The sequence below is a fragment of the Tetrao urogallus genome (assembly GCF_951394365.1).
Source record: "Tetrao urogallus genome assembly, chromosome: 5".
Lineage (NCBI taxonomy): Eukaryota > Metazoa > Chordata > Aves > Galliformes > Phasianidae > Tetrao > Tetrao urogallus.
The window spans coordinates 15,763,020-15,885,510 of NC_136818.1; the positions used below are offsets into that span (position 1 = coordinate 15,763,020).

Consider the following 122,491-nt stretch of genomic DNA (forward strand, 5'->3'; position numbering starts at 1 on the left):
GTCTGCACCCTACAGGTACAGGAAGCTGAGAAATTCAGAACAGGACTTAGACTTTACGGTGATGACCCTGCTCTTGCCTAACCTGAATGACATTTTACCAAGTGAAAAAAACCTGTTTAACTGTTTTTAGATGTTTAATGGATATGGATACATTAAGTTTAAAATAGGCTAGACCTTCAAAACATTATGTCAGTAGGTGTAATTACCATTCTTGCTTGGAAAAATAAGAGTCTAGATGGCACTGGAGGAGTTGCTATGACCATTTTTACACTTTACTGCTAGCAAAATTGTATTTGTGCAGCAAATCACATATTGTAGAGGATAAAAGCAAAAGCTGACGCTGAATACTGAAAGCATCGAGGAAAGCAGAGGTTCTTCTAAAGGATTTGCTCAAAACAGAATTAGGGAAGCTAAGGAAAGTATCAAAGATGGGGACAGGAGTCAAATGAGGAAGGAATAGCAGTGTTGAGGTTAGGTAAGAAAATGTTCCAAGATGCGATCAAAAGGAGATTCTGGCTTCTTTCAAAAGAATGGCCAGCAGATCCCATTGGGAAGAATATGAGAGAATATTAGTAAGGAAACTCTTAACATGAAGAGATACGTAATAGTTAGTAAAACACTTCAGTTAATGTATTTACTTTGGGTTTTAAAGGCATGAGATATTATATTCATGAAGTACAGCAAAAGAATTCAGTAAACAAACTGCTCACAGGAAACAGTTACTTCAGATAAAAATATGCACATTATAATAAAAATCTGAGTATTGTTGGAAAAGATTAGTAATAACGTTCAAGAAATATGGCTTGCTGGCAATATTTTAATTTCTGGGTAATGTGTGACTTGAACGTACATGTCTAATGAACTTATTCCACATTTTTCTTTGCAAGGTATTAGATCTATTTCAAAACAGTACTGAATTCTCAATTTTATTACTGGGAGGAGCCAGTGGGCAAGGAACTTCCCCTTTTTCTCACACATACACTGTCCATGAGTTCCCCTAACACTGTCTGTCTTTCAGGAAACATATAACAAAAAATTAAATCACCTGTTCCAAGTACAGATTAAAGGAAAGTATTTTAAAATTGAGTTATGTCATCTGCAAAGTAATTGCTAGCATGCTCATCCTACTTTCAGTAATCTAAACCTTTGCATGAAGCAAGTAAGAACGGCTATTATGTCGTTCATCAGTTGCTCAGAACATTTGAATAGACATAGTTTTGCTACCACTTTTTCAAAGGAAAAACTCCTGTTGACCTCAGCTGAAGCAGGTTCAGGACTTAGCTTTATTAAATGCATGTACTAGAAATGCTACTTTTCCAATATATGTATTTCACACTCCTCTGGTTTTTATTCTAACTTATAATATCTCACTATTGTAAATGTGACAAATGGCAGCTATAAAGACTTCAATTTAGGAGTCATAATTGTATGTGTTCTGTTAATATTTCATGACTAGAGTGATTTAACATTTGTACATTGATAGATGACATTCTTGCCAGGACTGTGCAGGAACTGAGGACAAAAGCAGAAGCAGCAGCCCTGTTAGAACAGATGACTCCATGAAAATGGGCTTTTAGATTTGAAAATGCAACATAGATAAAAGCTTTGATCTCTTGCAGCAAATTCATAGTGGTTTCCACCTGTATCTTTTGAACACAAGCTACAGAGACTGTTTTCAAAAATAAGCTCTACTGTGCTCAGTTTTGGAAAAATCACAGCTCCAATCCATTCACTTAAAATGAAGCTTCCTATCAGCAGCTACTGCATATGTTTAAGAAAACAACGCTTGTTACAGAGGAAGATAATTTACATTAAAAGTGGCTCTCAATTTAAAAAAAAAACCTGGTTCCTATTTTTCTTAACTGTTGATAACTGTTAAGTGAATAAGCTATACAGGGCATGTATGCACATGCACACCTGTTTATTCTTGCATTTGACCTTCCCTTTATACTTGCTGTGTTATCATCTGCCCTGCATAGTCAATTAGGCTATAGTTCTGCAAATGTAAGTGAATGCACTTCAACATTTGCAGACTGGCTTTCAGGTTAAAACCTTTTCAGGTTCACTTCTCAGAAAGGGTAATGGAACTGGCACCGGGGACAGGCAATATGCATATTCATGTTATGTGTTACTCAACTTAATGAGGCTCTAATCTTGATCAGCCATCTGGAAGCAGTTAAAGTATGAGATAATTAACAATGCAAAGCCATCAAGTTGCTTCCTTGATATATTGCTGGAGTTCCCAGCTCAGAAGACCCTTCAGATAGAGAAATCAAAGTTCTGCAATACAGCATTTTGCATTACACGCAACAAAAGACCTACTGCAATGTAATATCTTCAAGATCCAAAGTCTCAGTACTTGGGGCAGGAGGGCAGAGAGGAGCAAGTGAATACTCTGGCCAATCTGAATAGACTCACATGTACAAACCCAGGGGCAATTCATCCGATCTTATGCACACAACTAAATGGGACATTGATGTTTTTTTTCAGCTCCCACTGAGGTTAGCATGAACAGTATCATATCCTGATTCTTATAAATACAGATATTTTAAAGTATTTGAACAGAAAGATTGATAATCAGAATAGAGTTCTGGCTTATATATCACCTTGAAACCAAGCTGAGTAAGAGTGTAACAAATGACTAAAGTTCACATCCTCATAGCTGCAATCTTTACGTAGTGCCCTGGTACCACCCTGGGTTTACCCCAATCAAGCACGTGTGATTATCTCAAACTCGTGCTTACTGAGATCGCTTCAGTTCTTCACTTTTTCATAATCCCCTCTGAACATGGCATCCTGCATCTCCATAGAATCGTAACAATGTGCTGAAGATTAACGGACAAACCAAATTCAGTGTAGGTAGCATCAAGACTTCATTACCTTCATAGAATGAGGCAGTTTTCACACCTATGAACATAAGTCCCACCTCTTAGTGAAGTTTCCTATCTGTAACAAAATTCCTGCCTATGTTGCTGTAGTAGAGCAAGAAATTCAAATCCCTGTATTTCAGACTATCACACTCCAGTAATTTAGATGAGTCTATTTATATAGGAGTAATAGGATGCAGTTGGAGAAGAGTTTTGAGTTGCTACCTGTAGTCCATGGCATTAAAATCCTTTTTATATTTTAACCATTTCATCTTTGGGAAAGTAAGGGGCATGTTAAGTTCTCAAACTGAATGCTTGCACGTTTTCAATTTGCTTGCTTTCCAAACATCAATTAGGACTGTAGCTGAGGCCCAAATAACCATATTTCCAAGTGATTCCTCATGAGCCCACTCTTCTGTTTCCAGAATCACTGTAGGGCTGTGTATTTCCACAAGCTTTCTTCCCCATGCTACATATTGGAAATTCTTAATTGATTTGTGTATGACAGATGGAAATAATAAATCCTATGTGTAACTTAAATGCTGAGTCATTGTACTTCATTGAGCGTGTGGGCTGCTGCCAAGGTTAGTTTTTAGCTCTGTAAAAAAAAGTTACTTTTTCTACCCATCCAGTGGACCTTTGGATCCACCTTCCTCCCCTTCAACAGGGAAAAAAATTACTTTTTCCTGGATCATATCAGAAGAGAACAAAACAGGTGATGGGTGTGAACATGCAAAAAAGTGTTCTCTTTAATATCCAAAAAAAGATGGTAAGTAGCTTTGTGACTGCCCAGCAAAATCTGATACCAAAGGGTACTGATTCATAATATGCAGGATATGTGCAGAGAAACATGAGCTTTGTGAGAAATGTTGCCCTGTCATAAATTAGTTATTAATCCAAACACTTAAGCCATTATCTTCATCATATGGGAGGTCTAATCCCTCTTAGGCAGTAATAGAAGGATTTGGAGGTTCTCTACCATACACCTAAGGGTTATTTGATATGCTGCCAGACAGGGCCCTATTCTTCCTCACTGCTGCTGCTTCACCTGTATGTGAAACACACCATGAAGACATGTGCAAAAGGAATGCTCTTATGAATTAAAACAAGAGCTAGCAGAACATCACAGATGATCATAGCAGCAATAACTGCAAGTCATTAAGTGAGATCAACTCCTCTACCATAGAAAAGCAGCATAAAAATCACAGAATTGTAGGGATTGGAAAGGACCTCTAGCAATCACGTAGTCCAACCCCACCCCACAAAAGTAGGCAAATCCTTTCATTTAGAACTATTTTGGTTGCTACTTGATTTGTTATTAGAATTCAAACCACATCCCTCAATGCACTGTTCAAACCCTCAAGAATAAGTCCAAAGCTGTAGAGAAACAGAAGGCCTTTCGTAACATCAGATACTTACAATGAGCACTGAATTGGCATAGATATGATAGCAAAGCCCTTATGATTTTTATATGATAAAAGCCTTATATGATTTTAGCCCTTAATATCAGGCAGCAGAGAATCCCTCAAAATCACTTTGTGGAAGAAATAACACTGTGGAAGTGGGGGGGAAAGAATGCTCTGAAAAATCTTTCAGACCCAGCTCCATTCAAACAGCCTGCTACTTAGATCGGGAGGAACCATCTGAGCAATAATACAAAAAATGAAACAAATCTACTCACCTGTTAAATATATTTTTACTATGAATTGTCATTTTATTCCATCTTATTCTTTTCTGTCAGCATTGATGTAGTTCACTTAATGAATGTACACATTAGACAAATTCAAAGATATTGATTTATAACACAGCAGTGCTTATGAATTAAATACAACCACTTCAACAACAGCTCCTGCTCTGTACTCCAGGAATTTCTTCAGTACAATGAAATACAAACTCATTCACTGTGTGCATGAATTCAAACTACAGATCAGCAGATGGGGTTTGATCCAGCTGACATCACAAAACTGCCTTATTATAACTGCATCTGTAGAGAATTCCTGATGTTCTCAACACCCTGACTTTTGCACACAGTTGGGCAGTCTAAAAAGGATCCACAGTGTCACAGGAAATGATTTCACAGTTCACTGGCCATGTCACAGCCATACAGAGACACCACAGTCCAGACACCCCGCATGCTTGTTATTTTTCTCTAATGTGCTGACTTGCACATTTACGCTCAATAGAAATGTAAGAATTAGAAACATGACTTACTATCCAAAGCAGCACGACATCCCCACAGCCCTGCAGTAGGGGTAACTAACGCTGGGTGCAGGTGAGCAGCAGCATGAATCTACTTCTTATTCGCCTGGAACAAGAGAGAGGAGTCATTTCTCAATCACTGCGACACCTAACTCAGCTCCTCAGCCATGGGAGAGGGAAGCCATGCCACACAGCTTGCTATTTAACATGGACATGTTTTAGGCATTCTATAGAGCTTTAGAAAGAAAGGTTTTCACTATTATCTCTGATGTCCATTAGAAGTACTGGTTTCAATATACAGCCACTGGCTGAAGAACACAACTGAAAACCAAGGCTTTTTTTTTTTTTTTTTCTTAAAAGTACTTCTAACAACTGCACTTCTCCTTTAGCGTAAGAAAGCAGCACTGTTCCCATTTATAAAATGGAAACAGCAGCACCAATATTCAAACTCCTTCCTAGAAAAGCAGCGCTACTCTTGCTTTTACACTTTTGTATTATTCTATATTTAGAGTACCACAGAAAATGACGCGGAACATTCCTCCCAGAAACAGGCGCAGCACCAACTGCTCACTGCAGACGCTGCCCTCAGAGCGGCCCAACGACGATGAACACAAAGCACCGCCGTCACCGCTCACGGCGCCCCTCGTTCTGTCCGCGATTTCCTCACACTTCCCTGTCCTTTACACAATCTAAAGGTACCGCGCAGGGCAGCAGGCTCTCGGCCAGCCCTGCAGCCACCGGGCCGCTCCCGACACGTCTGAGCTCTTAGCAGGTGCGGCTGGGAGACCTTACTTTCTCTTCACTTAGAGCCCGCGAAGGAGGGCTGGTTCGGCAGCCACGCGCCACCCGCGAGGAGCTGCAGCGCCTCGTGAGGGCCGCGAGGAAGCGGAGCCCCGGCCAGCAACTCCGGGCTCAGCAGCGCCCTCAGGCCGGAGAGCGCCCCCCCGAGGGCGGGAAGCGCGAGATTTCCCCCCCCCCCCGATGGCGGGAAGCGCCAGTTCTCCCTCTGCCTCAACTACTCACGGCCCTACGGGGCCTCCGGGTTTGCACCTGTGCTCAAGATCAGGTTTGTCAAACGAACGGAGACTCTCAGAACGGAAACCGGGAATGAGGCTTCGCACAAAGCAGGTCTCTGCTCAGCAGGCTGCATGCCTTGGGTGTGCAGCTGTGCCCTGCCAGCACGCGGCCAGGGGTCCTCAGGCACTGAATCTCCCCAGCAGTGCTTTCTTGAAGTTGTTCATTTGTTCTAACCTCTGTCCCCATTATGGCCTCGCATAGTTACTTAATTGCCACATTACATAAGCAGTAGGTACCTACAGAGAGCTGGATTCTGCCTCAGGCTCCAATCAGACCCATAGGTATCAGTGCCTTTTTGTTTCATCTCCTCAACCTACAGATTACATTTACCGCTTTTTTTTTTGTTGTTGTTAGTTTTTTGTTATTGTCATGGGGTATCCTTGTCTGCTTTGTTTTTTTCTCCTAAGCTGTTCAGAGAATTTGTAATGCTACAGCATAAAGGAAAACACAGCAGCGATAGCAGGGTAGTAAAGTCCCAGCAAGCAAACTACAGCAAGATAGGATATGCCCAAATACAGCAGCCCTAGACAAAGAAACAAAAGGAGGGGAGAAGGTGGCAGAGGAGTCTACTTACCTGTGGAAGGCCTCAGCTAGGCAAGGACCTCCTGCAAGAGATACTTTCACCTCCACTGCCAGCCCTTAAATGAGGTCTGGGAAGGACTGGATCCTGGCTCCATTCCTTCAGGTCACTCAGGGGCATCGCATGCAGCTGAGCTCTCCTGGGTTGGCCCTGCCTTCCACCAGGTGCTCAATCACTGTTTGAGTCTGTGACTTATCATTTCTGCTACAGGATTGCAGCTGACATTTCCTTAGAGAGCCATTAGAACCTTGAAGATGACAGATAACAGCAGGCAGGAGCAGTCAAAATGGATAACAACAGTTATTATGAGTACAGGTCTACAGGTATGATGCTGCTTGCCAAGAGCAGTGGCTACTGAAGAAGCACTGGAAACAGTGTTGTGTTCTGTACATGCAAACACTGTATGCAATGTAACCAATATACTTTAAGGATAGAGCAATTATCTGAAGCTTTTTCTACCATTGCATTCATTGTTTGGTTTTTGTTTGGTTTTTTTTTTGTTGTTTTTTTGTTTTGTTTTGTTTTTGTGGGTTTTGTGTAGCTACTTCTGTACATATTTAACACTCTTGCCATTTGCTATTCCCAGTTGCACTGCTCTAGGCTTGTCCTCCTGACTCACTTTTTTTTCACTGCACTGATGCTACTTTCAGTGACTACTATAAATAATTCTATCAGGGATGTTTTTTATTTTCTGAACTTCTTCCTAAATGCTTTATTTTCTTCATTACTGTCAATGTTGGGATAAATTATTACTCGTTAAATGTGCAGTTCAGCTTAAAATAGCCTTACAGATAGTGATTTATATTTATATCTGTTAATTTCAATTCCCCAGTAAAGTGAAAGGGGCTGTCAAGGACCTGATAATTAGTTCCTGCAGCTGAGGCTAATTTCATGCCAGCTTGAGAGAATTTAGAGGCTGAGGGCTTTGGCTCACTATCAAGGATAGCTTGCATGAGCTTGGTTAATAGGGTCACTGCTCCATCTTTGCTGTACAAAGAGGTGAATGGTATTGAAATAATTCTTGAATCATCTCAGTTTAAAGCCTGTTTATTGTGGGATGACAATCTGTAAGCTGTTCCAGTTTGGGAACTGTTTCAAGAGCAATGTTACCTGTAATGGTGAGAGATATTCAAGGGTAGCGATCGCATCAGCTACACCAGTGAAACTGGCCCTTACTCAAGTATTAGTATGGAGCAAAGATACAGAAATAGCTGAAGTACAAGTTGAAGATCTTTTAATGGAGATGCTGTTTTGTATCCGTTTTAGTTAGTTCTGCATCATCAGCTTCCTTTTCTAGCCATGTAGCTTTTCTGTTCTTAAAGCTGTTTCATATTTGTGTACTAAATAATTTCCTTTCAGCAGAGGCTCTGAAACAGAGAAATTTTCCAAAATCGTAGTTACATCTCACAAGCACTGTCACTGAGCATTCCCATTCCATACAAATGCAAAGCATCAATTCAGGATTCACTCACCATCCAGACTTTATTTTTGTATCTTCCACTAAATCATTAAAACTCTCTTTATGGCAGGTTGCCTACATTTTAAATGGGTCATCTAAAAAACATTTTATTAGCTAAAAAGGAGTTGGTGGTTCAATCTTTAAAATGTGTGGGTTTGAGCAGCTTTTGCAGAGCATACTGCAGAAGTGCTTTTTGCAGGCTGAAAAATACATGCAAATTCCTTCAATTCCTCAAATGATTACATTGCATAGTGCGATGTTCTAGTTTTCCTGACTGGATTGTGTTGTCAAAAACCTTTAATGAAAATCACTTCCCATACAAATCTCCTGAAATATCTTCCAAATGAAATGCTGACATCACCGAGAATAATGTAGTCTAATTAGCTGGAGCCTCAGAAGTGCACTATTGTACATTCCTCACTACTGCAAATTGTATTTTAGCATTTATTACAAAAATAGACTGTAAAATGTTTGAGCTTTTTTACGTTTTGTGGAATGGTTTCCTGTGGCATACTGAACGTGCGCATACAAATTACAGTTCAATGATTTGATATCTTTCAATACAGACATTCTGAAATGTAATTAAGTTTTTGAATTAACATTTAACTTTGAATTAACATTTTATTTCCTTTTTTAAAAGTAAGATATAAAAAAAAATTCTTAAGCAATGATGCTAAAGTTCTCCAATAACTATTCAATGTTTAGAGGATATTTCATCTGATTTGTTGGCTGACAATAACCTGTTACAATTTATTTAGAATCATGAAATCTCCACAATTCTACAGAGGCAACACCGAGTTCGATATTCAGAATCAGTGGAAATGGGCTCCGTGATTTTTTCTCTTTCTGGTACAGTACTTTGTTTTTAAATTCCTAAACTCTAATGAGGCACAAGATCAGGCTCTGTCATGAGCTGTGCTGAACTGAATAAAAGCTGCCGTGTTGGAGTGTCATACAGTAGTGGAAGGAGAAGTGATTGCACATAAGTCAGGGGCTGCAACAGAGAATTTCATGAATTAAATGCTGCCATTGGTCTCTACACTGTATTTGGTGATAATCAGTAAATTCTTCTTATAAATGAGCATGTTGAATGCCACTTAAACATGAAATGGCCATCAAGATATTTAGTATTTGTGGCTGTAAATATAAGAGAGCCTTGGCTTTAATTGTCCAAGCTGAATTTGCAGACCCGGTGGCAAAAAGGAAGATGAGAAAAGGATTCCTGGAGCTGTTTTGATTAGGAAATTACTGAAACTTCAAACATGAAACATCTACCCATTCTTTCCAGAGCAGAGGGTGCTTTAGACAGACAATCAGATGAGATTCTTAATCTGAAGCTTTCCTGAACTGTAAGGACTAACAAGGCACCGATTGGCCCAGTCTTTTGTGTCCTCTGCTGTTAAAACCTCCTACACTTATGCCTTAACTTTGAACTTAACTTTGTTGATGGGACCATAATTTAATTTCTCATGGTAGACATTTTAGTTCAACATTTTAGTTGAAGATGCTGCAGGTGTATTTGCTTATCTTATTTCTAAATCAGAACTGCTGAAGTCTTCAATCAGTCTGCATTTGTTTTAAGTTCATTCCATACAGCAGATTCTTGTTCCTGAAACATGTGCTTGCAAAGGCATTCAGATGTCTATAATTTAAGTGAATTGAACACTTTTTCTTTTTTTTTTAATGTTATGGTAGAAAATAACATCTGAGTTATTTGTAGTTTTATCCTAAAATTACTAGTAATTACTGGCCAAATGTCATGATTGCATTAAACCATCAAGATGATCTATTTCAATCACAATTTTTTTTTTTGTTCTACTCTTTTAAATTAATGCTTGAGTAAGAATTGCTTCCTGATTAGGGTATTTGTAGTGAGAAGGATTAATCACATTGCTGACACAAATCCATATCAATTTCTTCAACAGGTGTTGCATTTATACTGGTAGACATTCAAGACTTGTTTGTGAGAGGGGAAGAACAGTTTTTAGAAAGAATTCAGAAGTTTATAAACATACATCGGAATAGTTTTCTGGTTTTGTCAGCTGCTCTCCATGGACCAAAAGAATGGAATGTAATGTTTAGGATTCAGAGAAGGTATTATTTCAACATCAAACCTTCTATTGCTAGGAAAAAACACAGTTTAACTGTCTGCTCAGCAGTCTGGGACTCAGTTGAATTTTATTTTGCTCATACACTGCAAAATTAGCCAAAGAATACGTTTAATTAGTGGAAAATGAAAAGAATGTTAAGTGAATTGATCTGTGATAGTTAACAAAAGGAGATGTTTCCCTCCTTCCCCCCATCCACATCCCCCCCAAAAAATGCCAAATCGAAAAACCTTCCCTCCCATCACTTTAGGCCTTTATAATCTTTTTCAGGTTTTTCTCTCACACTGGAAAATGAGGCTGTTTTCTTTCACTTTTTTGTCCTAGTTCTGGCAGCATGTTTTCATGGTAAATTCAAAACAGAACAAGTACGTCTTATTCATATGAAAAGGCTTTGGTGTAAACGATAGATTCTTCACCAGGTTTTAAAATCTCTTCACTTGGACTAGTCTGTCATACTGAACTAAAACAATGGAAACAAAGCCTGAAACATTCCACTTTTCAGTATATATCTGCTCATAATGGATATCAGACTCTTTTCTATACTTCCATTCAAAGCCATTTTCTGGTAGGTACAGTAATCTTTGCTGCAGCTGATTTTCACTCCCGACATCAAAGTGACTCTTCTAATGGAGTCTTTGATCTTTACCTCCTTGATTCTAACACCAGTTTTGTTACACCCAGGGCACGTTGCCAAATGCTGATGAATAGCTGAGTGTACGGGATGAAATGTAGGAAATCTATTATCCATTTGCAAAAATTCCATAAATTTTCATGAGAGTTCTTAAAAGCTCTGCCATCATTCAGCAAGAACATATTTCTCAGCTGATGGTAATGCTAATGATCAATCTATATTTCAACTGATCTTGCATGTGCATTGATCACTAATAAATGTGATGTTTTGAAAACATGCTCCCTTCAGCAACTCAGTAATTTTATTTAAATAAAAATATTAGTTTTATCACTGCAGGCCACACCAACTTGATTACAGCAGGGCACAATTATACCTTAGACACATGTGCTTTATTACTAGCTGGCAGCTAGGAGTTCTGGCATTGTAGGTAAATCAGTGACTGAGCTTTTGCTCTGGTGGGATTGGAACATGTGCTACATTCTCAAACCATAGGTCATATGTTGGATTTGCTTGTTTTCTTTTTTTAATTCTCTGATTAAATTATGTAGACTTGGACATTCTAATGAAATTGTTAGAATTATCCCATTATCTAACCCTACAGCTGGTTATATTTAGACAGCATGCTAAGATGCATTTCAAATTCAGAGGTATTTTTAGCATAATATTTTTAGATCCTTTCCTGTGTTTTGTTTCTCATGGAAAAAATAAACACTTTTTACTGCCACGTTGAGAACAGTCTTCAACAACACAACAAAAGAGTGCTTTGTTCTCCCTGAACATAAGCACACTTAAGAAATTATGACTGACTGTCAAGGAGTCCTAGAAACAAAAAAAGCCCTTCAAAAATCCCACCTGAACAAATGCTGTAGAGATGGGATAGATAAGTATAAAAACAGCCAGAATTCACCTGTTGCCTTCAAAGATAAAAGCAGTCTTGTTCAGCTGAAGATGAAAGCAACTTGCGGTGCAGACAAAGAAGTTGTTTACATTATGTGAGAATGTTTTTTGAGTTTCATGGCATAATTAAATGTGCACTCTGAAAGTAACCTTAATTTATTTTGATGTGTAGATTCCTGGGAAGCAATTTACGTATAATACCAGTTCATAATACTGCTGAAACTGTTAAGTTGATGCTAACTATAGCTAAGGTAAGCCTAGTTAAATATGATTAAAATGATTTATTCCTCAGAACTTCAGAGGTATTTTAACTTGGAAAACATTTGTTTTTCCTTAATGGATCTTTCTGCATCATATTGACTACAGTCATAGAATCATTTGGGTTGGAAGAGAGACTTCAAGATGACCTAGTTCCAACACCCTGCTCTGGGGAGGGCTGTTACCCACTGCATCAGGCTGCCCAGGGCTCCATCCAACCTAGCCTTGAACACCTCCAGAGATGTAGTTAGGTTAGAAAGCATGTTAGAAACTACATCTCATCTATTGCATGGTAAGAGTTGTATGGTAAGAGTTTCCTTTGAATATCTAACCTAAATTTCCCCTCTTTCAATTGAAAACCATTCCCCCTTATCCTACCACTATCTGCCCATGTATGAAGTCACATTACACAATCCGTGTTTCACCTTGAGGTGGGACTTCTGCTCAAATGTTTAAACTATTGTTAAAGGTAACTTTAAATCAACGGAATGCATGAAGACAAATGAAACACTTAAAAGTTAATTCAGCTCTTACTTATCTCTGTTAATTTAGGATGTCACCATGCTTAACCCAAAGAAGCTGTGGATGCTCCCTCTCTGGAGGGGTTCATGGACAGTGTGGATGGGGACCACAGCAACTTGATCTAATGGGTGGCAACCCTGCCCAATAGATGGATCTAGATGATCTTTAAGGACCCTTCCAAACAAAGCTGTTCTATGAAATATGAATATCTTCATTTCACTTACTAGCACTGAAGCAACACGAGATGAAAAAGATCTAAATATCTAACTGCTTCTAAAGTAAAGTGGTGATCTGAAAACACTAGCTATCTGCAGATTTTTAAGTGATGCACATATTAATACATTATTTCTACAGCGTAACGAGTATGATTTAATCTATATAACAGCAACATACCTTGTATGTATAAACATCCTCATTGAAGCCTGAACTGCTTTAAATAACGTTTTCCATGAGAGTTCTAACTTAGATACTATCTACAACAATGCTAGGACCATCCCACCAAAAATAAAAGCAGCAGGTTAGAAAGCATGTTAGAAACTACATCTCATCTATTGTATGGTAAGAGTTGATGAATGCTTATTACAACATTGAACATTGTATTTTTCTAACTTTGTATTCTGCTGCTGTCTGGCCCCGTTTCTTAATGCAGCATTAACCTAAAACCTTTTGAGATTACTGTTGATCCTTTAAAATTGAATCTGTTCAGAATGAATATACTGGATTTTAACAATCAGCCCCATAAGAAGTCATGACATTACAGACCACAGATATCTCAGTTGCCTTTATGTTATTACTGATACAGTACAGAGTCAATCCAATGAGCTCTTGTAAGAGAGTCCCTAATTATATCTCCTAGAAAATAAACTTATTTTGACCTAGGATAAGGAACACGGGCAAGGGACCAATACCATCCATCTAGTCCAAAGCTACCACGCCAACTCCTGTAGAAATACTACCTAGATAATAAGCAGATGCAAAGCTGATAGGAGTAGTCATGTTAGGACTGGTCTTATAGATTCAGATAGATTGAGTATTCATTTTTCAGGAAGTGACTATTTCTCGTAATATTCACTCATAATATTTTTCTTTCCTCTAAGATGAATTCCAAGCCACGCGCAGATGATGTTTCTCAGAAAATGGCAATGACAAAAACCCACATAATAGAAAACAGTCCAGTCTGGAAGGTGCTTCAGGAGTACCAGAAGTTGCATAGTAATTAATTGACTGAGAAGTTTTATTCATAAAGTAATTATAGCAGCTATACTTTAAACAATATATAGAAAGTTCTTAAATATCCTGTTACATTTTAAAAAACTATATACACAATTTACACATTTGAAACAAATTTGTATTAAATAACTCTACAGTGAAAAATACTATACATTATACATATATATATGCCTTCTAACAAAATAAAAATGTAGTTTAACTGCACTAAAGAGATGTTATCCTGTTATTTGGTTTGATTCTGAATGTGTGCATTCATCTGTTTATAATAATTTCTCAAATTATGTAATAAATCTTAAGGAAAACTTTATCATTAGAGATAATGATGACCAAAACAATTTCAAAATACAGGTTTGCCATGTTAAAACAGCTGTGCATCAAGCCTCACACAGTGCATTTTTAAACACAAGTTTTATCTGTTCTTTTACTGAGTTTTAATATCTTACTCGGTTCAAGGCTGCTGTGTTTTTCTTTAAACCTGCTTTGGTTTGCCTTTATCTGTTATCTATAGCTTATAGACCTGCTTGTAAATATAGAAGCTTGTTTGTCAATATTAAAAAGTACTAATAAAAATAACTATTCCTTTCGCAGTGCTTTTTAATTCACAGCTCTCCAGGTTACTTTATAAAAATCTTTATAATTCAGATCATCAGACAGCAAGTTACCTAAAATACTTCGAAAATGAATAGAACAAGAAATGCACAATCATACATTCTTACCACAGCACAACACAAAAACGTCTTGTAGATATACATTCTATACTTCAGAAAAAACATCAAGTTCTGAAGGTGAACACTTTTCAGTCCATCTCTGTGATCACAGACAGAAATGGCAAAATAAGTTTGTTTTTGCTTAAAAAACAAAAACAAAAACAAAACAAAACCAGCAACAGGCATATGAAGAGCAGGACTTGCAATTTTTCTAGAGGCCACTCTAAGCTATTCTCTAAAGGTTGGTATAACCCTCTTTTTAACTCAAGCCTAATGATCAAAATGATCTTGCAAAAAGTATGTTAACTCAGGTATTTCAGATGACCTATATATTTTCATCCATTACAGCTTTTACTTTCACTTCAATGAGCTCTTCTACTCGAGCTAGAACACTTTCTATTAAATCAAATGTGAAGAGAGCTGACTGTAAAACCTGAAATGACAAAAGAAATACTGTTATTTTTATTAGAAAAATGGATTTCTTTATTGACTATATGTATACGTTTGGCTCCAGATTAAAAAGAAAATTTAAATACTTCTGGAATTGCAAACTCACCTGAAGTTGCATTTCAGTAGTCATGGCAGGCATCTTTTCCCCACTGACAGTCAAAGAACAAATTGTGTTAGAACTGTGTGCCTCTGTAGAAGAAAAGAACCAGACATCAGGCTGCCATTCCACCCCATTTTTAGAATCAAAGCAACTTTTAGTAAGTTAGTATTTATGGACAGTAATTGTTAAATCAGAAGCATAAAAGCTGAACAAATACCGAAAAGCAAAGGTATTGAACTTTGAGGATCTATCTCTGCTGTTTCTATATGATTTATGACTACATTAGCAAACAGGCAATATCTGTAAACTTAAAACAATTTTATATTGCTAAAATTCTCCTTAAAAGGAAATACATAATCTGGTTGGTTTTTTTAGGCACAATTTTAATACTTTCACATCCAGAGATATCTACGACAGACTTAACTTCATCCAGAAAATGGCTGCAGGTTTCTCTGTTCCTGACAGACTACTTACAGCAGACAAAACTACAAGGACAAATCTTGAAACTGAGGGGAAAATTTCAACATTCAGACTATGTACTTGAAAAGTAATGTAATGCTTACAAAGATTATACACTGGGGAGAAAGACTAAACCATTCATTTTAATGAGGTAGGTGTTTTCTCTTGAACTCAGATCTCTATGCTTTGTCAAAGGCCGAGACATGTACGAAACTAAAATGAACCAGGAAGCTTTTTCTTTAAATGGACTCCCTTTGGAAAGATATCCACAGGTTACCTTCAGAAAAAATCCCTTCCCCCTGCCTTGTACTGACGTAGTTTATAACAACATGGGAGGATGGAGTAGGAGCAAAAGCTGTACTGACATTTCTGGCAGCAGAAGTAATTTCCTTGGGCTATCTTAATTATACTAGAGACCACAAAGGGACAGAAGATCTGACATATAGAGTTGGCCTACAGCAGCTATAGCTTTCACTCCCTTTGGAATATATCTGCTTAACCCTGAGCAGAGTTTGATTCTAAAGTATCAGATTAAAAAAATCCAGAACCTAATCCTTTGGGATTTAAGACACTACCTATTTGCTGTGTGAATTATTTCTTCTCTTGATAGCCTGCCCTCACGTAGTATGAAACCTAAGGGCTATATATTCACAGAGAGACTTAGATATTCCTGTCTATCCTTAAAATCAAAGTATAAATGTAGAACAAGGTTTGAACGTCTTCATGTGACATTCCTGTCGGGTCTCTGTAAGGTTTACAAATGCGATGAGAGATAAACAAGCTCAGATTTTCCTAGTTATGAAAAGTGTTAATATCAAATGTAGCAACTGCTGAAATATTATGTGAAACCTGGAATAAAATCAATACTTAAATAAAAATATGTATCTATAGAGCATTCACCAATTCCTTATTTCCAAAGTTTCTGAACATGAACAATGCTAAGAAGAAAAAACCCAACCTTTTCTGTTTTCTTTCTTATTCTTTATTTCTGCCTCATAGTGTGCTTTTGACATATTCAGTCCAACATGCAGTGGTTTTAAAAAATTTTTCTCAATCTTGGCAAGTGCAGTCCACACTCCAGTCTATTCAAAGAGAAAGGCAAAGAGAACGTTGCAAATTATTTTTAATGAAGTATCATAATGCTAAGTTTTCAAGTATAATTTTTTTTACTAGTCTTTATTCGTAAAATTCTGTAGTGGGAAGGAAATAAAAAATTAGACTTATGCATGTAAGCACACACAGCATGTGATAGTTTAAAAATGTTTGAATTAACATTCCTGAATTAACACTGCATTGCAATGACAACTGAAAGCTGTGGTAAATGTCATGCACCTCAAATATAAAACTCTTGTCTATATATTGCAGTTAGTTTAAGCACTGATGGAATGTCACTAGATATGCTGCTAAGCCCACCTCTGCATTCTCAACTGTCACAGTGAATTAGATCCTACTAGTATGTAGGAACCATACATAATTCTTTTAAGGTCTTTTTACCTATTGTTTTTAGAACATGTACCAAATTTGGACCATATTACAATCTCCCTTAAAACACACACAAAAGTATTAAATATTTGCTTACTGCAAATATTTAATCCAATTGTTTTTTAAGTTGTGCCTATGTTGCTACTACCCACTAACAAGAGTTCAGACTTGTCACGGTTCTGCTGCACCAGAAATATGGAATTTGCAAGCAAGTGATGACCCCATAAAGGCTTTATGATGCAGAGATATTGTCTTCCCAATCACTGTCTTCACTACACACATTTATATAAATTTCATATAGAAATATAGTTGAAATAAATACATACATTTAATCGAAAACAAGCATTAAGCGTTTTAGGAGTTAAAATTTTAATGAAACCCCTAATTAATCATATTTAAAAAAAAAAAAAGCTGTTACACTGCTATGCTCTGTACTCATTTATGCCCTTATGTGCAGCAGCCAAAGTGACACACGAACCAACTCTCCAGTTTGGGATGGCTGAAAAGAATTGATAACAATGGCGCTCAGGAAGCAAGTGAGATGAGGGAAAGTTGCTCAAAAGCAAGGCTGTTCAAGGTGACACAGCACGAGAGGAAAACTCTGCTCTGATGCCTCATAAGCTTGCAGTTACAAAACTGCTGTAGAAGGAAACATAAAGCAGTCATTGTGTCTTTAGATAGGGAAGCCATTTAAGTGACTCCTTTCCTCAAGGAGGATCACCGAAGGGCAGGGTAAAAGATGATGAAAGTAAGAATTCTCAACGTTAAATGGTACTGGTGATCACAAGGCACAATTCAAGAAATTCTAATCAAATAAGACCAGTAATGACTTCCACATTAATGGTGCTAAAATGAAGAAATAACTATCCAGAAACATCTGATTTTCTACTTGATTCATGAAAGCACTTGTTATGCAGCAGTTAAAACATGTGAACTAAGATGAAAGGAATTATTATCTTTGTGTTCCACTTGCACTGTCTGAAGGGAGCCAAAGGGAAAGTCTGTAAGAACTGGCATGGTTTAAATTTAAGGAAAAACTTCAGAAAAGTTGATGTTATTTTCTCCTCAAACCATAATTATGTTCTGTACGTCAAATACTAGACAGTAGTTGCAGCAACTGTGTATGCTACTATGTATAGAGTTTTAATAATAAAAGAGGGATTCTTTCTTTGCTTACAAAGCTATGTGTGTATATGAAGTACAGCACACTATAATGGGGATGTAAAATAAAATCCATACATCTGAGGAACTGATACTTTATATCTACTTAAATAACATAAGAAATGCAAAATTGAAAGCTATTTTTACAGTTCATTTTCCTGATGCTTTTAGTAATCAGTACCAACCATATTACTATCTTTCCATTCAAACACCCCCAAGCACTTACAGAACACACATTCACAGAACCAAATGCGCTCTAAAAGTGGATCAGAATTTTTTCCAGTATTTTAGGAGAAAATGAGATGCCAAAGTCAATTAGCCCGAACCATAAAGTCAACAAACTGGGGAAATACAACAAATTACCTTGGGACAACTAAATGCTGGTTAGAATATTTGTCTGACCATGCCATTGCTTACTGAGTTCAGGAAATGCTTTATCACACTTTAATAAAAGGATTAACTTCTTTACTGTAACAGTTGAGTATGAATGCAATCAAATTTCATCAGAATAAAACAAAATATCACACATTTCCATATACAGCTAAAATACCACTTCTGGATTACTGACTATTTTGGAGAATAATGCAAAAACCATATCTGTGAACAGAGAATAACAGTGATCACATTAATTCTGCTCAGTCCATAGCTGATGAAAAATCAGTAATTTTCACATCAATCAGTACTTACTTGATTATCACTTTCACAATCCATAATGACTAAATATCTCAGTAGATTTAGTGATGCCATAATCCTGTGGAAAAAAAAATATACTACTGATCACTTAAAGTGCAGATATTTATTGCGGGGATAATAACTTCAATTGTCCCTTAGCCAGACACCCTAAAATATCCATTTGTTCAAAATAAAGCCACTCATCTGTTGAGCAGTATGGCTTAATCGAGAGCACAGCAACTTCCCTGTTAAAAGAGAAGCTGACACTCTGCAAGTATGATTCAAACTAGCAGCAGACTGGAAGGTCAATAATTGTGAGGGAAGGAGTTTTCTCAAGAGACAACAAAATCACATTACAAAAAAGCTGTAGTATTCATCACTGGTAATCCACAGTTGATTTGCACTAGTATGACAATAGGCTTTTCAAAAGTTATTTTATGAATTTTCACTTCTGCATACTTTTTATATATGCTTTTTCTCTTACCGTGCTTTTCAGCAAAAACCTTAACTGTTTCTTCCACCTAAATATCATTTGCTTTAAGTTACATCGAATAATTTTTATACCCCTGAAGAGACAGACCACATTTCTTTTGTTCCTTATGTTGCCAAAGTTATTCTTCTGCTTGTACAGAAAGCTGACAAACCATACATTCCTGACACAATGCTTTACCAATTAGTTCTGTAACCTGACATCAGACCTTATATTCTCAGGGAACACAGAAGGAATTCCTCTCTTATTGTCAACATCAATATAATAGCACTGTAACATTTTTCTACACAGAGTTGGTTGAAATAGGTGATAGTTTAAATAGAAGATCATTTACATCTCTATTTCAAAAAATCTAAAATACATTGATGTTTTTACTTAATTACATGATGGTATACCTCATTGTAGTAAAGTGGTCTGAAGACTTCTAAGCGATTGAAAAACAGAAGCCTCTAGCCTCTGATTACAACTCACCTATCTGAGTTTTGGAGAAGATCTGTCTCAGCACCTTCAGGAAGCAAAAGCACTAAATCTAGAAGGGAGATCAGGTGATGTCCTGTAAACCAAATGTTGTCGTGTGCCTTCTGAAAACGATACAAAAAGTTTAGCTGAGTAAGTAATTTAAACCTTAAATTGAGATAATTAAATCTTAAGTAATTTAACAGAGATAATTTAATGGTGAAGGGTCTAGAGGGTAAGACATAAAGGAACGGATGAGGTCCCTGGGTTTGCGTGGTCCAGAGCAGAGGAGCTGAGGGGAGCCCTTATGACAGATGCAGCTCCTCACAGCGAGCAGAGGAGTGGTGCTGAGCCCTGCTGACAGTGACAGAGTCTGAGGGAATGGCACGGAGCTTCAGGAGAGGGGCAGGTTGGGTGTTAGAACAGACTTTTCACCAGAGGGTGGCTGGGCATGGAACAGGCTGCCCAGAGCAGAGGTCACAGCCCCAGGCTGCCGGAGTTCAAGTAGCGTTTGGACAACGCTCTCAGAAATATGACTTTCTGGGTGGTTCTGTGCAATGCCAGAGGTTGGACTTCACGACCCTAGTGGATCTTCCAGATCAAGGTACTCTATGAATCACATCAACAATTTGGGGAAAACAGAAATAAAAAAAAAAGAAAAATGCTGAAAGAAATACTTTATCATTATTATAATTATTATATGTGACCAAAGTACACAAATTTGTCCTTTCACAATTCTCTCCTGTGCCTCCCAGATTGTTCTTCTCAATTTCAGTAGAAAAGATTTTTATCACGATATTTAAAGGGGGTTTTTTTGGTATGTATTTTTAAAACACCAATTTCTAGCAATGTCTGCTGAAGGACAACTTCACCTCTTTGTTTCTTTGATGGAAGATGCATAATGTTATTTTGTATTGAAAGAGGATAAAGGACAGAGAATAAGAAGGAGAATAATTCAAGCATAAGATGGAAAGCATCAGGTTTTGAAGTGACAAGACATAATAATCCTGATGCTGTCTACATCACAGACAGACCATTTCTTATTTTCACAAAAATTCTGCTAAACTACACCAAACTATGAAGTGAGTAAAGGAAGAAAGGCAAACAATCCAAACAACTTCTTGCACTTGCTTAGCAGAAGCTTGTGAAGGACTTGCAGCTATGCAAAGACCCTCCTCAGTGCAAACTGTTGAGCCTTCCTGCACAGTGCTGACTGAGCAAGTGAGTTCATCTCTGAAATTTTCATGGCCTCTTTAAAAGGGTATTCCACATCAGTACAACAGAGCTGAGAGCAGAGTTATTTTGCAAAGATCCCACCTTGGTGAAGTCTGAGACAGAGGTTGGACAAAGAAATATCACATACAGGACAAAACTTATCCAAGAGGGAAAAAAGACAAAGCCAGAAATGGATTGGAAGCGAAACAAGAAGGGTCGTCTGTGTTAAGTCAGGTCAAATGAGGAACATGGAAAGATGAACAATAGCTGGGCAGGGAAATAAGTTGGTAATGATTTTCTGTTCTTATCCATTTCTTTATATCTTCTCTGCAGCAAATTATTTGCAACAAATCTAGAATATTCAAGTCTATACAATGAAATTTGTAAATTATTTGCCTTTTTGACAGGGCACTCCACAGAGAAGAAATGTATTAATAGAGTTCTGAAGCTGCATAGTTAACAAATTCATCAGTAAAAGATTCCAGAACATGTTTTAACTATTCAACTTTAGTGCAAGCCCTTTTTGGAAGGGTTTTCACAGTATTATTTTGTTTATCCCCTGCTGATTCATTGCACAGGGCAGGCTACAATCGAATAAAAGTAATTCTCTGTTATACATTATGATATGAATTATGAATAAATGTGTTATAAGATATAAACGTTAAGATGAAATATGCATGAGTTTACTGCATTATCTCATTTGACAAAAAGGAAGACCTTAGAGATCAAATTTGCTTTGAAAAATGCCCTAAGCAGTAAAAAGGAGAAGAGATGAAAAAAAAAAGTTAATAATTTACTTTTTATTAAGTTTTCCAATTTCCTTCCATTAATGATTATAAAATATGAGATTTCAATGGCTTCTAGTTCAACTCTTTCTGATGAATTTAGCATTTGTGAAACACAGTGTAATGCTGAATGTCATCATAAAACACAAGATAAAACATAATAGATCTTTCTGGACTGTAGCATTTAAATTATATTCAGAAAATGAGGAACTGTGAGGATGAAATGAAATACCACATAGATCTTTAAGGATCTATGTTTTTCAAGTACAGAAAACATAATAATAACCTATTAAAAAATGCAGGGGGATCGTGCAATTTGAAAGTGCATATGAAGAATCATAATGTAAAAATACACAGGCACAAAGGAGTCAAATCAATCCTGTAACATTTCCCAATCTTATGCTTCTATTCAACATGTGGTTCTTTTGTTTTTCTTTTTTAAATGCACTGCTCAAATCCTAAGTTATACATGTTTTCTCAACTTAACTCAGATACAATTTTGAGAAGAAAAATTGTTTCTAATGGCAATAGGCTTACCGTTACCGACAAGTGAATCTGATCTTTTATATTTTTAATAATGTATCCTTCTACACCAGCATGGTTGCTTGTCTTCAGTAAACACCTTCAAACAAAAATAGATGTTATACCTTCAACACTGCCTACATCGTTAGCTGAAGAGTTGGATAACACTATGCCTCATTCACTGAGTGGCAGTTTTAACACTGGGTTACATCTGACAGCTCATTGTATAAGAGACAACTGACATTCATTATTTACTCACCAATTAACATAATAAAGTTAATGTGGTTTACCAAATAGACAAAAATTATTTCTGACAGTTTGCAAGCAATGAAGTTACAGTGAGGCTTGTATTATACTATCTACAGTAATTTGAATGCATACCTGAATAATGTATATTTTCCCTCTGCTTCAAATTTATCTATGAACAATTGCAAAATACTCAAACTCTTCTTTCTCTAAAAAAACAATCATATATGTATTAAATGCTAATAATAACAAAAATTCATTCTCTGATTTATTCTAATCAAACTCAGTAGATAAATCATTCTGTAGTTCACATTACATACCAGATGTTCTATGGGACAAAGGGTCATAATTTTCACCAAATCCTGCAGTTGGGCAAAGAAAACAAATTCTAATTACATGCACATTATTACATCACATTGAACAAAATCTGTTCAAGGTATTAACAAACAAGCCAGGCCATGAACAGTTGTGTCCAAATAAAAACGTAGCCAAAGTAATAAGAGCCATCTAAAGTATATTTTACTTGTCATTACAACTTCATGCTGCAGCACGTATCAGAGGACAAACAATTCAGTATAGCATGGAATTCAGTACAGCATGACACCACAGGTTTCAGTCTGACAACACAATTGCATGAAGGTTCAGTAGTATGACCTCCCTCCAACACTGAGAAAACAGCTGGGTGTGCTTTATAACCAACTACAGAGGCAGTTCTGTACACTGTTTCTTGTTACCTGAGGCACATTAATAAATTCTCTGAATTCCAAATACTGATGGAGAAGGCCATTATCTTCCATCCTCAATAAACAGCTCTGAAAAAGATCCTGCAGGTGGGAAGGAAAAATAAACAACCGCCAACACTTTGCATATATACAAGACGTTGATCTATATGCTTAACATTTCATGGATAAAACAATCTTTTCTACAATTCACATATTGGAGCTTCTAGGAGCTGCAAACTTAAGTAGTAATGGTAGTTTAAATGTATATGAACGTGTGTAATATTCAGTAAATTTATTTAAACGTTTGTAAGACTGAAGAACATCTAACTAAGCCTCAAAACATTTCTGAAACAGTTACCCAAACCATTCATACCTTTCTAAGAAAGAGAAACTAAGGTCTTACAACTGCTAAAATTGAAAAGAATCAGCATTCTAACAATGAACATTTGATCAAAGGAAAAGTAAACTCACAAGTCCTTTAGATAACACAGATTCTTCTGTTCTGTAAAGAAAAAGACATCAAGTTGTAAATTAAGGAGACACTTAATGATGATGTTTCAGATGAAATAGTAGATGTCAAAAGGGAACTGGGCCATTGACAATTTTCATTCTGATTTCTAAGCATACCTTCATAATGTCTCTCAAAAATTTTTTTAGAATATATCGACACTATATAATAAATAAAAGCTGCAAACTGGAGTCCTCTCTTTAGGGTCAGAACTGCTTAGTTTTTTTTCCCTCTTAATATCTGTAAGGTAGCAGCTCATATCCCAGGTATCAAGATACTAATTAACAAAGAAAATAAATTATTCTATTATTCGATTCTATGAACATACATAACTCTGCAAGCCAAAGAAAAATGCAGCAAATACTACAAAGAAGAGGTTTTGTTTTACTAGGAAATAACAAGGAGTCATAATCACGACTCCCTTCTACAACAATGCTAGAAACTATTTGGTCAACACTGCTGCTAATGGAAGGCAAAATAAACATACAGAGAAGCCTGGTTTCCTCTAGAACAACAGACCTCTAGTCAGATTGTGTAGCATATCAGAATACATTCAGTTAAGCACTATCTTATAGTCCTTCTTAAAAGTAAACTGATACAGAATTACAAATAAATGTACACTAATTATTCTGCCTTAATTCTGAATTCTTGAATAAATTTTCTAAAAACAATAGATGAGTGTTTTAGACAATTTACTAAAGCTCTTAGAAAAAGAGAGTATCATCTTGTCATACAGCTTGAAATTTCAACTGACAGCTTTAAGAATCTCCTTGGAACTTATTTGGCATAATCAGAATTTGATTCTATGAATTATTATAAAAGACCAGAAATAAAACATAGGACAAAAAGTTCCCTCTATCATCATCTGGAGTTCCAAATATCATATAATCCTACCTTTTCAGTAGCACTTCAATATGCGTCATATTGCATTGGAGAAGGTATGATGAACTAAAAAAGAAAATTAGGTTTATATTAAACTGCATAAGCCACATACATTTTCACAACTAATACATTTGAAAGCATTAGTCCTTTTGGAAAAATCTGAAGAAGGATATTTACAAAATTAATAATTCTGAAATACATGCAAAGCACTACATCCAATTCCATTTATAATTCATATGTGACATCTGTCTATATAATTTTAGTACACATTAGTTTTCAGCATAAGACTAATTCTATCAGTTTCTTTAAAAGGTCAGCTCATCTACAATCAAACTGCACTAGAGTAATTTGCAGGACTGTTAAGCTACATAAAGTTGCCACAAAAGTGATGAAATAGTTTTCTTTAATAGCTATTAAAAACAAAATAGTTTTATTTTGCTCGGAACTTTCTAAGTACAAACTTAATGTAAGTGAGGAAGAAGAGCTCTTACCTAAATACCATTGGAAAGCGATTGATACCAAAATGCTGAACAAACACCAGGTATGACAGACATGCCAAAGAATCTGCAGAATTCTTTTGCTCCATATCCTCAAACTCCTGATTCTCCCAGTACGATCTTCTGCTTTTATGATGTAAGAACACTAGTGGCATTAGTTCTCCTATATCCAGCAAAATGTCCTAAAAAAGAAAGTCAGATTTCATTACACTGCCTTTAAAAATCTGCATGCTTAATAAATTACATAGCTTAAGCAGTATTTACAGTAAAATATCCTAGGTAGGGTATGTAGAAATTACTATAAATATTTAGTGAATATTTATGATACATACTTCTGGGAAAAACAAATACTGTCAGAAAAACGCTACTAAGATAGCAAAGTCAAGCACTCAAAAGTTAGCAAAAGACTTCATATAAGTCACCCTGCAAAACCTAATTAGTCTCCATTATCTACAGATGCTATGAATAAGAATGGCTTCCTGACCAAGTTATGCCTCAAGACTTGTGTTTTTCACAGAGTACTCAGTATTTTGCTCTCTGATCACTAAACACTATGCAGTGCAATGTTTACCCACCAAAGGCAAGCCCTGTTTTGAAGTTAGAATTGTTCTGTATGGCCTTTCCATTCACAGCAAGAAGACACCTGAGAACTTCACAACTATTATATGTGTGTTCTTTACCCTAACACATCTATGTGCATTAAGAGTTAGTGTAATTTCTACTGTTTGAATTACAAAGAATCAGAGGTTAATCCACCCTGCCAGTGTTGTCCAAATCAAATATCCAAGACCTGACATTTTGGAGAATTAGGATTACATCAGACCTCACATACTTAAATGTGTCTTTACTGACCTTAGCTGCAGTACTCGTTACCCAATTCCACAAACAGCAGAAGTGGATTTCTTGAGAAAATGAAGAAAAAGTGATTCATAATTAGCATTATAAAAGGTTTCAGACTGTGCCCAACAGGAAAGGCAGGGATAAAAGCCCGTTTTTTAGAGCAGCCTCAACTATTTTAACCTTTATATCATCTTCTGGTAATCTCTGCCACCATCACTGCACATCTTAAAAGTTCTGCAATAAGAGAAGCAAAGATCTCACAGGCAAGCTTCTCTTTCATTGCACAGCTCTAATTAATCCATGCAGCAGTTCCATCCTACACTGACTGAGATATGCTGTGGGGAAAAAAAACCGAAGTGAACATGATAGAAAAACTAACTGTGGTTGAAAACAACCAAAAGTTTTGCTAACTTCATAGTGTGCTTGACTTAACAATCTTTAACACTGGGAGCCATATCCAGCTATCGCAGCAACAGCAGTCAAGCAATAATTTTTATTCCTTACCTGCCAGCTGGCACTGCACTTCAGGCAAGTAAGAGATTTCTGAATGCCAAATTTGAATTAATACTCATACCTTCACTAAGCAGCAAAGACAATACGTCAGATATTTTTAAAAAATCATACTTAACCATGGAAAAAGAAGGAGCTAAAACAAAGTAGCAGCTACTGATTCAGACAACAGTCCAAACTGGCTCATCAAGGAGCATCTGTATCTGTAAGGTTTATCATTTCCGAGGATGGAACCTGAGCCTACTGCAGACCTTTATATACCCGCATTATCTTATGGGGCCTGGTCAGCCACCACACTAAGCAGTAACAGAAATGAAATGACCTTGCTATTGGTAGTTCTGAACCACACGACTGCTTTGGCAAACACTTCACTTCACAGTGACTGCACTTACTATAATTTCAGCTGCAAGATGGCGAAATGGATGTTCTTCAATGCCTTCCAGTTGTTCAAGCTGAGCTGTCAATAATGGGTATTTCAGGCTTTTCATACAGCTGAAGAAAAACAAGTGAAACTTATAAAATCTCACAGATAGAGACCACAGCAACGTCATCAATGGCCAACAACAAGGTCTATATTCATTTTGACTGCTGCTGTTCCTAATATTCCAAGAATAGAAGAAAAAAATGTCTCCCATGGGAGCATTTCTTAGAATTTACCTCCAGAATAGGATTATCCTCGCTTTTGCACGTTTGAGTTGAAGCACCAGGACTACCAAATCAGTTCCATATCACAGAGACTTATACTTCTTAATTTCCTTGTACTAAAAAATTTTACTGTTCTTCTTTCACTTCATAAAAAAGCAAAGGATTTTTTTTTTCTTTTTGAAATACAGCATCAGTTTACATGTTGGCAGCACTATAAAACCTTTAGTAAGATTATTTATTTACTGCACGTGTAATAAATGTTTACCGTTCATTTTGTTTCTTTACAGGAATATATTAAGCTAATATTAAATGCTCACAACTTCAATAATTCTTCTTTCAGCTCCGTGTCATTGTATTCTGATGACTTTTCCACGTTTTTAACAACTTCCTTCACAAAAGGTTTAGCAAAGTCCACCACTGCATTACAACACTGGCAGAGACCAAGTTCATCTTCTTGTATTTGTTGCTTCGTATAAGGTACAGGCAAGGCAGTAAGCTGATTCATAATCATGGCCAAAGATAAGCCCACCGAGTAGGCCTTCTTGTTCTGAAGCTTCAAAAGCACTGAAACAAAAAGAACATTTTGAGACATTAAGTTAATATTTGCTGGAGGAATGTGTGAAAAACTATGATGTCACTGTATTAGAAAGTCTTCACTTTCAGGGGAGCAAAAGAAGTAAATCTCAATTCAGACGGACAAGTCCAGCAAGACTTATCAGCTTATCACCATTATTAGTTAATCTATTTCACTGTACTTAATATGACCATAGAGTTGAGAATGATGTATTATAGCAGTCCTGAATTTCCACACATTCCTCTTTGTTGCAAAGTCACAAAGACTGAAAAATTTGTCTTTCTAGAACTAGCCTAAACAAAATAATGTCCATTTCTCTGGCCTGGAAAACTTCTTTTGTATGGCTTTCTTGCTTTACTTTTTCTCGTTTGACAAAACTTTCTGCTGAGGTCTGACTCTTCATTAAGCAGCTCAGAGCTGTTCTGTAGTCTGTAGCAAAAACAACATGGGGTCCCCCAGCCTGAGGAAGCAGCACAAGTCACTTTCCATTTAAACTGATCTCAGTGCACACTAGCTGCAGATTGGTATGCAACAAAATACATATTTCTCATTATCAAAGTGCTTCTCTTGTTAAATTCTAACTTAGTTCAGTAACAGAGCTCAGAGACTGCTATAATTGGACTTAAACTTGATAAGAAGTGTGATTCATTTTCACATACCAAGAGAGAAACTACTACTTGTTACCTACTTAACTAGTATCTCAATCTGCATTTTTAATTTTTGCACATAAAACAGAAGAATGCAGTTTTTCAATTCATATTTTTCAACCCGTTTCAATTACAAGTAGAAGTTTTATAATTTTAAAGTTTTAAATGTTTAATAATGAATTCTCCACATCTATGAGTCCATGTAATCCTATTTCTGCAACAAGGATACGAGCAGTTTACAACTACAAATAATAACCAAATTTCATGAATGAAGAAAAATGTTGCTTTTTCAACTGAGGTTATCAATCTCATTTAAAATCTTCTTAAATTACTTCACCAAAGGCTAAACTAATCTGATAAATAAATAAAAATATAAATAAATTAATTCATTTTGTTGTCAGAAATCACACGAGACAGTCAATGTTACCTGTCTGCAAAGGTTGAAGCAGTAAAATGATAGTCTGGCACACCTGCTCTCCTGATGTCTGTTCAATCTGCTCAAGTAAACCCAAAAAAAGTTCCTTTGGATTGCACAGCTACAAGAGATGAACAATATGCATGTTTTATCACCACAGTTATAAAATATAAACCAAACAAACAGGAGAAAAAAAACACATCACAAACAAACCACAACCGAAACTCCTGAACATTAAGAAAACAGATTAAAACATCCAAAATTATCTTTAAAGAATCAAATATAAAACAATAAATATATCCCTATAGTAAATGTACTGAGTGTAAATGCATGTACACTTTCACATAAGCTGAAAACACAGAAATCAAGTTTAGTGCCATTAGATTTGCTATGCTGTATGGGCACTTCATAGTACTTCAGCAAGAAGTTATTCCTTAGTAGTAGAGAGAAAAGAAAAACTTCAGTGTGAATTTGGCTTAATTTGCAAATTGTTTTCCCAGTAGATAATTGAAAAGGAACTGAAAGGGAATTTCCTGCAGATTAAATCTTATTTCCCTATGACTTCACCAGAACCGTCAGCTATCCACTGTCACAGCCCAAATCCTGCCAGAGTCCACTAAGTGTCTGGAGCACACCCTCAGACATAGGGCTTGAATTTTGGGTGGCCTTGTGCGTAGGCAGTAGTTGGACTCAATAAAACTTGTGGGTGCTTTCAAATCATTCGATGACCTGCCACAGACAAGAGGTAGCCTTGCTGTGGCTACACTAACTGCAAAAACTGGTTGCGAAGGACTTTGTGTTGGATGATGTCTAGCTCGGTTTTGTCTAAATTGTTCAAATTTATTAAAAAGTTCACTACCTCTGAGAATGCTGTTGCTGTGTCTACTTCAGATAAAACTGGACCATGAGTTTAACAGTGATGTGGAATGGACAGAAGAACTCAGAAGCGTTCATGTCCTGTTTTCTCTTGAAGTCAGAAGGAATTTCTACACCTTCCTTAAAAGTATGTTGTTACAATCATGTATTTCAAAAACATACCTGCACCAACTGATCTAGTATCTTCAGGCAGAGTTCTCGCTTCTCATCTTCCTTTTTATATGCTAAAATACATCTAACAAGAGGAGAGATGAGATTCCAACCCATATTCTTGATGATAACCTACAAATCAGATTTTCAGAGAATCAACAAAAACTGCACGTTTTCTAAACCCAGAAGGATCGTATTTATGGAAGTCAAACTTCAACTCACCTTATTTTTCACATTTTGAATCACTTCTAATAACTGAGCAGCATACCCATCTTCTAAACATTTCTGACCTGCTACCTGAAACAGATCATAATCTTCTCCTCTAAAATCAGCTTCTTCCAGAATTTGCTATAAAGAAAATAAGCATGCTTAACTCCTTATTTTAAAAAAGGTAAATACAAAAATAGGTAAACATAAGCTTCTTTTTCAAAAGTAGATGTAGTGTCACCATAACTTTTCTTTTAATACATAAAGGATAATACGTAAGAGGTTACCAAGAGCTACCACAGAAGATACAGCAGTATTTCAGTAGCTATTTCTAAGTCTAAACTGCGGTTGGCTATCTAGAAGATGCCCGTGATATGGAGTACTGCATCCACTTTGAGTACTGGATCCAGTTCTGAGTACTGGATCCACTTCTGGGCTTCCCATTGCAAAAAAGACAGCGAGTCCGATGGAGGGACACAAAAATGATAAAGGGCCACATCTCTCCTGTGAGGAAAGGCCGAGCGAACTGAGTCTGTTCAGCCTTTAGAAAAGAAGACTCAGAGGTGATCTTATTAATGCCTATAAATATCTTAAGTGTGGGAGTCAAAGGGACGTGACCAACCTCTTTTCAGCAGTCTGTGGGGACAGGACAAAGGGAAACAGATATAAACTGGAGCACAGGAAGCTCTGCACCAATATGGAAAGGAACTTCTTCATGGTAATGGTGACAGAGCACTGGAACAGGGTACCCAGGGAGGTTCTCCTTCTCTGAAGACATTCAAGACTACTCCTGGACACCTACCTATGCAGCCTACCATAAGAGGCCTGCTTTGCAGGGGGGCTGGACTCAACGATCTCTGGAGGTCCCTTCCAACCCCTGCAGTTCTGTGATTCTGTGAGAGAAACAAGAACACTTCTTTCTCCAAGAGGGAGAACCTGGGATAAGTGTCATGGAGAAGTCAATGAAACATGGAGTCTGAATCCAGATAACAGGGAGGAGATCTGCTAACAAGCGTCTTGTGTTTTGAAGCCATAAAGTGAAACTTAACACTGCTTGCATTTGTGACTTTTAAGGGAAGTACTTACGCATCTTTCTATTATGGCTTGAAGTTCATCAACTGCCATTATAGTTTCAGTTTGTTCTTCAGGCATTGAAAACTATTATGAATTAAAAGGTACAGTATTAAAACACATGAAGTAAACACAGAAATTTTTGAAAACCATGTTAATAAAAAGACGTCAAATAGAGAAATGAGAACAATCTCTTAGCTACTGCACAGCCACGTTCATTGACAACTGCAGCCAACACGGAGCACATCCAAGCTCGCTGCACACCACCAGATCCCCATGCTGTGCTTTCTGGGGGTGCCCTCACTGGTAAGCACTCTGCTTGCTGCCTGGGAGAGGCACAGCGCATGCAGGTGCCTGCTGCCTTGCACCAACAGTGTTTCAGTCCAGTCAAGACTACATATGCAACATCATTTACTTCCTTGCAATGTCTGGGTTGGCTGATTAAGCGGTCTTTTATCTCCAGATCCTTTATCTCTAAAAACTTCAAGCTTGGGGATTTCTGTTTGCTTACTTTTACAGTTCTGAGTACTTTCTTCTGCTTAAGTCTGGTTATACAACCACTGTGCCTATCCATCACCTCTGCCCTTGGATAATTAGCAAACCGTTCATCAAAGCACCCAGACTTTACATTCTTACAACATGCCATCCTCCATCCTTCCTTTCGAACTTGACCTCGGCTACCTAACACAAAACCCAACCAACTCACAACAGCATAAAAACACACGTGTGCAAACTTTAATGCTCAGAGAATACAGCCGCCTATTCTAACATCTGTACCTCCCTGCAATCCGGCAGCGTCTCCAGCCTGATCTTTCAATTTCACAACACCACGCGCTCCATTCGCGCACGCCGCGCTCCCAGCCGCCCGTTTGCGAGGACGTCACGCGCCCTCAGACAACACCAACACGCCGCCGTTTCTCCTTCCCCGCCGCGGACACGTGACGGCACGCACGGCGCAGCAGGACTTGCCGCTCAGCTCCCATACGCTCTCGGGCCTCGAGACTTAACCCGGTTTCTAATCACATCTTTCCAGTGGTTCCAGCGGCAAACGCACGGCATCGAAACAATTAGGAGCTTTCTGCCGCTGACACCCAGCGCTCTCGCTCCTCTATTAAACACATTCCTCGGCAGCTTCCCGGGGCGAGGTGCAGCACATGCCCGCACGAGGCGCCGCTAACGTAAGCCTTCAACCCAGGGCTGAGTTAAAAACAAACAAAGCCCGTGAGAAGCGCTCACCGCTCGCAGCTCCCACCGCAGCCGCGCCGCTCTCCAGCCCCTCCTCGCTCCCGGCCCGGGCCGAGACGGCTCCGCCTCCGGTGAGAGGTCAGAGGGAGGGAGCCGGCAGCACCGTGATGGCGGACGGGAAGCCGCAGGGCAGCGCGAAGGGGAGGCCCGGCCGGCGGCGCGCAGGTGAATTCCGCGCCGCGCAGCGTCCGCAGGCCGGCATAGCGGGCTGGCGCTCCTCGTTGCGCCGGGCGGCAGGACGGCCTCGGCTGGCGGTACGCGACGATGCCGCGAGTTCGGGGCGGCTCGGCTCGTCCAGGCAGGCTGCACGGCTGGGGTCAGAGAGCGGCTGCCTGGGGCCGGGCTCACCGCAAGCGGTCGGATGAGGCGGGCCCGAGCCCCATCGGGCTCTGCGGCAGCGCGTCAAGCTGCCGGCGGCCGGTGTCTCCGCGTCTCCGGTTGCAGAGAGCTGTCACCTAAAAATACATATTCTAGGCGTATAGGCTCCGCGTCCAGGTTAGGGCAGGCCGTGCTTACCCCAGGAGCGGTACAAAAGCTGTGCCTGACGTTGCTGAGTGGTTATTGCCTTGCTGAAGGCGCAGCCACCAAAAGCGAGGTTCTGTGCATTCCACTGTGCTTGCGGAAGTCTTCATATTTTTCAAAGTACCAATGTTTTCCATTGCTAAAGGAAGAAAAGTCACTTATATGCGTCCATGTTTTTGATTTCTAGGAAATAAACGGTCAGCTGCTCCAAAAAATGAAGATGCTGCTCAGAGGTACCATTTCTAGCAAACAACGTATGGTGGTCTTTGTAACTCTTCCTCCCGTGTTTTTGGCTTTCTTAGAGATAACTGACTTCCAGAGACCATCCACCTCCTGCAGGTTTTTGGCGTGATGCTGCGCGTCTTTTAACTGAACATCAGTTTAGCATTGCTTATAATAGGCACAGCCATCCTGTTTGGCCAGAGCTGCACATAACATCTTAACAGGGCTGAAAGCTGCATCCCCTTTAACCAGCACAGAATGCCATAGTACAGCTGCCTCTGCCACCTGCTCCCCACAGAGATGTCAGACAGCCACCCATTGGGGAAAGCTGCCCAAAGGAATTCAGACTCACAGTGGTGACACAGGTGGCAGGAGAACTTCTTTCCTGGAGGAGGCAGAGCTACAAGGATTGTCTCCGTTCTATCACCTAGCTGCTGCAGTTTAATCAGCCTGTATTGCAGAATGAGAATAACATTTAGCAAAGGCTAAAATCTGTGTATATTAAGAGAATATGTTAAAATATGCCTCACTGCAGATACATGGAAGATACAAGAAAATACATGACCAGCGGGTGCGTGCAAAACTGAAATAATTCTGTTGTGGTTTGGCAACTTTTCCTGACTGGGGAGAAAATAAAGCAAAGCAAAGCTAGATTTTTATTTATTTTTTTTCTTCTTTTCAGTGGTTATTACAAAATTTATAGTCCATTTGTTGCTTTGTTTGGCCAACTTGATGAGATGCAGAAAATGCAAACTACTGTATTTTAGAAAAGAAGATAAATATTCACTGTGGGAATTGCTTATGGGAGCTGCTGCTTCATTTAACATCTCTTATGTTACAGGAAAGCAGCGCTGGAGGCTTCTACTAGAAAAAAGATTGAACTTGAGAAAAAGGCACTGCATATTGTTGAGCAACTCCTAGAAGAGAACATTACTGAAGAGTTCCTTCTGAATTCTGTAGGTGTTGTAAGTTTGGGTATTATTTTGTATCTTAATGTCCAACTGTTTTTTAAAGTTCTTAGAACAGTTTGCTGGAGTTCAGAGTGGACAAGTTCATTCTCTTGTCAGCTCTGTTGATGGTTACCTTATTTTCAAGGGTTCTGCAGTAAAAAAATATGCTCCAGTTTTGTAGGATGAGATAAAACTATGAATCTCTGTCTGTAAGCATACTTTGTTTATGCCTCTGGGAAGTACAAAAAGTTAGGTCTGTGTCATGCCCTCTGTGAATTTAGACAATGGTACTCTTTACCACACGATTCATCTGGCAGCAGTTTTACTAGGAACATATGAGGATTATTCCTGTTAAGGTTGTAAATATGATGGCAGGTAGGTGTATGTAACATGTAAAGAGAGGAAAATTGAGAGAATAGCTGCACTAGAGGTATATGATGAAGTGCTTGTATACGCAAAAATAAGTATGTGTATTTTTTTTTTTTTAAACTTCTTACTATTTTTTACTGGGTGGGTTCTCAGTGCTGTTTATTAACCTATTTATTATTTTATAACCCGCTGTTATAAAATGGAAAGTTTGTATTTGCTTATTTTCATTTGAGTATGAAAAATGACAGATCTTCCAGTATCTGTTTTTGAACTATTTTCTTGTTATTGCAGGGAAAATGTATTACTCCATCTCACTATAAAGACATTGTTGATGAACGGTCTATCATCAAACTATGTGGTTACCCTGTATGTCGAAATAAACTGGAAAATGTAAGATGCTTTTTTATGAGTAGTGTCATCATAAGAATCTATTAGCATTTTTTATTCTCTTGCTTATTTTTTTCATTTTAAACTTGGAATGTTAATCATAGATTTGGTCAGGTATCATTTCAGTACAATGCTTCTGAAGTAAAAAGTTAAATCTGATTGGTTGACAACCATTGCTGTATAAGAGAATCAATTATAATCTATTTTGATAGTAATAAAGGTGAATAAGGTATGGTTTCATAGCCATCCTTCATGCACGCAGAAGCGCTCTAATCTTGTCCTTCTGTACCTCTGTAAGACGGGCTGAAATGAAAAAAGGTAAAACGCATGGGCATTACTTTGTGATTGCAAATCCCCTCCAAAAGCAGATGTTACTTGTGTCAAAATCAGTCAAACTTAAATACAATATATCAGAGCTGTGAGTTCAGTTACATAACCTATGGTGTAATACCAGTTGTGATACAAGAAGTTATCTGGGAAAAAAAATCATGAAAGAAAAAATATGTACAGTTTTGCAATTGATTCACTCCAAGCAGAGGCTTTTTTGTAGACCTGAAGTTGCCTACTAAGATGTAAATAATGAGAAATTGCAGTTCTTATGTCTAAGGAGATAAAATACCAAGAGAGTTGAGGGAAAAGGTTGCTGCAGTATGTAATTCAACTAACTGAGAGCATTCCATGTACTGAAAATGTGAATTAGGAGGAAAGTTTTATGTAACAATGTGACAATCTTGCTGATGAAAGCAACATATCATTTTAGGTGCCAAAACAGAAGTACAGGATTTCAACAAAAACTAACAGAGTTTATGATATTACTGAAAGAAAGGTATGGTAACAAGCTGTTTTTTAAGTGTATTTAATACTGTCTCCACATTACAAATGCATTTTGTAACAGCACTCATACAGTGGATTGAATCAGAACCAATGCATTTGGATCTCATGAAAATCATTTTCATAAACTATTTGATTATGAAGTTCCTAAGTAGTGTATTTCCATCTCCAAGCTACCAAGCTTGAGTCTGAGAAGTGCTGGGATGTTCTGTCATCTTATCTGACACAACTGTGCAAAATAATTTTTTTTTTTTTAGGATGCTGCAAAATTTTAGGAGTCATATTGAAAAATGTGACAAAAAAAAAAGTTCTGTTGCAGACCAGAATTTACATTGTTAAACACCTAAATATTATTGCACATCTTTTAAACTGTATGGACATTTTACAGGGTTCAGGATTGCTCTTGAGAGTTTTGGTGGTTTTTTTTTTTTTTTAAAGTTGTCATTATTACTAATGATGTTTTCAGTCACATTTTCCATACTGTATTTCCAGTGCTTTTGCAGCAACTTTTGCTATAAAGCATCTAAATATTTTGAAGCTCAAATTTCGAAGAGTCCAGTATGGATGCGAGAAGAAGAAATGTAAGTGTGACCTTATATAGTTGTAGCTCATCTCAAAGATACTGTTTTCTCTGTCCAAGCTGCAATGCTAATTAATTAGTTGCAATACATCCAAGTGGTTAGACTGAAGCAGACACAGGTGATGTTAACGTGTCAACTTAGCATGGTGCTCATGTTAAGTGCTGTTGCCATATGGATTACTGTAATTGACATGGCCCAGTTCTAGTAATGACCACTCAGACTTGATTGTGTTAGTTTAGAGGGCAAACTAGTCATAAATAATAAACTCCTATTAATTTTAAAATGTATTTGGATTTTTACAAGCCATGTAAGGTAAAGGAATAATTTGTTTTACTCTGTTACAAGAGATTTTCTCATTTTAACAGAGCACTTGCATTGGGCTTAAGGTTAGACTGAAAGTCTGTAGAATGAAGAACTTCCTTATCCTTCATAAAACTGTCATTTCAGATTGCTTATTTTCTGTTATTACTGCAACACACATTTTGGAAGTGTTACGTAGTCTGTGCTTTAATATATTAAAAGCTAAGAAACATAGGTGTGCAAACAATGAATCAAGCCACTGGGTGTCACTGCTCAGCAGTAAATACTCGCCCGGAGAAGGTTCAGCTCATTTATTCAATTTTCATTGTCTAAGCAAGTACCCTGGCTTTCAACAGAGAAAACAATCTGAAATTATGTGTGACTTCAGTTTCACAGTGGGAGGAGTTGTATGAAATATGGGTCAGTGAGAGAAGAGGCTGAGAACAGCCTGACCTGAAGAATTAGGTAAAAATGTAAAATAGTTAAGTAAGCTTACCAGTGTTTTCATGGTTTTGCTCTCTCTAAAGAAACTGTTTTTAATATCTCTTTGTTAACATAAAGAGCAGAGTTCTGATGTTTGACATAATTATTTATGCTGAGGTGGGTATGTTTTCCAAGACAAACCAAGCAAACACAAACAACAAGCAGTGCATGGCTAGTAATATGTTTGCATAAGACGACTAAAAACTTCTATTTAAAACTTAAACTTGCACCACATAATTTTTTGCTTTTTATGCTTTTTTATGAGTAGTGTCATCATAAGAATCTATTAGCATTTTTTATTCTCTTGCTTATTTTTTTCATTTTAAACTTGGAATGTTAATCATAGATTTGGTCAGGTATCATTTCAGTACAATGCTTCTGAAGTAAAAAGTTAGCACCTTTACTTTTCATACTCAATTCATTTATATGGAAAGTGCAGCTGTCATCCTTTTAAATCTGTTGTATGGATGTGTGTTTTTTTTTTTTATATATACCGTCCAAGTTTAAGGTGTTATTTCATTGACTTATATTCAAGGCATGCTTAAAAGGTTCCTTGTCATTCATAAGGCAGGTGTGGATTTCAATATTCAGTGCTGAATAAAGTAGTTAGCATTGTGATGCTACCTTAGAACTGAAATGAAACAGAACAGCAGCTAGAAACCTGGAAAGAAATCCTTCAGAATCTGTTCAGTAACAGTTCTTAGCGTTTCCAGAAACCTTTGGACTCCGTTATCTTAGATCACTATAACTTCATAGCCTATTTTTTTAAACAATTTCAAAGGAAGATATTGTGAATAATTCCTGTATCAATTTGGAGCATTTTTCCTGCAAACTACTCAGGATTGTTTTTCCTATAGGGCCTTGTGACTTATAAGGATCTGATCATGTTTAGTTTGATGAAGAGAAAACCAAGGGATGATCTGAAAACAGTCTACAACTTTTTGAAAAAAAAAAAAAAAAAAAAAAAAAAAAAAAAAAATCACATAGATTACAGACCTAAACTTGGTCTTGGTTATTATCAGAAAACTTAATAAGGAGTGTTGGCCATAAATATCAGTTGTTTACATTAACATTGGGGAAAAAGATGCTCTAAGAGAGTGGTGGAACAAATCGGCCTACACAGAAAGGTTCCAAAATCTCAATCCTCAAGATTTTCAAGATTTTAATTTACATAAGGTGTGACTGACCTAATCTGCTGCTGGTGACAAGCTCACTGTCTCAGGAGGTCAGATTAGACCTCCAGAGGTCCTTTCTGACTTAACGTTTTTATGATTTGATCAGTTGTTGTTAAATGTATCACGCTACTGGCTCACACAAATTTGGCTAGTGAATGCATACGTATGAGCCCGTTCCAGCTAATCCTGCTGTGAACAAAGGATGTTGGACTAAGAGATCATTAGAGGTTCTTTCCATCCTCAACTATGTGTTTTCTGCGTTTGTGTATTTCAAGAGCACTGATTTAGCAGAATAATTAGCCTTCATTCCTTGTATTCTTTTTGCAGACCATCAGACATAGAGCTGCTGAAGAGGGGGCAGAGGTACATTGAACAGTAATTTGTTATATGCATTTATAGTTAGAAATATAAACATTAGGTAAAAGGCAAATCTTTGAAGAGACCTTGTTAGACAAAGGATTATTTGTCTTATTTCTTTTCCTTTGTGATTCTAAACTAGCATGTTTGACCTGTATGATTTAGTGTACAGCTGCTCTTGGCCTTCGTGTCATAATTGAGCCTGCTGAAATCTGAAACAAATAACACTGTTTGTAGTTTAAACATTTTATACCATCTATTCTTTATAAAGAAAATGGTACCAATTATAGGTGATGAAAACTTCTGTACTTCCTATTCTGAAACATCAGTATCAGCTCAATTGAAGTCATGTTACTCTGTCATCTCTCTGTACTTGCTGTGTATTGTGACTTTGTTTTCTTTTGGAACATCCAGCCATTAGATGGCAAACATATATGCCAAAAACAAGCTCTAGTGGCCTACTGGTTTTCAGGTACTACATTCATATGTATACTGATATTCATTTTACTGATACTGATCTTCATTTTAAAAATGGAAGTACTTTAAAATTCTTCATATTAAATTGGAACTTAAGTTTGTTGTCTTTAATAACAACTTGTTTGCTGTTCTAACTGCCAATAAGCATTTGGGAACTAATTTCTCTAAACAGCATTTAAACTGTCTTAATTGCAAAACATTAGAACAAGTTTAAATATAATTTCTAGGGCAAAAATTACACATCTACTGTAAGCAAACAAGGTTCCATTTTTCTTAATTATATATAATAGTTTTCCAATCTCACGTAACATCCATTTCTTATTTTGATGACTTGTGTTTTCTGTTACAGTGGTCAATCTGGAGAAGAGGTGAAACTATGTGATGAAATAATCAAAGCTTCTGACATTGAAAATCCTAGGGTATCTTCAAATCCATGTGAATCTGCTTCTTATGGCACAGCCAGTGATAGCAGTAGTGATACCGAACAGGAATTTGTTTCTTCTGTTCTACCAGGAAGTCAGTCAAGTTCAGTCAATCTTGCACAGCAACTGCACAGAAACAGCATCCTCAAAAAGAAGCACGTTCAGAAAGTTTATTCCAGCTCTAAATCTGAAGGCTCAAATGTGATAGAAATCACTGAACGACTCTCTAACTGTAAATTAAATGCTCAGGAAGAAATGCACGCTTGCACTGTTCAAGAGAAAATAACTGCAATGCCCTCAAAAAATACTACTCCAGGAAAATCAAATGCTTCTGAGTACTGTGAAGATACCTGTAGCAATTCACAGATAGTCTTCCTAGGTGTGAGTAAAAAAGGAGCAGAATACCTTAAAACACTAGCTAACTCAAAACAACATGAAAAAATTGAACTGAGGGATTCAGTTTCTTCCTCAGCTGCCAAATGCAGTTTATTAGAACTGCTTAAGCAAACACTTACAGAATGGAGAACTGAGGAAACCTTAAGATTTTTGTATGGTCCGAACTACACTTTATGGTCATCAGAATGCCCATCATCTGCCAACCAAGAAGATGAAGAACTTGATGAGGATGACTTAGATACACCTGAAGACCTTGACAGTGCTGCTGTAGGGAAGTTTGAAAACAGTCTGAACTATTCCTTACCTTTTATGGGCTCAGGTGAAACAGTTAAGCCTGTGCCTAGTTACGAAGAGCTAAAAGAAGAAACAGAGTTCCTACAACTCCGAGTAAGAGAGTTCTATAAAGGAAAGTACATCTTGGCTGAAGAGGAGTTAGCACATACACAAACAGATGAACATTCAAGTACAGACAAAGTAAGTGCCTGATGGAACAGTGTCTGGGCTGTTGAAATCCTGCTTCTACGCAGACACTACAAGCTCTTTGTTGCTGCCTTTGTAAGCGGATACGGCCATGGTATCATCAAGCTATTAATGTAAAATACTAATAAGAAGGTTGGATAGATTCAAAACAATCCCTTAAGATTGAAGAAAATTATTTTAAGTTGATAAGAATGAATTTGACTGTTTGGGAAGCATTCAGTTTTGGTAGGTTCCTTGCAGTTTTTGAAACATGAAAGATGACTTGGTTGCTTGAGCACAATCTGAACATGGGCTGAAACAAGAGGGAAGTACTGGCAACGGGAACAGGAAAGAAGTTAAGATCTATATAGGCCCTATGTAGTTTTTGTAGCAAATGAGAATAGGTAGAACTATTTCTACTGTAATCTTAGTAGAAAAATGAAGTACAACACTGTCACCACTTCCCAGGCCCATCCTTTTCATCATCTCTACAACTCTGCAACTGTAGCATTGCATAATTGCAATGAGAAGCAGCTGTTAAAGAGCCTTGTGTGAGAATAGCTTACTGGCAAGAAAAACTGGTGATTTCTGTGAGCTGGAGAGATAGGACTTCTATAACAAAGGCTTTCTGTAAAACTGCTGCCTTGCAGGCTAAATAAGGTTTACTTAGAAACAAACCCATTAGACAGAGTAGATCTTGGGTGAAAGAGGAACTGGATTTCTTTTCTTCCACCTTTTATTCATTATATAAAATCTATATTAACTTATTTTTTTGCCTTTAATTCAGAGTACTTGAGATTGGATTTATTTCTTTTGAGTAAGATTAGATCTCTGGCATTACTTATAGTTAAAATTCTCCAAGGCTGGTGTCTGCTGATTTATTTGGATATGTTGCTGCAATGCAGACAATTTGGGGGAAAAAGTCTGGAGGATTTGGAGAACTGAAAAAATACAGAGTGGTCTGAATTTTTATCAGGGTAGGCAGACCATCTGACAGCAACCAGGTCTTCCTGTCGTTATAGTAAAACAGTACATTAACTATCCTAGGTAGGCTGTACAGTTTGTACAAGCATGTGAAACTGCTTTTGCTTTTAAAGTCAAGTATATTATGAGCATAAGAGGGTGTAACTTTCGTAATATTGCTTCTTTTAAAATAAAGAAGTTACACTGCTTTTTGTAAAAAAGTTTAGCCAGTTTCTGAATAAATTTGCCATTAGTTGAATTAAAGTATCTAGCATATGGCTTTGCAAGGAAAGGGGAAAAGCAGGTTAGCTGCAAACTCTATGTTGGGTGAAATTAACCAGGGTTCTGTCCATTAAGACACTACTGGCTGTTTTTTTCTGTTCAGAGATGAGAGCTTCCTATGTTTAAACATGAGTTGATAAGCTGTGACTATTCTGGTGCACTGACTGCAATTAAATATTAGATTTTAATTAAAGACTTTAATATTATAATACAGAATGATCAACAGGAAGACCCCATGTTCCCACTTGTTGATTCAAATGCACAAATGCAAATTAGGAAGCGAATTGTCCTCGAGAAACTGAGAAGAGCGTAAGTATTCCTTACTTCAGTAATCATCAAGCTGACATCGGTGATCTTTCATCATCATTTTAAGTAATAAACACACTGTGCAAGGACATTCTTCACCTTTTTCTGGGTGGCATTATTCATAACCGGTATTGCCCTAAATAAATTATTTTTGACACCATCATGCTATGATGGAGCAGCAGATAACAGTTTGCACAACCTGCTGAGATAAGTGTCAGAATCTTGCTACTAAGATAGTCTCTAAGATAAACTTGTCCATTCTTGCATGCACCAGAGCCTGTAGATGATAAGTTGTAGCATTCAAGGCTGGCAGGACAGCATGTTCCTGCTGGTCAGTAGTTGTTAGAACTCAGCTGTGCCCCTACACTGAAAATATCTATGTTTTCTTGCTCTAAATGTTGCTATAACACATGGAGCTTAAAATGAAAATGTGCTTCCAAAAATCTGCAGAAAGCACTTCATTTATCATCCTCCTTTCCCTCAGATTCCTGGAAACATCTGAAGCGTCTAAATTAAGTTCTTTAAAAGCAGGTTCAGAGGGATGTAAAATAGCAACTGAAAATCAGCAATAAATACATATATGTTAATATTAACAATATATAGCTGTGTGCACTTCATGTACATACTACTTGTAATTTCAATTGTAGTTTTAATTAATTTTTTGGTTCAGATGAGATTGGTGGGAATACACAGTTCTAGTAAAAGGTACAGTGATATAAATACAACTAGAAATATTGACTATTCCAACAGTATCAGCACAGTGCCCATACATATAAGTGTAAATAATTGGATATTCAAATGCAAGAAGTTGTTAACAAGCAAATAGAGGCAGAAATTTTAGCTGAAATCTACATCTAATATGTGAAAAGTAATAGATGGTATCCCCAAATGCTAGCAATAACAAGAACTTGTTAAGCAGTTTGTAGCATTCTCTATCAAGTTTTATACATTCAAGCAGGAAAGCAATCTGTTATTGAAATTTTCTGATTGCCCTGCTAACATCTTTGTTCCAATAATCAGACTTCCAATGGAGTGTTATTTCTGTTGCATCCTTTTTTATCATATGTAAGTCTAAGATTAGCAGATATATTCTTTGTGTGAATGACAGTTAGGCATGCAATTTTCTTTTTGCAATTGCTATTTTTTAACCAATATAAACTTTTAAAGCATTTATGAAGACTGAAATTCCAATACTTATAATGAAAAACATTTGTTTTTACCGTAAGAATGTTATGTCTGAACTGACATGGAATTTAATAGAAAGTGTGTGTAAAACGATATCCAATTTCTACTTCACATTTACAATAAATTAGACCTTCTTATTTTTATAATCCAAATGTTGTAAAAGTAAAAATATTGCCCAAAAAGCACTGAGAGGAATCAGAAATGTAAACTATATGCCAAATCTATTGCACAAACACTTTCTTCCCTTTTCATTACCTTTAACGAGCTCTGATGGAAGCCTTATTTCAGGAGAAATTAAGACACAAAAACATTAACCAGTGTCTCTTGCCTTCTAGATTACCTGCAGTTTTGGGCCCTCTTCAGATTATGCTGGGGGATGTTTACACAGAGCTAAAAAATCTTGTCAAAACTTTCCGGTAAGTATTAGTCTTTATTTAGCAATTCTTGATTGATTAAACATCCTATGATTTGTATTTGTGATTTGGGCACAGAGAGGCTGTGTGTTCACATAGGAAATGTCATATTCCCTGTGGACTAACAAGTCAACCCCTTCCTTGCTCTTGACAGTGGCTAGGTCACCAGGAGTAGATTTTTAAAAACTAGGCCAGTGGTCTCTGGAGGATGATGGTGAGTCTTTTAAAGGATCTGCTACCTCATCACCTCCTATTAAGCGTGAGTTTCTGACATCTGTCACTTTCTTTTGCTCTGGCTCCCTGTAGCTGGGCTAACAGGATTTAATATAATTAATAATTATTACCACTAATATTCAAAATGGAAAGAAGGTCCAACTTGACCTTTCTTGCTTCTAATTTCAAGGGGAAGTAGGTCTAGGGTATGTTTCTTTACCACAGATAGTCACAGAAGCACTGAGGAGGATACTTAAAGACACTGGGACTAAAAGAAGAGGGATATTAGAATGGTAGCAACTTCTCAAGATGTTTGTTCTTTTTGGGGGAGCCACCAACTCATGTCTTGGACCTCGATTACGCTGTGCATCTTGACATGTTGTTAGGAAAGGAGCAACAAGAGCTGCTAACTGTGTAGGCTGTTACTCTTGAAACAATTTCCTCATCACCACCTCCCATCATGCATAATGTTTACATGTAGATTTACCAAAGCTCATTCTTGTGGCATTTGACACAAGAAATCTAGTCTTTGGTGAATAGAAACCCAACTCTCCCTGTTTCCTTATGATTTGTCTGATAGCCAGAGAAATGCCACTGAAACATGGATCTCAATATATGCCAGATTTTTTTTTTAAACTATGGAAGATACATTTTCTTTTTATTTCTGCTGATTCTGGGCATGATGTTTTTTGAATATAAGAATTTTTGTGTTTGGACCTCATTCTGCAACTGTAGTCATTTAACTGTTATTAAGATTTTAACAACATTGCAACCACGGAAGATATTTTTTGTTGTACTGAAATAGCATCTATATGATGTGTATACGTCTGCTCTTCTAATTAAATCTTTGTGTCTTAAAAATGCATTTCCGTTGCTCTGCGGTATAAATGCTTAGTGGTAACTTTAGCTGAAAAACCTCAAAAGCAGAACTTATATTTTAAATTATTTTTGCTATTCAAAGATAACATGGCTTGAATATCAGGTTTCGAAAGCAGTTTGCTGCAAAGGAGCTTTGCTGTAGGAGGGCAAAGTAGCCTTTTAAAAACATAAAAGCAAAGATAAATTGCTTGGAAATACAGCATTTGGGGAAAAGAGTGGTTGATAGCAATTGTGAATGCTACACAAGAATTTATTACTGTTTTATATGCATCTCGCAACAGCTAGACTTGTTAGTGTTGCTGAAAGTAAAGTAAGATGAACATACTGGAAATAGAGAAGTAATAAAAACATTTGAACCCTTTCTCCTTGTATTTCTGGTATAAATCTGTCTGATACAGAAAAAAATCTAGCTCTCTGGCAAAAGGCACAGGTTTGAATCTCTAGTGCCATACTTAAATTTAATCAATATGAGTTCTCTGACTCATAAGTTGATTGCTATTGCAGATGCCCTAGGAAAAATTATAACCTGTGTTTATGTTTGTAGGGTTTAGAAATTTGTTACTTCCTTTGTTAATATGGTTAAAATGCTTGATGACTACAGAGGCAGCACTGCTACTGAACTTCCTTACTTTTCTTACTAGAAATATTTCAGGCTGCAGAACTTGCTGAAGAAGGAAGTAAAATACATCACAGTAGTAAAGCTTAGCTGAAGAAGGGTAAAAGAGCATGTTGTGAACTAAGCAACAACAATTTTCAGCTCCATTGGTTTTTAAAGGAACACTTGCAGTTCAGCCTCCTTTGGGCAACATATTATTCAATCACCACTGCTGGGAAACGCACAGAGGCATCTCAAGAGACATTTTAGAATGGTTAAAGCTCTTCCCAAACAAAGTCCCACAGCGCCTGTAAGCTTTTGTTACGAAAACTGAGATGTCAAATATTCTCCAGAGTGTATAAGGGCATTTTGTTAAAAGATGAAGACAAAATTAGCTATTTATATAGAAACTGAGGCTAAATTATTACATTTGTGAATGTATGATTCTATTTTTTAAAGTTTAGTATCGCACTTTGAAAAGAGGATTTCTGCTGTACCTTAAGGTTACATATATTTCAGCTGATTTTATGGCACTTGTCATTTACAGATTCTCAAAATGAATGTGATATTGCTGTTTCTTAAATGTGTGTTCAAAATTCTGTTATTACAACTTTGTCTTATCTACCTGCTATTATGTTGGACTGTTTTCCTGTATCGAATTGTTTCCTAGGAATCAGAAGATGCTGAGGTGGTGAGCACCTGCAGCACTAAGAGTTTCTTTCCTTTAGTTCAGGAGTATTGATGTTCTGTTCAAGTTCTAGCACAGGGCTCATAGGGAAGTACTTAACTTTGCTTCCATGGCAGGCATTGGTTACAATTCAGGCCAGCATTTGCTAATGGTAGTAAACCACTAGTAAAATCAGCATCTAAGTAACTGAATGGGAAGATGACTGAAGGAAAAGGACCAACTTTGTGTACTCTTTGTGTCATTATTGGGTTTAGTTTTCCATTTACTGGTTACCTCAACCTAGGACTTCTCTGTATTCCCAGAAGTTCCATATTAGAGTTCACTTTTTTTTTGCAGGCTGAGCTCCAGTCGGTTACTGGAAGGTGATTTGCAATGGAATTTGTCTGTATCTTACTCTTTATTCCTTTTCCTGTCAATTTCTGTCACTGTGATGCATCTACTCATTCTCATCTTCTTTGTGGGAGCTTTTTTGGTCCTTTTGTCTAATGGCTGAGGGAAGAAGTTAGTCCAGTCATAGCACATCCTTCCTGCAAGCTGTGCTGGCATGAACCGCAATACTCACGAGCAACTAAGAAACCCATGCAGCATTCATGGCTTACCTGTCCATTCTTAGGGAATAAGTAAGTAGAGACGCTCACTTTTGAAAAGTTGCACATTCTTTTCTTTCTTTAGGTAGGTGTGAGAAAGTTTAACTAAACTCTTTAACAGAAAATATTTCTCTGCCCAAAATCACATCCTAAAACTTTTGCTGTATTTAAACATTTCCATAATGTGTGTGAGACAAATGTGGTGACCTTTTTCTCCTGTCTTTCACAAATTGTTCTGAAGTACTAGTTATGGCCAAAGGCAAGACAAAGAATTAATGAACCATTTATGCAGAGGATTTGCACTTCCCTGTTTCCTGAAAGCTTTACTCTTTAGAGGCCTTCGTGTTGACACACTGCTTGTTCTTGAAAGTGACAGCCCTTCCACTGTTCCATATTACTTAAGGCTTCACACCTGTAGGTTGCTAGCTTTAGTCTGATCAGCCTAAAATGTTTTCTTTTCCAGTTGCACAAGCGCTTTAGGACAGGTGTTGTACTGAAAGGTTGTGGGAGCCTCACTTCATCCAGTCCAGTGACAGTAGTACATCAGCAAATCCATACTGGCATATCCTGCTGGTTATCTGCATCTTATGACTGCCTCCTTCATAAATAGCATATTGATGGCAGTGACTAGTGTTCAGAGCTTGCCAATCAATACTAACATTGAATAAGAGTTAATTGACACAAATAACTGTATCTCTCAGTTTGTGTACAAGAATGACACCTTCCTGTGCTCTAATCAATAATAACTCCTTGTAGAGCAATGAAATAAAGATGCTTTCACTATTTGACAGAGTTTTCCCAGGTGTTTTGGATCTGTCTCTTCCACTGTGTTTTATCATAGCAGATTAACTGGAATGTTACATATGAATTGTCTGTCAAGATGATTCCATCAGACATTTCTTAGTGTTTATCACCATCATCAGTATTGAGTCAAGACCTTCAGCCTTTGTTTTGTTTCTTTTTCTACAACCAGAAAAATGAAACAGTTTATCAGTTACTAGCTTTGCTGCCAGCTACTGCCATTGGCTATTTTAATATTGGTTGGTAAATGTGCATCTTTTTAAAAAAATAATTTGTATTTATCAATACTATCATTCTAGTTTGACATAATTCCTATACACATAGTATTATATGTTGATTTTTCTTTCATTGTTTAACAAAAGTAGGGCTGTTGAGATACTACTTTAGTAATTACAGCTTAAAAAAAAAAAAATCTTACTTTGATAGCAGACTTGAGAAAGAAAATGGAATAATATTGCTATAATCATTAGTATCCTTTTAAAAAAAATTGAGTGCATTTCTAAAATAAGGGAAGCAATCCTATGAAATGTCTTATTTACAACTGTATTTTTTTATAATAATTTTGAAAAGAATTGGGTAGTTTTCCCAGAGTGAGAAAAGAGAAGTTGAGTTTTAACAATGGCAAGTACAAACACTTTTCCAGTGTTCTTGAGTATTTTTGTTATCTAATTTCCTAAAGAAATTAAAAGCCTTACTGAGTGAAGAAAACCATGGAATTCAATTTGTTAAGAGCTATTTCATTTTAAAACTGCCCTTTGAAGGAAGAAAACTAAGAAGACTATATTGGAAACTTCAATGTTTAACTGATCATCATAGATCATTACACTTTGGGATCCCTTGAGCATGGTTCCGTTCTGATCTGAAGCTGGATTTATTGTACTCAATCAGGAAAAACAGTATGCCTACACACAGCTGTGTTTTAGTAATGAATTAGAGGTAGATTAGCTTTTGATTTTTTTGGAGCTTCCATTAATTGTGTTACAAGCATCTGTCATGCTACCCTGATAATGCTCAGTTGGTACTATTTTGATAAAATCAGAGCTGATAAGGTGAAGGGATTCAGTGATAAAGCTTCTATGACTAGGCTAGCAGTTATAGAAAACTCCCAGGTATTAAATCTTCTTTTGAGATGCTCAAAACAGATTTAAGTCTTTTCTCCGAGAACGAGCCTTGAACATGGTATAGAAGTCTTTTGCTTTACCTCTGCAGTGGTTGATGTCCGCTATCTCCTCTTCTAATGAGGAAGAATCTAAAGCCCCTGATGGAGCAGGTGAAATTCGTACTTTTAGTAGATGTCTCCTTCTAGAGAAAAGGGTTTATTTTCAGACCTATTAACAACCTTCTATCCTCTCCAGCGCCAGTAGTGAGTGACAGAATAGCTTCATTCTGTGTCTGATTTATGTAAGACCACAGAGAAGGCAAGCAGAGTGGAAGGAAGCAAACATACTAAGGTGCTCCCCCTTCAGCATTTCTGTTATATGGCAGCATCTGTCTAAATAAAATTAGTTCTGCGAGGGTTTTTTTGGGGTTCCCATAAAGCTACACATTCTTTTTGAACTGTGGCTTTTCCATAAAATTGCTCATCACAAACAGCACCAGTCATGCTTAAATTCATCCATAAAACAATATGTGAATTGTTAAGTCACATTAACATTTGAGTTTAAGTCAAACTGTATTACTACTGAATTAAATCACAGGGACCAGAGGATATAAGATGTAGCAATCCTGTTGTTGAGCATCTTCGTGGTTCTTCACACTTCATTTTCCTGCTCTTATGTCTGCACTGATGCCCATTACTTAAGTTAGAATTGTAGGTTTCCATTTTACTAACACAAATCATCAGAGGACTTTCTCCAGTATCTTAAAGTCCCATATGTTCATGTATGTATTGCTGCAACGTGAAGGGAAATATAGCAATAGCAGCAGAGTAGCACAATCCCAGGCTGCAGCAAATAAACCCAAGTGCAGCATCTGTAGATTGAGAAATAAAGGAATAAAACCTGCTTACCTTTGGAAGGCCTCCCATAGGCAAGGAACTCCAGCAAGATACCCTCACCTCCACTGCCAGCCCTTAAATGAGGTCTGGGAAGGACTGGATCCACCCCTTCTGGTTACTCAGGTGCATCACATGCAGCTGAGCTCCCCTGGGTTGGCCCTGCCTTCCGATCAGGTGCTCAATCACTGTTTCAAGCTGTGGTTTACTATTTTTACTACAATGCAAAATTAGGTTTTACAGCAAATCTAGATCTGAAACCAAGTAAGGAAGAAGGCCCATCTTTACAGAAAGCATATATGTGGATCTTGGAATTTCCTATTGGGTGTCAGGGAGAGTTGAGCCTTCATAGCAGCCAAGGCTATGAATTCAAAGAATTGGCTTCTGTTCTATCTTCCTCATCCCACTTCTCTCCGGAACAAAAACACATACTGGCAATTTTGTAATTGCTCTGAGGCCGTCTAAGAGGAGAGAGACAGAAAGTTGGCTGACTGCTCACATGGGACTGTGAATGCCACACTGTACTGTGGCATACTAAGTCTTTAAAGGGCTGACTTGAATTCAGCAGTTAAAATCTGTTTACTTTCACTATGAAATGAATTTTTTTGATTGATGAATTGATTTTTCTAATTGCTATTTTTCAGGTTAACAAACAGAAATATTATTCACAAAATGCCTGAATGGACTCTAATTGCTATTGTTCTATTATCTGTGTAAGTACACTTTTATTCTCATACACAATTGTCCTAACTAGCCTGTCAAGAGAATGTTTAATTTTCAGATAAAACAGAGGAAAGACTTCTTGAAATTGACTGGAGGAATCAACAGAAATATTTTTAATGCAAATGAAATAAAATATTTGAAACAAAATGTTAGCAATGGACAAAGTGTTATTTTTAAGAGCTAACTAAGTTTTAGATATTTTTAAAGAAGGATGGAAGAAAGGGGTTGTTTCAGTCTCTTCTATTCACTAGTCTGCCTTTCTCTAATAGTGGGACAAAATGACATGTATTATTTGAATTTTGTTTTCTTGTTTTAATGTCACTTTCACCATTAAAGTCAATTTATTTCCCTAAAGGTAAGTCTTTTTCAGTCAGATTCTATGCATAGGCATGAGTTATAAAAGTTGTAGTCATATGCATCATTAATTTATATTTTCCAAATTAACATACATTTTTAAAATTAAGAATATAAACTTTGCAATGCATAAAACAGACAGTTCTCTATGAAATTCACATTAAACATTATTTAACATTAGTTCATCTTTAAAGAAATCACTGGTGGTTTCACATAGTGTCAGGCCCTGCTTTTCAATAGGGTTAAACCATCAAGCAATCTTTGTATGTCTTTCAGCTTGAATTACAAGATTGCAGAAATCTTATTTCAGAGGCCGTTTATTACCGCACTGCTGCTTCTTCTTTTGCGTTTCCTGGGTCACTGGAGCCAGTAGGACAGAGAAGTACTTACAGATATTCACAGGTCAAGAGATGTTGTGGGCCAACCTCATAGCATCCCCAGTACTGCATTTACTTTCTTTGATATTACTTCAGTCTGACACATTGTTCTGGCTTTACTGTCCCAAGGAAGGCTATACCAGTAGGCATTAGAGTAGGCTTCAGCGAGCCTTGCATCTCTGTCACCCAGCCAGATACCGCTCAAATGATTCATTAAATCAGAACACAGAAAGTAACTTTACTTGAATGCCTTGGCATACATTTTTTATCAACTATAAGAACAAATCTTTTGTCATTTTTACTATATATTCTTATGGTTGAATTGGTAATTTGTGAAACAGATCTTATGAATTTTTCAAGTAGCTTCTGTACATTTAAGGAAATTGTGACTCTTCTGAACGGAAGCTAAAATATATAGCTGGTCTGTGCTGCATTATGATGAGGTCTAAATGTTGTCATAGCTAATGGTTGTTTTACAATTGCTTTTAAATGTTCTACAAGTAGCAGGCAGTCTTGGAAGCAATCAGTAGAAGCAGAGAACCAAGGTGTTTTTTTTTTTTTTACCTTTGCTTTCTAGGGGTCCATGCCTAAATAAATGAGTTATTCCAGTAATGTATTCCAATGTCTTGACCCAGCCCAACACAGGATGACTTTTTTGTCACAATGCTCAGGAGTGCAGTAGCATAAGCAAGACCCTGAAACTTCCTCTTTCCAGCAGGAAGACCAACCACATTACATATACCCTGTGCTGCATGAGGCGTAAGAACACAAACTAAAGAAGGCAGGGTGAGCATGGGATTTCAGGGTATATATGAAAAGAAACTTCTAAGACCTCAAGTATTTTTGTTTTGTTTGGAAGGAGGCAAACTTTGTTTAAAGTAGCAACTGTTGGACTTGCACTCAACTTTGTGCATCGATATTGTGGTTCACCACTTCCTTCTCCTAGGGACATACGGTGTGCTTAAGTTCACAGTGCACTTTCAGAGTACAATGACACTTTCTGTGCTATTGGGAGATTCAATATTATCATTACAGCTATACTGACCTAAAGACTTATCACTGCTTAATAGTTTGTACTATGATAACGTTATCCTTTCTTCATTAAAAGTTTGTGAATTAAATCTTTGTAGAATCTACATGTAGGATAGTCACAACGCCCAATCTTACACCTAATTTTAGTGCTTAGATAAGATCTGGGCTCCCTTTGTATTCTGCTGGCCTTCCTTCCAAAAATCATTCTAAGCACTTAAATGCCCTCAAATTTTTTGACTGTTAAAGAAACTTGGACTTCTAATTCATTGTTCTGAAGTAAAGTACCTGACACTAAGTGGTCTGACGATCTTTCTAGAATTATAAAATGTTGGAGATCCCAGTGGTGAAGCATTTCCTCTTTCTAGTGAACAGCTGGATTTATTCAATCAAATTGAAAATCTAGCCTGAGGCACTCCTGTCTTTGTGACTATATTGACTTTCTTAGAATACACTTCGACAGCCAGAGAATTTTGTGTGAATGCTTGCATTCATGCCTATTGTGGAGTGGCTGACTCTGAAATGTTCTGTAGATCAAATTTCTGATTTTTTTGCCCATTAGGTGTTGTAAATTTTTGTATCTCCCTGTCATATTTAATACCAATGTTAAGTAGAATTTTGTGTTACACCAGTAACTACTTTGTAATGTAAACCAGCAAACAGAAGTTGCATCTTTTTCTCCCAAAGTACAAGATGTTAAAGTGAAGCAGATAAATAGATACACAGACAGTAATCAAGACAGAAAGGAGAAAGCAGTGGGAAGATTGGTTGCTATATAAGCATGGGCACTTGCTGTTTTTACTGTATACCCCTGGTACAGTCTAATGGAAAGCTTTCAAGATATTTTCAGGAAATGTCTGCTTTCATCTTATTTATCTGAGCTGGCTGGTTCCAGTGAACTGTGGTCAGCTTCATCTACAAAGCCTATGCAAGAGGTTCCTCCCGCTAAAAGCTTTGAAACGTTTCAGAATGTTCTGGGATTAGCGTATAGGCATTGGGCTGCAGTATTTAAACAAACTCAAAATGACCATGATCACAAAACAAAAGCCATCGTTACGTGTGTGCAGCCACTTTAGATAAATGTGTCATGTGGAGATGTACTCTAGAGGTTTACTCTCTTGGAGATAACAGTTCAGGAACTGGAGAATCTTATGTTCAAGTATTCAGTTTTACTTCTTTGCACAACAGAGCATTTGTATTATTCAACACTGAAATTCCTAAGATATTTTCAGACAAATTTAGATGTTTGTGATATCCCTGCTTTGTTCTTGCCTGGAAATGTCTACATGTGTGAAATGCACAAATACATATTAGATATGAATCAGATTTGCAGAGTGACTATAAAAACGGCACCTGAACTCAAGATTGCAGTTTTTTTCCCAAAGAAACCATTTAAAAATCAGGGGGATGATCTTTTATTCCACATCTGATGACAGAAAGTAGGTTTCAGCTAAGAAGTGTTGTTCATAATTGAGCTAGAAATGCAATTTTTTTTTCCCCTTCTGAAACAGTTTGCAGGGACAAAAGCCCCAAAACCTTTCTTTTTGTAAAAGCATTCGAAATTAAGGCCGAGTCTTTGTCTGTCCTCTTGCTCTCAACTTGTAGTTTTTTGTGAAATAAAGAAAATGCAAGGTTTTTCAACATGGTTAAAAAATGAATGTATATGTTCTTCCTTTTTTCATTCTTAATAGTTTTTGATTGTCATTTGCTAAGTGTGAACTCAAATGTGTTTTCTGTTAAGCAGTTCTTACTTATCAGCATTTCCTAAGCGAACGCAATCTGCTTATTTGGCATAATGTGCAGGAGATCAGTATTACTTCACTTCCTCCCAGCATGTTCCAGTATTACTTAGGAAATAGAAATACATAGAACAGTATTTTGAAGGATTGCAGTGTTGTTCATTGGGATATTAATCAGTGCCAACTTTAAAATTAATTAAGCATCTTGTTCATTTGTAAAGGAGAAAGAAGAAGAAATCTTAGGAGTCTGAAAGAATCTCATAATTAAAACAAAAGAAAAGAGCAAAGAAAAAACACTGTGTTGCTAGTTGCTGATACAAGAAAGTGGCAGTTTGTACTTTAGTGCAGCACAGACAGCTGCAGTCCTTTTCCATTCTGGTACTTCTTGTGGACAGCCTTTTGAATGGGATACTTGGGCGTGCTCTGCCCAGCACAAACTCTCAGATAGGATGATTAGTTTCCCTTTACAGTTCTGGTCCTTGGTCTCAGCAGCAGCAGTGATATCTTAGCACACACTGTCTCCTAGACTTCTTTTGCTTGGAACCAGGGTGTTGGGTGCAATACGATCTCTCTGCCTGTCAGTTTTTCTGCCCATCACAAGTCATGTCTTTCTGCCAGGTGTACTGGCAGTCCCTCGAAGAGACAGAAGTCTGTGTGCTCCTAGCAGATGTGTGTGGGGGCATGCAGAAGATTGAAGTCATCCCCAGCTGTGCAAAGATGCTGTACAGGAGCACCTCACCAGTTGCAAATGGACATTCATGGCGGTGTTTTCCTGACTAATCCCTTTGTTACAGGAGGAACATAAATCTAGAAATAATTTTATGCAGAGTATAATTTTGGAGCTTCTTCTTTAGATGCTCTTGTCAACTTTATATTCCAAATGTACTTGTAGTTTATGGATTGAAAGTATGGTAGTAGAAAAAGTACTTTCCTCTGCCAGTTCATTTTTTTTGTTCTGTATAAGTAAACATGTTTTTTGTTGCAAATTCTGTTTCAACCCAGTTCTGGAAGACATTTTTATCATGTTGACTCTTTGGGAAGCTATTGCAGTTCGTGTCCTATTGAACTTCATGCCACACATCTGTGATGATCAAGCAGATGGAAAAAATGTCCAGCACTATTAGAGAGCAAACTCATTTAAATTTATGCTCATTGAAAATGTATATATTGATATATATATATATACTATATATATATATTGTATATATATATATTTTTATATATATTTTATATATTTTATATATATATATATTTTATAATATATATATATATATATATTTTATAATATATATATATTTTTATATATTTTTTGGAGTCATATTTTCCCCTCCTTCTATAATTGCTTCATACATCCTTGCTTGTTCAGACTCATGCCATAACAGAGTAGGTTGTACAGTCAAACTGTAATATAGACAGTTCTGAAGTAAAGCTTCAAAAGACATGGTTAATACTGTTAACAGCTGCCCTAAACTTAGTTTTAAATATATTTTAACTTCAACCACTGAGCAAACTGAACTGTTAATTTTGCAACTGAGTCTCAAAGCTCTAACCTTACAAAAATATACTTGTTTCCTTATTAATAATTAATCTTAATACATTCAATGCAAACATTTTTTATCATGAAACACAACCCATCTGTTATAAGAAGAACATGACTGACACACAAATGTGTCCTTTATTTTCAAAGTTTTAACTTTATCTTGGTAAACTTTCTGAAGAACAGCCTACATTTGCTGGGGACACGACCCATAGAAGGAGTTCCTGACTTAGAGGAAATTTGATTTTAAGATGCGAATCAGAGTTGATTTGGCTTTTTTTCTGAAGGAAAAAAAAAAAAAGAAAAAGAAAGAATTAAATGCATACGTCATTGGAAAAGTTGCTACAGCTTCCTAGAATGTGATCTGCTGTTATTCTGTACGAGTTTCTAGCTTGGGTTCTGGATTAATTTTTTTGTTCTGTGCAGAGATTGAATGATACCACTAGTAGCCTAAGATGAGTTCTGTTCTTTCAGCTCTGAAATAAATTTTGCCCTAAGTAGAAGTGGTATTACTGAGCTCTTCTGGAACCACTATAATATAAGAACTCTTGATTGTGGAAATCCCTGTAAGTGCAGTATTTTTTTGAAAGATCTGATCAGTCCTTTCCTTACAGTGCTTGTCACAGATTATGAAATTTAAAACTTGATAATGCCAGGCAGTAAGATGGGCTGTTTAGAAAAGACAGTACTTCATTCTGGAGATTCTGTTTTCTTTTGTCTTACTCCTGTTGAAAGTGTCAGACCTGACAAGACAGACAGTATTTTTGCTATGAAATAAATAACCTCTTTTAAGCAGTCAGGAAGAATCCTGAAAGATACTGAAAACCATGAAGATCTTCAAAACCTGGCTTTATGAAACTCAGATAAGTTACAATTTGCTTGACTTAGAGCAGTAGTCCACAGGATTTCTCAGAGATCCATGCAACAAAGATCTGTGTGAGGGGGAAATAAACAGAGATTTCATACAGGTAATGTTATGCTGGAGAATGTTGCCGTTTCTCTAATACCCTACAGTGACTGGAAATAAACTGAAAATTAATTAGAAGCATGAAAAATTAATTCAGAAAGCTGACAAACAATTTTTGATGTGATAAATGATAGTGAGTAGTAAACTGATGAACAGGAGACTTGTCTTCACTTCCTGATAAGGCAGGAATCAAGTGCAAAGGAAGTCTGTACTTCTCCTTTGTATGTTACTTTAAAAGCATTTTGACTCTGAGAGTCCAGATCCACTCTGGCAATTAATTAAGTTTTAATCCTAATATGGGACGTTAACACTGAAGGGAAAAAAATAATTTCAGTATTTTCTGAAATGTGTTCCTTTCGTACTCATGAAAACAACCAGAAAATGCAGCCTCTTTTGGGAGTCCTTATGTTTATCTTCTGGGGAAAAAAAAAATTGGACACAGTTGAAGCAAATCTATTCCTAGCATGTCTCTTTACTCAGCTGCATTATTCCAGGTGTTTGATCTGTATATCAGAGTGAAAGGCAGGTAATCAAATTACAATGTTAGAAAGTTGTGCAACTAAACTATAATCAATTTTATGATCATTGTTTCCATAGTATTTGAGTGCAGGTGAGTACATTTTACGAAGTCCAGTATTGACAAATTATTTACCTAAGCTTATTATATTGTAGCTGTTCCACCTGTATGACAGTATAGTTCTGATTTAATATTTATTGAAGGGGTGGTTGTTTTGTTTTGTCAGGGCTTTTTTGCATACCATTGAGATAATGACTTCTCAGCAATAGATCGCCAGTATATGACAGGAAAACAAAGAAAGACAACAACGCTGACAACAAAAAACTGCAAAAAATGGATTTGGTTGAAATATAGGTGCATCTTTTAGATATTAAATGGTCTCACTGAGTGTTTACAATAATTTATACAACAGTGTATATTTTACAAAGCATTAGTAAGCATTACAGAGACTGAAATGTTTATCTTAGCATTTCTGAATCTCCCAGTGTCTTCTATCTGTGCATAATTTCTTGTGACTAAGTAACCCAAGGATTCCAATATTTGGGAAGTGTCACAGGAAAACTTTGAGGAACAAGAAAAGCTAAGGAATAAAAGACTGAAAAAGATGAAAGAATGAATTTTAAAATAAATTTTAAATCTATCTAAACTTAAATTTTTACTAAGTTGAAAAAGAGGGTAAAGTGGGAGCAAATGCTAAGAGTGAGAAGTACCTTTGATCTGTCAGCTGGATAGCAGGAAAGAGACTTCAAATAAATTGAGCTCTTTAAACAAGGCCTGTCCTTGAAATGTGTACCTAAGAAACCTAGATTTGTTAGAGGGAAACAGCTGATAGTGATTTCTTCTGGGCTTGCATTGTGAACTTTTTATTGCCTTGGATTTATGTAGATAAGTGAGCTAATTTGAAACTGTTTGGAACAACTCCCAGTATGAATGTAAGTGCTTTAATTGCCACATTTTAATATGAAAGTTCTGATACTGTATGTCTGTGAACAGGCATTATCATAACTTGGAATGTGGTGGTGTAAAGGTGGTAATACACTTGAGTTGGTATTTGAAAATCAACCTGCAGTCATATCTGTTAGCAAAAATGATGAAACAGTCTTTGATGTGGCTAAACTAAGAAGAACTTAGGAACCTAAGAACTTAAGAAACCACAGCCATCTCTGAGATGGTCGGTGCTTCCCTATGGTCTCGTTTGGCTAGAGGCTTTTCTAATCCACTACTAAATCTTTGGGAAGCTCTATCCTGTATAGCACTGCCCAAATAACTAGGTGTTTTTACTGGACCTATGTGGTATTTTGTGTTTATAGTCATTTTCAAATAAATATTTGAAAATAGATTCAGATTTTCTGAATTGCCAATTTCCTGTTTGGCTTTGGAAAAAAAATTAAAAAGGAGGGGGGGAAATAGCAGGGGAGAGATGGGAAATCCACTGATTCTTTTTCAGTTCTTTGTAAGCAGTTTTACCAGGTGGTTGGATCAGAGAATCCCAACAGGGCTAAGGCTGGCAGACACCTCTGGATCCATCTGATCCAACCCCTGCTCGAGCGGGGATACCCACAGCATGGTGCCAGGCCGTGTCTGGCACCTCTTGAAAGCCTCTGAAGAGGAGACCCCACAGCCCCCGTGGGCAGCCTTTGCTGTCACCCACATAGTAAAGCAGAGCTTCCTGCATCCCCGTTTGTGCTGATTGCCTCCTGTATGAAATCCTGGTTACTGCAGGTATGCTTTCTCTTGACTGTTAGTTGTATTCACTTGGCTCCACCGAGAGTGAAATTTGGTCTTGTTCAAAGGCAATGAAGTTAACTTGTATCTGGAAACCAGCTAAATGCTAAGGTGTGAACTTTTGAAGACGAAATGTATATAATTATTCAGAGTGTATTCATAAATATGTATTTAAACATATATATATATTTAAATATATATATATAGAGAATAGTTTTGTAGAAGCTGCATATGAAAAACCAAAGACAGTGGAAACAGTGACCGAAGTTTACTTTTGAACAAACCATAAATTTTGCATGTATCTGTATTATGGAGGAATGCCAGTCAATTTTGAATCTGTGTCTGTAGCATTGATTTAAATGTAGTGGACAAAAAAAAATTAAATATGAATAATTTAGTTTCTGTTGCCATCAGAGGATTAAAGTGTCTGGGCTGGATGCTGTGGACAAGTCACTACACAATAATGAAAGGAAAGTTAAATAATGAATAAAACATAAATTGCACTTTAGCTACAAAATTCTTGTCTTTAGGATATTTAGGCTGGTTTAAAACTAGACCAGAAGTAGCTTTTTACCCTTTCTACCCTCAGTAGGAAAATTACTTGCTTATTTGTCAGTTATTATCATTCAACAGTGCTGTTTTTAGAGCATTTATCTTTCACTGAAGAAAAAAGAGAAATGTGAATAAATGTATGGATACTGACAAAAAATGTGTCTGAAAACTGACTTCTGTCTTTGACCGTAAGGATACGCTTACAGAGGGCTCCAAATTAGGGGCTACTTTACTTCTGGACTGGTAAATGACACTAATCATAATCACATTTTTCCTCAGTAGTATCATCATTTAATTAAACAGAAGACTTAACTCTAGAGATGTCTTTAAATACCTCTGCATATTGTTTGTAAGTTAAATGCTTCCAGTTCAAGATTGTCTGTCAAATATTAATGTGTTCTAATGGAACGTGCTCACTCCGGAGACAGCCTTCTGCTTTTAACAAGGTTTAAAAAAAAAAAAAAAAGTTGAGCTTTTTAAATCATGTTCAAAAGAAAGTAATCAGAAAAGTGTCTTTTTTTTTTATTTTTTTTTTAATGATACTGAGCATAACAGCTAAATTACGTAAGTTGAGGGTGTAATGTTTTTATTTTCTGAGTGTCTTTTAACACAGGATGCCTGTGTAAGCATTTAAATATATAGCCAAAAATATTTTCTAAGTTCCCCAGCATTGCAGCTTTAGCTTACAATTACAGACACATTGTGCTGCTTTGACACATTGATCAGCTTTCTGAACAATATTAACTTTTGCCTGATGGAAAGCATAGCTTTAAGGTTGTGGAAATCCCTGCTGTGATTTCAGATACTTCACTAACAAGGCTGCTATCTCTAAACAAGTGTACTGTATCCAGTGGTACACCAGTTAATTAGGGACTCTACCTCAAGTTAATGCTCTGAGTTGTTCTGTCAGAATGCCTGAACACCCGTCAGTAGGGATTTATGCAATGAGTAAATGCTGCCAGTTTTTCAAGTCAGCCCATCGACTGAAGCAGTAATTTTAAGTGATTGATACATGGCTACACTCCAGTTGCACGTACAGGCAGATGGTCTACAGGCTGCAATGCACAACTACTTCAATGTTTTACTGCTGATCTGGAACACTCGTTGTATTGACTTGGTCATTTGTCTTAAACAAAACAATTACTTTTTGTTTAATCAGTTGCACCGCAGACTTCTGCCATAGGAACATAACTAGAATGGAAAACAAGATTGTAATCTGTAAAGTTGTGCTGTATTAAATGTCATTTCTGACTAATAACGTTTTTATTGCATTGCTAAGCCCATCAAATCTTTAACATGAGTAGTGCAATATATATATCTGAATATATATATATCTCTCTCTGAAATATTTACAATTTAAAAAAAAATCCTTGTGTGATGATGGAGTAGAACAAATTACAATGGAAGGACTATACCTACTGAACAAGGCTCTGTATATTTTTAGAGGATTTTTAACACTACATGAGATGAACTATTACTGAGAATGATTTGCAAAATGATACTGCTATTTAGTATTTGTAAATCTGTTCAAAAGCTTATTTGAAGGTATGGATGAGGTTTTATGCTGTCCTTTCCAGTTGCAGTGCAAGGAATGGGAAATTCATTGTAAAGAGCTGCTGAAGGAGTCTTGAGCTATTGATGAAATTAAAGTATCTTGTAATACTGAAACAACATAGGGGCTCCTGTCAAAGTGATGGCAGCCTCCTTGGTACTGTCCTGTGATCTACTGCTGGTCCATGAAGTGAGTCAATGTGATTGATGTGGCCAGCAGCCTGCCTAGTGCAGGCTTTGTTCTGGCCTTCAGTGACTTGCCCTTTGACTGGCCTTCCACAGGGTCAGACTGCAGACAATTCCCGCTCCTGCCACTTGCCAGCTGGCACTGCTGCATATATATTTTGGTCCACTCAGTAGTGTTGCAGTCCTTTATATCTCACAGAAGCAATCAGAGATGATTTCACCTCAAAATGGAAGGTTGTTGGCAACCTCTGTTGCCAGCAGAGTTGGCAAAAGGCACTCTTCTTATGAATACTCCTTGTAAATCTCCAATCAGAAAATATTTAGGTAATACTGTCCCAGTATTTTTGAGGATAAAACATTCAGAAGGAGAAAAGAAGGAAATGCTGTTTTTATGCCCTTGTAGTTTAGTTCCTTTAATTGTTGATTCATTATTCATAAAGATGGTAACTGCTGTCCTACATTCATGACTTCATTTTTGCAAATACAGAAGTGGCATGTAATAGACCTGCAAGTGTGAGTTTTGAATGGAAATTAGACAGACTTCCAAGTTAATTTCCATTATTTGTGTTCCATGTGACAGTGGCATTTCCTGACTTTGATTTAAAGACTTACATCCACAAGACAGCAAAAGTGACTCATGGGCATCCAACTATTAAGGTGTTAAATGATATCTGATAAAGAAAACCAACCAGTATCTAATTGATGAGAAAGAGTCTTCTTTTTTTTTTGTTATAGAAATTAATTTATATTTTTGCATAGTGAGAGTAATTCAACCCAGTGTGGAAAAGTAGAGATGATTATGGTCAGGAAAAATCAAAGTGTAGAAAAGACAAAATGGTGCGTTTAGCTTTTAGCACCCTGCTCAGTGAGGAAGTCCTTAGCTAAGAACTGAGATCAGCTCTGCTTTCAGAGCCATTTGCTCACACACAAAAAGCCATGGATCATTCACCAGTCATGCCAAACCTCAGCAACACAGTTCAGTGTAGAGCTGCCATTAAAATATTGTTCGTGTGCATCTGAACATTGGCAATAACTGTGAAGATCTTAGTAATCAAGAGTTTTCTGTTCACACGGGGATTTGTTTAATGCTTTATTGCCATAGTAACGGAGCAGATATGCTTTGGCCTATTACATGCTAATAGCACACTGCTGGAATGGCTGCTTGATATTTCTGGACCATTAATAGCTATGTTAATAACACCTAAAGTGATGCAAGAGGTTTGTAAACATTTTAATTCTTTGTTATGTATAAATAACATGTTTTTCCAGACTTTGAACTAAAATTCATGTGGGATGAGAGGACTAGATTGCTCATAGCCGTAGTCCAACTGGTGGCTTAAATGTATGAAACTACAAGGAAACTGAGAGAAGAACTTCTATGTTGTGATGACTGTTTTAAGAATCATTCACAGTGTTTAAACAATGTCATTAATTGGTAAAAATGTTTATAATTGATTTTGCAAAGCATTCTATAGAAAGGCAGGATGTGCCTGTTCCTTCATTCTACTGTATAATTCCATCTTTGTGTCACTTCCAAGCATGCCAAAACAGAGTAAAGAGCTGAAATAAGTAAGTTTGGATCCATGGCTTCTGCTACAGTGACTGGGTTTTAGCTTTTAAGCTTTTAGAAGAAGTTAGAAACACTGGCAATACTTACATTTTTCTAAGAGGAATTAAATATTAACTGTTTTGAGAAGAATAATATGGCTTTTCTTTATGAATATACAAAAGCTTTGCATGATAGTGGGTACATTTCTGTGCACCCATATTCTTTCATTCTTTGTGTAATTTTAAGTGACCAACTTTAGATACTGGAAAGGAACTTGACTTTTCTTAGGTGGTTGTGTTCTTACCGTTGTCTTCAGGTGCCTGTTTCAGAGGCCACTATCTGGATGATATCACACTGGTGGCATTGAATGTGGGGATTTTCAAAGGGGACCACAGAGTTCATTTTAAAACAAAAGGCCGGAAAGGTTTTCTTGAAGCATGCGAGGGAGAATGGTATTATACAAGTAGATCACTTTTTTTTAGGAAGTGCCGATTAGTTACTTAACTACACAGAATATATTACTCCACCATCAACTTTTCTGATTGTCTTCAGTCTTAGGGGTTAGTGTAGGCATTGATAAGTGAAGAAACTGCAAACAATATCAGTCTATTACATTTAATTTACACAATGTAACTAACTTCTAAATACGTTTTCATTTATAAAAGTACTTGTCAAATGTTTTTTTAAAGAGACTAATTCATAGAAAGCTTGAATCTTGAGTTGAAGCACTCAACTAGGTAAATGTTTTTCAGCAGCCAGATGTCATTTAATAGCTTGATAGTAATACCTTGGGCTTCACATTAATTTTTCTTTTTTTTTTTTTCTAGCAGGTAGCATATGTGGAATAGTCAGTGAACACAAATTTTATCAGTCAGATACAGTTTGACATTCTTAACACTTTTTAAACTGTACAAAGCCCTGTTTACCATATGGTGTAAGTGGGTGTGCAGGAAACGACACTGTTTCACGAACTCTGATATACACTTTACAACTTTTCCATGAAGCGAGCGTGAAAGTTTCCTTTTAACAGTGTGCTGAGGGCAGTCTTTTGATGCACGGGTGGGTAATGTTGGACAACATTACGTACGTTTCTGTAGGTGATAGGGTTTTTTCAATCACTTAACTCTTTAGCTTTTCTCACTTAAGTTTTTCACAAAAGTTTTTTCAGCATTAATGTTGCAATATGCAAAAGAGCTGACCAAATAGCAGACTTTGCATTTGTTTTGTTGTTGTAGTAACCAAATACTATTACTGTGATTCAAATCTTATTTCCTGTTTACACTCTGATTTTTCTAAAGATGCTTCAGAGTTTCAAGTCAATTCCATGATCTTTAAATTAAAATCTTGCATATCATTAAATTGAGCATGATAGTTTCTTCAGAGATAGTCAGAGTAGCTGTCAAGATATTGATCCCAAAGACTGCAAAGGTTTATTTGCATGAAACTATGGTTTGGTTCAGTTAGCATTTCATGCAAGGATGAGAGCACAAGCCATGATGCTCCTTTGTGCAGTACATTTAATTTAGGTGCGACCAGTGTTACTAAGACTATCAAATCTATTAGTGCAAACCAGCAACTTGTGCCTGCGCCATGTGGTCAGACAGCCACTACAAAAACCATTACAGAAGTGGAAAGGTCCCTGAGAACAACCATTTTTCAAATGACAACATCATTTAAATGCCTATGGACAGGTTTCCAAGATTAAAGTGTTTGTACGTATGTATACATAAGTGTTCCATCTAGGCACAATTTTTAAATAATTGCTAGAAGTTTACACGTGTGTCTCTGAAATTATTTCTTGATTTTTGTCTCCCACTTAGGAGATAATTAGTAGGTTAATGACTTTTCAAACAAAGATCTGGTAAAAACATAAATCCAAAGCTATTTTCATTTGTAAGTTTGTTCTATAGTATTTAAGGCCTGGCCACTACTTGAGAATAAGAATGGTTTTTTCTTTCTTAGCATGGGCTACAACAGCTACTCTGTAAACAAAATATCTTAAACACGGCATAATAGTGAGAAATATTTGTAATTTATGAAACTATGTAATTTCACAAACCCCAGTTTTAAAAATATACATAGAGAGAAATACTGTTTAGCATGTGAGCATGTTTACTATGTTACTTACAATTGCACAATCTGTTTGCTTTTTTCTTAATAGTATTTTTCTTATTCTCTTAAGCACAAGGTAGAAAAAAGAAAATTCAGTTAAAACGCTCGTAGATTTACAACACTGCAGAGAATATTTTGCAGCCTCCTGGCACCAGTATTTAGGAAGTCATGACTATTTATGCCACCCATCTCTTTTCATATATAATCTACTAAATCCTGTGAAAAATAGCTTGAAGAGTAGTAATAATGCATCTCCTAATCTTTCTCCCACTATCCTCGTCTCCAGACCAACAGTCAGAAATTGTCACTGATCTTCTATCAGCACTTCCTCTGTTTCCCTGCTGATAAAGCATCACGATGCAAAAGCCTCCAGCTTGTCAGCCCTGGTTGGAGACACTGTTTTACCAGATTAAATACTAACTACTGTACTTCCCACCAGGAGAGACAGCTCCATCCTGCCTGTCATTAAATACAGAACAAAGCCTAGTGGCTGCAGTCCAAAAATCACAAGTCTAACTCTGAATACTTCACTTTTGTTCAAAGGTTTACAAAGCGGGGTTCATGCATCAGTTTAATTTCACATCACATCGTTACTTTGAGCATCCCCTAAAATCTTAATAGATGTCAGTGCTGAGTAGTTAAAGTATTTAATTAGATGGACATACTGAAATAGAGTTCCCAAGTAAATGGAAGATAATTTAACCTGTAAAAAATCTATTTACTGATGAAGAAATTTTGGAAACTTATTTCTATGTCAGGGAACTGTATTTACTGTGCCTTGTAAGATCTTCTGCTTGTGTTCCAGCACTGTTTTAGCTTAGATTAAGAGTCTATATGCAGAATTAGAGTTTATATAGATTGAGAGTTTATATGCAGCTTTTCTACAGGGAAGGTGGTCTTCATACAAATGACTACAGGAGACTGATCTCAGTTGTTACATATTTACAGGTTCTCTGGGCTGTGAAGTTTTCAATAAGCTGTAGAATACTTGAGCAGCTTCTCCACAGCACATCAATTCTCAAAAATTTTGAAATATTCCCCAGTGTCTATTTCACTGTAGCACTATTTATCTAAATACAGTAACTGAGACCAAGCAACTGTTGCTGGGATGTGAGATCCTGCCAAGTAATGTTGGGATAAGTCTGTCACTTATTCAAATGAACATACTTTATTCTCTCAGTTGGCAACTGCTTTCAGCTTCCATTCATTGTAAATATTAAAATCAGTGGAAACTGGATGGTCTCCATCCTACTTAACAGTTTAGCAAATCAGGCCCAAATGGTCGAATTTCTGTAAAATGTTGCTACCTAGCAAACGTAGAAAGTCCAAGTACCGTTCGAAATTTAAAGCTGAGCTCTACTAGCTAAATTCAGAAATATAATTTTACCCCCTTTGATCCTATTTATTTTTTGAAGCATTCACTTGACAACTCTCGGCACTTTGAGTTTTAAGCACTTCATTGCATTACCAAAACAAAAAAATAGCTTGACTACGATGCTGTATTTTGATATAGCATCAGTTGTAAAACTGTATTTTAGTATCTCGTATAAAAACTTCTCAAGCTTAAATCAGCTGTGTTCTCTTTACCAAAGGATCGGTTCTTTCTAATAGCATCTGATTTTGACTGTCTTTCCTAAAGCCTAAGTTCATAGCACTTCAGTGTGTAAAGATTAACTTACACTGCTTTAAGGTCCAGACTGTCAAAGCTGAGGAATCATATTCTGATCACAGTCAGACTGGCCCTCATTTTGGGAATTTAACTGATGTTCTGTGTGTCTGTTTGCATCTAGTAAAATTAATAATAATCCAGAATGCCTCTGTAGGAGGGTTCTGTGTAATAGGAGAAATCTTCCTTAAAGCAAAATGAGCTCGCTGTGTGGTGTGCTACGCGTTTTGTGACATACTGCAGGGGGCAGTCCTCCAATTAAATGCATCCAACTGTATGTCTTTGTGTGTGTGATGGCAGTTACCCACAGCTTCTGTCCAGGAGCCCTACTAAGAATCTGCAGAAGAATGTTCTTCTTTAAGATGAATTTCACTGCTCTTTCACATTATATTCATAGAAGGAACTATACAAATTTTACGAGATGAATGTGTAAGAGCTTTCAGTTAAGAAATTTTACACTGGTATTTTTTCTCTCTTACAAGTAATCTGGCATTTTATTCCAATTTTTTTTTCCTGAATTAAGTAATGCATGCAATTTATTAAAGGCATACAAACTACTGGCCCATTTTCTTTTAATTTTTTGTTTCCGTTTCACTACATCTTAATAAATTTTTGTATTTCAGTACAGGTCAAACAGTGTGTAACGTATACAGTCATATGCTGTACTGTAATGAATCAAGTGGGATATTACAAACTTTTCTTCACTACAGTTGTCTGAACTCACAGGACCTGCATCTTTATAGCTGATGTTGAAAAGTCCTTTTCTGTATCACACGTATACAGTGTTTGTTATTGTTTGTTTGTTTTTTTCTTGCCAGGTTGTCACAAAATATTCCAGTTTTTAAAAATACTCAGAGAAGCCCAGCATACACACAGTTCCTGACCACGTTACTTGAAGAGCTCCATTTCAAAAATGAAGATCTGGAAAGTTTAACAAGAATATTCAGAGTAAACAGCCCACCTGAATGGTCAGTTAATTTTAAGCTATTCTGCATTTCATAAAACTAATCCAGTTAACAATTTTTATTTCCAACATTTTGTAGGTATGCATAATAACTACAGATTATATCGGCCAGAGCAGAAAGCGTGTAAAGTACATTTTAAAGTAAAAAAGATGTATGTTGTGTGGAAATGAGTGTCATGATTTTGTCACTGACAGTAAATGCTGACTGCTTATCACTTTAATCTTTTGAGAACATACAGTTGGTTTACTGCAATTTTGGGAGGAATTTTTTTCAAGTTCTTTTAGGATTTATTAAAAAAATAATAATCTGAGTGATTATAGTGACTGTCTTAGCAGTGGGTTTTTGTGTATGTTATATCTAGTCTAGGTAATATGAAATTAAACTAAAAGCATTAAAGCTGAGACTGCATTTTGCATTCTAGTTAGGCAGAAATAAAAAAGAGTAAATATCTTACATCTACTGATTAAATTCAAATGATTTAACCAGTCTAGCATTATAATATTTAAGAAATTTGTGTATTAACAATTACTCATCTCAGACTTTGTTCCCCACAGAACAAGGCGATCATCGTAACGTCTCCCACTACCTGAAATGGCTGCATGGAGAAAAACAAACACCTTCAGTTGTTGGAATGTCTCTTTTTTAATGAAAAATAAAATGAAATATTCATTGTACTTCTTGCACTTTTGCTCTCTTGTTTATTTCTTAGAATAAGGATTGTGAAGTCTTTGCAGAAGCTGACTCTGTAACGGCAGCTGCTGAAGGTATGCATGAAAACTAGTTAAAATGGGGATGGTCTGAAGAGTTTCTATTTAAAGGCAATAGAAAGGAATCCAGATTATTGGCTTAGTTTTAGTTTGTTTTGGACGTTTTCAGCCAAAATTTACCTGCAGGAATCGGGGGGGGGAAATTAGTCTGGGGAGTTAGAAACACTGCTGCTGATATTTTTCCATTTGACTCAGTGCTTGGAGCCGTATTCTTTAAGAATGATGAAGATGGTACACAAAGATACCTGATCTGCAGCCTGTTTGTCTTGCTACTTCTAAGGAAAAGGCAGGCGGGGGGGGGGGGGGTGTGGGGTGTGTCTCTGAACATTATGTACAACTTCTTTTTAAACATTTTCTAATTGTTACCAATTTCAAAATAGATTTTAAGATTCTGTAGTAATTTCATTTTAACTAGCTGTGTTGTTTAGAATGAGTACTTTCAAACTTGCTCCTATCACTAAATAATTGCAAAATGCAATTTAAAACTAATGCAGTAGTAATTCTTAATAATGCCGTAAGTTGTTGGTACATTGCGTATTCCCGGTTCACAGGACATCTCTTTTGAGAAACTTGGAAATAAAGTTGTATCTGACAGTGCTTAGGTTGCAGCAAATGCCAGCACTGAAGCAGGACATACCAGAACTGCTGCACAGCAATTCCATTTAAAAAACAGAATTTATTCCTCTATCTTGTTTCTGTAATGTTACCTAAAAAAACTCTCTATTTAGATTATTGCTTGGTAGTTCCTTCATGACAATCAGCATATTTATGTTGATTTCCCCTGACACATAGAAGCTCGTGCCTTGGAAAGCTCCATTTGCAGCAGAGTTTATTTAGGTGATGTTTAGTTTTCCTAACTTACCTCATAACGGACAGTTACGTCAAATTTAACTCATAAAAGCAGTGATTTAGAATAAGGAAAACTTTAATGCACTTAAAGCTATACATTTTTCTACATCTGCAATAGGAAAAAAGTACTCCATCAGAGAGTGCCTGGTCTCAAATTCAGAAGAATGCATGATGTAATTTAGATAGAAGATACTTTTTTTTTTTTTTTCATACCATGATGGAAAACTTTTTAGTGGGTACATAAGCAAAGAAAGAAAAAGACCTTACCAAAAGATAAGTTTACAGAAGATTAGTAGACAAGATACACTGAGGAAAATTTGATTACATATCTATCTTGTTCTGATTTAGAAAGTTAAACATATTTCTGTTTTATAGTTTCATTTTTCTAGGTATTGCTTCCCTGTAGATTCTGAACAAGCCATTGTTCTGTTCCATGGATGCTTAACATAGAGATTACAATTACCTCAAGACGATGTTGCTATTTGGTATTAAACTGGGAATATAACCGTTTCAATGGGTTCTCTGTCTCTTATTTGAAAAGTTTTTACATTTCCTGTCAGTTTAGTGGTGTAATTTTCTTCGCTATTTTTAGGCTTGGTCTTCAGCTGTTGAATGTTGAAAACATTACATTGTAATAAGACTGAATAGGTCGTAAGTCCAAAGACCTCTTCATTAACGTTTGCTGCAGGTGCTTTTATGGTCTGCCGGAATTTTTGCACCTCCTCCTTAGTAGCAAGCTTACTCTTTCTTTTCTTGTGCTGAGAGAATAGAATAACCTTTCTCCTTCTATGACCTTCTTACCCAGCTCAGAAGACTTCTCTAAGTTGAAAATACCCGAAGTGATATTCTTCACCTACATTTAATGACCCTATTGCCTTCAGACTTGAGTAAAACACATGTAAATAAATACAAAAAGCGTATATGTAGCCATTGCTTTGCAGCAGTGGGAAGACTGCAGACAACTCAAAAGGATCTTCTGTACTACCAGCCTTACCAAGTTCTACAAAGAGCAGAACTCAAGCACCAAATGCTAAGCTCATTTTTGTTGTCTTATGATCATGTTTTGTAATAGCTTAACTACGCAGAAACATTCAAATCTAGACCTTATTTTTTAGCTTAAAGCTAGTTTCTGCTACAGTTGTCTGTCATTTCACAGATCTAATTTTTTCAGCTCACTTTTCTTTTCCCCTTCTCATTTTGATTATGTTTTTAGTTTCTTTGTGACCTTGCTGCTGTGCTTACTGCTTTTCTTTCCCATTTGTTGAGCAGATAAGAACAGAGGACCCCCAGCAGAGAGCAGTGGGTTTCAGCCTCATCTCAGATGCACACAATTTCAGTGGCTTGCCTGTAAACTACAGGAGCATAGGTACCTTACAAATCCTGGGCTTAGTGTAGCTGGGACACAAACCTCTATTTCCAAGTTGAACTACAAAGTAGGCATAAGCTTAGTAATGCCATCACTCAGATCATAAGGCTCATGAAATCCTAGTAGTTCATTACAGTGACTGTGTAAATCCTCCAAGCCTATCTGGCAAGGTACCTTCAGTAGAGCAAACACAATCATGATGTGGGTTTTTCTAATCTTGATACTAGGGAGAGGTCAATTTCTACATTTTTTTTTTAATGTTTTATACATATAGAGTGGTTATAGTTAAGAACAGAAGCACACTGTCTTAAACTTTAAAGCAAAGCCTCCTTCAGTGCTGTTGCAGCAAGTGTGAAATATTTCTTTGTGGTGCAAGGATGGATTCTTACCAATTTGTTGGTTGTTTTTTTGTTTGTTTGTTAGTTTTTTGTAGATGTAATGAAGTAATTTCAGAGAAAGGAGTTAATACAGAGAAAGTCAGTGGTTGCTCAGAGTTACTCAACAGTCTCTCCATGGCCAGAGAGGATGGAGGAAAAGCTGTTGTGTCTATTGTAACAGCATATCTCCTGTCATAGTCTTGTAAATACTGTCAGTGTAAATGCTGCACTCTGTACTGCTTTACCTCCTAGCACAGATCCCTTCACTGCAACTGTTCAGTTCTTTGTGCCCACTGACCAAGCTTGCTGATTTTTCCATTGGTTGTGCAGAGAAGTGGAATCAATGTAGTTACTCTGCTGGTTACTGTTTCAGAGAAACAGGCAGTTACCAGGTATTCAAAGAGATTATGTTACATCCTGGAGTTTGCAAGTCGAGTGCTCAGATAAAATAATCCAAAATTCTGAATTAAGCAGAAGACATCTTGATTTCTTTCACTGGAGACTATCCAAACAATAAAGCACTTTAGTAGATCTAAAGCAACACAGCTCACAGCTGTGCTGCTATCTAAACTCTGGACTGGAAAGTTTTATCTACCCAGTCTTTAAAGAGTGGTGCAGGGAGCAACAAAGAGCACAGTAGATGCATGAGACATCTGGGGCCTCAAAGGCTGCATCCACACAACACCAGATATCACCTGTATTTTCACACTTCAGTCTCACTGAGTACAGTGATGCATCTGTTGTGGTTTAATGGGGGAGAAAGTAATGGTCGTATGTATCTTAGTTTTGAATCTGCACGTCCTACCCATTTCTCCTTGGGCTGAAGGAATCTAGACTTCACAAAATGTTAGAGGGGATGAGCAGCTCGACTACACAACAAGTCTTAGCTGACCCTTAGCTGCTGGAGAGGAAAGAACAGACACATATCAGGGTGAAGCTAAAGGAAGAAAGAAGTGGAAAGTGGTATTCACACCTGCTAAATTTAGGCATCCAGCCATAGCTACCTGCTTGTCCCTGCTTCAGAGAGAACTGATGCTCTTAGTTTAGGTTCTCTAAATCATATCTTCAAGCACAGTACAAAGAAGGTGGTTAATGCCTCTCCCCCTTTTTCCTCGTGACAGAAAGAAAGCAAATTTAAGTCAGGAGAGAGCTTTGACCACAGCAGATTCCCCCTGGAGTTGCTTATGTAATAACGAAAGGCCTGCCACTACAAAGCAAGGATTCCTGATCCTGTTCTGTTATTTTCTGTTATTTTGATGGCTACCGTTTCACTTTTTTTTTTTTTTTTTTTTTTTTTTCCTTACTCTGTAAGAGTTAAAACCAAAAGAACTGAAGTCTTTTGAAAAAATAAAAACAGTGAAATAGTGCTACTGTGTTGAAAGTATACCCAGGAGGTAACAGCCCAGTTCTACAGCTTGCCTTGAAGCTTTCCATGCTGCCTGCTTATTTCAGTACTGGGGTACAAACAGCCAATGCTGTGGGTGGCATTCAGCTTGATCTCACCGGGGCAACAGGTTACACTGAAATGTCATTTCCAACAAGCATTAAATATTGAAAACACAGAACCAGCCTCTGTTTGGCAAGTCTTAAGTTTCCATAAGTGGCAGATGGTATATGAGGTAGGGCTAAGTATTGTAAAGCTCTCTGTTTCTCAGCTGCATCTCTACCACCTGACGGTCCTCCTCTGTTTAGAGTCAGAGGAAGTAGGTGTGCCTTCCATTAGCAAAGAGTAATATTGCTAGTGACTTTTCCTCCTCTGATCTCTCTTTCAGTGACTTTTCTCTTACAACCACTTCTCTGCACATACTTCAGATGGCTTTAGGAGATGAGTGGCCTGGAAGGTGCTGCTGAGGAACGGTGCAGTTGTGCTGAACAGGATTTAGGGAGGGACTGGGGAGAGCTGGAAACCTGTCTTTAGGTAGGTGTCATTTAAGCACTCTGGTTTGAAAAAGCAAGTGAAAGCACACATTGCCTCAGTATGTGCACAACTAATGTTAGTCATTCCCCTTGGGTTGCCAGCACCTATGAAATTAGAAACAATGCTAACTAGAGTTCTCAAAAACCTGACTAGACTAACCAAAAAGAACAATAAGCAAAAAGAAAGGTGTGTAACAAGCACCAGCCTTTTAAAACTGCTCATACCCTAGAAAATGGGCAGTACTGAGAGATACTTCCAAACAACCTCCTAGGTACAGTGACAGGCTTGGGGCAATATTCCCAGCAGTGCCAGGAGCAAGACGTCCTGCTTTGACACCTGTGGTTCCTGGATGCGTGAGCCAGGCTTCTCCCTGACTTGGCCAGCACAGAATGCACACCCTTTAGTCCTGTACTGAAGAAGGCTCACCAGTCAGTATCACAGGAGCTGTGGCCCTGCAACACTTTGGCTGTCCACCACTGCTTCTCACCACAGCTTGAAAGCTGTGATTATCTGCGAGAGCTGCATACAAAGATCAAAGAACAGAGCCTGTGGACCACGGCCTGGAACATCCTGCATTGCTGCAAACCACATCAAATCAATGCAATTTCTGGCACTTTTTAGCCTCTTAAACTTCTGGAATATGTAACTGAACTGAGCACAGAGCGGGACGGCAGCAGCTCCCTGAGCAGTGCTACAGTTTGGTAAGAATTAACCATCACTATAGCAAGCCTGAACAACGTGGATGAAGCTTTTTGACTGACTTGAGTCAGTTACAAACACAACAGGTTTTATATCATAAATCTTTACCTTTTTGTTGTACTCAGATGAGAGTGTCTACGAATCAGGTTAATATAATTTAACAGCAAAGTAGTTAAGTAACAACAAAAAAATAAGATTGCAAGTGGTAGTATTATCTAAGAAGCCAGAACAGCCCTGCTTACAGCTGCCAGCTAAGATCTGACTCATCTAAGGTATTTTATAGCAACCATATGTTAGGCATGTGTATCTCATATATTATGCAAAAAAAAAAAAAAAAAAAAAAAGATAATGTTTCCTAATCAGACTTTGCCACTGAGCAGGATTTTCCATAACTTTTCAGTACTGTGTGAGCCACAGGCTGGAGCAACCCTGCTGCAGACGCTTCCGATCTGTTAACAAATAGAACTAATGGCGACAGATCTGTGACTTACTGATGCAGCAAGGTCATTTTAAAGATTGTTTAGGAATTCTGTGTTAAAAGGTAACTTCAGAATACTTGCCCTTCTTGCACAGGACACTTTCAAGTTGCTGACGTGGTCTAGAAGCAGGAACTACCCTGTGATTAATTAACACTACCTGATACAGCAGTAGTTGTCATATCTGCTTAGTGCATATACTTGCATAGCCACAAAAGAGAGTGAATTCACATTAAAGAAAGAAAGATTAAAAACTGTGTCTGAAAATATTAAATTAAGATCTTTAGATAAATACACAGTTGGGTAAGCTAGAATAATCATAGCATTTTAACAAAGATAAACAACACTGTAGAACCCATTGGCTGTTGATTTTTAGCAAGCTTTCCACACGGTTCACTTCTACACAGGCGCCTGCCCCAGCCTATACACCTCTGTGCTCCAAACATGGTTCCCTCTGGCTAGACAGCCACATGCACTGCTCTAGTGTCCGTCTGTCCCAGTTACTCCAGGCTCCCCTGTAGGATCCACAGTCTAAAGGAGGACTACAGGGGATGCAGCTGCAGTCACAGCTCTCCCTTTTGTTCTCCAAAGGGCAGCGACTGTGCTGCTCATTGACAACAAAGCTCCCACTGACCCAAGAGTGGTCTGGCAATTCCTTGTTAGGGATCATGATCTCTCACTTTTTTGAGGAGACCTTCACTTAGAAGCTTTTTTGAGCACACTCTTTTTTGTGAACGGCGTCCTGTCACTAAATTAAAAAGAAAGAAAAGAGCAAGGCGCGTATTTTTGCTCCTTGAGATACTTGGCTTATTATAAAATGTCACAACCGCAACTGTAGTTAAACTGTTTCTTTCATATTACAGTAATTTTCCAGAAGGCATTTGAAAACTGGAAAAATAAGTAATTTTACACATACCGTATCAGCCCTCACTAGCTCTGGGTCAAACACAAGTCATCCCTTGTCACTGTTCATTTCTAAGATCCTCCCAAGCTCTGCTTTTTGTGCCCTGAACATCTGATGTTCTTGTTTTTCTTCTATAACCACAGATGTGCCCCCTTCAAAAAGCGCACAATCTCAAAAAGCTAAACTGACGCGCAGTGTCAAACCACACAGCCCAAGCAGCAAGCAGTGCTGGAGAAAAACAGAATCACGCTTGAAGAAAAACAGAAGAAATCACACAAATCGTTTCCAAAGATGAATCTGAAACATTTTCGACTTGATGCGGGCCTGTTTCTTAAGAATGCAAGCACTTCATGTTTTTACACTCACTGTATAAGCAGATGCTGCTTTCTGAAAGAAGAGATGAATTTGTGCAGCACATCGCCTTTTCTTGTTAAGAGTAGTTTTTCTCTCTCTATGAGCCAAGCTGGGGCCTTGCTGTGGGACTGAGGGGCCTCCTGTTCTGCCCAGCACACCCAGCTTTCCAGTTAAGGGGCTGAGCGTTACAGCCCAGCTGGGCAGCAGTGCTGTGAGATACCCAGAGGGACTCACAGCACTGCAGAAGGACAGGTGTGGGCAGCAGGAGTCATCCTCATGCTGAAAAAGTACATAAGATCAGCTAGCTGGTTTCTTAACTGACTTCAAACAAACTGCTACATGTTGTTAACCTCACCTCTACAGTTGACAAGTTGTCACAGCATTAAAAGAAAAGGTCAAAATGTAAAGCCACACAGATATGTCTAAGCTGCCTTGAATGGCCCTCTGACAGCATACAACTGTAAGATGATCTGTTGTGCAGGTTTCACTGAAGAAACATCCTTTTCTTAATCTGGTGATTCAAAGGTAAAACCCTGCTCTCCAATTTCAGTACATGAACGCTGATCTTCGGTAAAGATCTGTAAAGTAAGAGTAATGCTGGATTCTGGGTTACATCATTTATATTTTAAGGGTCTGAGTCAAAAGTTGGATTTTTTTTTTCCTAGTTCATCTCTATCTGATAACCTTGAACGCACAGGAGACGATGTCTGAAGCTGGGCTGATAAAGCCATCAGCACCAAGGAGCGGCAGTGTCAGGGCACAGCACAGATACAGATCTCCACATCCCTGCTTCCTCTGCAAAGGAGAGGAAGGAAGTTCCCTGCAGGTCGGCCCAGGAGCATCCTGTCTTACAGCCCGAAAACTAGCAAAATGCAATTTCCAAGAGCCACAGGTCTTCAGAAGTTCTGAAGGCCTTTTTTTATCCCTGGTGCTACTGAAAACCTTCTTACTAAAAAATCACAACTAAGTGTCACAGCTTCCAGAGTCACAACCACCCACCTCACTTCATCTCTTCCCACATCTCCCAACCCTTCTCTGTCTCCCCATTCCCACACCGTCCCACTCCCTCCCCTAACCGCTCTCCTGTGCCAGCAGCCCATGCCCAGCCTCCTGCCTGTTCTCAGGCCCACCCGCTGCTCCTGCAGCTCACGCTCTCAGCCCTCCAACCCTGGCAGCAGGCTCAGCCCCGCTGCCTCCAAACCTCTGTCCACACACGGAGAGTCTGCAAGGAACCTGTGACGGGGCTCACATTCAAGTGCACAGGGAGAAGCGCCTGGCTTTGCCCACACTCCTCGTACATGGGCTGGAGCTGTGTGCCCCTCACACCTGCGGTTCCAACACAAGAAGGTGGCTGCCACACGTCAGGACACTTCCCCAGGGACATTCGACTGCCACCAGACACACAGGGCACTCAGAACAATTCTTACAGCAGCACCTATAGATGGGCACGAGGCTTGTTTCTAAAACAGATCTGAATCACCCAAAAGCTAAAGCAGTGCAAAGGTGATTAATAATTTGTATGCGACTTCTTTAATCAGAAGAGGCCTACTTGGTTGAAAATGAAACCTCAGCAGGAAAAGGTTGGTTTTGATTAATTTCTCAACTCAAAAAAGCGTTCAGGTTGACAGAATGTTTCAGTTCAACATTTCTAAACACATGAAAAAAAGGGAAAAAAAGAAAATCAAGTTTAAAGTGACTTTTCATTTTGAGTTAAATTTCACTATGATCAACTGGTTTCCATTCATGTTGACACATTTCACCGTGGTTTTTTTTTTTTTCAAAAAATGTACATTTTCACTTCTCTAACCAAATTGGAGAACAAGCGTTTGTTGCAGGCCAGGTTATGTCTTTTTATTTAGCAGAAACACAATATTTATTTTTAAAACTAACACGATGAGAAGCAGCAACACCTCTGTTCAGAATTTCATTCCTACATGGGGCTCCCCAAAGAACACCCTCTTATCTCTGCAGCCACTACCTATCAAAAGCCATTATCTTTCACAAAGCAACCTCGAGGAAGAAATTACTGCTCAAAGAAGCGTTCCTACTTTTAACCAATTGCTGTAAAAAATCGCCTAGTTTTAGAATCAACTTTGAACAAGACTACAAATTTATCATTGAAGATGAGCAAAACTGCAGGATCATGCATATTTTCTGTTGCTAATTTTTTGGGGCTGAGTAAATTGTCCTCTAACGGCATGTTTCTGCATACTAAGGTGAGCTCTTTACCATGTGAGGACTCATTCAAAATGGATCACCAACTGGCAGTTTCATCACTGATGTCAAGGCATTTTCCAGAGACAGGTAACTTTTTCACAGAAAAGGAAAGTGAAAGGCTGCTGGCATGACTCACCCAGCCACGTGGACTATCAGACACAGTGCCCAAAATAGACTCCGAGCTCCTGGTGCCCACGTGCATAGGGGGACAGAGGTGGGCTTTCACAGAATCGATAGTAGGCATCCTGCCATTTGCAAAGGAAAATCCCTTTCCACACACCCGAACACACATCTCAAGTTGCTTTTCTTGGTGATACATGCTCTCATACGTCCCTTACACTTTAGCAAACCCAGAGCAGAAAGAAAAAGAAACTTCATTGAACACTTCTCTGTGACTTTGTCTCACTGCTGATGCTATAAGCTTCACTCCACACCAAATAAAAATCTCACAGCTGTGTTATGTCAGGTTTTCATAAGTATTCAGCACCAGATATGGGTCTCATTTGTAGATATACTCACTTCGAACCTGCTTTTCAATATGGTTAAGTATGCTGAGGCCAGGTACATTAAAATAAAGAGAGATGAAAAATGGAGTATTTGCTTGCCTCATTTGTGAAAGCTGAGTTCTTCGACAAATCTGGGCCTTTCTGTCGATTTATAAGCCTCCTGTCCATTGAAGAAGAAAGATGAGCCTACAGACACAGCAGGAGCCGACGGCTGGGCTCTGCAGAGCACGGGATGGGTATGAAGTAGGGACAGAGGTCCTCCGCTCAGTGATGCTCAGTCAGCCCAACAGGTCAGAGGCTTTAAACTGACCTTGAAGAAAAGCTAACTACCACTGTGGTCCAGTGAGTTACTCTATACAAGTAAGGAACCAGGATGATTATATCTCTTCCTGTCACTATGAACGGACTAGACCAACTTATGTTAGTTCTTCAGAGTCTTGCAAAACATGAGCAAGTTTGAAAGCATTGGTGAATTCAGTATGTTTCCCACAGGAAAATATGACAGAGGATGAGAGACAGCCCAAGGAAGCCTAGGCCAGGTGGTCCAGCCCTGGTTGTGGCACGGTTTGGGACTCCAGTGAAGAAAGATGCACTGGGCAAGAAAGAGGACTGGGCAAGGAGGTGTTCTAAGAAGTTTTTTTCTGATAAAATAATCCTGATTATCCCTCGCCCAGTAAGACTGCAAATCTGGAGTTACTTCTACTAGACAATAAACTCTTCTATTAGGGGGAAAAAATAAGAAAGGCACAAACCAAGTGTATAGAGAAAAGTGGAATCCTTTAGCAAATGAAACCGAGAAAGACTCCAAACATTAGTTCTTGGTGAAAAATACTTCTCAGTAGGTGGGTTGTTCTGGGTTGTTTTTATTTTGATTTTTAATTTAAACTGAAATTCTGACCATCAGTCAGCAAGAAGCATTTTCCACTCAATGAACTGCATCACAGCACAGGTAAAGTGCAATACATACAGCATGGGCATAGTAGAGCAGTGCCAGCTCAGAGCCCCGACCAATACTTGCTCAGGAGGGGGTCAGGAGAGGAAGAAGGAGGTGGTAGGAATCTCTGACAGTGGAGCTGGCACAGAGCATCACATCAGAGCCTGCGGAGCAGTGAGCTGACATGAAGGATGGGTTTGTATGCTGGATCACACAGTCACAAAATGCTTGTTGATACAGCCAGATGCTAAGGAATTCATGTAGGAGAAAAGAAAGCAAGCACATGCAGTAGGATGAAAGTCTGCCTCCTAAAGCAGCAATGCAGTGGCATGAAGTCAGCCAGGATAAATAGTTCCACTTAATGTCCAGTATCAAAATATTAATATCTTTTTAGCACCTGCATCTATGTCTCAGTGCTACATACTACTTGTCTTTGTACAGATGTTAAAGCCCAGCCACAATTATGATAGAAAAATCATCAGGAAATCAGCGCGAGCATCACAGTTCTGTGAAACCGTTACAGCCCCAAGCAATGTTGCAGATGATGAAATCCAGTGTTGCGTGGGAGTCAGCTATTTCCACATTAACGTTATTCAATCACAGTGGCCCATTTTCACATAGCTTGCTGCACTTCTGAAAGTTTGCACAAAGGTTAGGGTTTGACATTTTGAGACAGAATAGCTTAGTCCTCTATCCTCTGGCAAGAGCTACAACAAATAATCAATAATACAAGAGAAATATAGAACCTTACTTCAGTGCTTTCCAGGGTAGGAGCACTGAAAACATGCTTTTTTGACACAAATGCTTATTCTGAGGTCTTCATTACCAGGATTTCCAGTAAAATAGCCATAGGCAAGAAAGCACTTAATCTGACTGTTACATTAGTCCTCCTGAAACCACATGCAGTGTAACTGTGAGTGCGGGCATAAGGAAACGTCCTCACACATCTAATGGACAAACAATGATTTTTCTATCACTGCGTAAGACTGTGATGATGCTCTGCATAAAGAGTAGTCATTTCGAGTGTTAGGATTTATTTTACTTTTTAGCTGGTACGACTTCTGTGTTACTTCATGCAAAGCATGCCTCTAAGAATGAAACAGATTGAGCCAGGGCAAAGCACCTTGTCTACAACAGCATAAGTCATGGCTGCACTCAGAAATCACTTCTCTATCTAAATGTAGGAATCACTTCAGAGATGCTTACTTCTAGAAACACTCAGTTCTACAGATGCCTGATTAGGTGCTTTGCTGATTTATGCTGCTACACATCTGATTTCTGAAGTGCAGGGTATCCTGATACTAAACGCAAGTTCTTTGCTATAACCTTGATCTCCATTTCCCAGAGCAACATAGCAGGAGACCCTCAGCCTGTGCAGGCTCTTCATCCAGCAGGATTACTAAAAGAAAATCCCATGCCTCCATCCCAGCCCCATGGGCCTATTGCCCCCCACCTACTGATTCCACTTTCCCTGTGGCACACTGTGAGGTGAAGTAACAGAGCACTGAGCACAGAACATAGGGCTTAGTAGGGATTAAGTCCATCGAGCACTTGTTCCCTTCGAAGCAAAGCAATTCTGCAGAGACCCTGCAAGAAGGAGCCAGCAGAGGAAGACAGGAAGCCATCCCACCTGGAGTGCCACGAGAGGGAACTACAGCCTCACAGAGAGCAGGGCACAGAGCTACAGCAGTGCTTCCCCAGAACCTCGCTCACAGACTGCTGAACTGCAGCGACTGTAGCCCAGACAAACAGCCATGTACCAATTCAGGGACTGACAGTTACAGGCAAACGAGACAGGGACCATAACACAGATTGCTAGGCAACTTCTAAACGTGGTGTTTCCTACAGTCATAACAAACAGCAACCACAAGGAATAACTTCTCTGAGAGTGCAATGACTGCTAAGCCGCCCACAAAAAAAAAAAAAAAAAAAAAAAAGGAAAAAAAAAAAACAAGAAAAGCTTGAACAGAATAACTCTGCTTTTTCAAATGCAACAAAGAGATCCAACTAGGTTGCTTAAAAGAAACACCTGCTACAAAGGAGGAGACGCCGAGTCAAACTTTGCCACATGCATGTGCTAACTGGACCAACCCACAGCACAGAACTGAGGCACGGTGTGATCCCACTGCTTGGGGGCTTCTGTCACAGCAGTCTCCCTGCTCCACATGGGCCTGTTTCTGTGAAGGAGTTAACCCTGCCGACTGAATGTTTTGTGACAGCGTGGGGTATTCCAGCTCGCACGCCTCAAGACAAATTTGAGGCTGACCACAACCCAGTGGTCAGCTGTGAGGTGCCAGATCTTCCTCCAGCCAGGCTTACAAGTAGCTCCAAGCACTACTTCAGCCTGGAAGCAGAGCAGAGTGAAAAAGCAGATGCTGGCCTCAGCAAAAGCCCAAAACGTGCTGAGCCATGCAGCATTGCAGCGGAAATAGTGTAGATAAGAGCAACGCTCACTGACCTGATAGTCAGCAGTGACCAGGAAACAACCGTTTTTCCTCCAGCAGTCTCATCTCGCTGAGTTCTGCACTGTACCAGCACGAGTGAGGTGCTTGCTCCAGCAGCTGAATGCGGTCCACATATCACTGAGTGGGATATGGAGCTACAGATAGGTTCAGTTCAGTTGACAGCACAGACACTGGATGTACGGCATCCTACAGTCAGGCTCCCACTGTTTGATTTCAGTTAGAGTAAGAAAAAACTGTTGTGAGCGAGTCAGCTCCCAAACACACTTGAGGAAATGGGAGTTCATCTACCTGCGTGAATAACAAAAAGGAAACTCGAGGTTTGACCTTTCTTGACCCAAGCAATCTATTAACCAGAAGACAAGTCAGACTCCTATACAATTTCTGGGACTGAGACTGATTCAGCCATGAATTAGGCCAGCCTCCATAACCCAACTGCAAGCACAGCAAGTGTGTCAGCAGGAAGCCTACGCAAAAGCTGCAACAGCACCAGGAACCACAGGTCACACAGAATAAACGGTTTGGTGCAAAAATCTGGAACAGGAGCACAAGTAAGATGTCACACAGTGATTTACCTACCACCACCACACATCCCCGCCACATCCCATTTTCAGGGGACACCGAACAGATCAGGAGAAGGTGCAGGAGCAGCACCCACCTACCAGCAGCAGCAACATCGAGTCACCTGTGCCCACAAGACACTGAGGGGGTGACCCCAGACTGCCACTAGCAGCACTATAGGACAGCAGCACCCCATCACTGAGCTCTGGGTCCCTTCGCCCACAGACTGGTTCAAGATGAGCCTTCAAGCACAGCACTCTCCCCTTTAGTCAGAACTTCATGATCGTCTTCGTAATACCTTGGGCAAATATTGACTCTGGGATCCAACAGACTGAAAGTATTTGGTTTGTACCAGATGTGTTGCGTATATATACAACTTTGAAACATTAGCTAAAGGAGTGATTTGAGAAAATAAAAATTGTAGGTGGATGTGTTTACTTTGCAAGGTTATTCATGTCGTGCTCTGATCCTGAGAAGTGTGCACGAAGCCTTTAACCACAGGAAGAAAGCCAATCCAGTCCCACAGCACACGTGCAGCCCCACACGTGCAACCTGCCAGCAAGAGCCAAAGAGCTGAGGATCGTTGGCAAGTACAGCAACGAAACCATACAAGCCTGCCCTGAGGAGATCCTAGGATCCATGCCACAAAGAGTTCACCACTGCAGGGACATCTCCTCCAAGGAACATCTCTTGCCAGGCTTTCTGCAAGAGCTTGACCACCATTTCCCTGGTCCAGCCTTTGGGAGTGCTGGCACGGCTCCTGCAGGAAAGCAGTGTGACAGTCCTCTCCTCCCCCAATTGTCTCACCATGCAAAAAGCACATACACAGACAGAAAAACAGTTTGTGCCAGAAGGCTGAAGGCAACAGAGGTGGTTTGAGTGGTTTAAGTTGTTTCAGCTTTCAGTTCTTACGTTCACCACCACCACACCAAGCTTCAATTCCCTATATGTCTGCTCTCACCTGCTAAAAATCATCATTCAGGTGTGGTTTTGGCAGTTGTAGAGCTTGTGCTGTGGAACATGGGGGGTGGGAGAGAAAACAATGTGGGAACTAAAGTAAAAGCACTGCACAGGTTTGGAAACCAAATTTATTTCAGAGGACACCCTGCAAAGACACTTTCTCATTCCCATGACAGAATGGCTTAGCCCAGGCCAGTGTCTCAGCAGCATACAGAGCCTCCTCAAGTAATCACAAATCCAGAAGGGCCACACCAGTTTCCCACCAAGGGAACCCTTCAACACATGCAGTCAGTATGCTGCATGCCTGGACGGCTCTGTGTCATGACCTGTCTTAGCAACACTTTTTGCACTCCATTCCAACATGCCCTCAGCTCTGTACATCCCAGCAAAGCCCTGCTCCAGACTGCAGCATGTATCTGAGTATCCATCTCCCAGGTCACATCCAGGCCATATTTCCCTTTCAGGGCACTGGATGCCCTCCTGAGGCAGAATCAGACCTCCCCAGCACCCCTCCCCACACACACACCGACACTGCAGGCCATGCTGCCCAGAGCCTGGCACAGGCACTTCCCGCTGTGGACACACGTTTTCACTCAAGTATTATTGTGGAGTTTCCTCCACCTCTTTGTCAATCACAGTTACAACATACATTTGAGAGCTACAGTTAGCGAGATGAGCAATTGCCCTATCTGAAATTTCTCTTACAGGGTTCTAGGGCTGCAGACATATATGGGCACCCAGCCCAGAGCCCTCTCAGGTCTCCATGGATGTGGGGAACTGGACATCATCTCCCATGAGCTGCAGCCTTTGGGCACCTTTCCATCTCCTCCTGAGCCCAAGCCGCCTTTAGAGAGTGACATCTTTGTTTGTTTCTACTCCATGCAAGTGTATTTCAGTCCTCAGGGCACCAAATAAAGCTGTTAGGACAGATTCTCAGACATGCAAAGGCTGCTTTATACGCAGCTAACAATAAAAATGGTCTTTGAAAAGTCCTTTTATACTGCTGGGCAAAGACTTCAGCCCATTTCACAATCATGTAAGTTGACAAAATGTTTGGCTGCGCTGCTAAGAGCAAGAGACCTCCCAGTAGCATGGCTGGGGCAGCTGCAGTGTACGTGTGATCAGAGACGAAGCCACGTCCCCAGTGGCCATGCCAAAGTGATGCCTTAGCTCCTTTAGCTTTAGCCCTTGATTGCCATCACCATCCTTTAACCACAGCAAGCACAGCATCCTTACCACAGCAAGAACAGGAACACCCTTTGAGCAGTGCGACTGAAATGGCAGGGACCAGAGCACCCAGCACATTTTCCTGCAGCTCCTGGCCTGGCGGGGCCCACCTGTGGGAGCCCCTCCTAGCAAGAGCACCTGCAGGTGCTCTCACATAGCATGGAGTGTAAAGGGGCAGCAACAGCACCAAGTAGCCCCAAGTAGCAACAGGTAGAAGGAGGCTGAGACAGCTCTTTGGGCATGAAGCGAGACTCAGTGGTTGCTGGATTCTACAGATTTCAGGAAAATCAAGACACAAGGAAGCCAGGTTTTGTTTTAACCTTTTATCCCCTGTTCAAACCAGAGCCAGAAGAGCTGCAGCACCGCCAGGCCCCAATGGCTAGGAGGCAGCAGTACCCCGCACGCTGGGCTCACCTGCTGTGCCCCCAGAAGCCTCACTGAATTCCAACCCTCAGCTACCTGAGAGGGAACGGGGCACTGCAAGAACTTCGGCCTGGTGGTCTCGCTGCCTGTGACAGCGCACATCCTCACTAACGCCTGCCATGTTGAGTGATGCTGATTGATCGCAGCATTTTCCCTGATCCACAGGAACAGGGCTAGCACCCAGCCCAGCCACACTGGGATGTCCTTCTGAATTACTCTTCCCTGCACAGCACCCTGATGGCCCAACAAGCTTTCTCAGCAGAGAACCATATCTCATGCCTGCACTTCACAGACAGCTCCTTGGCTCTCCGGCCCCTACTAAGATGTAAAGCATTGAACAAAAGAGCATAGCCCTTAAGCTTTCCCAAGCACCGGCACGAAGACTGCAGCAGCCTTCACCATCCTGCCAAGAGCCACAAAAACATTGCTCAAACACAAGATTTCAGCAACTGAACATGTAAAGGAACAAAACGGACATCCCAATGGCAAGTGGAAAGAGTCACAGTTAAACCAAACCACAGCATTCTGAAAAGGGAGAAGTAGTAGCCAGGCATCTCCCCAATGCTCTGCGATGCCTGGCACTTCGGGGCACTTCACACTCATCAGGCACGTGCTCCTCTATGCCCAGTGTCTGGCTGGAGTCCCCTTCTACACCAAGCGAAAGGTTTCAGATCAAGGTATTCAGTATTCAGAGAAGAACAGAGCTCAAGCCACTTGCATAAAACCCCTTCCTCCCATAACTGCAACCGTCTTTTCCATCCCCTGCAAATGGTTGTGATGCAACCTTGGCTGGGGAAAGCGGGAAGGAAGCGAAGGCAGGAACATCTCCCCCCTCGCCTGGGATCTGGGAGAGGAGGCAAACAGCCTCACTCCCCGAACGGCCACAGGAATCAGTCCATTGTCAAACCCCATCAGAAACAGCACCAGGAGCCCTCAAAGCCAGACCCAGCCTGAGAAGCAGGCAGCAAAAGAGGCTTCCCTGCTTCCTTTCACGAAGCCTGTGGCTCTCCTGAGCTCCATGCACATCGCCGTGCTGCAGAGAGGAGAAGGCAACAGAAGAAAAACAGAAAGGGTAAAACAGAAATAGATAGATCACAATGAAATGCCTATTGACTCAGAGGACCTTAATTTCCTTTTAATGCTGGCTGTTACAGTAACTAACTCTAGAGAACACACTGGCCATCCCAAGGGTGCAGGCGGTGCAAGCTGCCAGCCTGTCAGGTCTCCAGGCTGCTCACAGGCAGGGCAAGCCGGGGCAAGGAGCGGAGCCTGGCACTGCTGCAGCAGCAAGCTGGGCCACAGTGGGCATGGGAGCACCCCATGTGTGGCAGCATCCTGTACCCAGAGGCTGGGTGGCAGGCAAAGGGAGGAAAGTCAACCTTTAGCCAGACATCAGGTTTTCATTCTAGGTTTGTCTTAGTCTGCACTGTTTTCTTAAGTCTCCCCTACTAAAAAAAAAAATTGCAGATGAGAAATAGAAGCGCACAAACAAAAGTGGTTTACTTTTCTTTTTTTTTTTTTTTTTGAAAGATTAATCACATTCTCCAGGTTAACATTAGGCAACATCATGCTAACAAGGTGCAGCCAGCATTTTTTATAACACATGAAACTTTTTCTTCCAGCTTCTTATGTCCTCCCTCTATTTGCAGTCCATACACTGGGTATATAACAGACTGGCGTGATATTTAGGATATTCTCTGGGACTTGTTTCTTTTTTTTTTTTTCCTCCCCTCACCTTCCCTTTCCCCACCATGTACAATGCTTTGCAATGCATTACAGACATGTACAGGCCTTAAATCCATTTCAACTTCTTAATTAATCAGAGCAGAAAGCATTGGGAAGTAACCACGGTCCTAATGACAATTAAAAAAAAATACTGCCTTTGCCATCCTCAGAAGTCACTTCAGCTGCAGGTGAAAATTTGCCCAGCAGGCAGGACGTGGCTCTGCACTCGATTGAGGTGTAGATTTCAGCAAGGAAAATCTCCAGAATTTTAACTCCAAGCAGGCATCTCATAAGCAAGGTCCCTACTAGAGAAGCACTCAATTGACTTGCATGCATATTTCAGTGCTTTTCTAAATCAGAATTCTCTCAAAGCGCTATATGGCGAGCTATATTTCACTGTAAAGCTTAGAGTAAGACCAAATAAAGGAAAATCCATTCCTGATGTGAACCAGGGTTACGCTGGGAAAGAATTTGACACAACAGACCTGTTTTTTCTCCTCTCAAGGAAAGAAAATGCAGAAAACAGAGGAGTTCTTTATCAACACGTAACAGAAGCACAGCTTGCAAACACAGTTGCATGAGTCTCGCAATCTTTCAGCCAAGGCTTATTCTAGAAACCTCTTCCTCCTCCCCCATCAACTGCAACCAAGTTTTGCTTGAGGAAGGAGCAAGACCCAGAAGAGCTGGGCTCTCCCTTCTGTTGCAATATCCAATCTGAGTGTTACCTGCTCTTGGAAACTGACTATATAGAAAGCACAGATGATGTCTGCATATTTTAATTTTAAACATCTCTGCTCGCTATAAGGATGGAACCTAATAAGCTGATTTCTTTCTGCCTCATGCATTAATTCATACTGCTAACTGGTTTGGATAAAGCATTCTGATTCCATCTGATACACTTGTTTTCTGGGCAGGCAAAACAACTTTTGGAGGATTAGTAACAGATTCATTAGCTTGCCAAAAGTACATGTATAAAATCTATAAGGAATAGATATTTACTTAAAAAAAAAATAAATTCACTTGTTCCACTTGCGTCTTTGAAATCAATCAGATAAATTCACCTCATTTTTCAATGCCCTGAATCCTGATAGCTCGGCACATTTGATAGGTAATTCAATCATTGTTGGTGTGGATGAACACAAGCTCAAATTAGCTTCTGAAAGGCTTAGTCATCCTGCAGATAGCTCTGCCTTTCCACTTTTATGCAGGAACTGAGCTTCACCAACTGGTTAGCTAGAGGTGTTATTAAAAATTTACAGAAAGAAACAAAGGTGTGCTCCAGTGTCTCCCCTTACCCTTTCTACAGTTACTCTGGCAGACAAAAGGTATGGAACCTGCTTCATGAATAATGAGTCACGTAATATGCATAATGTATTTTTAATGGCACGCAGTAATAACACCGAGAGAGATATTTCCAATCTTTAGACTTGCACTACGGCCTCTCAGTAGCCTGTTCTGATTCCCCACAGATAGAGGTTTTTCCACCCCACTCATTTCAAGCAGTCAACTTCAAGCCGGCCGCTTCCCAGGCAGCTCTCAGCAGCCAGCAGTGAAGCGGCCTCGCACAGGACTGGGAGCAGCACGACCCTGCTCCCACACACCGCTGGTCGGCAGGGGCTCGGGCCTGCGGCTCGACGGGCCCGGACACGCCAAAGGACGGCAGAGTTAGGCCAGTAAAATACCTCCGGGTTCCTTTCTTCCCAGAAACTAACCTTTCTGGAAGGACAACCTGGGCACCCAACCACATCCTCAGTACACGGCGCTGCCACCCGACGGCCCAGCGCTCGCCAGCGCAAGGCTCATACAGTGCGAGTTACCCCATCTGAAAATGAGACGCTTTGCTGGGGCGGTCACCGCGCTGTCGTATTTTTAAAGTCGAGCGCTGGTAACGGAGGCTGCTCAGGCCTGCGGAGCGACGCTGCCCACTGGCAGAGACCGGACAGGAACTCCTGAGGACCGAGGCAGCGCCCCGTACCTCCGGCCGGCACTCGTGCACGGCAACGGCATTCCCGTGAGAGAAACGCGGAGCGCTCCGGGATCAGCCCCGGCCTACCTGCGCCGGGCAGCGAGCAGCTCCGCGAAGCCTGCCGCGGGCAGGGCACGGCAGGGCAAGGCCCGGGGCACCACCGGGCCTCTCCAGGCGCCCACTTCGTTTCCTACGCCGAACTCCTGCGTTCGCGAACGCCACGAAGCGGGCTTAGCGCGGGCTGAGAACAGCCGGCGGCTCCCCCGGCGTCCGCACCACGGCCCCCGCGACGGCCGCTGCGGTTGCGGCAGGTAGCGCCGCGCCTCGGCCCTCAGGCCGGCGGGAAGCGGCGCGCGGCCCGGCTGGAGCGGCTTTCCTCCGCGCTGCCGCCTCCACAGCGCGCCTGCGGGCCTCCCGGCCGGACCCCGCCGATCGGCAGTGCTCTGCCCACCTGGCTGCCGCCGAGCAGGTGCACGGCATTGCCACGTGCCGCCTTTCGAGCTGCTCCGCGTCCTCGTGTGACTGAGGGAAATGTTCCTCCCGTTAAAGAGATAAAGAGGGAGAAAGCAACACTAACCTTGCAACCACTTATTAGCCTGCGGTCCTGTCCGCGTCTAATGAGGTTTTATTCAATATAAAGGCACAAGCAAAATCAGAAATAGAGTACAAGGTGACGTGCACACCAAAAGAACTCTGCTGGTAAAAGGGCACCGGGACCCTCCATCTTCCTCCTCCTCCTCTTTTGCAAGAGCTGCAGCACCAGGTGCAGCAAGCCCTGCTAATAGGGAAGGCAGACAAAAGGCAATTCCATGTCCATCCTACTTCTGACTCCAGTTCATGCTGGAGTTCTGACATGTCCCACACAGCAGCTCTCGGTGGGGGTGAGACTTCATTCAGGCCACTGATAACAAGAATCATAAAACCACAACACCGTGTAAGCGATGCACCTGGTCCTCAGGTGTCCCTGAAAACTCCTGGCACAGACATTTTATCTCAGAGGATATCCAAGTTCCTCCTGCGCTAAACAGGGTCTTCTGGCAATCTACATTTCAAATGTAAACACTTAAAATAGCTCTTCTCCCACTAAACTGTTTCATGGTGACATTCCATAGGATACTCCGGCCTTCAAAATTGCTAAGTGATTAACTGAAATCAATGGACCTGGATTCATAAGCAGGACACCGGTGTTCTTTAATCGCCAGAGCTCTTCTGCAAAATATATTGCACAAATTGTGTTGTTCCTGCATTTCCTGTTTGAATGCTGTATCTCTGACCATAACTAGATGTGGTGTATCGGTAACAGCTGACATTCAATAATATGTTGAAGTCACACATTAAACAAAGATCACTCTGGATGATCTTCAATAGTTTATTAATTTAAAACATTGTTCCAATAAATACATACTAATAAACATTAAGACACTCCATAAAATCTAAATAAGACATTTACAAACTTGTTAACAAAGTAAAAACAGCTTTTTTTTTTTTTTTTTTTTTTTTTTTAACTGAGGTACATGCAGGGTCATTTAAGGCAAATTCAGTGAATTACTCTTTTACACTGATTCCTGCCCACCTCAGGTGAGTCTCCCTTTAAAAACTTAAAAAAGAGAACAAAAACAAATATACAAAGGACACAATTGGGTAGCTATTTTCCAGTTATTTATAACAAGACTGAGTGCAGAAGCCAACAATTTTTCTGGATCGAAAGTCTTTGCTTTCCCTACGCCCCTGCTCTCAGTCAGGACCAGTCCTTAGGTGGGTTTCTAGTTATAAGGCATAACTCTGTGCTTTGGCTTTTCCAGTTGTCTTTCATAAGCTTCCTTTTCGTCAGTAGATGTAGCAAGACATAATTCCACAAGCCTCAAACACACACAGCCAGGCCTTGCTTATTCACAGAGATAGCTTTGGGAGGTAAAAGGAGTCTCCTCTTAACTGTCAATACAACTCTTAATTTAAACCGGAATAAGTGAGAGCAGAAGCAGGCCCAAGCTGGTGCCTCAGCTTAAAAAACAGCCAGGTGTCAAACTGCACACTTCAATCCAGACCTTCTAGGCTTTCCTGACAGGAAACCAAGACTGAATCCTTTCAGCATCCTCAACCAAGGCAAGCACTGCCTGTGCCATTTACTGACCACTCTCTGTGAGTACTATGTAAACACAGTTCATACCCACGTATCCGTGCATAGTAATTCATAGTATTGAAAACATTAGGATTTTTATCTTGGCCATGGGATAAATACCTTCCAGCTTACAGATACTTGGTAGCTTATCCATCTTCAGAGTAACAGGCTTTGTATCTAAAAGACTTATTTTCCAGTGTTATTTCAGAAACAGAGGACAAGAGATAGAAACCCCGACTTTTAACTTCCATTCTTGTAGTCATGTAGGTTGAGCTGCCAATGCATGGCCCTGTCCTCTTCTTTCCTCTCCAAGCTCCCGGTCAGAAAGCTAATGCCAGGGTCTGTTATACAGACAGGGCTCAGGTCCAGCGGGGAAGCCAAGGGAGTCTGTTCTCCTAGTGTTGTAGGTGCTTTCAGCATTGCAGGGCTCATTTGAGGCCATGCTGTGTCTCCCGGTGTCTCCGTAAATCCACCTTTCTTTGGAAGCCTTTGCCACACAGATCACAGCCAAAAGGCTTGAATCCTGTGTGTTTGCGACTGTGAGTAATGAGGTTAGAGCTCTGACTAAAGGCTTTTCCACACACCTGACACTTGTGGGGTTTCTCACCTGCAAGCAAAAGGTGTTAAAGAAGGTGTGAAAGGGGTAACATGCTGCACACTCAGGGTCAGAGCAGATAAGGGAATGCATTCTGGGCCTCGGAGCTAACTGAAGTGATTCCTACATGATTACAAAAAGAAAGCCATTCTTACTAAAATCATGCAGTCGGTCACCTTGAGTAATCAGCTGTGCCTGCACCGTGGCTTAGCAGGCAAGGATCTGGCTGTACTTGCATTGCCCCAGTACAGTCCTGGGAGCAGCTTGAAGCAAATAGTGCTCTAAGGACATAACAGCTTGTGAACACACTGATATTTGGCTGCACAGCCTCTGTGTGACTTAAATTGCTTTTTTTTTTTTTTTTTTTTTTTTTTTTTTTTTTTTTTGTCTAGAAACATCAGGAATTCCTGGAAAGACCCCAGCTTGTGATGACTGACATCAATGATGGCATTAACCTAGGTGCAAGTGGAATAGATTGATGGATGTTAAGCTAAGCCAAAATCAGTGAGCTGTGGCCTGCCTGCAAAGGAGGATGAGGCCCTTGAGTGAGCCTGAGGGGCAGGGTTCACACAGTGATCAGCTCTTCCCTCTAGTCCTCACTCTGAAAGGCTAGCAGTTTCTCCAAGCGAGTCTTGAAGTTCTCCTCCTGGCGAATAATGGAAATGGGAATAAATCCAGCCTCTGAACTTCTCTCACAGAGAGGTCAGTGGCACAGCTACACAGGTCTCCATAGGAGCAGGATATCAGTGCATTTCCATACTGTTTACTATCAAATAACGAAAAAAAGGGAAGCCCGACCACAAAACCAAGCCTGATTTTCAGAATGGCTTTGCACCTGTGAAGCCTGCTAACTTCAGCTGGAGCAACAAGCACTGTTTGTACTTTTGAAAATCAGATTCTTAGAAAAGTAAAATCTGTGTGAACTCAGCCTCCAGCACATTTTGCAACTGGATGCTGCATAAGAAATTTCCCCTAACTCAATTAAGGTTCTGGTTCTATATTATCAATTAACAGCCCAGAGACAGTTTGTGACCTCAGAATAATCATCTAAAGAACATTTTGGCCCATTCGGAATTTGGTTGAAATCTCATTTGAAAAAGTTACTATGGAAATACTTTTCACTTCCTAAATACTTTATTTTCATTCAGCAGTAATCTTGTGGAGAATCTTTCTAGGTATTATTGTTCACTGATGGTGATCTAGAAAAATCTCAACCAAGCAGCACTACACATGATGTCATCTTTCTGCATATTTACCATTTAAATATTTCGCTCCTATATCTGCTGATATTCCACTCTCAGGAACCAGGATTTTGGTCATCCAAACCTTGGGCTAAGCCACTGCAACTATTATTTTGTGCCTAGAAATATTTCTGTGTCCCGCACATCATTCATCTCCCTCTACCTTAAACGAATGTGGTGAAGGTATGTAAAGTAAAATTTACTTTTACAGATCTCTGATAAACCTGCCTTCTCACTGAGCAATATTTTTAGAACAATTTCCTTTTGTGATTCACCTGCTCTTTATTAGTTTCCATGTTTATTACTAACAGTGAAACTTGAGAACTCTGCACCTCTCTTTCCATTCTGTATCAGGCTGCAGTCCTTTCTCAGAAAGTCCGGGTGGAAGTGCAGACAATCAATCTCTGAACAAATATTTAGACTAAGATTTGGACCCTGGGACCGCCAGTTTACTGTTTGACCTGGAGGAGGAGTCTCCGCTTGTTCCTACTGTAAATTGGTAGATCCTGTATAAAGAGATGCTGCAGTCAAATTCACCTATCATTTTCCAGGGACCTCAGCTGTAAATCAAGGCCACAAGAATATAACACTCTACAAATCATCTTACACAAAAGCCGTTTAAATAAACATCGGTAGATCCTATTAAGGGAACACTGATTGGATTGCAAGGATTTGGGTTATTTTGCAGCTGCTGTTCATGAAACCACATTCAAATCACCCTCATTTGCACAAGTAGAGCTCAGATAGCGTGAACCACAGCAGGGCCATGAGAAGCACAGGAAGGTACATATGCTGTTCCAGCTGAAGAGGAACAGGCTGCTGGAGAGGGACCACTTCAGAGACCTGCCCCTGTAGTTGAGGCTGAACAGCAGCAGCTGCAAGGCATACCTGTATGAATGAAGGTGTGTTTCTTCATATCAGATTTCTGGTGGAACCGCTTCCCACAGTACTGGCAGGGATAGGGCCGGGTGTCCGAGTGGATAAGCAGGTGGGTGGACAGAGTGGAAGATCTCTTAAAACTCTTCCCACAGATCTTACAATCGAAGCTGCGTTCCTGCAGAAAGAGGAGCCCAAACACACCCACATTACGCTATGCCAGAGAACCCACAGCTATCTGGCCAGCAGCACATCAGTGTTGCCCTTCTGCCTTAGAAAGCACTTCTGCATCTCCAGAAAGCCAGCCTGAGGAGATGCTAAAACCAGCATGACAGTGTTGCATAAAGAAAAAGATAATGAACCCTTTCCCACTGCCTGCACATTTCAACATGGACCCATGATCATTCCACTGGGAAGAGCAGCAGCTGCAGCACTGTTCAAAGTGCACTCTACACAGGAAAGTGGGTGCTGAGGTCTGAGTGGCTCTCTGGGGAAATCTCTGTGGCTGGATTTGTGCTGGAAGCTTAATGACTAACTGCATATTTCTACTTTCATTATAATTAAGTGAAAGGTACCTAGGACACCTGGGGAAAAGAGCTTTTTGGCTTACTGCTTCGACAAATCTAACTAAATACATTAGGACTGCTGTGTCTCCTTTCCCTAACACAAATCTCCCCATCACATGCTTCCACCACAGGTCATCTTTTTCTTTAACTCCCATTACAACTTCCTCCTCCTGCTGTGCTTAATATAGGCACCTTATTTGGCTTTTTATGCACACTCCCAGAAATTTTCTCCCCTCCTTGGATTTACTTTGCAGTACTGCTCTTTTCAACATTATTTAATGGGTGATGAGATATTTCTCTTCATTGTGCACTCTGCTGATGCACGCTCATGCAACTGTAAATAAGACAGCAAACAAACACTGCTGTAATTCTATCCTCCCAAACCCAATCTGAGGAAGATTTGCCAGGTTAAGTGGGTGGGTGAAGGGGAAATATGGAACAATATCAGCAGATGGAAAATGTTACAAATACTCCTACCAAAATTAACTACCATATTCTTTTGGTGTGTGACTCAGAGGGTGTCGAGACGGATGAAGTCCGTGTTCTATACCTGACTGGTCTTTCAGATGTTCCCTGCATGGACACAATGACTACCAACAAGGGAAGATTCACTTCTTTGGTGGAGAGGGAGGAGAAAAAAATATAGAGAGCTGTGTCTGAAGAAAGCACAGTGACTTGCTTTAGCCGTTAACAAAGTTCACACCCTGCTCACAGTTTCCAGCTCAGAGAACGAAAATTTATTATTTATTATCCGTTACTTCTGGAGTGCCAAAAGAGCCCATTGCTTAATACAGACACACACAAGGTCAAGGGAATGGAAACAAAGTCAGTATTCTGTGATTTGTCAACTTGTTCCTATTCTTCCTTTGCTTGCTAGCTGCCCACCCTTTACTCTGCTTACCATCATACTCTTCACCCACAAGTGCACCCTGCATCCCCACTATGCTTTCTTCCTCTCAGTTTAAACACCCTACTGCTCTGTCACTGCCTTCATGGCCCTCCCAGTGCCTGCTGAAGCAAGCAGCTGGCCCTGGCCTTCCCACTTTCATCCTGGCAGTCTGCCCTGCTCTCACCTGTGAGTGCACGGCCTTGTGCTGCTCCAGGCTGACTGCGTGGCCAAAGGTCTTGCCACACATGTCACAGGCAAAAGGCCTTGTGCCACTGTGTGAACGGCGCACGTGTACCTCGAGGCCATGTGGTGTGGAGAAGACCTGAAAGGGAGAGAGCAGGCAGGGTCAGGTTAGCCAGGGAAAAGGGGCCGGGGAACAGTCATAACCAGGTGGGAGAAAGGGGTCTCTACCTTGCTGCACTTGACACACTTGTAAGAGCCAGCACTAATGAGCAAAGGGCGGCACAAGAGGTCCGACTCCACTTTGAGGCCACCAGGTCCCTTCTCCTGCTGCAGCCCAGTCTGTGCCTCACTATAGAGTCCGGGTGCTGCTGCTGGAGGCCGCTCAAACAGCCCTGGGCCTGGGGAGCCAAAATCACCATAAAGTCCAAGGGAAGAGCTACACTCTGCACCATAGAGGGTGGGCTCTGAGCCCCGCTCGCAGAAGAGCCTCAAGGCTGAAGTTCGCTCCAGCGCTGGGCAGGGCCGGTAGTTTTGCACGAGGTGCCTCAGCTCAGAGCCTCCCAGGCTGCTCCATGTGTATGGTTTGAAGGGCACCGAGAAGGGAGGTGCTTCATCCAGGGATGGACACACAGATCGCTCTGAGGCTGTGGAAACACAAGGCCGTGGGAATTAGTGTACTTTTACAGTCCAGCCACCATCATGAGGCAGAATTGGCCCAGTACCCAGGTTTGTACCAGAGCCTAAACTGCTTTTTATACATTTTACATTATTCAGTAGGGTCGGTGCATCCACTAACTCCTCACCTGCTACCCCAATCAAATAATTCAAAGCAACCACCTCCATCTTTGGGTGCCCAGGTGCATACATACTGATCTGACTGTTGAGATACTAAACAACTCTGCCTGCAACTTCCTTTGGTTTTATCTGTTGCTCCTCAGAAAAATATACTTACTATATCCCAAGCTGAGCATCAAAGCCGACAGTCCAAATATTTAAGTTTAGTGCAGGTCACACTCACCCAGAAATGACTTTATGGAGCTGCCAGAAGAAGCAAACATGCTGAGATGTATACCTGCACAACAGAACTAAAAATTGTTTGTTGCACAATGCAATGCCCAAATCCAGTCTCTCAACTTCGTGCCATAACTGCCTGTTACTGGCAAAAAAAATAAGCGAAACAGAAAACAGCTTCTGAAGCGCTTGAATTTCATGCCTCACTTTTTCAGGGGAAAAAAAAAATAAAATTATCTGAAATAAAATCATAGTTCTTTCACATTTCTCTGTATAAAGACACTGAGTGCACTGAAAATACTGAGTTCATAAACACATTATAGAAATCATTGGGATACACTGCATTAAAAATTGAAGGACAAAGAGATTTTCCTATCAGCCATAATCAAAGCTATCTTCCACCAAGACAAGCTCAGGTGACTTCAGCTGTCTGTAACAGCTTCACCTTTGGCAACAGCATCTGACCAAGGGGGTAGGTATAAGATCTATCCCACTTGCTTTAGCAGAGACTGATGTAATGGCAGGAAAACAGTCTCAGAGATCAGTGTACGAAGGCACGAACGCTCAGGGTATGGAGAAAACACAGTTATGCAGGGAATATGAGGTATCAGATCCCAACTGTGGCTGCCGGAGGTGGTGATTTGTGTCCAAGGTGTGCTGCTTTCACTCTACCTCACAAAAGGTGGCAGAGCTGGGAGAGTCAAATGTCTCCACTGGACAAATACAGTAGTGAACTAAAAAAAGCATTAATAAATTAACTGGTGAAACGCTGATGCCTTCACAGAAATATTGGCACTCCTTACCACTTTGTTTAGCAGAATTGCTTCCCTTACCCAAAAACCTGCACGCTCACAATTGTTTGATTTTTCTCATTCTTGCCAGCTTCACAGATTCCACAGCTTTATCAGTCTTCAGCAAAAAAAAAAGACAACTGGGAGTGGGATAAGGAAGAGAGGCAGGAAGCATTAGGCTACCCATTCAGGTAGACAAATGACCATTGAGGATTACAGAAAAGACTGAAAATACATCAGAAATCGAGTTTTCAATTCTTATTTCTTTTATGTAGCTTCATATGTTAATAGACTCAGGTTTTTCCAATAAAGTACTAGTATTTCAGTTGGGAATAGAAGCACACGTATCAACTGGGACATCTGAACAGAGAGATGAAATCAAATTAGCTGACATGGTGCTAAGCATGATTTTTCCTGTTCTGCACTGACTGCAAAGTTGTGGTCAGCATCACATCATCTATCTTGTGTCTTGCAACCAGTTTCAGTGTTGTCATGTCTCACGATTTTATCGCAAGATTCAGAACTATCTTAAAGCCCCAGCTCTTGAAACTGCATGATTTCATCGCACAGCTTTCCTTTTGTTTTCTAGCTCTTGTAACTACTTTTTTCCCCTTAAAATCAACTACTAGCCCAGACCATAAAGAAAAAATATGAAAAAATAAACCGTAAATATTTCAACACTAGAATTGAATATCCATAAGGTATTTCTTACAATTTTGATTTTCAAGCCAGTCCATTGAGGGATGGGGGACAAAAGAATGACCTAATTTTTGAGCCCTTGGAATTGGCAACACTGGACACAGTAAACACTGCACCACATGTCAGTTTGCGTGCAGCGTTCCTTCCATCACCTCACACAGTTTAAAGACCTTGCAGGCACAAGCGCAGGGGAGCCACTCATGCTATACTTCCCAAGGGCAAGCTCAAGGCATCCAAGCCCCACATCCAGCATCAAACCGTATGTGTCACACTACAAGCAAAAGACACTGCTATCTCTGCCTCTCCTCTGCTCCACAGCCCTCCAGAGGGTGAATGGTAGAGATAGACACTCTTCCTCCTCTCCATTCCTAGCAGTTCCGTGCAGCCCCTGGGAGGAGAAACGTCAGCACTCTTTATTGGATGACAAGACAAACTCTACCTGAAATGACTGGGAATTGATTCAAGTGTCCTCTTCCACAGAACAAAAATCACCATAATCCCTGAGTGACAACTCTGTTACATCCAATAAAAGTCCCTTCAAGACTATAGCACCAAGAGATTCATCAAGCAATGCCTTCGTACTGTTGTACAGAGTTATCAGGCACATTCTGTATATGAAAACACACGTGATTACAGGCCTACGTAGAAAGTGAGGTTAAATAACACAGTGATCTGCATTAATGCAGTCAATGTATGTAGAATGCTAACTCTATAAAGGTACTGCATTGTATCTGTGCCAGCCCTCCTGCACTGGCAGCACTGCATTCAAAGACAGATCTCAAGACTGTCTTCCGTTGCACAACAAAGCATCCACGTTCACTCCTGGGGATGAGGTGACAGTACTACTCACTGCACCTGCCCTACGCATGATTTACAAACATCATTTCTCAGCTGAACTGCCTTAGAAGCACAGAAACACACAGACAAACACAGTCTCAAAAATCCAGCATCTCACCAGCACATCTCGCAGAAGTGACATAGGCACAAATTCCAGTTTTACGCTGAATCTGACAAGGCAGCTGGACAGCAGGGATTTGGGAAAGTTGAGAAAGGAAGCCCACCTATTTAACCCTCCTGCTGGTGCCTTGATCCTTGACAGCACCTCTCTCGATGCACCAAGGTTAGATTAATGATGCTTTTTCATGCCAGCACAGGGAGTCCCAAACCTTCAATTATCCCATGTGAATCAAACAGTTCCAGGACTGTGCCCCTCTTCTGAAAAACCTTGATCTGGGGATGCTACTGTCATTTTGCAGATACCTTTCCCAGGTAACCCGAACGGTCAGCAGGGAGCTATAATTCAAGGGAAGAAATGAGCGGGGAGAAGGCAAAGGCAGAGCAGCCCTGGTAAATAGCTGCTCATTTTGTATCTGCCTTTTAGATATCTTGTGAAAACGGTATTATTTGGGGAATGAGGAGAACAATTGGTAAGAATAAAAATTATACATCACTGTGCTTTGAGAAGAAATACTAGCAAAAGAGAGACTGCCGCATTCCTGCCTTAGGTCATTTGCAGGACCTGAACTGTTCTGTAGCTGTAACAACACTCATCAGCATTCTTTCAGGGAATGTTCAAATGAAGCTTTCTTAAGGGACTGGTGAGCTTTAGAAATGCAAGTCCTCATCATTACAATCAGCTGTTGATATGCAACGACGCTATAAAATGAAGTCGGAAAATCAGTGGGGAAATAGGACCAAGTATTCGTTTGCAGGCGTCTGCTGTCAATTTGAAAAGCTGAGACAATTTTTCCTTTGCTAAGATAGAAATTGTTCTTTTTTCAGCTGTCGCTTTTTAACCCAGGCAATAAAAAGTAGGTTTTGTATATACATATTTTTGTTATAAAATGACAAAGTGGTATTTTCAAATGAGATAAGTATTCATGCCAGGCTGGGGACAGCATCTCCCACTGCTCCAACCACATCAAAGGCAGGACAAGGGAGCTAGAGACAGACGCTGCAGCCGTAAGTGTGAGTTTCCTGGATCCAGGGTGTTTAAATCTGACCGTCATTAGCTTCATCTGGTTGTTTTATGAATGTAGTTAAGAAAGGAAAAGAAAGGAAAAGAAAGGAAAAGAAAGGAAAAGAAAGGAAAAGAAAGGAAAAGAAAGGAAAAGAAAGGAAAAGAAAGGAAAAGAAAAAAGGGAAAAAAAAAGAGGGAGAGATCCTCTTCTTTTTATAGACAAGAAATAACCTCAAAGGGAGTTCGGGAAAACATCAAGCAGGCAGTCCAAAACACAGAGTCTCTGCTGTTCACTACAGGTAAAAAGATAGCCAAGTAGTTACGTTTACTGCCTTAAAATACATTTATCCACTAAGGCCAGGTACCAGGACCCTGTAAGAAAACGCCGAGACCTTTAAAACATAATCGGCTGCCTTCAGCAATTAATCAAAAAGAAATGACAATAAAAATACAACTCCCATACCGCCTGACCGTAACATGCGTCTCCCTTAGCCGGGGGAGCGCGTCTGGAAAAGCAACCCGAGAGAGACAACACGAAAACGAGTGGGAAAAGGCAAATCTGTCCTTCCACTCGTTTTAGACGGTGGCCGGAGAACGCGGACACGGGAGCGCTGCCGGAGCCCGCCGGGCACTGCTGCCCCGCTCCTACCTGGAGAAACGGAGGGCGAGGGCGGTCTCCAGAAATCTCCGAACTCGGACACCCTGTCGCAGATGCTGCCTTCGCAGCTGGGCGCCGACTCGGAGGTGCCATCGGCAGCCTCGGTAAGGTGGGATTCCGGGGAAAAGCGGCCCTGCGACGGCTCCGGGTCGGGGAGGACGGTGCGGCATAGCCCCGCGCCCTCGGGGATCTTGCTGTCTGCGGGGAGCGGGAGGCGAGAGGAGCTCAGCGGAGCCCGGCCGGCCACCCCCTCCCCGCCTGCCCCGCGCCCGCTGCTGGGCTCCGGGGCCGCCCCTCTAAGGGCGAGCTCCTACCTGCGCAGATCTGGGCCAGCACCGTCTCCAGCCGTAGGCTGTAGTCCTCGTCGGCAGAGCGGGGCTGGTGGTAGCTGTGCGCCTTCTTGCTCTTCACCAGGAAGGACCTCGGCATGGTGGGCTACTGCCTCGGCCACCCTCCGTCTCCGAGCGCCGGGCGCGGCGAGCCTCACCTCCGAGTCTCCCGCGGGGCGGCGGCGGGGAGGCGACCTGCGGGGAGGCGCCGAACCGCCGCTGAGGGCCGGGGCCGCGGGCCGGGAGGGGCCGCTCGCTGGGGGCGGCGCGCAGGTGGCCGCGTCCCCCGTCCCCCGTCCCCCCCCCCCGCCCAACCCCGGGATGCCCGGAGCGCGGTTTCTCGGCTCCCGCCGCCCCCGGGGCCGCCCGGTCGGGGAAGACGGCCCCGACGGCGGAGCGGGCAACGGCTGCAGCCGCGCACCGCGCGGAGACCGCGGGGGGCGGCACGGTGGGCACGAGGGGAATCGCTGCGGGGCGACGGCGTTAGCCTGACGGCGGGCAGGAGCCGTACCGTCGGAGGGAGCGATTCACTGTGCCGCTGCGATAAGGCGAAAACGAACACAACGGAACCTCTCAGCGAGCCGCAGCTGTTGGCGCGGCAGCGTGCAGCTGCGGGCACCGAAAGCCGGGGAGGGGAGAGGGCGAGGTGGGAAAACCTCCCGCCGGCGCCGCGAGGAGCGAGCGGGGCGCGGCCGCTCCCGGGCGACAGCGGAGGGCCGAGCCCAGCTTCGGCCGCCCTCGCTGCACCTGTCACCGCCAGAAGCCCGTTAGATCGCGGCCGTTCGGTTCTTTTCGGGAACTCCGGGGGCTGCCGTGACCGCTCCCTCGAGCCGCCCCGGGTTCGCCCAAGAGCAACGGAGCGGAGCGGCCCGAACGCAGCGACCACCTCCGCGGGGCCGCCCTGCGCCGCCGCCAGGCACCGCCCCCCGGGCACCGCTCGGAGCGTTGCCGCCCGGGCCGGCCCGCGCCGCGCCTCAGCCTCGAGCTGGGGGCGACGGGCAGCGGCGTGGCGCGCTGCCCCGACGGCGGAGGCCGCTGGGGGCTCCGTCTGGACGCGGCGCTTTTCCCTCCGAAAGCCCTCGGGCGCCGCCGGTCGCCCCCGCCCCGCTGCCCGAGGCCGGAGCCTGCCGGGCGGGAGCCGGGCCCCGAGAGAAGGGGGGACCCCCGGTCCACCCGGCCCCGGCGCGGGCCGCCGCTCCGCCGCCGCACTTGCCCTTGCCCCTGCCCCTGCCCCTGCCCCCGTCCCCGTCCCCGCCCCCGCCTCGGCCCGAGGGCATCGCGCGGCCTGAGGAGCGCGAGGCCGCGGCCCGAGGAGAGGCGCTGCCCCCGAGGCGGGCGGGGCGGCACGCTCACTCGCTTACCCATGCGGAGGACGAGGGGAGCCGGGTGGCAGCCGAGGCTGCAGCCCGCTCGTTGGGTGACGGTAAATTTAGCCTCCCTTTGAGGAGCGGTGCTGCTTCGCTTGTTTTTTTGCGTTTTTTTTTTTTGTTTTGTTTTTTTGTTTTTTTTCTGTCTGTGCTCCTTCAGAGCTCGGCCCCAAAACCACAAATTCCACTTCCTGAGCGTTAGGAGCTTCTGCATCGAAGACAAAAGATAGAAAAGAAAAAGGCGAAGCCCCGCAGATAAGCCCCGCTGCCCTCCTCTGCCCGCTTTTCCCTGCAGTGTCCCGCTGCGCGGGGCTCGCTGCGGTGCCACCGAGGTGTCGCCCTGGGATGGGGCGCCTCGTCGCTCCGGGCTGGGCCGCGGAGCTCGCACGCGTCTATCTGCGCTATTATTGGATCCCCTCCGACTTCCGCACCGCTCACACGTTCACCACACGGCTCGCCGGCGGGGCCGGGCCGGCCGCTCCCTCCCCTCAGCCCGGCGGCGGGAAGGCGCCCCGCGCCGCGTGATGGGCCCGGGCCGCCGAGACCTCCCCTAGAGCAGAAATAACTTGTTGTGGAAAACTCTTTCGGGATAAATACGCCCAACGGCGCTGAAAATACCTAAAGCCCCAAGCCTGGAGGTTTGCTCATTTCCCCTCGGCTTTAGGTAATGGTTAAATATGGAAGGGGTAGGCGAGATCCCCCAGCCGCCCCGCCCGGAGCCTGCCGTCTCCTGACAGCGGTCGGAAGGCGACGGCAAACGCGGACGGAGCCAGGCGGGCGGCGGGCGGCGGCTCCTGAACGGCCGCGGGCGTCGGGGCTCCCGGCTGCGGCCGCCGTCGGCCCGAGGCGTTTCTGGGCTCCGTACCCTGCCCCGCGGGAGGGAATCGGGGTTTCACACCGTCCCACGCTCCGAAACCGGCCGGGCCGAGCGCGGCGGCACACCGCGCTGCCGGGAGCGGGCCGCGGCGGAGCGGGCGCTCCCCCGAGGGGTCCGCAGGGAGACTGGGCGCTCGGTGTCTGGCGGGGCAGCGCCCGCGCTGTGTGCGATGAGGGCAACGGAAAACGTAACGGTAATTAGTGTTAGCGCTCACGGTTCTGGCCGGGCTGCGGGGCGGCACGCACCGGCTCACGCACACCTCAGGCGCGGCGCCGCGTGACAGCGCTACGAGAGCTGCGGGCAGCAGCACCCGTCAGCTACGACGGCCGGGCAGCGGCTGCTCAGCGCGACACGTCGGGAAGGATGGCCGCGTCGGAACGGCAGCCGGCCCTGCGGCGCCGGCTCTCTCACACGTGCGAGGAGAGCGCACGCAAGCGGCTTCGTCCCGCGAAGCGCAGAACCGGCCCATATCCGGATCCGCTTCCCGCCGCTCCCGGCGGCTCCCGCGGGCCGGCAGCACGCAGCTCCGTCGCCGGGAGCGGCCGGCAGTGCTCCGGGCCGGCGGTGGCCGCCGTGGTGCCGCCACGCGGAGGTGTGCAGGGCCCCGGCCCGAGGCACGAGTCTGCCGCGCGCCACGTGCGTCGGCGGCCGCGCGAGGCGGTCGAGGCGGGAAGCGGCCGCGTTCCCTTGAGGGGCCGAGACGGGGCCGTGTGGGGCGGGCCGTTACCCGCAGAGCGCGGGAGGAGGGCGCGTTCGGTGCGAGATTCCATTACAGGCGCAGGCCTAAGAGCGAAGAGCTCCTGGGCGTAATGCGTTGCGCTGCTCTCGGCAGCCGCCTGAGATGTCCGTTAAAGCAAGGAAAGCAGATAAGGAAGGAAGGGTGACGGGATGCAGATGGGATCTGCGTGGTCAGGAGTGATGAGACTGTGGCAGGAGGACGCAGCTGAACGCAGGTAGGGGAGGAGAAGCGTTTTTATACGTGTCGAAGTCAGGACTGGGAGCAGCAGCAGTGATTCTATGGGGAACTCATGAGTAAGGTGCACACTTCCGTGTATTGAAAGCTGAGATCTCTGTTATCCAGAACGTTTTCACTGGGAGAAGCTGCTAGCACATGCTAACTTGTAGTGCTTTGCATTCTCTTGGGAAAGGTGTCATCATTTTTTATATTTCCTGCTGACTGTGCTATTTTTGTTTTATTTTGTTCTCCTAGCGGCTGCTCGGGACCTTTGTGTCTTTCTCCTTGTGGCATACGAATGTGCTGTAAATACATCAGACTTCACAATTTCAATAGTAACTTTTCAACTCACTAGAGAAATAAAAGCAATTTCATCTGCTGCTCTCAGAGTAATGATTTCTGCCAACACAAACTAGAGACAGAAAGTGGCAGTAGGCCAGCCGGGTTGTTGAAGGTTGAGGTAAAAAAACAGCATTCCAGCTTTGCGAGGGAGTGGGCCCTGAACTTACCTGTGCTATTAGATATGAAGAGAATGTTTCTAATGCTGTGGGTAGTGGGACACTGGACCGATCGCCCAGAGAAGTAGTGCTTGCCCCACCACTGGAATTGTTCAGTTTGGACTTTGACCAACCTGATCCAGAGGTGAAAGATGTCCCTGCCCATGGCAAGGGAGTTGGACTGGATGGTCTTTTGGAGTCCCAACCTAACCCATGATTGGATTGGAAGTTGAATCTGTGTGTTACGGAACATAGACTATGCAAAATTGTCTTAGGAATTTTAGTTCCTAGAGTGGGACAACAGAAATTTCAGTCGCTTCTGCAGCAGTGTGTGTACAACTCCGAGAATGTGCTGCATTGCTTTTGTATTTCATGATTCTGAAATGAGGTATTGAGTCTTGGGAAGGGAAAGTGTTAAGGTGTTATATTTTGGATCAAGTACGTGTATGATTGTATCTGAGTCAATCGGTTGACTATGTATGTTTAAGTAGATGTATGTTAGCATGTTTTCTCTAACAAAATAAAACATCATGCTATTTAGAATTTATGTTGGAACTCAACTTATGGTGCACTTTTCATTCCACCATTCATAGAATCTCTGGTTCTAATGGCTACTGCATATGTTTATTTCATTGATTTATCTTGTCTTGAACTTGTTTGTAAAAAAAAAAATAAATAATTTTAAAAATCTCCCCCCCTTAAAAAAGAGAATTTAAAAAATGTATCAACATGATTATACTGTTAAGAGTATTTCGTAGAACAAAATGGAACTGTGAAATCCAGAGATCCATCAGGTTCTACAGAACGTTTGCATTCCATCTCAGCACACATAAATTCTTTAGCAGGTGCACAGTTAAACCAAACACTGCGATTTTCAGGTAGATTGTACTAAGCTCGATATTATGGCTTGCTGGTTGGTGGTTGTTCTTTTTAGCCTCCAGGACTAGCCTACTGACTGTCCTAGGAAATCTGCATTATCCTCTATTCTTTGCCTTCTCTCAAAATGTGCAACACTTCTTTGATGTCTCTGCAGGTATTAGCAGGAGTTAGCAGCATATCCATTAGCAGCATATCCATGCTAAACTGTGGACATTTTACGCTAACAAATCTTTCCTCCACTTTGGATTTTAAAGTATGAATTTGGAACGAGCATCAAATTTCTCTCAGAATCGCTAACATCATCTTTTATTTAGAACACTGATTACATAAAATCAAAACAAAAACATGCATTTTCTTCAGTGTTGCTTTTCCACAAAAGAGCTGAATAGTGACTAAGTACAGTATTACATTATTTACAAAGTGGTATTGTAAAATTTGTGCTAGTCACTTTTCTTTTGTTGTCTTACAAGAATTTATTTTAGTGAAAATGGTAGAGGAATTTATACTCACAGTTGAAATTTTAATTTAGTGGAAGATAAAACATAGAATTGTGGGATATCATGAGTTGGAAGGCACTCACAAGAATCATCGAGTCCAGCTCCTGGCTCCGCACAGGACCACCCAAAAAGCAGACCGTACATCTGAGAGCACTGCCCAGACACTCCTTGAACTCGGGCAGCCTGGTGCTGCGCCCACTGCCCTGGGCAGCCTGTTTCACACCCACCGCCCTCTGGTGCAGAGCCTGTCACCCCCAGCTGCCCCTCCCCTGACGCAGCTCCGTGCCCTTCCCTCGGGTCAGCAGAGCTCAGCGCTGCCCCTCTGCTCCCTGTGAGGAGCTGCACACCGCGAAGCCTCCCCTCCGTCGGCTCTGCTTTGCGCAATCCCAGTGACTGCAGCCAGTCCTCACATGCCTTGCCTTCTAGAGCCTTCTCCATCTTCGCAGCCCTCCTTTGAGCACAACAGCCCACGCTATCAGATCCTAAAATAGTTGTACCTTTGCAAGGTACAGGAAGGAACAACAAAAACAAAAAAGTGAACGTTCAAGCTTTTGTAGCTAATGAAAGTATTTGACTATGAGATCAGGGAAACAGAACCATTTTTTACTACCAAACATAGAATTTAAATGGAAACTGTGTATGACACTACCAAAATTCAGAATTCTTGAATGTGCACATATTGAGGCTAACTTCTGCGTTCACGTGATTTTAACTTTTTAACACTCACATTGAGTTTCTGCAGCCTGAATGTAGCAAAGCAACAAACCTAAGAGAGCTATGAAGTTTTTTAGAAGGTCACGTAAGCAAGGTCATGATGTGTAGCATAATTAATATGCTTTATTTTTTGACTTACTAGTAAATGTACCACCTACACTGTTAATATATTGCCATTATTCTGGTCTGTATTCAGATCGTAACACACATAGGCAAAGAACTTAACTTCATTTGTAGCAGAACATCTGAAGAAGAAGTATGATTATTCTCAACAGCATTCTTTGTGTTGCCCTCTGAGGATGTTCCACATAAAACTTCTGAAACTGCAGCATGTTCAACCACTGACCTTCATCTTTGAAACAGGTGCAGTAGTTGGATAAAGGCCTTTGCTTTTCCCTTGACATTTTTATTTGTGCTGTTACTCAGCATTTGCAATTATACTATTAGCAATACATAAAAATACAAAAGTTCAGGAAACAACTCCTGTTAACTGATCTTATTTACTAGCACTTGAACAGTAAGGCGGTTAAGGCAAAATTATAGCACTCAAGCATTTATACAGACCTCCAACTGCATTTTGCTCGTGCCACTTATTATGGAACATTACCTTTAAGAGAGGCTTGCAGCTGGTATTGATGACAGGCAACAAGACCTTATCACCCATCATCTTAGGTAACAATTATCCAGCTGCAAAATATGTCACTGGATCCTCACTGGAAAGAAAAAAATGTTACTTGTTAGCAAAGAAAGCAGGCATGGCTTGTTCTTGCACAGGAGATTTCTAATAGTGATTAGAACCAAAGTCAAGCTAATCCTCCTCAGAGATGACAATTTCCATGAGCTATACAGCATACGGTGTAGGCAGCAGCAAGATGTGGGAATAGTTTGAAGAAATGAGGCAAGGCAGAACTTGCAGAAGTGGGTAACTTAAAATTTTTCACCCGCTTGCTTTGAGATTTAAATTGCATTGCCTAAACAAATAAAGCAGCTGAGTCACCCAGAAGATGCTTCCTCCATTCAGCCTTCCCTATTTGTTCTTTGAAATGTTCTTCCTCCTCCCTTCTGCCGTTTTCCTGGGAGCTCAGATGTTCTTCAAACGTCTTCAGCACTATGCTTCCACAGTTCCATGATTTTTAATAGCTAGGCTGCTTCTCACAGTAAGACTTAACGTGTGCTATTACTGCCAACATAGCCCTTTATTCTTAAATAAAATACAGTTGCAAATACTACTTGAAAACAAATTCCAAGAACTGTGTATATATGTATGATAAGAATATTAATAGTGGTGAAAATTGCTAACTAGCTTGTCTCCAAGGGTGTTCATATGACAGTGTTAGATGAAGTTGTTCTGTTCAAGAACCAAGGCAGGGGGCTGTGTTATTGGATCTTAGTTTACAGGAGAGGGTGAAAGCAGAATTGCTCAGCACTCACACTTTGGCTAACAAAAAGCTATCCTGGTGACAGGATCTATACTATTTCTCAGATAACGGCAATAAAAAACTGCAAGAAAACTAAACACAGACATTGCTAAACACAGACATTTTCACTGCACTGATACCCTCATTAGAACTGTTAACTGGAATACACAAATAATCTTTCTTTTTATTCAAAGTACCGCTCTAATTCAGAGCCAGAGGGTAACCAAGGGCTGTAGCTTAGAAGTGACTAGACAGGAAATGCTGCAACCTTGTTAAATTGTGAAAAATTTATTTTCATTACATATATATGAAGGTAAAAGATTTCAGTCAATAGTGTTTTGAACAAGCATTTCAGTTAGACAGGAATTCGTTAGCTAGCTAGACCAAAACTAAATGTAAAGTTAGTGTTTTGCTTTTATTTAGCAATTCATTTCTAGTGTGTATATACAGAATTCATTTTCCAGGTAGAATATGAGACAGTCATATTGCAACATTTACATTCCTCGTATAAAATGGTATAATATACATTTTCAGCTTGGTGCAGTTATATAAATATGTACAAAATAAACATTATTGTAGTTAATATATTCAGACCAGGTATTATTTAGCAACATCAAAAGCAGATGCACATAAATTTAAGTGAAAAGGGTGAAAAACACCTTTATGACATTAGTGACCAGTACTTGTATATAGGAAGTAGTATAGATTATGGCTTCTCTTTCAAGCCTTCTGTGGGCGTTTGGTAACTTTAATAAAACAGAAGTAATTGAGAAGCATAATTATATATATGCCATATGATCAGATGGTTAGAGTCCATCTTGATCACAAATGGATAACGATGTAAAACATACACATTTGTTCAGAGCATAAAATATTGCACAAGAGCGATTTCTTTTGAGGAAAATAATTCCCATCCTTGTGAACAGCAAAAGGGTTTCTCACACATTTAAAGAAATTATATATTTGCAGTTTCTAAAATAAGGAACATTCAGTAATACTGTCAGAACTGTCATCCATTAACTTCTTCCCAGCCTGCGTCACAGCAATGGTACGTCACTAGCAAGATTTGGCAAAGAGAAGGCAGGTGGACAGTACATGTGTGTATTTATCACAGGCCAGAACAGATCCAGTAGTTACTTAAACCAACTGCTGGATGCCTTCAATTATCTGACAATTTAAGCCTTAAAGAAACACAGAAGTCTTCAAATGCTAGTCACAGTGATCATCACACAGTAGTAGAGTAAGATTCCATTCTCCTCTGTTTGGAAACCATCTTGTCCAAGTTTCCAGTCTGGAGTGTGCTTTCTTCAGTCTCACTGTCACTGCTGCCTACAACTGCGTGATCCAAAGCCATCTGACCAGTCCTTCTGCGTAAGTGAAAGTTTACCCCACTCTCCTGTATGGAGTTAGTTATAAAATCTTCATCAGAAGAATGAAATGACTCATCATCTCCTGTGAAATGGTTGACAATGTGGATCCCATCAAAAGTGGGTTGGTCTGAGAAGTCTCTCTGTCCTTTTAAGCATTTGATCTGTTAAAAAAAAAAAAAAAAAAAAAAAAAAAAAAAACAACAACCAACCAAACAAGTGGGATTTAAGGTAATCAGAGCTAAAGAGTCCAGCAGCAAAATCAAAACAAAACCACTCACTTCCAATAATCTCTCCTCAACTAATTTAACTTAGATGTAGAATATTTCCTAATGACTTCTCATTTCTGGCTGTCCCGAGAACTTGAAAGAATGCCTCAAAGAGTACTTTAAATGCTCCAAAATTCTTCTCGCACACCCGGACTATTTCAGTTTTAAAGCTTAATAATCAAGGTACCCAGAATCACAAGTGACAGATTTCTCCAAGCTACTCACTGCATCTTTAGCATCCCCACGAGAATGGTTGATTGTTAATTTTCTAGAGTGCACAACTCATTTTGACAGCACTTTTGGCCTTCACATCTTATACCTTTGAAGTTTCATCCTTTCCCCATCACTGATTTCTCAACTTGAGAAAAGCCCTCCCCTACTCCTAAGCAGAAGGATCCAGATGTAGTATTGTTAGTTTCATACAGCCACAGAAAAAAGCACACAGCAAACACACTCAGTTCTGTCTACACTGCAAGATTAAGCAGCCTTTCATTATCTAGTTCAGAGCTGGTGATATTTCAAGACAATAAGAGAAACCCCATACAACACAAATAGATGATAATTTCAATTTTAAGAAACCAAACGAGAAAAAAGATTCTCAGGCTGTGGCCAGATATAATAACTAGTTCAACATGCAATCTGGAGTTATAAGCTACTTAACCACGTATTCAACCATGTTTCTGAATGTAAAACCTGAAGCTCTGGCAAATCCCCTGTTCATTAAGTCAAAATAACCATGGCGCCCAGAAGACTTTCCCGAGATAGTTTTTCTTTAGAAATTCACTTGTCCTAACTTTTAGTGCCAATTGCCTCAGAGTCAATACTTAGCAACTGTTAAGTATTATGATAAGAATCCTAAGGAATTACAAAGACGTTGAAATGCATTACAGAAACTTCCTAATGTCATTCTTGCCTGCTTAAAAAGGAGGATGTATCAAGTGCTATTTTGTAAGCAACTCCTAACAGTGTCAGATCTGGAAAGTAGAGAGAAAAAGCCTGAGAAGCTACTTGCATCACAAACCTATTGCATGTTTCAGAAATTTGAAGTGATATTCAGCTTGATAAATAAGAGCAGCACACAGGTCCTTGCCGTTTATATCAGTAATAGATTTTACCTGTTCTTTTGGGGAAGAAGGAATTTCGATATTCACACTGGGCTTATGCAAGAAATACAAGTAAAACCGTTTGGAAAAAAGGTTGCAAGAATCTCAATCATTCTAGAAGCCTCAAATCAAACGTAAATGGTATGTAAAAGCTCCATATATCTGATCACTTTGATGTTTATCGGAATGCTCCTGTTAGGAACATAGGCTCATACTGCAGACCTAAAACTTGGAGACAACTATGCACACTAACTAGTACTGGAATGTTCTTGTACACTTAAGTTGCAGTTGTTTCACAAGGAACTCACTTGTTTAAAGACGAGCAAAACAAGTTTCACACTCGCACTACATAGTTCATGATGCAACATCTCCTTATGCCACGTGTAAGATATTAGACAGCAACGTTTGTCAGGAACAAGCAACTCTTACTACTTCATATATGTGGATACTGAGATTCTTGCATTACTTACAAGCATTGTCCCTAAAAATATCTTGCAACATGACTAGCTGCCACATGGTGTTTCCAGAACAGCAGTTTTATTCAGTAAAAAATTTACCCCAGAAAGACAGAACAGCCCTACAGCTCCTGTCCAACATGACCAAAGGCTCAAAAAAGCACACATACAAGTGACTACAAATGTCACATTTCAGTAAGAAATGAATGCTTCCATGTCTGCACACTTAAGCCATTAGTTCATCTGAACTGTAAAGGTGACATTCAACGTCAGTTGAACTCTGAGAGCCAAGCCAGTGACCTTGAATGCTTTCCTGAAACCTTCAGCGTGCGATACCTTGAGATAAACCTTTAGATGAACACCTTTAGGGAACATGACAAAAATCACAGCTTAGCAGTTTCAAGCAGTAGCCTTCCCAAACACCAAGTGTAAGTCTAAGAAAAAGGCTCCCTAAGGAAAAAATGGTATTACTGGCTATGCAAAATCCTGAAGAGTGTGGGAAAACTGTAACATGTATTCTCTCATTAAGGCAACAAAAAGACAATCTGTTGCCCTCAAGAAACACTTCTTCTGGTCTGCAGCTTTACCCTTGCCTGCCTTCTTGTTCAACTACTCACATTCAAAAGGAATTATATGGCTAGGAACAAACATGAACATACTGCAGAGAATGTGCGAGAAGACTGTGCAGTCATATAGTCCTGCAACATCCGTCTGCTTGAAAAATGACTTGCACAGTGAAATACAGAAACACTGTAGCACAGAATTTGTATCACGGGGACAACACTAACTCTGAATAAGATTTTGTGGGAGCCTTGATACATGATAGGCTTGGAGACAGCAGTATCTCCAAGCAGCGAGCAAGGTTAACAGCACAGTACACTGTATGGACAAAAGCATAGCCAGTACATTACGGGTTCTTACTTCATCTGGTACCCAGACTGCACACGACTTTGCATTCGTTACCTCAACTATTCATCAGTACAAGAAGCTGATGAAAAGACTCACTGGACATCACCAAAAAGTTAAAAGGCAGAAGCTCATGCCATAAGATGACTAAAAATTGTGCTCTTCACTGAAACGTACGATGGGAGAAGACAATGATCATAACACAGAAGGTTGTTTGAATACGAAGGGACAATAATTACTGTAAGGCTAATTAAGACTTAGAGTAGGTTGCTGAGAGATTGAGCATCTCCATCCTCTGTGGTTTTCAGCAACCACATGACAAAGTCCTGAGCAACCTGTTCTGAAATCATTGGCCAACACTGTTCTGAGCAGCTGGTTAAGCAGACTCCAGGGTCCCTTCCAGCTTGGAAAGATCCAGTTCAGCCATGTGTAAAACAAACAAACACACACCATGATACTGGTAAAAAAATCACCACACTTGTTGAAGTGTGCATGCTGTCATTCATAGAGATTTCTAATTGTAAAACAGAAGTAACACGCTGTTGATACATAGGGTTTTGTGATAGTGCACCACAGTTAGAAAACAATGAAAATTTAACTGAAATACAGATTTAAGACTTGCATCTTAAATTCTTTCAAATATGAATGTTAATAAAATGAGATATTGGAATCAACTGATCTTCAAGAAATTAAAAGCATCCAACGGATGAGGGTGAAGACCTTCACACTACTTTCAGTTTTAAGTACTTTCAGAATGGAATATGTTTCAAGGGCACCTCAATCTAACATTTATTTAGGCACGTTTCTGAAATAAACCCATTATCTGTAGCATTTGCTGCAGTAGGAGGGCTTGGGAAGGCTTCTCAAAGCGTTTGGAGCAACTTGTAGATAGTATGCATTCCAATGTAATTGATGCTAACTAGTATCAGTTAGAAGTTATCAGATGTTTTTTCACCTTTTACTAAACAACTCAGTCAGGATCCTGAAGTCCTGATCACAATTCTTTCCTTTGCCTTACCTACAAAATCGATGAGTCCCATCTATTTTAGCCTTTCCTCATGAAGCAGCAGCACTCACACAATCACAGACGTGTAAGGGCTGGAAGAGACTACTGGGGATGCTCTAATCTAATCCCCCCGGTTCCCTACAGCCGGTTACATTCTAAACCACTGATTTTAGTTGCTCCTTAACTTCCTTCCAGCCTTTCCTTAACTTCTCTACATCCAGCTTGTGGCACAGGGAGTATCCTTGCACTAAAGTTCTGTAGTGGCAATAAAGTGGTATTTCTTTTGTTTTTAATATTCTGCCTCTTGATTCCCAACATCGTTTTGTTGGTTCTTGTTGCTGTCGTACACTGAACCAGTGATACTATAGGAGTCTCAGTAATAACTATAAAATACTTTTTCTGAATTGTAAATAGCCACTCCATGTTTGCTACTATGCAGGCATAGCTTAAGATTTTCCAGTTGATAAATAACATTTTTTTGTTCACTGAGTTTTGAGTGACTTCTTGAGATCTCTACCTTCAGTGTATTATTTGAACATAGAAAAAGTTTAACATAGTAAAGGTCACGTCAAGATGTTATTAACGTAGCAAAACATTGTATCAATGTATTTGAAAGTCTAATTAAGAACTCAAGAGGAAAAAAAAACCACCTAGTTTTACTGCTATTCTTATCATTTCATCTGAAGAAAAATAACAGCTTTTTTTCTTGCAGCCATGTTGAACATAATATGGACTTACAGCCTGGGTACACACTCGGATCTGTCACTTATGTTCTCTTTTGTAAAGACAGCCAGTACCACTTTATCCTTTCAGTCCTAGGTCTGACTCTACTTCTCATGAAGGGAACTAGACACGTCTCACCCCAATTCACATGAATTTTGGTCGTTTCTACTGCTTCAGTTTTGCAACAACCTCAAATCTCATAAAGTCTGTAAAACTAGGTCTGGTAAACCCACAGGTCTTGCTTTAATTCTCAAATTCAGGTCATATCGTCTAGATGACTGCAGCTTTTGGCCAGTTTTCACTATAACACATGAATACGATCTTCGGAATATTTCAGAGTTAGCAAAAATATGCAACTAAAATATACTGAACTGTTATTCCTTCAAAAGCCATTTGATCCCAAAACACAACTGTCACAAGTAAATGACTTAATATTCACACGTATGCATCTTTTTGGGCTTAAAAGATTCAGCATTCTAAAGAGAATCTGCACGTCCTGTTGGTCAACATATTGAAAGACTCATAAATAATGGGGTACTTCCACAAGTACAAAAAAGAAAAAAAAATCTGTCAGTATTAGCAATCAGATGCTTGAACCCCAATAAACTTTCTTACCTGATGCTGACTGCCTCATCGAGCCAGGCATAAGGGAGAGATAGTAAAGAGAAATTCAGACGTTTTAGTACAAGACATAATTTCTTAAATGTTAAATGAAAGGTGATTATCAAAAACTTAACTCGCTTGCAGCTAAGTCCCTTTGTTTTTTTTAAATATAAGTGGTAAGTTGAGGCTTTTACAATTAGAAGTTCTACTTAAACCCTAGGAAATGTTTTCGCTTAACCCCTGAGATTTTCTGTTTTTTTTTTTTTTTTTTTTTTTTTTTTTTTTTTTTTTTTTTTTTTTTTTTTTTAAAAGCTTGGAATTCATGGATGGAAAGAAGCTGAAGACGCTATTTCCTTCAATAGGCTTCAGTCATCATTCTTGAGATTTATCCAATTCTGAAAAAATCAAGGATTCTAAGAACGCCTGTCAGTACAAATTGAATCTACTCACAACAAGGTATGTAAGCAATACACAAATTAGATCAGAATATATATATATATATATAAAAACACAACCACTCATGTGAGTGTTATAAAGCTGTTAGTGGCAAGAGACATAAGTTAAGTTTGTTGCACTCCAGTCCAATGCACACACTAGCATATTGTTGTTTCTTTTTAAAAGACTCCCAGCAACTTCCTTTGGAAAAATGCTCATATAAAAAAAAATGAAGCAGTCACAGCTTTTCAGAATGAACAAATGGGAAGTGTAACTTGAAAGACAAATATCAGTATTATGTCTAGTTGACATAATGTTGAAGCATTTCTACATGTACACACAAAAAGAACAAACAATGTTAACAAGCATTTTCACGCTACATTTTCACTTCCATGAACACAAGCATCTCCTTTAGACATCTCATGCCTTCTGAAACCCATTTTTACATATGAGTTTGTACATCCACAGTGAGCCACATTCATAGCGAAACCATTGCTACATGAACTCTGCACAAACGGAGAAATCATGAGCTAAACTAAACAGATGCAGAAACTAATATTAGCAATCCTTCATTTAAAAGGATTCTGAGCAAGTCAAATGGCTGTACAGCTACAATGCAAATGCTGGTTGTAAAGTTCCCCAATAAAATCAACTTCCTTATACAAGGACTGCTTGCTATGCACTGCAACAGAACTGCATCAGAGCATTTTAATGAAAACTTGTAATTATTGCTCTCTGAAAACTCAGATTTAAGAAAAGCAGAACAACATCATGCAACGAACAGGTTAATGTAAAAAATGTATATTTGAAAGGCATCCTTCATTTTCCTCAGTTATGATGCAGTTTACAATGAGGACCATATGCGAAAAGCAGGAGTTTTGGTTTTTTGAGACCTTCCTGATAACTTGCACAACCTTCAAGCAAACAAACACGTAAAATATTCAGCAATGTATATCACATCACGCTTTCTTTGTGTTAGAAACAAGACAACAGTTGCTAACAATTTTTAAAATAAACGTGAAATATTCGCTAAACTAGAATTGCACTGTCAGTATAACCAAGACCAGACTCAAGGTTGTGGCTTTTATTTCAGCACCAGTGAATTTCCTGTTTCACATTACTGAACATTAAACTTGTTTGCTGTTGTTGTTTGTTTTTGTCCATCACTCCTCCCCACCCCCGCCCACCCCAAAGCTATTGCTATAAACACAGCTACCAGCAATGTCAGACATAAGGGTCATTCCTGGAAATTACTGATGATTCAAGAAGCCCAAACCAAGCAGGACAGATGCCAAATCCAGGAACTCCCATTTACTCTGCTTACTCAAGTTCACCTGATCATTGCTGTTTCTCCTGAGGGAGAGGCCTTAATAACATGGACTCATTGTTTAGAAGAGCAGCAGTTGAGAAGGACCTGCATGGGATTCTGTTCAGTGAGATCCATATGAAAAGTTATGGAAATGGCCATCCTTGCATCTCTTACAAAAACCATTTTGGATTCTCCATTGCTCCATCTACCACTAGACTTGGAAAATGAAGAAGAAAAAAGTACATTCTGCAGACCACAAAAGATTTGTGAGAAATACACAAAACCAAGACAAAAAAATGAAAAGAAAGAAGTGAAATTGTTTTTTCTTTCACTTTGAGGCAGATATGGAGATCTGCACAGATATTCTTAGCAGAGGAATTCAGGAAATAGGTTACATCTTCATGTTTTCAGACAGCTTTTATTTGAAGTATTATGACTTAAGCTATTGAGACTACTCCAGAACAATTTGGAGTTTTAACGATTTACTTAAGTTCCACTTCAGCTTGAGCTACAACGTACCAATTTTGAGATGGACACGACAGACAAATATGTTTGTAAGTAAGTAGTATTACTAAGATGCCATATTTACTTCCTCTGAGATTTAATTTCACATTATTAAAAAAAAAAACTAATGAAAATTAGGAAATTGTTGAGATTTTGTTGAAATGCAAGTCCTTCAAAATGTTCAGCATTGTTGAAGAGACACAAACAGAAACATGAGTGAATGCATTTGAAAGTGCATTAAGAGACTGCAAAACTATTTTAAGAAAATTTTAATACAGAATTTTAATACATGGACAAAAACCCCATTACAAAGTCAGTCTGAAGTGCAGAGGTGAGGGCTTCCATATAAATTTGGGTTCTAGCAGATTGAAATAACCATAACATAGCTTTAGCATTTATATTTTCCTCTTCTCCATACTCTCAAAAGCCGTGTTTGCAAGGCAGTACAAAACAGGAGTATTCAATAAATGAACAGCATAGGAGTTTAGCCAGTCTCTCTGAAATCATGGTGTTAGCCAGCCACTGCAGGAGAATCTTAAACCATGCCCAAGCATACTCAGGACTGTCTGGGACTCAGCACATTTGCCTAATTGAGACAGAGTTTGATGTGATTAAAATAGGAAGTCTACAAAATTCACAATGGACATTAAAAGTTAGTGATAGTTTGGTATTTTATTGTGGGCCCAAACAGGGGCAATAGCATAATTTACCAGAAAGGACATGGGCTGCTTTTTTGGTTGTACAAATATGGCCGCTGTTCTTGAAAGACAAAAGCCCAAAGATTTTTTTTTTCCTAGATTAATCTAGACAATTTGAATTCTAAGTTCATTATGTGATTAACTAACAAAATTATCCTGTTAAAACAGTTATCTTCAGGTCACCCTTTAACAAAAACAAAAGGGTTAAAAACAATTTGTGTGCCACTATGTTTGTATTTACCACAAATTAATTTTGCTGACCATATTACTTGACAGAATTTAAGCCACTGCTTAATGTGTCACAAGTGCAAAGCGAAACAGCAGCAAGAAATTTCCAAGACTTAGCCATTCCATGCTTTTAAAGATATATTCTCTTATAGTGCTTAATATGTGGATTGCTTTAAATTGCTAGCTTCTGTGAATCATGTTTAGTTTCACTGTAGTGTAGAAGGCTTGATAAAAACCCTACAGATGCCAACAAGTTGAATAAACTATGAGGTAGCTTTAATGCATTAAAGCTCATCGCTAGTTGTTTCAATATGCATTCCACATTGCTCTGACTATGAGTGTACATTTTCTGCCTTGTTTAAAATAAAAGACATTTTTAGTACTTTAATTAAGGAGCTCTAGATTCAAAAGGAAATATGGTAAATGTATGTTGTATATCAGTTTTAGTAAAGACAGTATTGCTGTGTTGCAAACGTGACAAAGATTAGAACTAGCAACAAGCATACAGACCAGAAGGTTTCCAGTGAATCAGAACAGGAAACCAATAAACCGATCAATGGGAGGTCATGACTTTTTGATCACTGCACTATATGGTTAAAGACTGTTTTTGATCTACAGCCATGTAATCAAATTAACCTTTGAAATTCTGTATCAAGTATGAAATAAAAAACAGTGCTAAGAAAGTACTCAACTTTTAAACTATGTATATTAAAAAAAAAAAAAAAAAAAATAATCAGTCTCTGGTAACTAAGTCGTGTTCTGACTGTTGAGGGAGATCTTGACAAATTTGTTGTAATGAGATCATATGCAATTCCAAAAAGTTCTAAGCTACGTTAGCCTTGGGAAGTTTCTATAAGTAGCTAGTTGGTAGGTGGAAGGAAAGTTCCCAGAAACTCTTCCCACAAGAAGTTCTAATGAAAGTGTTTATTTGGAGGAGATGGCAACAAAAACATTTTAAAACAGCAGCATGATCACATTGAATGTACTGTGATTATCGTAGACCCAAGGAGCTACCTAAATCTCACTGCTCCTTTTCCCTAGAGCATGTGTCTATAAATAGAAAAATGACTGAAACCTCAGGCGCTAGCTGGAGCACACTGGCTGATGCAGAGACTGAAAACGTACCCATAATGCACACAGTTACAGGAAACGATCATTTCACACTTTTACTCCATTCTTTTAAAACAGGGAGTTAACCTCTGCATTTTCAAGCAGACAAAGTAACATTTATTTTTGCCTGATACCTGAAATTACTTCTATCTGTGCTGCCTGCCTTTCAGAGAACAATAAACATTTCAGAAGGGGTAGAAACATGCTAACACACAGCATTCTTCTCCTGAGCTATTTCTCAAGTAGGAAATAGATGGCACCTGTGCATGGTGGCTGACAATTTTTTCCAAGGAGAAATTACTCTAAGTTCAAACCAGTACTTCTTCCACTTCTGAATTCCTAACAGAACTTTTATAAGCAGAAAAACACGACAGATCCTGACAAAGCTCTACGTAATACAGTAGACAGGTCACACAGCTTAAAAGCAACAACAAAATGACTCAAGAGCATTACTGCCTCAATAGTAAAATAACGTTACTTATGATCAGTTTACTTCCTTTGACAACCCAGGTAAACACCAAACAGGGACTCTATAGTTCAGTGTAGGTAGGTGCACTCACTTCTATTACTGCAATCAGTAACTAGTGCATTTCTCCACAAGACAGATCTGGAGCTTAGATGCAGCAGGATACAATCAGAAAAGAGAACACATAAAAGGGAAATGTTCCTACAATCACCAAACTTCATTTATTTTATCATCAAATCTAATCTGCCATAGTGGCAGTGAAAGCTAAGATTTGTATCTAAAACTGTTGCCCTCATCTTCTAGTCCTACCATAGTGAACAAAGTCATACCTGCTCTGAGAGGAGACTGCATCACTGTGCCTGGTTACACTGTTCATCCATCATTTTGTTGAAGATGTTACTGAGGAGCATGTAGTTTAAAATCACTATGAAATCAATCCTACCTTTTTGGACAAGTGTAGCATGTCTGGTTTAGGCTACAAACACTACAAACACCTACTCAAAACTAATCAAAATAATCCACCAATTTTCACAAAATAGACACAGCAACAGTGCTTTTACTTGTTCACTGCTTAGTTTAAGCCAGACAGTTTTTAAAGCCAACTCTTTTATGAAGAACAATTAACTGAACTAGATAAAGTAATGGGAAAGTAATGGGACTCCATATCTGTTCAGCATCATACTTCTGTATCAATATTGGTATTATCCAGCCAGTCTAACATCTTTTGATTCTCAAGAAGAGGCTGAATTAAAGGAATAAAGCAATTCACTTTTCTAAAGCACACAGTATATATTTAACTATCCTGTGTAGACAAAGCTGCTACATTAGACTTGGAGTTCACAAACCACATGACCTCACAAACGCTATCTTATCACATCACAGGTTCCTCAGACTGACCACAACCACTTAAATCAGACTCCACCAGCACGGAGGCTCTGTATCTTTGACACGTACCAGTAGACCAACTACATTTTTAGCTGTCCAGAAGCTTTGCAAGAACTTCACTTGTGGGGAGGGAAAATCTGATGGTCTCTTGTCCAACTGTGCTTGCAAGATATGGAGGAAGAAAAGCTCTTGATTTATTGTGCTATAGACTTCTACCACAAGTTGAAATGCTTTGTAAATCTGAGGGCTAACATATTTCCTTTCAAAGACAGCATTTCTTATCAAGTAAGAAAACATTTACAGAACCACATATTTTGAAAGCATTCATCCAGTAAAGCAAACTACTAGAAGGTGATAATGTGGTTCTAGGCAGTATTGAAAACTACTTTGCATAATTTAATACAGTATTTCTAGCAAGCATAGTGAAAACTATGAATTAAGAACAGTAAAAATTGACAGAAATCGTAGAAATTAACTGCTTTTACAAAAGCAAGAACAAAAAAAATGACAGTCACAAAGAGCCCAATGCATATCTGCCAGTACTACATGAAAAGCAAACAGTATGCTTCTTCCAACCTTTCCTGAACCTCATTATCTCCAATAGAAAAGAGAGGAAGTTGACAAGAGACTGAATAAAGTATTACGTTCAATGTAACTATTACATGTAAAGTACTAAGACCTTCTGGGACTTCCCTATATCTAGTTCTGATGAAATTAATTAAGTCTATTCCCAAGATCTACATGCTGATCCATTTGATCTCCACTCACTAACCCATACGATTTGTTACTCTACAAGTCACCACCCTATAAATGTCTTCAGTGAAGAACTTTGTTTCTAGTAGTTCAAACTAGAATTCACTTCCTCCAGTTAATCCTTCTACATTCATTACCCAAATCTACATACAACCAATCCACAGCTTCTACATACAACCCATTCACAGCTATAAATGCCATTTAAAGATGTGCCCACACTGCAGTGACAAATGCAGCACAGGCACATCCAAACAGAGTAGCTGAACAACAGCAGTTCAAGCACATGAGAGCGAAGTTCAGAATTGCTTTCCCTGCTTTTTGTCTAGAGGCATTTCAGATTATGGAGCATCTGATTTGCTAAGCACTAAATCTGACTCAAAGGAGAACTAGTAAGAAAATAAAGAGGAAAGACAGAATGCTCCTTGGTAGTATGCCAGAAATACAGAGGAAATAATTTGGCAGTTTTTAAACACAGCTTACTTACCATACAACTTCACAGTATTTTAAGACCAAAAGGAATTGTTAACATGGTTTGAACGTCCCTCCCGCATATTATAACATGTCAAATTTTATTTGATTGTTGTATATGTGACGTGTATGAGATTTCTCATCCTTCTTGCTGATGGCTATTGCTTACTTTCCCTTCTCCAATCTAGTTTCAGCAGTAAAAGTCTAGAAAGCTACACTAAGTTGCAAAATATAGCCTTAATTCTTAGCTTTAGCTATATTACCAATTACTCCTTTGGTCATATCTTATGCATTATCTTCAAAGTAATTACCTAAAGTGTCTTAAATTTTATCACACAAGCAAAATCTTTTAAAAGCATTGTATGTAATCTCCAACTTTTATATCTCTTTTCATTAAGGCAATCTTAAAACGTAAGCTCGCCAGAAATGAGATCAGACCATGAGATTATACCTATATCAGAATCTTACTGACTGCATTAGTTTCTTACAATGTAACATCAGTTCCATCCCTAGATAAAATTATAGAAGTGGGAAAAGTCAGTAAACTACTAGTCTCTACTTTGAGAGCTCATTGAGTTTTTAAATACTAAAAAAAGGGAAGATACTTCCAAAAAATCCCCCTTTCTTCACTGTAAAGACACAAGAACTTAAATCACCATAATTTTTTTTTGAAATCATTATAGTCTTCTAGAAAACCTCAAAAATTTGTTTTGGAAAATAATGCTTCAGTCATCTGTCATCTTTTCCACCAGCCCTGCTGAAATGTTGCTAATGAGGACAGTTGGCAGAGGCTTTTCTAACTTTTGAACACTAACCTTCGTAGCACAGTAACATCAGGATTCTGGTTTTCATTCCAATACAGAAAACACACAAGATTTTCTCATTATTCCCCTCAAAATATGTTGAGCAATTATTTTATAAAAAGCGTCTCCTATAGAGCAGCTACCACAAAATTAGCTCCACGTACTGTCCCTGACACTGGTCAATAGCTGGCACCTCATAAAGACTATAACAAGATGGAAACACTTTAGTAATTCCTCCTAGCTTTCAGTAAGTACTCTTATCAGTGATAAAAATGACATTTGTACATCTGCAGGAATTTATTCCTCCTCCCATTTCACTTGAGGATCTTAATTCATGCCCTGGGAGAGAAGTATAATATATATATAATAATATAATATAATATTATTAATATAATAATATAATAAATATTAATATTATATATAATATAATATATATTATATAATATATATTATATATTATATATTATATATATATAAATATAATATGATTAATAAATATATTAATATAAAAATATTAATATAATAATATAATAAATGCACAGCAAAGACAGATAAGCAGCAACTAGCTGATCTCCCTCCTTAAAGGCACAAGTTTTGCTGGCTGCTGGAGGTGACTAAACTGTAAGAAACAAAGTGAAGGGCACTGAACAGCTTACATATTCAACACTTTTATTTTAACTCTTTTCTGTATTTATTATGCTTTTAGAATGAGTTCACAGCCAAGTCCTAATTCAGTCTTTTATAGGGGGTACACGTTCCTGGGGAATGAGAAGTGATGACAGAGACCATAGTACCTTTTGAAAGCTATAGTCCAAAATGACAAACTCACAGGTTTCATTGACCCCACAGATATCTCAAACTCTTTTTTTAATCTGAAACTAATGCCTTTTTTTCCCCTTAAGAACACAAAGAGTAGAAATTGAGAGTTTTAAAGAATATTTTATAGGCCAAAAGTGCCAATGACTTGTCTTACATAAGAGCAAAGAAAAAATGCATCATTCTTTTCTGAGTATTCTTTGGCCAGATCTGAGCTAAGAACAACTACCAGATCCTTCAAGTCTAAGAAAACATTGTAAAAAACGGAGCTTAAACAAACAAAACCCTTCCACAACCATCTACAACGCATTGAAACTGCATTAAAATGATAGGAAACGAGCAAAATCAGCACCTTAAAATTTAGATTTTAGATTCATCATAGTATCTCACACCAAATGCTAGTTGTTTGAAAACGGGAACTTGATCCCATGTGGACAATATAATTTCCACTTGCACCTAAAAAAATGTAATGACTTCTTCAGTTAGACAAACAGTGCCATTCTCTTATTCTTGTATACTTTGAATTTTATACTCTTGTCAGTGATTATCAAATATAAAGTGAAAACCTCACATTCAGGGAAGGAAGCACCAAGTTCCTGCACGTTGCTGCTTCTGCTTCATGAAACTTCCTAGTTTCCTAATGCAGCTGTGAAAGTACCGTTCTGCTGCACGTTGTAGAGAACACTCTACGATTTGTCACTGTAGAGACTGCTCGCTTTAGGGTACTTCAACACATACTGAGCCTTTAGCTTATTATGACAATTGTGCTGAGTTTAAAACTGAAGACTACATTTGAAATAAATCAGTAATAAATAAAAAACTGAAATCTAGCAGGAAATCAAACTCTCCAGAACAATTCAAGAGACAAAGTCTATCCAGTAATATGACAAGGACAAATTTTACAAAGATTTGCTTCAAATACCAACCTAATATTCAGCATTTCAGTCCTAAATCACAAAGTCTTACAGACAGGAAACCACTTGCTTCTGTCTCCAAAGGTGTCTTGTGGTCTGCCAGTGTAGTTT

At 39.9% G+C, this 122,491-nt stretch overlaps 5 protein-coding genes across 5 annotated transcripts in view; 2 read left to right on the plus strand and 3 right to left on the minus strand.

Annotated features, from left to right (window-relative positions):
* Window positions 1-6,977: 6,977 nt before the first annotated feature.
* Window positions 6,978-13,818, plus strand: LOC306946959 (protein SPO16 homolog; the record flags this gene model as incomplete). Its single annotated transcript, XM_079536108.1, has 5 exons — window positions 6,978-7,046; window positions 8,941-9,031; window positions 10,108-10,276; window positions 11,991-12,069; window positions 13,696-13,818. 5 exons carry the CDS (start codon window positions 6,978-6,980, stop codon window positions 13,816-13,818), a joined length of 531 nt encoding a protein of 176 aa, XP_079392234.1.
* Window positions 13,819-14,860: 1,042 nt separating this feature from the next.
* On the minus strand, window positions 14,861-31,198 carry GLMN (glomulin, FKBP associated protein; the record flags this gene model as incomplete). Its single annotated transcript, XM_079536579.1, has 18 exons — window positions 14,861-14,968; window positions 15,092-15,174; window positions 16,503-16,626; window positions 18,875-18,938; window positions 19,821-19,930; window positions 22,343-22,427; window positions 22,709-22,782; window positions 22,894-22,935; window positions 23,308-23,397; window positions 23,767-23,797; window positions 24,698-24,751; window positions 25,177-25,364; window positions 26,925-27,024; window positions 27,495-27,741; window positions 28,826-28,934; window positions 29,852-29,971; window positions 30,062-30,187; window positions 31,133-31,198. 18 exons carry the CDS (start codon window positions 31,196-31,198, stop codon window positions 14,861-14,863), a joined length of 1,821 nt encoding a protein of 606 aa, XP_079392705.1.
* Window positions 31,199-32,469: 1,271 nt separating this feature from the next.
* RPAP2 (RNA polymerase II associated protein 2) lies at window positions 32,470-80,551 on the plus strand (the record flags this gene model as incomplete). Its single annotated transcript, XM_079535505.1, has 14 exons — window positions 32,470-32,527; window positions 33,072-33,117; window positions 33,948-34,062; window positions 34,717-34,815; window positions 35,573-35,638; window positions 36,136-36,224; window positions 38,510-38,545; window positions 39,366-40,308; window positions 41,753-41,847; window positions 43,365-43,445; window positions 49,843-49,911; window positions 66,601-66,754; window positions 67,457-67,511; window positions 80,334-80,551. The coding sequence occupies 14 exons, from the start codon at window positions 32,470-32,472 to the stop codon at window positions 80,549-80,551; spliced, it is 2,124 nt and encodes a 707-aa protein (XP_079391631.1).
* Window positions 80,552-89,985: 9,434 nt separating this feature from the next.
* On the minus strand, window positions 89,986-99,455 carry GFI1 (growth factor independent 1 transcriptional repressor; the record flags this gene model as incomplete). Its single annotated transcript, XM_079536584.1, has 6 exons — window positions 89,986-90,164; window positions 92,282-92,447; window positions 93,909-94,046; window positions 94,136-94,551; window positions 99,018-99,224; window positions 99,341-99,455. 6 exons carry the CDS (start codon window positions 99,453-99,455, stop codon window positions 89,986-89,988), a joined length of 1,221 nt encoding a protein of 406 aa, XP_079392710.1.
* An 8,329-nt stretch (window positions 99,456-107,784) lies between these two features.
* EVI5 (ecotropic viral integration site 5) overlaps window positions 107,785-122,491 on the minus strand; it is a gene marked incomplete at its 3' end in the record, with an annotated part of 58,744 nt that continues 44,037 nt past the window's right edge. Inside the window, exon 19 of the mRNA XM_079536245.1 lies at window positions 107,785-108,090. Within this exon, the coding sequence (XP_079392371.1) occupies window positions 107,785-108,090 (306 nt within the window). The remainder of the gene's footprint in view (window positions 108,091-122,491) is intronic.